Source organism: Orussus abietinus, unplaced genomic scaffold, assembly GCF_000612105.2.
Source record: "Orussus abietinus isolate OABI.00-Male unplaced genomic scaffold, Oabi_2.0 scaffold3, whole genome shotgun sequence".
Lineage (NCBI taxonomy): Eukaryota > Metazoa > Arthropoda > Insecta > Hymenoptera > Orussidae > Orussus > Orussus abietinus.
This window is the reverse complement of record NW_019395984.1, coordinates 2502631-2621625: the sequence shown is the minus strand read 5'-3', so window position 1 is coordinate 2621625 and position 118995 is coordinate 2502631. Positions and strand designations below refer to the sequence as shown.

Here is a 118995-nt window from a genome sequence, read left to right as displayed (position 1 = left end):
GAGCTCGCTGGATCGGTCACGTGACACCGTGGTTCCACAGTTATTTTTTCAGGCATGATGGCGCCAAACGGCAGTGGCCAATTTAATGTAAATACACGGTCGATCCGTCGGGTCTCGGTCGCGCAGGGTTGCGATCCCGGGGCAAGGTGCAACCAGTGAGGGGCGCCGCTCGCGCTCCTCGCGGCCCGCTCACGAGTGAGTACGAACCGGGCGTTACAGGGGGATCGGTGGAGAGCGGTGCGGCGCGCTTGCTCCTCGCCAACGGGGACATGTTGGTTAGGCCGATGTGACAGAGAGAGGCACGTACACGCCGTCTCGCAGCTCCTGCGGCCGCCGGGCCCCGACCAAGGCCCGAGAACCCTTGGCCCCGCGGCCCGACGACCCGGCCCGGCCGGATCGCGCGGAGATCTCACGCCCGCCGAGCCGCCCGCCGCCGATATATTCGGCTAATAGATCAATAATAAGGTATTTAATGCTTCTCCCCCCGTGGGTGTGTGTGCGCGCGCGAGAGAGAGAGGCCGAGCGCTGTGTGCGGCCACTGGGTCCTCGAGGAACGACCGACGGTGGCGCCATCTGTATTGTCAATGTTGTTGGGCAGCAGGAGCGCACCAGCAGCGTAATGGAGCCGTGAGCTGCGAGGACCTTTCCCGAGGAGCGAGACCACGCGCCCTTGCCGCCGAGAGGACCCGCCGGGATCCGCCGACCACGCCGAGGGGAACGCCCGCCGAGACGACGGTGAGTCGCCGACCGAGCTCGGGCACCCAGCGCGCCCCGATTCGCACCCACCAATGTTTACACGGCATCCTGGACGGGATCGACCTTTTGCGAGGTGGGACCGTCGCCCGGGCCCTCGCCTCGCCGGGAACTCGCCAAAGTCGCCGGGGACGGGCGCGAGTCGACGCCGAGCGGCCCCGCACTCCGCCAACCCTCTATAACCTCTTTTCTCTCCGTAGCTTACCTCTTGACCGTGAGGACTGCTCCGGGCTAACCAGAGAATCCGCTGCCTGCCATCTGGGTCGGCGACGTAGTTGGCTGAGAAACAGCGTGACGACTTCATCGAGGAGTCCCTAAGTGGCGGAACGATTTACGGAGGACTAGGAAAAGGCAGACTGTGACCGTGGCCTGAGGTTCTGCCGAGAGACGAACAGTGAGTCCTGTGATATTCCATAGAGCGGTAGGCTTCCGAATGAGGTTGCTTGCCGTGGCTCTTGGATGGATGTGGGGATTATTTCAGTAGAATACCGGTTAATCGTGATGGATCCAGAACTGTGTTACCGGAATGATTGAGTTACCGCGCTAGGGTTGGAAGCGAGGGTGTAGAGGCCTGCATAACCTCTCTTTCTTCTGCAGCTGATCGATCGATCGCGAGTGCCGTTCCATGACCCGGGCCAGTGCTTTAACTGGCTGTACCATAAAGTGTTTCTGGACTTTGGGAAGAAGACCGACGTGCATACTGGCCATGTGACTGGGCTGTGAAAAAGAAAGTTTATCAAAAAGTAGTACGGTGCACAGTAAGGGGACAACTGGAACGGCGAACGGTGAGTTTTTACTTTTTTTTTTATTATAGTATTGTGGGTGTCGTGCCTTTACCGATATTCTTGATCGGGATGTTTGAAAAATGCTAGTGCACTGTGTTCTGAACCTCGTGTGATACAAATACTTAAAGAAATATGGCTGCAACTATAGTTGGAAAGATATTTATAACCTCTTTTCTGTCTGCAGCTGACCGATCGATCGCTAACTCGATATTTAGGCCATACCTGTAATCTACCAGCTATATTGCTAGTGATATCTATCACTGGCGACGTAAAGAAGCTTCAGAAGGTGATTTTTCTCGAAATAAATAAAGAGAAACTAAGATGGTAGAACAGTTGACATACGACAAGCTAACCTGAATCTCGAATGTGCCTCGGTGGTCGTGGCGGAGCCGATGCCAAGAGTTGGACCCTGAGTTTCTCTTGCCATAAAGTATGCGTCTAGGCTCACCATGTCTGTGTGCGTTAGACTACCTTACTCTGAAGGGCTGCGGATGCGCCAATAAGAATCTTAGGGCATTGAAGGGACACCTTCTCTTTGGTATGTGAAAATTAATTTTGAAGATATATTTTTATCCTACCGTCCTATTACCTAACCTCAAACTGATTATTTCGGTTGCAGCTCAGCAGAAACCACATTTTCCAGTTGTTAAATACACGGCCAGCTATGTAGCGAGTATTTCCTCTTGGATATTGTCGGACGATGTCCGCTAGCCAAGAACCGGGGGCGCGAGAGCAGAAATGGTTTTAAGGTGCGCGCAGCTCACCTGCATGTGCCTCGTACCACTAGCTCACTCGACGTAGTAGAATGGCACAACGAGGCAAGAGGATCAACAGAAACGACAATGACTCGGCGTCTTGCCCAGGCGCTATCAAGCGGCGCAAGTGCAGGTTGGGACCGGCTGTCGCAGGCTCTGTGGTGCCCACGACGACCCTGGGACCCTCCGAAGAGGAGGAAACGATGGCGTCGTCCAGTCAAGGGGGGGCATCCTGGACCCCCCGACCGCTCAGTGACATTAAGATCTCGAGCATATACAACCGGTCCGCAGCGGAGGCTCCTGCCGAGTTGTTTCGCAAAGACTTGATTAGTGCTATGAAGTTACCGGACAGCGAGCCCCTCAGTCCCAATGAATATTGGGTGATAACCGATCAATGGAAGCAGGAGTGGGAACGAGGGGTTCAAGTGCCGGTCAATCCAGATTCGCTTCCAGAACCAACAGTGACTGTTACGCAAACTACACCTCTTAACAAGTTACATGGTGAATTTAAATTGTGAGTGTTACACAAGTGTTCCGCTTCTTATTTCTTCCAAAGGGGTTGCTTAAAAAAATTACATAAAAATCCGGATTCTTCCTAGAATAAATTGAATACACGTGTCAGTTTTCCTGCATCGTGCTCATCGATGTGTTTTCATCTGCCTTCGATTAGGGATTTTCAATTAGAATTTCGGAGTAGGCACTGCATTAGTCCTTCTACTGTAGAATACTCAATTCCATGATTTATCGGAAGGACCCTGACGACTTAACTGTTTTCAGGCCGAAAAAGTTTATTAGAATATCCCGGGACGATTACTTCAATCCTGAAGAGCACCACTTAAGTACCACCCCAGCTCGCGCCGAAAAGGCTTGCGCTTACGACCTAGACGACACCGATATCGCGTGGCTTGATGTATTGAACGGAGAGAGAGCGCAGGTAATCGACAAGGAAATTGTAGGTCTAGAGTATGGCATTCGATCCATTGCTTCGGTAGTCATTTAGGAAGGAAGTAAGTGCAGTCATACATAGTGTTAATTTCAGGCTGGTCAACCGTCAGTGTCCGAGTCTCAGCTAGAACGTGTGATAGAGGAGCTGGAGGTTCGATGCTGGGAGAGGATACAGACGATAGTAAAGAACGAGGAGGGTCTTGGCATCGAGTACGATGAAAATGTCATCTGCGATGTGTGCAGATCGGTGAGTGGCCAGTTTCTCCATCGGTCCAGTGAAAGTGTTCTGTTCTCTTCGCTGTTATTCTAAGTTACTTCTTGGTTTTTCTCTGCGGTACAGCCGGACTCCGAGGAAGGCAATGAGATGGTCTTCTGCGACTGCTGCAATATTTGCGTGCACCAGGCGTGCTATGGGATCACTTCGATACCCGATGGCTCCTGGCTGTGCCGAACTTGTTCGCTGAGCCAGCGACCGGATTGTGTTTTATGCCCAAACAAGGGAGGTGCAATGAAGTGTACACGTAGTGGCCAGAAGTGGGCTCATGTGTCCTGTGCTCTCTGGATCCCTGAAGTCAGCATCGGTTGTGTCGAAAGGATGGAGCCGATCACCAAAATCTCCAGTATTCCGGTATGTCGGGGAGCAACTTACTTCCCGTCACTTCCTTGTACTTTTAACGCGTCGAACCTTTCCCTGGATAAATCGATGTCCTGATCGTTTACAGCAAAGTCGATGGGCACTAATTTGCGTGCTCTGTCGCGAGAGGGTCGGCGCTTGTATCCAGTGCAGTATAAAGACGTGCAAGACGGCTTATCACGTCACCTGCGCCTTCAAGTACGGACTGGAAATGAAGGCGATTATCGAGGACGAGATGGCAGACGATGGGGTCAAGCTGAGGGTGAGGGTTTATTTCACGATACTTTTATAATTCGAGGAACCTTTCGTTAACGACGACCGATCCCTGTCGACTGCTCTTTACCGTCTTCCTTTTTTTACAGTCGTACTGTCAGAAACACAGTAGAACGAACACGAAGGATAAAGTCGGGGTCGGAGGAAGCACGGGGAGCGGAGGCGGAAAGGGAAACTCGGATTCCGAGGACGGGGAGTCTAGGAGGCGGAAACGCAAGGACATGACTTCCGAGGAGAAGAACCAAGCACGTGCGGCCAAGTAAGTTTTACCTTGCTCTCGTTCCTTCTCGAAGAACGAACTCGTATAATTTATGTTCATGTATTGTTTTTTTAGATTGCAAGAGATCGAGGCTGAATTCGACAAGCACGTCAGTCTGAAGGATATCGCTTCCCAGCAGCTGGACATCGACCACGACGGGATCGTTTACATCTACAACTATTGGAAACTCAAGAGAAGAGTAAGTCCCAGGGTGTTCCCTGATCCTCGAGGGAGTTTGCTCGTTTGTTTAAAATTAATTGTTCTAAGTGGGTTCTAACGATCGCGATGCCTCTCTTCCAGGCCGGCCACAACAAGCCGCTTCTGGCACCTCGGTGCGGCGAACTCTCGGGGGCGGGAGCTGGGGCGCGGGCCCAGGGACAGGCGGCGGACCTGGAGAAGATGCGGACGTTCGTCCAGCTTCGCCAGGATCTGGAGCGCGTGCGTAACCTCTGCTACATGGTGGGTAGACGGGAGAAACTGTGCAGGACGTTCCTTCGCCTCCGCGAGCAGACCTTCCACAAACAGGCCCTGGTGATGTGCGGCCCCCTGACCCCGGCGGCCGCGGCGGCGGTCGTCGAGGCGAACCACGGGCCGTCGATCTACGACCGACTCTACTCGCACCCGGACTCGGAGGACCATACGCGCGACTTCGAGACGATCGTCGCGAGGATCGCGGGCGTGAAGTCACCGACGCCGGTGTCGAGCGACGAGAAGAAACCTAGGGCCGACTTCAACGGGGCGTCAAGCAAGCGGCTTTACTTCAACGGGTCGGTGAGGCGGCGGAGCCTCTACGGGAGCGACCTGTCGTCGATGAGTGGCAGCGAGACGGAGACGGCGAGGCCGACGGTGAAGACGGAGGTGAAGCCGAAGGTGCCGAAGGACCCGAAGGGAACAACGGACTCGAGCGCCGAGGACGAGCGAGCCGTGGTGAGGTCCAAGGGCCGACGGCGACCCAGGCGAGCCGGGGCCCCGGATCGACCCGGGGCAGGCAGCGGCAACGAGAAGCCGGACTCGTCGACGGTCACGGGCTCGCGGACCCTGCAGCACATGGAGAGGGAGCTGGGCAGCGCCTCGGGTAGCGAGAGCGACGAACTGCTGCCTCGCAGCGCAGGACCTGGGGCCCGGTTGGGCCCCTCGGCCGCCGCCGCCATCTACTCGGACACCGATTCCGACTCCCAGGGAGAGCAAGCCTCGCATTCGGCTGTCCTGATCACGAAGGCCGCGGTGAAGCAGTTCTCCGCGGCCGACAACGCGAAGAACAACCAGAAGAGCTTCTCCAGCAAGGAGGGCGTGCCGGGGGCGACGACGGAGGACGGGCCCGGGACCAAGGCGCCGGCCAAGCGGAAGGAGTGCATACCTTCGGCGCTGATCGTGCCCCAGAGACAGGCGGCGAAGAAGGCCTCCGAGATCATGCAGCGTGCGCAGAGCAAGCGCGAGCCCTCCGGCGACGTGCAAGAGACGGCCAGGTCGCCAGCCGAGGAGGCCCGGGTGCCAACCAAGCCTCGCGACCGGCATCAGGCTAAGCCTCGGAAGGAGGCTCCTCCACCCAGGGTATCGCGGGATCCCCGGAACAACGACGTCTACGACTTCGAGAAGGAGGCCGGGGATGGGAGCGAGATCCTGGCTTATGTACCGCAGCGGCAGGCCGCGAAGAAGGCCGCCGAGCACATTAAGAGCGGCCTCGGGACCAAGGCGCCGCCCAGCGAACCCGAGGTCCCGCCCGAGAGGGAGAGGCCGAAGAAGGAGTCACCGGACGCGAGGAGAAGCACCGTCGTCGTCACGGCGTCCCCCAGAAAACCGCGCAAGCCGCCCACGGAGACCAGGGCTGCGTCGGCGCCGTCGAGCAACAGCGAGACCACCTCCAGCAGCAGTTGCTCCAGCTCCTCGGATAGCAGCAGTGAGACCGACGAGGGCAGGGCCCCTGCGAGGGGACCCGCTGGGGAGGCGCCGGTCTGCGGCTCGACCAGCTCCTCCTCCGAGAGCGAGGCCGGGCAGCAGCGTGCTAAGGCCCTGGCGAAGAAACCCGTCCAGGGTGCGGACGAGGCGACGGGACCCGAGAGAAAGCTGGCGGCCGGCCGGAAACCGAAACGGCTGCCCGAGAAGAAGCTTAAAACTTCCGACGGGCGGCGTGGACCCGAGTTTCAGCCGCCGACTTCTCAGAGAGGTGAACCAGGTGGAGGCCCCCCGACCAAGGAGCAGCCCCAGCATCACCACCAGCCGAAGAGGGCGGACCACCGCGAACCCGGGAGAAAGCCCCTGCCTGTTCCGCAGCAACAGCAGCAACATCACCAGCAACATCAGCATGCCCCCGCCCAGGTCGGTGCACCTGGTGGGCCTGGAGATCATGATGGGTTGCGAGGTCTACCTGCGCCCAAGCCTGCCAAGAAGCCTCCGAGCCAGCAGCCCCCCATCAAGCAGACCCACCAGCCCCCGGCAAAACCCAAGGACGACGCTTCGGGGCCAGGAGGGCCCCCGCCTACGCCGGGAACCCCCACGGCGACCTCCAGGTCGAAGCCGGAGGCTCGTAAACGAAAATCGAGCGAGTTGCCCCAGCAGAAGGAGGAGAGGTCCGGGAAGGACGTTCCTGCGGTCAAGAAGGTAGAGAGGAGGCCGGTCGTCAACGAGAGGTCGAAGGAACCCGAAAGGGAAAAGGAACCGGTGAACAGGACCGAGGTCAAGGTCTCCGAGGAGGAGCCCAAGGTAGTCCAACTTGGGACGACTAACGTAGAGGAGAGGAAACCACCGAAGAAGACCACCACCAGCAGCAGGAACTCGATCAACACCCTGGAGGAGGAGATGAAGCAGCGCAGAGCGGAGCGGGACAGCCCGAAGAAGTCCTCCAGGGGCTTGGATAAGCTCCTGGAGAAGCGAGAACACCTAGACAAGCTGTCGAAGGCCAAGGGCGTGGAGGTGAAGCCCGAAAAGGGTCTCGGCCTGGAGGTAACCCCGAAGAGGATGCCGAGCTTGCCGACGAAGGTCGGCGCGTCCAATGAGGTGAAGAGCGAGGACAGAAAGAACCACGTCAGCGAGGACGGTGTCTTCGAGGTCGGCGAGCTGGTCGAGGAGAAGTCGAAGAGGGACGAGGTCCTCACCCAAGCACCCGGTCGACCCGTGGGTCCCGAAGAGAGGAGAAAACTAGAGAAGACGGAGGCGCTACCCATCGGGAACGTTGTCGTCTGCGAGGAGATCTCCGTCCCCAATACGCTGAACGCTCTAAACACCCTGAACACCCTGAACACGTTAAACACCCTGACCGCGTTAGGAGCCCTGAACACCTTGGGCGACAATGGGGCGAAGGAACCAACGGAGAGGGCCCTGCCCAGGCCGCTTCCCACCGAAAGGCTGGAGGTCGAGCAGGAGGGTCAGAAAAGGCGCAGGTCGGTCAACCGGTCCATCTTCTCCCCCCAGCACGTCGGCAAGGATCCGAGTGTGTCCGAACTCTTCGACTTTGACCAAGACATCCTGACCGACGACATGGTCAACGACGACGGCTTCGGAATGCCGCGCGACGCGGAAGAACGGACCGCCCCTCTTTCGTTCTCCTTCAACAACGAACTCTGGTTCAAGGAGGACTCGAAGGAGGACAGCGCCCGGGAGACCCTGCACCTGGTGGAGAAGCTGAGGATGGAGCTCTCAAAGAAGTCGAATTCTAGTCAGTTCGAGCTGGAGGCCGTGGGGCCAGAGGAGGGCGTGAAGAAGGAGGAAGAGGCGGTAGTGCCGATAGGGCAAGGAGAGCCCGAAGACCCCGAAGAGCCGGAGGAGCCGCAGAGGGAGGAGGGACGCGCCCTCCCGGAAGAGAAGACCCCGCCGAAGACGGAGCCGCTCCCTCCGTACGGCCCCGACGAACTGGGGCCCGCTAAAGTGGGCGCGGCCGAGCGCGAGAAACTGGATCGAGGAGAGGCAGACGAGCGGTGGGTGCCCCCGAGCGCGACACTGGATCCCGGGCCCGTGGCCCTGGGAGCCCTAGTGGACAGCCAGGCCCATCGGTACCCGGGCCCGGAGGTCGAGGAGCCGGCCCACGCGCACCTCGTCCAGGAGCGATACCAGCTGATGCAGCTGGCCCCCCACCCGGGAGGCCCGGGTCTTCTGGAGCAGGCCACCGGGCCCGTCGTTGCCGACGAGATAGCTCACCATCACCAGCTGGGAGTTGGCGGCGGTATGCACCCCCAGGTGCATCCCCAGGAGGAGGAAGAGGAGGAGGAGGAGGAGCGGGCCCCGGAGCCGGAACGGGCCCTGGAGAGGGAGGACCTCGGGGTGGAGGTGCGGCAGGATTACGGACAGGACACCAGGTGGGCCGAATCGCAGGTGCTGCCCTCCCGGCGCTCCACTTCCTCGTCCATGACCTCGGCCTCCTCGGCGGAGGAGCACCCGGCCATGCCGGCCTACAAGGGGCCTCTCGGGCCCCCCGTGCCCTTCCCCGTGGATGCCGGGCCGTACCACCCCTACCCCGAGTCCACGTCCTACGCGGGTCCCGTTTCCCTATTCCCGCCGCAGTCCTGTGCCGCGGCGCTTCCTTACCCCAGCCCTGGAGCCGCCATGTTCCCTCCACCCTTCGGAGCCCCCTTCCCTACGCCCCCGACCATTATGCCCCACGTGCCGAAGCCGCTCGAGGACTCGCTCAACCTGCAGGCCTCGCCCTGCACCGCCGCCTTTACCTCCTCCTCGCACAACATGGCCCTGACCGCCGCCATGGTCTCTCCCACCAAGATCCCGACCCCGCCACCCGGGCCGCCGCCACAGGTGCAGCAGGTGCCGCAGGCGCTGCACCAGACTCACCAGGAGGAGGCGGGCCCGACCGAGCCGGCCGAGTCGCCAGCCCTGGGCCTGGGGTTCCTGGCCGGCGCCGCCGAGGCCCCGCTGCCCGAGGGCCTCCAGGAGGCCCCCTCGGGGGGCAAGACTCCCCAGTCGGGGAAGAAGTCCCCGGCGAAGCCCACCAGAACCTCGGCCCGGGTCACTTCGCTGCAGGGCAAGTCCCCGGGAAAGTCGCCCAGGCAGCAGGAGGCCCCGAGGGCCGCGTCCGGGAACCGCGGCCGCGGAAGAGGGGCCAAGGGCTCCCAGCAGGCCGGATACCGCGGAAGGGGGAGAGGGCGGGGCAGGGGCAGGGGAAGGGCTCACCAGAACGCCTGCTCGGGCCCGGTCGTCGCTGCCGCTGCCAACGCCCTCCACGGGGACGAATCCATCCAGAGCAAGCTCCTCGGCACCGTTTACGACTTCGACTCCGACGAGGACTCCACCAGCGAGGCCAACATCGCCGACCTGAGGACTATGCGAGAAAGGAAGAAGTCGACGGAGGCAGGCGAGAGGAGGGACGCCATGGGGGGGTCTGCCGAGGGCGTCCACCAGGCGCACCTGCTGGGTAGCCCTCAGACAGGCCTGCTGAGGAGGCACGAGGGCTCGCCCGCGGCCAGAGAGACCGGCACCCTGGCGGGGCCCGAGGCCTTCTCGGACCCCGCGGCCGTGATGCCCCTCCTACCGGGTCCCGTCGACATGAGGACCTACAACTCGGCGGCGGAAGCTCGGAGTACATCCCTCCACGGGCAGACCTACGGGAACCACCTTCTGGGCGCCTTCGCCGCCGGCTCGGCGGACCAGACCCTACCGGACCTGGAGGAGGACCTCGAGAAGGAGCTGCGCTCGGCCCTGGCCGGCGAGCAGCGCGGGGCGCCCGAGGCACCCTCGAGACCCGGGGTTCCACCTGGCCTGGAGGGCCCCCCAACTGGCCCCGGAGACCCTGCCGACAGGGTCTCCCTTACCGACTCCCGCAACCAGCTCAAAGTCAAGATCAAGGGCCCCTTCCTGGACGCCAACTACGTGCCGGCCTCGGCCGTCCCTCCGCTGGCCCAGCAGGCCCCTGCGGTCATCACCCCCGCCGCCACCAGCGCCTCCGTCGCCTCCGGCACCTCGAATTTGAGGCGCATGAGAAAGAAGGAGCTTCTTCGGCAGTACTGCTCCCAGGACATGAACATGGACGAGCCCGGGGTCGGGAACGTCGCCTCCGCCCCCGCGCCCATCAACCGCACGGTGATCACCATCCCCAAGGCGGTCGCCTCGATGACCAGCATCCCCACGAGGGAGGACTACAAGGCCGTGGTGGACGCGAACATGGAGAAGGAGCGAGGAGGGTATCTCGACCCCGCGGACGCCGAGGAGGGGGCGGGCCAGGAGAGGCGCCGCGGCGCCCCTCCGGGGACCGTCGATCGGCGGCGCAGGAGGCAGCCCAAGCCGACCCCGGCGACCGCCTCCGCGGCCGCCGTCGCCGCTCCCAACGCCGCGCCTCCCAAGCTCAAGATCAAGTTCGGCAACAGCGTGATCGGGCAGGACCAGGGCGCCCAGGAAGCCGACCGGTCGCGCATCAGGCCCCCCAAGAAGCGGCTGAGCAGCATCCCCAGCAGCATGCCCAGTATCGAGGAGCTGAAGCGCGAGAGCATGAAGTTCCGCCGCATGATCATGGCCGGATTCGACAACGACGAGCGGGCCAAAGTGAAGAGCAAGAAGCTGAAGGACAAGAACGGCCGCCGGAGGAAGAAGCAGTCGAGCCGGAAGGAGGGCCGGGTGCAGATCCTGCAGGACGGGCCCGCGGCGCCCCCCAAGCTGATCATCAGGCTGGGGAAGGGCCCCGACGACGCCCCTTCGACGCCCTCCGTCCACCTGGAGGACCGCGACCGGGCCCCCGCCGAGGACCCCCCGAGGCCCGAACCCCCCGAGGACCGCGTGGGCCCGCCGCCCCCGGCCCCCGAGCCTGCCGAGCCCCGGCCCCCCTATCCCCCGGAAACTGAGGCCATCCTCGACAAGCCGACCCCCACCGACCCCGACGCCCCCGCCGCCGCCCCCCTCGGCAACGTCCGCGCCGCCAAGGTCACACCCATCAGGTTAAAACTCACCAGGTGCCACGAGGGCTACGAGCTCAAGGCCCCCCCGCCCCTCGCGGTCAACGCCACCCCCGCCAACTCCGAGGACTCCCCCGGGACCAGGGCCAACTCGCTGCCCCCGCCGCCCCCCGGATCCCGACCGAACGCCGGGGCCCCTGACGCCGACGCCCCCAGGCCCCCCGATCCCCCGGAGGGGGTCGGCCCTCCCCTCCTCGCTCAGCCGACCAATCGCAACTCTCCCGGCTGCCCCCCTACTCCGCTACCGCAAGGATGCCAAGTTAGGTGATAATTAATGATAATCGTGTAATATATATGGACTCTGCGGATTTTTTTCTCTTCGAATTAGGGGACGCTTCCCCGCCCGCGCGTGCGCCTCCTGGTGTGGCCGGATATGCGCCTGCGCGCGCGGGGCTTGCGTGCTTACGTAGATATCGATATAACGCGAGCGGATGACGTATGGCGGACGGAGGGACGTGCGGGAAGACTACACCCTGGACGCGGTTTTTTCGTTTCTCGGGTCTTTAGGTTGTCTCCTTGTTGTAATATAAATTATTGACGCTGTACAGTTTCCGAGGGTGAAGTGAAATGTCACAAAGTGCCCAAGAATTCACCATAATATCGATAGCCTGTGCATTTCGGAGGAGAAAGATAGAGAGAGTGACGGGACGTCGGGACGACGCTCGTTGTTTATTGTATACTCAGGGCTTGCCTGGTCGGTTGTTCGAAAGTGGAGATGATCGTTGATTATCGATTATCCATTGTCGATGTGACGGATACGATGCTTCTTTTTTTTTTTTCCTTTTTTTTTCCAGGGATTTTCCGTTATCATTACTTTCCCTTTAATTTATTTAATTTTCTAGGTCCAGATTTTATGGAGGGATTTTATTCCACTTAGCGTGGATTATGTGTATCATATTTTAGATAACGAATTATGACGAGTCGCTTTTAAATGTCTTTTGTCGAGGGCGTATGTATCTTCTTTTATTTTTTCCTCCCCACTTTCTTCTCTTTTGAACGACCGATTAGGAACCCGTGCGGAGACGCTCGATCGTAGTTGCGACTTCTCGTGAGATAAATGCGCTTCCTTATGGATAAGGACCCTTATTGGCGAAACAACGTGGGTGGATTGGGGAATCTTCCCGTCGAGTCTGGGAGAGATCGAAGATCGAGACCTACTCAACGAGACGAGTCTCTTCTCGACGGTCGCCACTCTCCCTGGGAATTACCCTGTACAAAACGTTCTTCACGAGTCGCTGCTTAAATCGTGATTTTTAAACCCTAGGTACATTTATTTATATATTTGTATATATATACGCATATATATATATACACATATATATGTGAATTTTAATACGATGGAGGTCGCTCGCGGCGCGATCTTTCCGAGGGCTGTCGATCGACGTGTAAGAGTCACTAAACATGGTCAAAGGCCTGAGAGTCTCGGCGAGTCGGTTTCTCGAATTTCATGGGGCCTTTCTTCTGTTCCATTAAAATTACATGATTTTTCTCACACCGATTAAAGCTTGAAATTCGGAAAGGAAGGACCCAAGTGGTCGATAATCCCGCGGAAGGACGTCAGGAGCGATTGTCTCGAAATTGTTTTTTTTTTTTATTTTATTTTATATAGTGAGACTTTTGTCTTTCACTTTCTACGTCGATCTGAAAATATTAAGCAGGATTAACGAGTGATAGTAATCGCAGTGGATTTCTTCTTTTTTGTTTTTTTTTCTTTTTTTAATAATCGCTTCTTTCGAGACCCTCCACGACCGCCCGGGACTCTGCTGTGCGTAGCCTGTGTAATTTATTTATGACGGATATTATTACGTTTATTAATATTATTGATTGTATGCGGACAGGATTATTTATTTAAGGAGGACGCGGCCCTGCGAGGGAGATTTAGGGGCCGTTTATTAAATGAGATACGAGGGACGAACGAGCGCGAGGGAAATGATATATGTGTATAAAAGTCTGTATATGCTCGGTGCCATACAGAACTCTGTACCGGTGTTAAAGGATTGCGAAAAAGGGGTGGCCGGATGTAAAGTCTGCCCAAGATAGACGTTAAAATGGATTCGGAAAGGTTTCGCGAATGTGCGTGAGACCAGAGGTCACGAAGATTTGGTACGACTTTAAAGGGGGAAAGAAAAAGCGGGGAAGAAAATGTCCGAGTCTCGAAGCCCTCCCCCTCGGAGAAATCGTAGTGCCTAGACTAATCAATGGAAGTTCGATTTTTCGTCGCGACCCGTTAAGAAGAGATTAATAACGTCTATACACGTCGATCGTACACGCCGGACGCAGAAAACGCGATCCGGATAACGAGAAAATCGAGCCCGACGTCGCGAGGAACGGGGAGCCCTGGGAGTCGACGCCCCGTTTTCAAGATTTTTTTACTCTCCCTCGGTAACAGGTGAAGCTCTAAAAAAAATACCCTCGTATTCCGGGCACTCTTAACGAATCGGTCGAATTTTTGCCGATCAATTTCTCTCGACGATTCGATATGGAAAAAAAGAAAAATAACTCCCGTCGACTCCCCGTTCTCCGACTCGACCCAGGGACGGTCGCGAGCGACGAGAAAGAAGCAATACAATTAATTAATTAATTTAGGGAGGTAAAGGGTGCGGGAGGGCTCCCCTGACTTTGTCAATTTACTCGATCTGTCAAGAGATACGTACCTATAGGGAATGGAAAGTTCGGGAATATCGGGGGAAGGAAAAAATTGGAAACTTCTTCACCTCCCGTCTCACGTTTGCAATCAACGCCGCCCATGGGGGGGGCCCCCTCGCAATTTTCCGGGGCCCCCGTCTCTTCCACTTGTTTCCTCCCTGAGATCGAGAAGGAGAGATCAAGGAAACGTCCTCTTCCATCGAACCTATTTTTTTCTAGAGGCGGGGAGGGTGTGGGCCGACACTTATTTCCACCTCGTCTTGACATCAGGCGAAAGTCGAAGTTGACGCTGCGTATCTCGCGGAGGCGATTTTCTTCCGACACCTACTGTCTAGGATACGTGTACATGTACATATATACATATATATTAATATTGATTTTATTTTTTTTAATTTACACTTTTTTTTTTCTTTTTTTTTCCTTTTTTGAGAGAGCGAGTGAGAGAGATTCTGCGGGATGATCTGCGAATCGTGATGAAGGGCCACGTAAGGTCCACGTTCTCCACCTAGAGAAATTCGGGTGAACTGTACGTGCACTTTTATATATAAATTTTTTTTATTGTCTTTCTTTTTTTTTGAGAGAGAGAGGTGTTCGCAAGATCGAGAGAGTCTCCGGTCACCGAGGAAACGATCCGCGGATTATATACGGAAGGGCGACGTACGATTCACCTGAAATAATGCATTTCGGCTGCATCGTACGTCCACTTCTGCAATTACACGGATAGAGAGTAAGGAATCAGGTGCGATAATTGTGAGGGGGGTTCGCTTAAACACCCGTTGTCTGTCCCGACTTAATCGGCGTAGTTGGTAATTTTTCACCGTTTTTCTATCACGCAAGGATACGTCTGAAACTTTCGACAGGTGTCACGTGTGCACAATCAATTAACAGAGAGTCATGGTCTTGTCATTACTCGAGCCTACAGCATGTGACGATTTTTTATTCATTTTTTTTTTCCGGTCGGAATCGAGAGGTTTCTGTATTTTATTATTATTTTTTTTTAATATAACATTTTATCCAACCGAACGCACTCTCCTCGGTCGGAAGTTTCGGCTCCTTGCCCCTGGATTTAAAGGAAAGGAGAGAAAAGGAGAAACAACGGTTTCGCACCCCCTTCGATTTTTGTAATTAATTTCGAGGCGATCGTGTCGCCGAGTCCCGGTATCGATAGCTCCGTCTCGATAGCTCTCGATCGCCCAAGAGCGCGACCCAGTGATTCCGGAAATTAAATCTCGTTTTCCGGCCGTGAATTTTCTCCGAAGCTCCCCTGCCGAAGGGGAGATTAAAGAACCGAGGATAAACCGACGGGGGGAAGAATGCGCAGGAAAAATCGGAGCCGCGCCCTGGATAGGCTGTTAACGAGAAATCCGTAAAAAACGCACTCGTTGGCGGGGCAATGTCTTCTCGCGGGATAAGGAGGAGCTCTGTTAAGTTTTAATTGATTCCCCGGAGAGGATGAAGGTGGGGGGGGGGAACGATGGGGAGAGAGAAAAATTGTAAACCCCTGCGAGAGATACGGGGCCCTAGGTTTTTTTCGGGCCCCTCCTGCGCGGCGGTCCGTTTTTATTTTTTTACCGATTTCTCCGATGTCTCCCCCCCGCGCCCCCCCAGCCCCCGCTGAGATTCTTTTTCCTTCTTCGCAAAGGGCGAGAGCTTCTTATTCTTCCGAGGAAGAGGGAGGGAAAACCATCCTTAAGTTAAGTAGATAGCGAAATGAGTGGTACGCGAGGACACGCTCCGATTTCCGGATCCACGCGCATTAATCGCAACTTACACTGTACAGTGAAACAGGTGTCAGTGATAAGGAGAGTTCTAAGAGCCTATATATTGTAAATATTTAAATAATAAACACAATTGAGTAATTTTTAACTGTTCCGTACGCGTAATTATTGGTAACGACGATGAATTTAATATTATAAATACGAATGAATATATATATATATATATAAATATATAAATATACATAGTTTTTATTATAACGCAAATGATATATATATATACACATATATATGTGAATTTTAATACGATGGAGGTCGCTCGCGGCGCGATCTTTCCGAGGGCTGTCGATCGACGTGTAAGAGTNTTTATTATAACGCAAATGAGTAATACGAGATATTTAGTTACTGTACATAGTGTACAAGAGAAGCTGGTCTTGTAAGATAAAGATAAGGTGTTTTAATGTGCACATAGCCGCGTCATTGTCAATAATCATATTATTACGATTAATAAAAATTACAGTTTTTTACGTCTGGTCTTGTGTATCCGTTTTCCCTGTGTAGTACTATTAAGGGGGTGGGCTGGGGATGAAACGACAGATTCGGGAGGGTTAACGAACATGGCACGTTGGAATTTATTTTCATTAATCTAGGTATTTGTCTTGATTGGATAGACTCGATACACTCGACGGTAGTGTGACGGTCTACCTGGGTCGTGTTATACAAAATTATAAAAAGTTATAACTAAAGTTAGATCTCTTGTAGAGTATTAGTATTAATGGCAAGCAGCTTGATTGTATGAAAAATAGAGCGTTTCACTCTGATGGCACGGTGGGATAGTTGGAAGGAAGAGCCTTCAGAGCTCCACTTTCTTATTTTTTTGGTTCTCTAGCTTCGACACGACGTTCGAGTCCTCGGTGTCGCTTATGTAGCCGGATTCCCCTGTGTAATGTGTTGGGTAAACCAGGAGAGGTGACGCCGAAAAGGCCACCAGGTCGCGGTTTGGGAAGTACTCCTTCCATTCGGTCCTACACGGGAACGAAGGATTTAGCCGATATTCCCTCTTAGCCCTCGCGCGAGATTCCTTACCTGGGATGCTTGTCGAAGAGAATGGGCAACAACTCGTCCACGGGCAGCATATTTTCACAGGGCTTGGCTTCGATCAGTTTTTGGGCCCCTTTCAGGGACAACATGTATCCCAGGGTCCAGTAACTGTATCCAGCGTGGACCAGAAATTCGGAACCCTCCACCATCGGCTCCTCTTGCTCCTGCATTCGCTTTCTTCCGAGGTACCTGACATTCCACCGTGAATTTAAACCTTCTTCTGGGAAAAAAATAAGATCCCAAAACTTATAATGATTTACTCGAAGTCCTACTCACACCAAGTCCCAATCAAGGTCCAGCCTCGTTAATTCGCTTATGATGAAATTGACCTTACGCCGAAAGTACGGCTCGAAGCGAATATCGTCCTCCAGGATCATCACTCGGGTATAATTATTCGACACGACCTGTGGATGTACACATTTATTAGTTCACTGATTTACCGTGATTTATATGGGAAGTTACAATTGGAAATGATTGACGTTTGAGGTACCTCTTCCCATATCAAGAAGTGACTAAGGAAGCATCCGACTTCTCCATTGGTCATTGGTCTGGAAATAAATGTTTTGTAATTATATGCACGTAGATAAATTCACGGTATAGACGATCCACTTGTCCTCTACCTCTTGTGATACGGATCCAAGTAAGTGGGCATCATCGACATTCCCCAATTGTCGAACATCTTCGTATCGATAGTCCTGGAAGTCACAAAATCGCGTAAAATCTTTAATTAAAGCGACGGAAATAATTGAAAATAATTATATACGGGTGAGTACGAGGTACGTAAGATCGAGTTTAAAAAATACCTTCCGAGTCCTCTCTTCGTTAACTCACCTACCGTCCACTGCCTTTACCAGTTTTGCATCGATGCCCAGCTCTTTGAAGCAACGTTCCATCCTGACTCTCCTCTCCGGTCTTCTTTCCAGATTTATCATGTAGACTTCGTCCATCCCAAGTTTGTCCCTTTCTGGGTACCTCACAAAGGGAGACATGATCTGCGAGAGTGGCAATGGTTCCCCTTGGGCTGGGAAGATAATTCAATGTGTATTACCATAAACCACCGTAAATCCTGCTGCAATTACCAGAGAAGAAGAAAAATATTATCCACGCGCTCCATTACCCAATATCTCCAGTTTCAAATTAGTAAGCTGTTGCAAGTCATGGCCAATCGTGCCCTGGTTCTCCAAGGGGACCATCACGTAACCGTACACCTCGTCGTTGCAGACGTGGAGAGGAATCCCTGGATAAAGTCCAATAATTGCATCGTTTAAAAAAAAATGATCCGACTGAAAAATATACGGAGCTCTTACCTGACTTATTAGCACCGACTGCAAAAGTAATGATGTCGTCTTTGGGCCCATCGTAGTCCTCTAGATTTTCAGACTGATACGTCAAGAGATCGCTCTCTGCTTTCCTCAGGTCGATTAAAACAGCGGTGTGAACCATGGGCACGTCGAAGCACCCTGTCTCGTCTCGGTTTAAAATCGGCTTGTATCTGTTCGTCCTTAAGTAATAATAATCCGAAGTCATGCCTGCCCAAAAGTTACTGTACATTCCATCCGACTTCAAGAGCGGAGCAACAATCGTTTGATTTTTCCCCGTCAAGAGTTGCAAACTCTTCGGGTTCGTCGGGAACGCATCCGCGTCTAGCATCTGTGAAATAATAAATTATTAGTACATCTTCTCGCCGAGAAAAAAAATTTTTTCCATTTCTTTAAACAAGTAATTAGGAGACTTACGAAAACATAATCGGCCCAGATTCTTCTCCCGTAATTTAGGGCCTCCTCTCGCAGATTGATAACGTGGTTAAACCTCTCCAAGGGCCAGTCGGCGATTCCTTTTTCCCCTTGAATTCCATTCGACTCGTTGTCGATCTCGACATCGACGGAATGATAATTTCTCCCCTTTTCGTCTAGCCAAATTCTTAATATCTCAGCCGTTGCGTCGACATTATTATCGCTCCGAATCCTAAAATACCATTTGCGATTAATAAGGAATCAGAAGGTAGATTAGAATAAAGGATGGTGTGACTCTACAGGTTCCCGTTTAACGGATGCAAAAAATGCACGCATGTCGAAAAACCTGCTGAAATTATGAGGAAAGTAAAGGTATTCTCCAATTCTCCCGTAACCTTGACCCCGCCCCTGACCTGGCTCAACAGGTGTACAGGGGCACTGACCTCCCTCAACGACTCCCCCTAGCAATGCATTGAATGAACAAAAGTCAAGTGGCGTCAATCAACTTCCCTGCGTAAACTCTACGATACATTTATCCTCCACGAGCTGAAAAAAAATATACGAACATTTTGATTTCGAAACACAGAGATGAGTTGGGAGCAGAGATGAGGAGGATTCCTGAATTAAATGCGCGGTAATATATGCGTTGCATGTCATTAAATAATTATACCGAAAAAATTAATTGGCAGCAGTGCATGTATAAAAAGAAGATTCCTATTTAAATTGATTATGTTTCTCGGAAATAATTTAATTGTGATATACTTCAATGCGCATCTCGATTTCGTAGCGGCGCGCGCATTCAAGATGGCGGCCCCATGCGTCGTTCCTCGCAGCCGAGAAAGTAAGGTTAATCCGATTGGAACAGCCGGTTATGCGAAAAAGGTAGACTTACCAGAGGGAAACTCTGTCCTTAGGATAATCCAGTTGCTGCAGGAGGGTCAGGAAGTACGGAAGCGTGTGTGCTTTGTTCCTAGCCAGAACTGCCACGAGAACCGTCGGCTGTTTTACGGCTCTGGTGCACGATGCAGCCGAAAGGAAGCAGGTTATCAGGAGAAAAACCAGGCGAGCCGATATTTGCATTTTCGTGCGTTTTAAGATGAACCCGAGGGAAGTCGCGTACGTTTTTAGGAGATACGGGCTTTAAAGAACGGTTCACGAAAGCCCATGTCGCGATAAGGCCACCGGATGGCTCTTTGTCTCGTTCTCTTCTCCGTTTTGATAAGGCGCGGGAGGCAGACTAGTGTTTGTGAAGTGAGCTTTAAATTAACTCCTGTGTGTGTGAATGGGCTTGTTGGTGGGGCTTATAGAAAAGTGAGAAGAGTGAGGGCCATACAACCATAAATTAAAGAGGAACTATGCATGGGGGAAAAAGAATGTCCAAAAATAAAGTAACGTTACTAGTGGTTTGGTTTCCGTCAAGGAAACAAAAAGGCATCGGAAATACATGATGGATGTGTACGATAGGACATTCCACTGGTTGTGCAAAATAATTAATAGTTTTATTACTTTTTTGTAAACAGTAGAAAATTCCTATGAGTTCTATGTCAGGAGGAGGAGTCAGTGGAGCGCCTCTTGGTAGATAGAATTCGAGTGTCTTGCCTAGGAACAGATTGCGTAGTTTCATTTTCTTTCCCCTCTTCTTTCAATTTGGATTTCTTTTTTTGGGCATAGCTTAAACTAACTTTATCAAACTCCATCGGCATTAAACCCAAGTCTCCGCTGTATCTGTTTTTTGCGATCTGTAAATCCAGGGAGAATTTAATGATTTTCTTGGATGATCGATATCGATAAGAAGGCTTACTTGTAAGTATTGTTTCCCCCGGACACTTGTCAGTCTTTTATCTTGAATTATAAGTACGTTGTCAGCTTCTTGACTAGCCTTGGCACTCCCAAAGATCGACGATGTCGTCAGTTCTTCTGAATCTCGTTCCTTCCTTGGATGGATCACTAGCGTTACGTGGCAATTGAATTTTGTAGCAAACGCTCGGAAGGACGATATGATGGCATCCTGTTTCCAAAATCTAAAATATTTGTCCCCATCATGCTGATCAAGTTAAAAGTGAGAATTTAGCATGGTAAAGTATACCTGTCATTGTGTTTTGACTCCTGAGATACGCCCATCATGAACTGAACATTATCGATAATAACATGTGCTATGTCGTAAACATACGTTGCATGTTCAATAGCCTGAAAACATTGAACAAGATAGAAAGATGTGATTACAAAATTATCAAACTGTGAATCTTACCTCCATAACTACTTTAATGCTTTGCTGACCATGAAATGTCATGAAATAAATTGGGAGCTTCTCGAACTCGTCAGCGTACTTCTCAAAGTTTTCAATGTTCTCTTCCAACGATACACCTACCATCTGCTGCAGCATCGTTCTTGCCAACCTTGCGTTGCGTATCTCGAAACTACCCCACAGAGTATTTACACCTTGTAATGCTAAATCTAATGAATACTCGCTAATAAATGTTGTTTTGCCACTTCCTAAAAAATAAATCTATAAAAAATATAGAAGATGCATTGGCTCACATAAAAATTTATTTAAAGTATGAAACATTTAATGACCAGTCGGTGTTGAAATGTAACCAGTATCTGAGAGAAAATTATTTTAATGACTAATGAATTTTTATATCTTACCGGTAGGGCCCGTCAATATAGTTAGTTCTCCTCGGCGATGTCCTTTAAGAACTCGATTCAAAGATGGAAATCTTTTCCATTTAATGCCCATCACACGGTCAATGTTTTGGAGATCACTTAGGACGTCTTGCCGAAGACTTTGGAACGTAGTAATACTCTTGTGCCATATTGGCTGAGCATTTTGAATTATAATTTTCAGATTATAATCCAAATTAGCTGCAATTCTTGGACTCGGTTGGTTGTCCATTGGCCTAACAAAGTAACATCTGATCTCGTTTAATTTTTTTGCAAAGTGTCTTGCAGCATCCCAGCTCTGCGTGTTGTTACCGAACCATAGGATTAATTTTTTGTAATTTTCTAAATTTGGTAGAATTTGTTGTGGCATGAATTGTAATCCATAAGGTAGACAAATGATAACAGTGGCTGCTTTTTTGGAAACCAGAGCGAGGAGGTCTCGCAAAGTCGGTACAATAATAGCAGTACTATCTGATTTAACATTTCTTGACTTATACCAGACAAGTCCACTTGTGTTAGAAGCTGGCACTGCAGTTTCGACTTCTAGATGTGCCGATAAAGTCTTGTAACCCACTATACAATTCCCTAATCCCACCAAGGGAAAGTGGAGACTATTTGACAGTGCATTGTATGCGCAATCCATTTGTATCATAGATTCACTGTTCATTTCCTGACAGAAGAAATTAAAAATATACTTTACTCTTTTATGACAAATATATATTATGAAATTTCCTTACTGGTAGTGATAGAGATTTCAGAAGATTATTATAATCATCCACTGACATTTCTGTTATGTTCTGACAACTTTCTTTAATTTTATTCCATTCATTTTTTAAATTGTTCTCTGCTGTTAAAGAATTTTTCAGCAGCGATAATTCTTGCAATTTCTTTGCAGAGGTGCCTGGTGAAAAGAATTTCTCCAGAGTGCTCCACGAGCCAGTATACCTGCACTTCTCACACATGAAGAAACCTATGTCGGGTGATTCAAAGTAAACAAATTTCTGTTTAAATTACAGTACAATGATCAAATTTGAAAGAAAATATTTGTTCCTACTCACCAGTGGTTTTATTTACAAAAACCTTAGGTTCTTTAGATTTTTCTGATTTGCATAGAGGACAACTTGTAATAATGCAAGCATGGCCATCTAAAAAGCTGATGTTCATCGAATTCAACGTATTTTTTATGTAAGCCAACGATACTCCAGAGACATCATCGTCGAGCAGTTTGTGATAGGCCCGACTCCAGATAAAATTTCTCTGAGTTTTCTTCCTCGTCAGGATTCGCAGACCGAGGAAGTGCTTGAGGAACATTGTCTCCAAAGGTATAACTTAAAAGCGTACCTTGTTTCACTCATTGACAATAAAAATACTAAATCACTGTGAAAAGAATCTAACTAATACTATTTCCCTTAAATTGATTACGTTCAAACAGCGATAAACAATTATGAATATTCTCCGGTGCTTAAATAAATAATGGACTGTTATTTTTTGGGATACTTTGTCATTTCATCACATTCTGCGTCCAGAATTAGGTATTCATTAACGGCGTCCACTATCGATATAAATATCACATATTTTTCTTACAGACATTGCCGGTATTTATAAACACAACCACGATACAATATTACAACTCAGCCGATGATAGGTTATATTCAAGCACGTGCTGTATCCATCCCTAATTCGCACCGGTTGCCATCGTATGTATATACTTCTGTACTTTATATTTCGGCACGTAAATCTGCTTTAAGGAAATGTCAAACTCAATTTCTGTAAAGTATACAAATAGTATAAAGCATAAAACCCATTAATCGTGATCAAACGAGTTAAAAGAAAACGCCAACAAATATTTTGAACCGATTTATTGTATCTCGTGATCCCTGATAGTTTGGTTGCGTGTATCCATAACTTGTGCGGGAAAAACATAACCTAACACTATCGATGTTCTCGCCGGGGAATCAAGTAATGGCCACGCTGTTTTGTGGCTCGACAGAACATACGAGGTCTCTTATTTTCGAGGTAAGAGACGCAGAATATTTAGGGTACTTTAAATACATGGGTCGACTTTGTATTTTGTATTTGTTACAAGACTGCCATTCATTGGGCGGACGAAGGCCGACGAGTAGTTTACGTCGCGCCTAAACCGCTGGCATCGCTGCCCCCTATTTATCACGACAGAAATCCACCGGCTGCCGCGACCTTCAAATTGATTCGGTTCATGTAAGTATTTCAGTAAAGATATCTGTTATTCCTTCTACAGATAAACCCTGGTATCTCTCTATGTACTGTAAAAATGTAACTCTTTAAAGGATACTAAGTTGCGAGCATCTTTATTGTCAATGGCAATTTTGGCAATTGTTTCAGGTACTTGCCGAATTATGAGGCTTTGATGGAACAGCTAGTGGACCTACATAAATTCGAAATTCTGCCCACCGTCCTGATCATCGACAATCTTGAGCACTATGCCTCCGATCCCTCTGTCAAAGGACACAGGGAGATCCATATAGCGAGGATGTGCACCCTTATTCTGGATTCGATGAATGCTGTTTCGAAGATTACAAACATAGATGTTCATGCGTGTGCCTCCATAGACATTGAGAAAGACCTCCCCAGGTCTGTTTACGCTTTGTACTTTGACAACATCTGGGAATTCACCCGTGACCAAGACAAGGAGGGTACGTTCTGGCTGAAAAAGATGCAAGTAGGTCTGTCGAACGCTTGCTCGATGTTATACAAGTATGCGAAACGTCAAGACGGGAGTGTGATTTTTGAAAAGGCAATGCAAGAGACGGTGAAGGTATACGTGTCGCTCAAAGAAGAACACACGACTCAGGAAACAGACTCGTCTACCAGTTGATCGGCAATCTGTAATTAATACTCTCTAGTGCTTACTTTTTCACTTGAGCTCCTAAGAAACAATCCTTTTCGTTTATTACACATTAGAAAACATACGGACGCACAGTGATGGGATATTATCTTAACACTTTAGTTATTCTATTTGTGTTCGCAAAATTCATTTGAACGTCGATGTTTCCAATTTAAAGGGCATCGGTGTAGATTGCAGTTGCAGATGTTCGGGGGACGTTTCTGTGTTAAATGTTTCCTCGATGATGCCAATTGTTTACAATATCGCCCAGAGGTCTACGAGTGTCATACGATAAGGCCCGTCACCCTTTTTCTCGGAGAAAAACACGGAACAGACGCCGTTAGCATCAGCGCGTTACAATTATTGTACGCCGGTGAATCATAAAGTAACGGAGCTATAATAACGTAATTGTTCCCGATGGAAATAGCCTTTTGATAAGGCCGTCTCTGGGAGCGGGAGGGAGATCGTCGGAGAAGAATCATCCCTTGTCCGACGAGTTCAGTAAGATGAGGTCGCTCAAGGCTCATGGGTCCAAATTGTTCTCCGAAAAAAAGAGTCCTGAACGATTGTATCTGGCTTTGATTAATTTTGTCAAGAAGGTTTATCTGAAGTTTTATTAACGAGACATTTAATTTTCAGAATTTATTTCGAAGATAATCACCTACACATGGTGTGAGGTAATTATCTTCAAATCATTTGTCAGTAAACCTTGACCTCGGTGTTATTCGCTTCAAGTTTGGAGTTTAGTTCTAGTCCTTAATGAGATTCCCAGTCCACGGACCGTTAGTATCGCGGCCCATTCTTTAGACCCTTAAACCTTAATGCCCAATTACTCTCCGTCACGATTTGCAAGTCATAACGACCAAGGGCTCGCTTTCTTAAACGCATAAGAGGCGAGAGCTCACGAAAATGCCCGCGGGGTCCGGGCCCAATCTCCATAAACCATAAATCGGGTCATACGAGTTGCATAAGTCGCGGAATCGTCGCTTCTGGAGCGGCGAATTCCACTCGCGAGTAGGTTTCGGATCTCATGTAAGCCTGCGTGTCTCATTTATGTAATTTGTGTAATATGTTCGTTACAATAATAGGAGAACTTGCATACATATCGTTCCTCTTCGATCCAACCGCGTCTCTATGGTAAACGTCTCCATGGCAACCGTTACCAGAGTACGCGTCTCCGTAGCAGCAGTTGCCACGGTAACCGACGCCATGTTCGCGGTTGCCGTGACAACTGTCCGACAACAAACGGTCGTCATGGGTTCTCGCATTAATCCGGCTTTACCCGTCATAATTCGACGGTAATTGGCGATTTTACTGCGATATCGTGCTGCCTCCGTTTCAGCCGCACCCGGAGGTGGTGCGTTGCCGTCCCGGGCCCCTCAATTGCACTTTCTCCGGGGCATGAAACTCGCGAGGTGGGACGAAACGGCGGGGCCCCCCGATCTCGCGATAACTGGCCCGATGGGATTTTGCTCATTTTGCAATTCCGCAGGTGTATCGGCCAGCGATCGGTGCGAGGTAAACGCATCACTGGCTCGTTGGAACGACCTATTATGGTTTCGCACCACCGGCGCGAGTCCCTGCGAGGCCGCCGGTCCCAACGGCCCCGACGGGCCTCACATGACACCCGGTCCCCCGTGGAGCTGTGCAGGGCGAGCTGCGCGAGGCCAGCGCACGCAACAGAGGACCTTATAAGAGTTTAGGTTAGATCGTGGCGTCCTATTGTCTGGGACTCTCGGCAAGGCAGCCCCGGAGCCTCTTTGGGCCAGCTCGATCCTTTCAGGGGCACCGGCCATTGTACCTAAACCAATCCGATATCCGAACTAATTTATGTACTCTTCAGAGGGATGAATCCTAAAATTCCCATGTAATCACAAAATGACGGTTTCAGCGAATCGTGGAACGTATTTGTATGCAACTGGAAATGTAATTAGATTTAATTCAATGATGTAATTCGTGTAAAGAGCACCCGCGGCGGTTTGATTTGCGGTCGTAGAAAGTAACGTCCTTCGTGGTATGCGATACGGCCGAGAGCGCATAATGGAGTGCCCGGGAGTTAGGTTATGTCTTGGCGTCCTATTGTCTGGGCCTCTCGACGGGGCAACCCCCCTACGGGCCCCAGCTGGCCCATCTGGAGATCCCTCGGCTCTTCCAGACATTCCGGCGTCTCTGCCTCGCATCTCCCAGCTCCGAACTGCGCAGTTCTATTCGTATCTATTCACGCTTATCGTTGCGATCACGATGATAGAGTCTCGCGCCAAGTATACGATTTATGTGCGAATTTTTTAAGACAATCGAAATCGTGTTTTGTGAATGGATTTAGGCAGGTACTTACACCTCACTTTTAGCGGTAAATAGTGTCTTGTAGCCATTTAAGGACCACGGATAGAAGATGTCTTTTGACCGTAAAAATGAGGTTTAAGAACCAAAGCCTCCGAATCGGATTGTAAAGAGCAGTTGTCGAGGCGTGTATTTATTTGTTACCGTAGTAACGTCCTTTGTAATAGGCGACATATATTCCGGGTCGCATAATGGAGAGCAGAGTGTAGAGGAGCTTAGGTTACATCGTGGCTTGGACCCCTCGACGGGGCAGGCTCCGAAAGGGCCCGGGGACCCCTCGGGCCCCTTCGGCCGACCCAACTGCTCCAGACGCTCTGGCGTCTATACCTAAATCATCCCGCCTTAAACTCCCCGCTTTTATTTCCATTTGCATCCGCTACTTTGCTCCTAACAAATGGGACGATTTATGCATCGGTCGCGGGGTGAGAGGAAACTCTGATTCTTCACAATAAAGATAAGGCCCTAAATTCATTAGAGCTAAATAACGGGCCATTTGCGGTTGTAGAAAAATCCTTAAGGGTTCTCTCCGTGCGTTGGAAAGCAATGCGATGTAGGGTAAATCCCGATATTTTGTGTATCTTCTAGGCGGGTTACGAAACGCTCGTTGGGCCTTAGAGGGCCCGTCATCTTACACGTATGCCGGAGAAATTGGAGTTTCCTTTCTCTTCCTTTCGCCGGAGAGAGACCCGAGGGGGAAGGCGGTATTATAAAGTTGTAAGGTAAATCTCGGATCGGGGACCGTGCAGCGGAGAGGCCCCTTCTCAGCGGGGCCCGTCGGGGCCCTCTCGCCCCCCGCATACCACGGCGAACGGGCGTGCCAGGTCGGAGGATGGCGTTCGCTCTTGTCCGTCCTTAAGTCCCCTTCTTGCCGAGAACAGGGACGCAACCACCGCCGCGAATCGGGCCCCCCTGAAGGAAGGGACCTCCCCTGATAATGGCAGATCTCTCGAGCCATTCGTTACCTCGAGGAAAGCGTATACAAAGGGAAAGGAAGAAGCGAAGGATCTTCGGGGCCCGACTTTAAGAGCGGGATACTTCGACGGGAGATGAGATGGAAATGTTGGAAATCGGTTTTACTGCGGACTTCGAGGTCTCGGGAACGGAGGGGGGACGAGACGAGGAAAGTGCCGATGAGAAATCTCCGGAAATCTCACGTCGATTTCCAACAGCTGAGCATCGGGGGGCATGCCGACCTCCCTCGCAACCGCGGGTTGCATTAAATGCTACATTCCGATGCCGGTAACCTGTTCTGAATCGGTTTCGAATTCCCGGTGACTCACGGATCTTGACTCGCTCTCTTCGGGCCCCTCTTCGTGCTTTATAGGCCCCGGGAGTCGCGAGCGTTACCGTTAACTCAGGGTTAAGTCCGACGAGCGATCTCGACGGCTTAACCGATCCTTTCGTCGCAAAACCGAATTTAATGGCCTCCGGGTTTAATGGAGCCAGGAGCGCCAGGGGGGATCGGGGTTGTCGCGATTCCTCCCCGGATAGCTCGTCCATCGAGACTTAATGCGAGTTTAACTAGAACCGATCGAACGATTCTCGGAAAGGGCCTCCCTCGAGCCGAAAGTCGTTCCCTGATTTTATTTTCATCTCGTTTCGAAAACGACTCGGTACCCTTCGAGGAACCATTAGCTCCGTCCCCGATAACCATCGTTTACGCAAACGACTTTACGTCACCCTCGATACACCCTATTTCGTTCGCACCCCTCCTGACCCGATCCCACCCTTTCAATTTTTATCATTCCTAAACGTCGATTAAAAGACCAGTACACCCATCACGGTGAAAATCAACGTATATACCAGAACTGGGGTAACTGATATAAATCCATTGATTACTTTATCCGGGGTCTAGTTCGCTGTTATTAATCTCATTTTTCTGCAATTTTTGGTAACAGCCGGTTTTTATTTTCAGGCCCAGAAGGCGGTGCGCGGGGTGGGTCCCCACACGTGGAATTCGAAGATACCCTGGATAGGTGCCCCTGCCGGGGGTGCCAGGGGTACGAGGGGGCCGAGCGGGGCCGAGCGGGGCCCCTACCGGCCCGGCGATATCGGCGCACTTCTCTCCATCCTCTTGGACGCGCCGCGTCGGGGAAGCGTCGGACGAGGCCTGGCATGGTATTCGTGGTGAGACAGGCCTCCGACGGCAAGTGGCGAGCAGTGGCAAGTGCCAGTTGCTCGCCGGCACTTGCCACGGCTGGTCGGACTCGGCCGCAGAAGGCCCGGACAAGTGACCCGAAGTCGCGAGGCTTCCCTGGGCCCCCCGGAGAAGCGCAGCTCTTTTTGGCCCTCCCGGAGAAGCGCGGCTCTTCTTGGGCACCCTGGAGAAGCGCAAGCCCCCTTCGGCCCCCCCGGAGAAGCGCGAGCCCTCCTGGCCCTCCCGGTTAAGCGCAGGCTCGCCAGGTTAAGCGCAGCCCCCCTTTGGGAAACGGGATCGAGGGGCCGGTGCGCCCCTCGGCCGGCCAGTGCCGATAACCGTCGGGCCCGGACCCCGAGGACGGCCTGCCATGCCACGTGCGCGCGCCGCCGTGGCCCCCCGCGAGTGACCGCCCGCCCCCTGCTACCTGCGACGCACCTGCCGCGCCGGCACCTGATACCCCCTTCAGGATGCTGCTGCTCCCGAGCGCCTCCCTCGGGCTTCTCTTACTGCTGCACCTAGCCGCGGCGGATTCCTCGCCGGCCAAGGTACAAGGCACTTTTTGTCAAGGCCTTTTGCTTCATTTGCGAGTTTACCTTCCTGTCTTGACTCCACCCCGGGAGCGAGTCGAACCGGAATGAGGATTTTACCCTCTTTCGAGGGATATTAACGGGGCTCGACTGCATGCGTTTCTTTGGGGTGGGCTTTATGCTACGGTGCGAGATTATCCGGATTTTTTATTTTTTTTTTTTTATTTTTTTTTCTCTCCTGACGTTTCATCGATTTAGTCAATGACGAATTTCTGAGAGATGTGTGGAAATTGGGATTGGTTTAACTGCGACGTTAGTGGTTCTCCTTTATCGGGTGTCTTCGATTATTTATACGTTGTTGCGTTAACGTTGGGTATAGGCCTTTGTTTTTACGATTGCGTTTAGCCGAGGCTTCCTGTGACTATCTTTTAGTCGAAATGATTTATCGATGACGCCGAGGCGGGGATGAAACTGGCAACCTGTTTTCCTTTATTTTAATAACCTCCGTTGACGACCGTCTTCCTTCGATTAAATCAGCGATATTACCGCAAGCCCGACGGCTCGTAAAGTGTCGGAGATATTTGAACCTTTTCCAGCCGCTTAATATGGAGATTAATCCGGGGATTCCGCCGATTGCCGTTTCCGCGAGCGGCCGACTCGCGTCTTACCTCCACCTCGGCGAGTGATTTCATACGAAATGAGGGGACGAAATGAAATAATTAATATCGGCGATTATTCCGAGACGTCCCTTCCTCTTTTTTTTCGAGCGCTGGTTCCCTTTTCTCGTCGCGAGGCCAAGTCAGCGGGTAGGAAGAGGTTTTTAAGGCCGACGACGGAGGTTAATTCGATGAATTGACCGTGTAACCTCCGGGGATATGGGACAACTCTGGCCAAGTCGACACTTCCATGGGGAACGAGTATAGATAATGAAAGAAAAATCAAAAATATTAATTATAACACTTTCTTCTTTTTTTTTTTTTTTTTCCTCGCTCCCTTTTGCGCGAAATATACATTTCGATCGTCTGATCCCGCTTTGGAGGAAACTTTTCCCCGGTTACGCTGCAGTGAGACGCAGAAATTTTAATACGAAAAGGATAAAATTAAACATTTTTATTTCTTCTTTTTTTTTTTCTTTTGGCAGTCGAGGAAAGATACATTTCTATCCGTCGAGAGCGATTCGAGGGGCCTTTATCGTCGATGTGTTTTCGCGAGTTCGCGTTTGAGAACCCGCCTTGAGGAATCCGGACGTGGGCATACTCGACCACTGGATTCTTTTTTTTTTTTTTTCTCAGACCCCGTGTGTCGATATACGGCTGACCAGGTGTCGGAACGATAACCTTTTTTTTTTTCCCTCTTTTCGATATTTTTCTTTTATCCCCTACCCTATGATTTTACAACCGCCAGCTGTGTACCGGAACGAGGAATGCTTTTTTATTTTTATTTACTTTTCGTATTCATTTTCTGGGATTCAATTTTTTTTTACGGGAAATACCTCCACAGAGTGTCTAGGATGTGGACATTTTTTTTCCGAGTTTCTTTTTTTGGCGTTAACGTTAACTTAGAATAATGAGTAAATGGATGCCGCGGTGGTACAGTGTCATTAGCGAGGTGCAACCGTAACGCCGTTTTTCTGGTGGCCGTATCAGGGAGTCTTTGGCAAATAGAAGCAGAGCTGATACGAGGAGGGTTTAGAGCGGGCGAGATAAGGCGAAGGGCGGGTAAACTTTATTAGACAGGGACTCATGGCCATCTCCAAGATGGAAATTCTTCTGTCGATTTTTTTTTCCCCTCCGAAAGTTGAAAAAAAAAATCATATATATATCGTCGTATTTCGATTCCCATGATTTTTCTTATCCGCGAGGCAAGCCTTGATGCACCGTTGAAAGAAAAAAAAAGGACGAATGAATTCACGAAACGCCCACAAAAAATGAATTTCATGAAACGTCACCTATTCTGAAGTGCTTATCCAATAAATTTCCCTTATTTTTTTTTTTTTTTTTCTCTCTCTCGTTAATCCTAAGAGGGAACGTTTCATTGTCGGTCCTCGGTCTTCCGGCGAAAACGAAGCTCCGTGGAAACGAAAAGTCACGTCGAGTGTCCGGTTCTCGGGGTCCTTGTATCTCCTCGGTCAAGTGGCCAATAAGTATAACGGAGAGCTTGGTTATTTTCTATAGGTATGCGTACCCGTGTATACGTATGTTTATGCATATGTGTACGCCGGTTTTCGCGAGCGTCCCTACCAAGAATGTGTCCAAAGAAACCCGTTTGGCCGGAGAACGTGGACACCTCCTCGAATTCCATCCAACCGGATGAGATTCGGGACACCCGGCCGATCGTCGATCGTTATCCCTCCGGGGGAAAAAGACTTACGGAATCGTTCGTGAGGCCATTTTACCCGGCCCGATTGAAATCGAGAGTCGCCGTTAAACGCGAGCCTTCTGTCAACCCTGTCGCGTTATCGGCTAATTTCTTCAAAATTAAGACTCTAATTAAAAGTAATCCGCGACTGCTCGGCCGACGTCTCGTTCTCCCTCGAGACCGAGAGTCCTGCGGCCAGTTAAGGAGTATCTCGGAAATTGATTTAATTGAAAAAAAAAATATATATTTAATAGGAATTCCACGTCTTTCTTTCTTTCTTACGGTGGGAAGGCAGTTCAGGCGATGAACTGGGTATGTGGAAATTTGTCACCGATATTGCGCGTCTCTTGAAAATCGACCCCAAGGCAGTCGGAGTAATAACGCAAATCGCAGGTGCGACCATTCGAGATGGTCGTTTAGCCCGTAGGAGAGGCTATATAGACACGGTGACGCTTGTTTGTCAGATGCTCCTATTTGCATGTCGTTAGACAGAGTTAGGGTCGTTTGTCCGGTCCGTTTATGGGCCAAAGGTTCCGGACTCTGTACGACCCATAAAAAGAAAAGCCGACCATCAAGGGATCGCCTTGACTTTCCATGGCCAAGTGCTTCTCCTCTTCACCGGGCATTTTTTTCCCCATTCCGTTTTATCACCCCAATCTTTATCAACTGATGCCTGGTAATCACGCCGGAATTTTTTTTCCACTTTTCATGGGACTATTTCATTTTTTTTCTTTTTTGTTTACATCAACAGCGCGAGGATAAATCTTACCGAAGGGGCTTTAGCTAACGGATCGCCTTTGAATTTCCCTGCATACCTCGAATATCCGCGTAATACGCTCGATTCGTTACCGATAATTAATGCGAACAGCCGCTCGAGAATATTGAAGTGAATTTCATGGGAATATTGAATTAATAATTTTTTTTTCTTCTCTTTTTCTCACATCAACAGCGCGAGGATAAATCTTACCGAAGGGGCTTTAGCTAACGGATCGCCTTTGAATTTCCCTGCATACCTCGAATATCCGCGTAATACGCTCGATTCGTTACCTATAATTAATATGAACAGGCGCTCGAGATTGGTCGGATTATCCGGACGAGGTTTCCATTAAAAGCGATCGCGACTCGCCGTGGGAGAGCGAGGGAGACGGAGAGGAAGACCTTTAGTTACCGTATTCGCATAAATTCCGGGCGATGATATAATAATATCTTAATATTCAGGGGAGCGGGCGAGGGGAGGCTTTACGAGCTAGGCTTAGAATCGAGGGAACTGGTTGTTCACTTTCGACCGAGATTCGAAATTGCGCTTGTACCGTTTCCCCGTGTTTACGAGTTACGCGTACATACATTCTATGCCCATTTATGTACTCCTCAATTTCTCCTCTTTTCGGCATGCACGTATGAACATACTCACATTTATCAGGCATTTTATCATTAGGGGAGAAAAACGACGCGGCGTCTCATCTCTCTTCTTTTTCGGCCGAGGGGCCTCGTGGGGATTCCCACGAAGTTATTAACGTAATTAACGGAGATGGTCACAAAGTTCGATTGTTCGCCCGACACTGGGTTCTTCTCCATTCGATGCGAGGATTTTGGTAAATGGACCGTAACTTTTTTTTTTATTCCTTTTTCTTATTAATCGCCTCCTTTTTCATATCGTCTTGTTCGCTCTTCTTGTCTTCGCGTAAATCGGCGCGCGGCGAATGCGCGGGAACGGCTCGGCCAATCGGAAGCCTCGGTGGCGGCGCATGCGCGGACGCGCCGGCACTACGGACGATCTCCAATCGCGTTATGTCATCGGCGTAAGAGTGACTCCCGGCGTTGGGTGCGCGTCGTAAATATCCCCCGACTGACGTGCCGGTCAATAATTACGGATGCACGAGGAGACACGCGCGCATCGTAATATAACGTCCACCGGACTCGCAGGCCATCAAAGTGGCACAAAGGGGCCACTATACGATGCATCTTTCATCCGCGTTACCGGCAGCCTCGAAGGATGAATTTCCCGCGCCGGGACCCCTTTTTCAAAATGGCCGCCGCCTTTCGGACGCCTCCGTATTTCAACCTCGTTAAAATTCCTCCACGCCTCAGATCGAGAGATTCCGCCACGTTAATCGGACCGTTCGGACTCGAGGCTACGCGAGGGATATATCGGCGTCGAGCCGTTGCGGTAATTCCCTTGTATATATACTTATATTCGAGAAATTCGGTATCCGCCGCCATTAGCCGCGAGGCATGTCGGGTACGCTGTCGGACGCGGACGTTTTGCTTCGCGTCTTAGAGAGGTCTTATCCTGCGCGTTGAGTCGTGGAATCGACTGGAATTTTAGCCCCGTTTGATCTGTCTAGCCGTACCGACGTGTATTAATCGGCTTCTTAATCCTTAAATATGATAAACGTATCGGGAACGGGCGCCCCCGCCTCCGCGGTTCGGGAAGGAAAAAAACAACATGGCGGCGCGTCGCGGACGCGTGTATGGCGCCGCTCGATGTTTCGTCATAATTATACCTAGCAATCGATTTGCCAGGACGGAATGCTGATATTAGGCGCCGAGATGCTTCGAATTCTATCTTAGGCTCTTAAGGAGCGACGAGAAGCGGACGATCGTCCCAGAGCGGCGCCAACGACGCTCACCTCGCGCATACTTTATATCGATCCCTCGTTTGGCATTCGATTCGCGCTCGGTTCACGTGTACACACGTACTTCTCCTATATTAACGGCCCTCGCAGGTCGCTCCGACGTTACGCTATCCGTCAAGGGTTCTCGTTACCTTCTGCACATGCGTCACCGCGGTCACGTGGCCGAGCGCCGCGAGCGACACCGCTTTACATAACCTAGAAAATCCTCGCAGAATTCAGTTAATTGGACTGAAGGCGCACAAAAAAACGGGATAATTCATTCCGTGATGAACGCGTGCGATTCGATATATATATGTAATTGAATATGCGTCCAATAGAGTGCAAAAGTAGAATGCAATTCAGGAGTTGTACTAACCATGTGTAGGGAGAAATAATTCGAATTAATATTCGAATCCCTTTAACTTTAAATTCCGATGTTTCGAGACGTTTACTGTGACCTCGCCGGAATTGAAGAAATACCCGAGGCGTCCTAATTCTAAGTACTCGTCAGATAAAAATTGATAAGGCGTTTGTTTTCGCGCATAACTAACCGCGACGGAGGATGGCGAGCCTTGGAGGTAATTTTAATTCACGGCACCTCCTAATTTTTTTTTTTCTTCGTGAAAAAAAATTCTCCCGTATCGCTACCTTTTAGTGAGTCGTGGCTATCAGTGGCCGAACGGTCCTTATGATAGCCGAAAATGGAAATAGTGAGTATTAACGACAGGGTTAGATTATAAATGTGCCTTCTAAGTTATGTCGAGGCTGCGTCGATGGCGTTGATTGTTTGTAATTAATTCCCGACATTTTAGGTACAGGGTCTTCGAAATTAAGACCGATTTGTCACGAAGGACTCGAGGTGGTTACGTCTCGATTGGCGCAAGATCGATCCGGCGTTCCTTGTAAATATTCATGGATTATCAACCGGCACGTATGAGACGTCCGCATTGGCGTAACGTGGGCGAGGACCACTCAAAGAGATTGACGTTACAATCGGCCCGACACATTACGGAGCCGTCCTCCAAGAGCCTAAGTGCCGGTTTCCTGAAACAAGAAAGTGGGATGCGAGTGTACGCGGGATGCGTTAACGCTAAATAAATCCACGTGTCGCGTAGCGTCCTGCGATTTGCGAGTCGGCATTTCTGCGGGGTCCGCGACCCGAGGAATCACTCGATCGATTAGGCAAAAACGGATTAGATCGGACGACCCGCTCTTATGCGCGACTTTGTACTTGGCGCGGAACTCTACCGAGCTGAACGACGAAACGGAGGGTCGGGTCGCGGGCCGACGCGATGCGAGCCCTCCAGGATCGCCGACCGACTTTCAAGGAAGACCTCGATTATTTCCCGCTGCTTTCTCCGTGAGATACGAGCGACACGCACTGTCGGATGCAACGAGGCCTAATCTCCTCGCGTCGTGCCCCGGGTGCCAGAGAAATGGCTTTTTCCTAGCGAGAAAACCTCCGGGGAAGAGCCGCGTCGTGTTTCGGAGATTTTTCCTTTTTTTAATCGTCATACCGAATGAGATACAGGGCGTACGATGATGTAGATACACCGATGTACCGATAAGATACGCAAAGTGGCGGTAGACGTTAATGGGCTCAAAGTATGACTCAGTCTATTTACGTTCGCGCGAGCATTTAGTTAACATGGTAATTTATTTACTTTTCTTCTTTGATTTTTTTTTTCTTCTCTCTCCAGCGCAAGATCCTGCATTTTGCAGGGAAATTAAAGATATCGTGCATGTCCTCGATCCACTCCTGATGCTTTTCTGGATTCGTTTTCGCCTTTTTTTTTTTTATTGTACGCGTAAATAGTTTGTCCTGGATTTGTTGGACCTTGCTGAATGCTTATGATCCGGTCAGATTGCGCAAATTATAGAAAGATCACGTCCGGTGTGAGGGGGGCCTTAGTCGGCGCGAAACTCGCGTGCAGGTGATTGCCTTGCTCGGCTCGAGGTATGATAAGGTAACACCTGGGCTTCGATTTCTCACCTGGATCGACATTTGCACACCTCGTTAACTTCCGCCAATGCCAATTGCCGGTAGACACAGGTGTATCGGCCACGGCAATGCGATTAATGGCGCCCGATAGTGCACCTCGTGAATGCACCTGACGGCATTCCGCAAAGATTCGAGCGGCGATACAGGGCGATCCAAAATCGCCGGGGAGCCTTTCGCTCGAATCCTTGGAAGAAATCGAGAAGAAAAGCTCCCTTGCAGAATTTCGACCGACTTGTAGTTCTCGAGATATTTGGGAAACCCTGACCGAAGCTGCCAGCTGATTTTCCAACGTCGACCCCACCTATCTCGGAAACCACGAGATCTTCCAAAAGACCCTCTTTAACGAGGAATCAGATTTTCTCGGAGATAATCTTTAATTCCTCGTTCATTCGAGATTATCGGCCTTTGTAATCGGATTACTCTCTGTTCGCAGGAGGACTGTAAAAGGAGGATAGCCGAGTGCACGATGAGCGGAGGGAACAGTGCTCCAGTTTGTGGCAGCGACGGTGTCACGTATCCTAGTCAATGTCAGGTCATCTCTAAGCAGTGCCAGGGTGTCTCTCTTCTCGTTAAGCACACGGGACCTTGTCCAGGTGCGTGCCAAATTGAACACGTCGAGTCGGACTATAAAAATCCTGATTACGCGAGGTATAAGCATGCCGGTCAGGATCGAAACTCGCAAAGGACAATCCGGTGGTGGACTCATCGAGCGGCGTTCCTGTTGCGTCCCCTAACTAATTAATCAGCTGTTCACGACTCGGTAGCGTGTCGATGACAGGAGTGGGTGTCTATCCGGCTGTAGCGCAATTACTCATATTGGTTTCTCCGTGACGCCATGTTCGCGGTTCTTATCCCGTTTATTATGGACTCGGTCGGCCCGGTAAATACACCTATGTCGCCGAGAAAAACGCCGGCTAGAAATAGCAACTGTCGCGGGCAGACGAGAGTCGATCGTTCTCTGCCCGCCGTCGATCCCTCGATCATGATTTACCGATCGGCAGGGGAGGTCATCTCACTTCTTTTCTCTCGGTTTCGACCAGTTTATATTAACGAGCCCTCGTAAACGATGACTCTCGTTGTTAGATGGAGGTAGGAAAAAAGTGACACCCGGAGATAACAATGTCGCTCCTATTTACCCGAGGAGCGAGGAGGTGCTAATAAGGCGTGACGCCTTAACCTCGAATAATTGCATTCGATTCCGAGGGAATTAATTCACATTCGATTCCACTCGGCACCGAGGGGATTAGGCCTCATTGCTTTTTATTTGACACTAATCGATCGACGCGATCCGATTGGTGCCTGCGATATCTACGGATGAATCGACGACGGCCGTCCGGGTGATTTCGTTTCACGAGGGGTTTAAGTGACGTTGAAGGCGAAATTGCACTTTGAAGAGGCGAGAGATTGCAGGGTAGAGAGGAAGGTCAGGGATGTTAACGTAAATTGCTGGCGGCCCTGTGTTTTGCCAATTAAGTTTACCTTTCTTTTATCTCGCGATTTTAACCATTTTTTTTATTCTTCACCTCGTGAATCATTAATGTTATTTATTATTATACCGAAATGTATTTCGATAAAAAAAAAATCATTTCTAATCGCCGCCATGTTTCTCGGCCCCACTGACAGCGCGGTCAGGTTCACGTTGCATGCTCTGCCAATTTAATTGTTTTTCTCCCGCGAATCATTCATGTTAATTAATATTAATCCGAAATGTATTTTGATTAAAAAAAAATTGTTTCTAATCGTTTAGATACGCCGCCATGTTTCTCGGCCCCACTGACGGCGCGGTCGGGTTCACGTCGCATGCTCTGCCAATTTAATTGTTTTTCTCCCGCGAATCATTCATGTTATTTATTATTGTACCGAAATGTGTTTTGATTAAAAAAAAAATCGTTTCTAATCGTTTAGATACGCCGCCATGTTTCTCGGCCCGACTGACGGCGCGGTCGGGTGCGCGGCCCTCGTGCCGGGCGGACGGCACGTACGCGCCGGTGCAGTGCCACGAGGAGACCGGGTACTGCTGGTGCGTGACCGCCCAAGGCCGGCCGATACCGGACACCTCGGTAAGACACCAAAGACCAAGATGTATGAGACCCGGATCCCGATCCGCTGCTTCTACCAGGAGCGGCCAGCGCCGCCGCTCGCCTCCCCGGAACCCGCGCAGGCAGTACCCCGACGCCCGCCACCGGAACACCTGCGACCGCCACGAGAGGTCCAAGTTCAACGGGAATCTCATCGACAACTTCAAGATCGAGTACCGCAGGACCAACATCTCCGCCGACGGTAGCCGTCTCTGTGATAACCTCGAGAAATCGCGTTTCTCCGACCTCGCCGTTCCTCGAGATTCGTCCGACACTTTGCTATATTAATTCATTTAATATTAATCCCTTCCACGGTCTGAAATCTCCCCGGTCTATGTAAACGCGGTAAGATATGTATCTATGTACACTTTGTGTATATATATATATGTACGTATGTGGACCAGAGGGTATAATCTAAAGAAAGTTCCCTCGATTCCGTGCAACGTTCTCGCGGATGAATCTTTATACGCGTTATAATAGCGAGTGACTTTTTGCACTGACCTCGAGGAACAGCGAGAACCAAGATGTGGGTAATCTCGGCCGGGCAAAAAGTCAGGGAACCCCTTAAGGAGTAACGCCGCCGCCGTCGAGGAAAGGTGACGGAAAAAGCTGCAAGGTGAACGCCGCAACGAGCCGGCCTTAAGCAATGTCAGCGATATTGCTCATACTGGCGCCAGCTCGAGGCGGCAATTATCCCGAGCAATTACCGAGCATTGACAACCGGCAGTCGCGGTGGATTTTCTCCTCTTTCTCTGAGGATACTTTATACGCTTTGGAAGCGCTCGATTTTTCTTATTTTGTCAATTCTCTTTGAATAAAATCGCCGGGATGATATTCTCTCGGGAAATTGCGACTTCCCTTCAGGTACCGATGGCCATGTCCACCTTGTCGCGTTTTCCTCGACGGGCAGTAAATTCGTAGTCAGGTTTGAGGTCCCCAGGTATTAATGTTTAATGATCTTCGATAAATTCCGAGTTTATGGATTTCTTTTTTTTTGTACTTTTTTCTAGGAGACAAGAACGTCGAACGCGTCCTCTCCTGGAAGTTCATGACCCTGGATAAGGATGGCGATGGTTTCTTGGACAGGACCGAGTACAGGGAGCTCAGGAGGCTCGCCAAAAAGGCGGTACGCCCGAAAAAGTGCGCCAGGACTTTTGCAAGGACCTGCGACCTGAATCGGGACCTGAAACTATCTCGCCAGGAATGGGGAGCTTGCCTGGCGAACGATTTCACTCGTAAGTCGAAAGCTGAGCCGCCGCTAACTGGACGTGGCAAATTATTATCGATGCCGACTGTCAACGGATCGATTGGTCTGTCGATAATTAGCATAGTTATCTGCTTCACCTTCCAGTTACTGTACTTCGCTTTGCGGATTGCTCCGAAAAAATTGCAAACAAACGTGGGTTCTTTCTTTGACCGTTCACGGTAGGCGGAAATAATTTGCCACACCTGAATTAACAATTGGGACCGATAAAAGAGAGACTTCTGCAGGTGGACGAATTTCATCCTGGCGCAGCATCCGGAAAAAAATTTGCATATCGAGGGGAAAAGAAAAAAAGTTACGGATAAATTTTTCTTTCTCTGATTTTCTTTTTTTTTTTTGCATGAGCGAATCGTGCCGGATGATCCGCCAGGTCTCGCATGTAGTCGAAGGTAGGAAGTCTCCCCGGCGTGGTTGCCTCGTTAACGATAATCGATAATTATTAATTAATCACGAAATAAATCCCCCGGGGTGTTGGGGCCTCGCTTCGAATTGTCGGCTGACATAATCGCACTCGCTTGTATCGCGGACTCGACAGCAAACGAGCCAGCGGCTTGTTCGCGCGTTAATAACTGACCTTTCCCAGAGCCTGACAATCTTTTCGCTTTTTAACGGCCCAAAGCTGGTTATACGAATAATCAGTGCCGCCTGCTTGCCTCGCGCGATTCGCCTCACTATCTCGCGGGCTAATTTTCGCGTTTTACCGATCGCGATCTCTGCATTTCGACGAGGTGCTTTCTCACCGACTTTCGACGTCCCCGAAAGTGTCAGCACTTACTTCCCGAGTAAATCCCTGAATTTCTGGTCCCTCTAATACCTAATGCCTAAAATGTCCGAACCATTTAAAATGGTCACGAAAAATTCGTATCTAGTGGAGGTCAATCCACGACAAGTGCACGCGATCAGCAGGTCTCTCGTAAATATTCACGACAAAAAGTCTGACGACCCTGGGATGCTTTCAAATTTGGTGGATAATTTTTTTTTTTCTTTCTCCCCACAATCCATTTAAATTTCAGAGACCGTTGTCGTGGTTTCCTGGGAGGCTCTTCGTGACAATGTCCGTGGAAGGTCGATGCTCTCGGTTGGGAGGAAACGAGGAGCGAAAGGGTGCCAGACTTTTCTCTCGATCAGTGACCGTATCCCAATGTGGCAGACTCGGTTATTTCCGCAGGATGTCATCTTTACTTCCGGTCTTGCCGAGCTCCTAAGCGAGTACTGCCGGAAATAGTTTGCCCACACCGCGGACAACTCGCCATGGGCGGAATTTTATTGAGACAATTGGCGCGGCGCAAACTACGCCCGACTGTGTCCTGCCCCACCGTCTAATGCTCATGCACTCCGTAAATCATCACCTACGCCTTCAATGAAAGGCCCAAGCTAATTCGATTCGCCGGAAAGGAATTCTGGCGCACTCCTACGCAACCAGAAAGGCCCGCCCTCGAAGTCTTCTCTTCAGCGCGAGCCATCTCCAGGCACTAAAATCGAGATAAAAAAAAGAAAAACAGAGAGAAAGAATCCCCTCCGCCGTACAAGATTTTCACAATTTCTCAATCATCGAGGAGCATTCGCCCTCGAAGAATGTCTCAACAGTCGACTGACGAACTATCCGAAAATATGAATTAATTACCAAACACTCCTTAGAGACTCGCACGCCTTTTCATGTTTTTTTTTTTATTTAATTAGGGCCAATTTATTCATATTTATTCGCTCGTCGCGATTTGTCTCGTATTTAAATCCCATCCAAGGGGATGGTGAATTTTTTTTTTTCTTCCTTTTTTTGCTGTTAATTAATCGCCCTAAGTACTCGGTGCTCTAGTCGCGAATTTCCCCGACACGTGGGGCTCGTTTCTTACGGCGAGCCTCGGCATGACGTCGGCCTCGGAAACCGTATCGCTTGATTATGTTGCCGATGTTGCTGCGGGCTCTTTCGCGGAACCGTCGACTCTCCTTCTTTGCCTCTTCGCTTCTTTGCCTACGTGCACCGTGTACGAGCGCGCTCTCGCAGCTGCATCAAAGATACGTGGAACTGCCTCTGCAGTTCCTTCTTTTTTTTTTTTTCTTCTTTCCCTTCTTGTCCCCCTTCTTTCTCTCCCTTTTTCCCTCCCGGGCTACACGTACACCCGACACGGTGCTAGTGCTAGACCTAGAGTATCCCTCACGCGAGTCGGCTTGCATCGTTGCATCGATAAGGCCGGCCTTTTGGGCCTTTTTTTGCCTCTCCTGCATGGGACCTTCGTCGGCTTGGATCTGCCCGAGTAAACCAACCGAGGTCGATTTTCCCGGCCCCCAAGACCGAGAAAACCCACCTGGGACCTCCTGCTAAACCAATCCAGGAATCGACTCGGTGTTACTTGAACGACATTTATTTATTTTTTTCTATTTTTCTTTTTACACTATTTCACGATTTTTTAAATTACTCCCCTGCTAAGGGAGTCGACGATCATGCTTCTGGTCCGTCCTCGACGTTGGTCCAGGATGTCGGTTTGGTCGATGTCTAGTAACAATCAGGATGAAAAATCTGAATGCGTTTATGGGGAATCCGGATGTCGACTCCTGGTCGGCCGAGGAGCAGTGACTTTTCTCGGTGAACGAGTCGAATCGAAATCCGGGGTTATCGGCTACTCGTGGGACTTTGATAAGCTCGTAGCGCAGGGTGCATCCCCTCCTCGCAGGGATATGATAGTCACCGGTGGAGTCCGTTTATCCGTGAATCTGTACATCTGCAATTTTGTATATCTCCCTGTAAACCCCCCCGCAAGAATCCCCCTACCGCTCTCCACCTGATTGACACACACGACAATTGTCTAGGTAAAGCCAGTCGGCTGAGTGATGTAATTATTATCATTTAGTACGTTTGTTCTTGTCGCTGAACCCTGCAGACGAGCGCCCCGAGGTCCCTGAGGCCCAGAGGACCCGGGCCACGGACCAAGGTGAGTCCCTCTTCTCCAGAAGGCCCCCCACGTTGGTCGACCACCCCAACAATGCCCTGATAACAGGAAAACCCCGATGATAAGGCCCCAACCGAAGTACACCCCCTCGGACGAGACCTTAACTAATTTAACAAAAGAAGTCTCGCGAAACGAGTCGAACGGAAATTTGCCTTGAAGGGAAACGAAAAGAGAAACGCTACTTTTATTTCACTTCTTTTTTTTTTTTCTTATTCTTCCCTGCAAGAGAGAGGTATTTTCAAAGAAGTATTTCATCTCCGCGAAGCGTTCGTTTTCCAAGGAATCTCTGTTCGCTCTTGAAATTGGCCGGATATTGTTTATTCATAGACCCTTTTTGTTTTTTTCTTTCGCACCGTCTCCACCTCTGGGGAACAACAACAATTGTTGCGTTGTTGAGTCGCGACCAAGGTGGTGGTGCTGCTCGTTTACTGACGAGACCTCGCGAGATTTAGGGAATTCAGGGTACTCGTATCTTCCACTATTAGGTATTATTGTTTAAACAATTTGGGCGACCATGTCGACGTGCGCGATGTCACCACCCCCAGTGGGCACTGCCCCCTCGCGATTTGAACTTCGATGTTTTTTTATTCCTGTCTTTTTAATTCATTAATTTGTTTATTTAATCTTGTTTAATAACGTTAAGGTGGCTTAGTTTTAATTGCATGCGCTTGTATTTATCTGGACTCGTTGAGAGACCGTTTCGTGAGATCCGGAGGGTGGTGACGGAATTTTGTCTAAATTACGTTTTCTAAATTCTGCGCTCTTGAAATAGTCGGAGGAGTTTTATCATTCGCGGGAGACTGTCTGAATTTAATATTTATTCCGAGAAGGTATGTCCTGGGAGGAAAATCGGATGTCAGAGGTTTTGGAATAACGATCTGCGTTTCTCAGTTTTGAAAGGAAATCCTGCCCCGGTACATACGAGACCGACCTTCAATGACGATCCTCCGGACACCAAGGAAGACAGTGACGGTAAGTCCTTTTTGTCAATTTTTTTTTCTTCTCTTCGTTGACATTATTTTTTACCAACGTCCTTGGTCTAATAATTTCCATATTTCCATGGGAAGAAGTACTGGACGGATTTATTTTCTTCTTTACAGCGAACGACTGCATATCTGACAGGAAATCGGTCCTGGACGACCAGAAGCAGAACTCCCAGGAGAAGTTCTACATCCCCCAGTGCACCCCGGATGGGAGGTACCACAAGGTGCAGTGTTACTCGGGGTACTGTTGGTGCGTCTACCAGGACACCGGGAAGCCGATACCAGGGACGTCCTCGAAGGACAGGACGCCGAATTGCAACCCGGTACCCACGCCCAGCCGACCCATGAAAGGTGAGACCCATCGTTCCTGAAATGAAAGGGAAAACTAAGGAACTCGCTGAAGCCTTATCTTTCCCCCCACAGGGTGTCCGGAGACGAAAAAGCAGATGTTCCTAAGGGACCTGATGGACCTGATGCAGAAGAAGATGAAGGCCTCCAGCGCCGACTCCGAGGAGACCACCGCCGAGTGGCAAGCCTCGAAGGAGGAGCGAATAGCCACTTGGCACTTTGTTATGCTCGATAAAAATAAGAACAAGGTGCCTGTGTACATTTTAAACGATCTTTTCGCGCTCGTTAATCCTCCGTTTAACGAGCTTCTCAACGGGATCAAGGTGTCGGCTGGATCGATGCAGAGACGCGGAATCTAGAGAGCGCATTCCGCGTCGTTCTCCTCTCGGTTCAAGAAACTTATCCCCGCAATGGCGAGGGAGAATCGTATGGTAGATTGTTAGCGTTTGAAGGGATTTAAATCGACCAGCTGATTCGAGGGGGTGTTAATCGTCCGAGTCTAATTGTAAGGATGATCGTTTAAGGAGTGGTTGAAGAACCATGGCCTTTATTCCAGGTGCTGGAGAGGAAGGAGTGGAAGAGCTTCCGGACTATGGTAGCTAGCAACAGGCAATTACGCAGGTGCGGTAAAAAGCTGCCCAGGTACTGTGATATCAACAATGACCGGCGAATCAGCATGACGGAGTGGCTGAGCTGCCTGAATGCGCAACGGCCCACGCCAGGTTGATCAGTTTTTTTTCTTCTTCAAATAATTATCTCTTCGGTATATTTTTCTGGACGATGGACGGCCAATTGTAAATCTTACGATCCATTGCTCGTTGCAATTACCGGTACTTGAGGAGGATTAACGAGTGTTTGTCTTTTGCAGCTGAGAGCTCGGAGACGTCGACCTTGAAGTCGAAGCTGAAGGGACAGAATCCACTGGATCGGTTCTTGAACGACGATTAGTCCTCGTGGAGTTGTCTTTTAACGACCGAACGAGAACTCGGAGTCTCGGAAGAAAATTATGCTGCCATTGTGCGCGCCTTCGCCGAGGAGGCGCGACCCTGAAAACGATGTTTGTACTTTTCTATCCGGTGATAAATAATGTCACACCCTTCGACGGCTGTACTTGCTAGGGAGTCCCGGGGCGAAGGAGTCGACGCGTGGTCGGAAGGGTTCAACGTTCCATGGAACGTTTAACCGATTAAACGTGCAGACAGATGTAGATATTTATGTGTTTGATGTTGCGGTGCTACGGCGGATTTGCTACTTGCATATCCAGGGCGAAGCAAATTGGCGAAGGGTTACCTGAGGAGTTAGGAGAATGCGAGCGGTTTCTAGATTAGGTGGAGAATACTTTTCTGAAAAGTTAGATTAATTAACGACTAGCTGGACCGATTGGATTAATTGTTGAGTTTGGGCGAAGGTTATGTTATAGTTTATCCACTAAGTGAAGGTTCATCGAAGTTCTCCTAGTGCCGAGATAAAGCCTGCGTCACCAAGTTCCCGAGAAGTAGAGAGCTGAAGATTGTCGATAAATAATTGCTCCACTTTAGAATGTCTTGGTATTAAGGCACGTCGAGAGATGCGGTCTCTTCTTTTTTTTTCTTTTCTTTTTTTATTTAATTTAATGCCTTACCCCGTTAAATGCAGCACTCTGTCTCGTAATTAATAAGTACGAAGGTAATTGTTTCTGTAGGAACTTTCCCTCGCCTCGAAGTATCGTTAGTGTACTTTTGAACTACAATAAGCACACGAGTGCGTCCTTTGATACTCAATACTGATTCTCATTAGCTTCATAGCGCTCCACGGAATCCTTATTAATCATTCGTTCGACATAAGCGATGCAGTAATTAATACTTTGGATACAATTTAGCTAACATTTGATAGCTCTCGATCTTTGGGGGTAGTAAAGCAAGAGATGTCTTTTAAAAATGTATATATACCAAATTATTTTACATATTATCTTAAACGTATAAATCGGATGTTCAATGGTATCATTGATACTTACAGCTTATGGATATTATTGAACATTAAACGTTACATTAGTTTTATTACAATATCCCAGTGGATTAGTTTTGAGTTCTCGACAGCTGTAACGATTATCTTCGGAACATTGAGTGGTCATCACAGTTTGTTTATAAAATCACATTAAAACACTCGATCCTGATATCCACTGTCGGCCATGCTAGAACTAGGTTTTGCAGGTCCTCCCGGTACGGGATGGTGAGGATGGCGCATATGGCCAGGTCTTCTCGGTGGTGCCAGGTACTCGAACATGCTCTGCGTATGCTGTGCCAGCATTTTGCTGAGGTCGCAGGGCATCGGGTCAGTCCAGAAAAAATCGTGATTCAGAGCAGAATCAGAATCGTATCTCTTGTTAGGATCTAGGATCAGCAGTTTATCCAAAAGATCGCAAGCGTACGGGTCCTTTACATAGGGTTTCAGTCTGTCCTTCACTTTTCTCTTCTGTGCTTTAGGTAATTCCATTTTGTTAAATAATTCCAAGTGTTCCACCCCGGGCCACACTTCTGTCGTGATTGACCCACACAATTGGGAGATTAATGTAAGCTGTTGCTGTTCAGTGTTGCCTTGCATAATTGGAGATCTGGAAAGGTATTAACAAATTAAATACATTGATTGAAGATAACTCTTTTCTATTATCACTGGATATCTAGTACGTACATATACTCTAAGTATCTTTAATAGTCATTTCTCATGTTAATTTTACCTCGTCCACATTTCAGCCATTATGCATCCAGCACCCCACAAGTCAACAGGCGGTCCATAATTTCGATCACCGAGCAGTAGCTCGGGTGGCCTGTACCAAAGCGTTACTACTCTGTTGGTGTAACGATTCGCTTGGCCATTTTTGTTAGCACTAAACGCTCGTGCTAGACCAAAATCTGCCAATTTTAGAATTCCATTCTTTGTAATAAGAACGTTAGCTGCCTTCATATCTCTATGTAAAATCTGCAAAATGATACATCTTGTCGTGGACTTGCTAATAAGATATTTAAATATTTCTTACCTTATTGCTATGTATATAATACAATCCATTCAGTAATTGCTGCATAACTTTCTTAATTTCGCCTAAGCTAAACTTTACATTTACATTTGACAATAATCCAGCTAAGTCGTGTTCACAAAAATCGAATACTAGATAGAACGTAGACCTATATTTGTTATATTGCGTGGCTGAAAGTAAAAGTTTTCTTTTAATGAGGAACTTCAGGTAAGGATGCAACACTTAATTTAAGGAAATTACCTTTCGTCCGGCATATTTCAATAAGGTTCACTACATTCTCGTGCTTTAATAACTGCAGTATCCTTATTTCCCTGAGGGCAGTTATAGGAAACTGTAACAAAATATTGTATACCTTCCAGTACCATCCCGTTAACAATTTACAAATGCAATGTCAAGTATGATACAAGAACGTGACAAGAAACATAACGCAATGTTCTACACTTTAGAAAATGCACATCGAACATACCCCTTCCTTCTCGTTGTCCATCAATACTTTCTTCATCGCCACGAATTTTTTATTAGTCTTTTTATCTCTGGCTTTGAAGACCTCCCTGGTTTCACCCAGATGATGGGACGGTGTGAAAAAGATAACATAACGTCAGAATCTCGCATAAACTTGCAATCTAACCTACAACTTCAAAATTCGTAAGATTCCAACACCAACCCAAACGTTCCTTGACCAATTTTCGCCACTTTTTCGTACTTGGTAGACTCATCGCAGTGTGGGAAATCAAACTCCTCGATGTACTTCTCCTTCTCCTTTGTATTCATAGCTTAAATTCACTTTTCACTCCACCTATTCAAAATTATCTGTTGATGCTTAAAAAAATACCCGATCTACTGATGCACAACGCCTGTGGAGTAACTTTCCTGTAGCTTTAAGGTCATGTATACTGGCTGCCGAGTTCGAGCATTCGCTAACAGATGACGTCACGTCGCCCGCGCGCTCCCGCCATCTCATGGCAGCGCCGTGAAACGTCGAGTCGCGCAGTACTGCTCGTCGTCCGCAGCAGCGATCCGCATCGTGGAATTCGTCCCGCGGATCGTTCACCGAAGAAGACACCACGGAACGATCGCTCTCAGGGAAGAAACAACGCCGAAGGACTCATTCCAGCTGTTTTCCATGTCCTCGGAAACCTGGACTGTGGCACGCCTCGAGTCCCTCACGCCCTGGGTGGTCCTATGGGTCGGCACGCGTATACGGCGCGGAAATAATGCGAGGTGGGTACGGCGAGGTATTCTCGAGCGATCAATAAATTATGTCAGAAAAGGGCCGCACTCGCGGCTAAGTCGTTTCTCCAGCGAGTCAGCTTCTCGGGTACGAGTCCCGCGACCGACGACGAAGCGATTTCCCCATTAGCGGACCTGATAACAAGAGGAGTCCTGCGCAATTTCGGCTTCTTTCGGCTTGGAAGAAAGAGAGCGCGTGGCGAGTGACAGACGGATCAGAGGCGCGTTTGTTGTCATGCTGCTGTCAAGCGGCAGACACTGTCAGTCGACGCTGTTACGATGACAATGGGCACGGATGAGCTCGCGGTTTGTTGGCTGAATTTGATTTGAGTCTTTTATTCGTTTGTGCTAGTTATCACAACAGGACTGCATAAGTGGAACAAGGGTCTCGTTATGTGGAACAAGGAAAGGCAAGGAGGCGTTAAGGTTCTTGACTGTATTCTTGGCTGGAAGAGCGGTAGAATTGTTTGCCAACTTTCTTGAAATGTGGGATTTGGTCATTTGAATTTTATTTCATGGTCCTGTCGATGGGTAAGATGGGAACTGAATTTTTTAATTATTAATTTTATTTAATTTGTTAATGTATTGTGGAGAAAGGAACGGGCTCATGAATTATAAATATAGACTGTCCTGGGTGTTTAAGTAACCAAGTGGGCTTGGGGAAGCGTTGGCGACGAAAGGTAAATTCACTGAAAGGCTCGGGTGTTATGCACGTGGAATATTAATGATCATACCTGTAGGATACCGACATTGGCCTTGAAATTTGTATGCATTTCCTTAGGCGACTCTTTGTTATGTACAATCAGCGATGATGCAAGGTCTGGCTTTAGCAGAGGTATTTTCAGTCATGCACCTGAAATAAAATGATTATAGTAGTGAATTGTTTACGATACTTATCCATCTGAATTAATCATTTGAGAATGTGTCTCGTGTAATCACGTTGCCACGGAGGAATTATTTTTATCGCCTCTCGTTTAGACTTCTTGGAACAACTTAATGACCATTAATTACCGTGGACATATTTGACATGTTTGACGTGGTACATACATAAAAACGTATTTACTAAATAGCTGAGATTCCATTTCTCGTTTTTATTTATTTAGTCAAGATGAACTGGAATAATTACTTTTTTGCAGCATGAAAGATTAAACATGCCTCATGGCTGGAGGAGGTGGCAGCAACAGAAAAGGTGGAAGTTTGGACAAATTAAACCCGAGGCTGTACCACCGACGCTTTCACACTTGTTCACCGAGCAAACCTCCTAACAGCGAAAGTTTTAAAAGGAGGCAGAAGCTGGAGCATGGACGTACTTATTCATTGAACATCGACTTGTTGCAACAAGATATCTTTAGGTAAGTTAATTTTTCCCTGCAATTATAATGACGCTATGTTAATATACCAATTAAGTTAAGTATTGAAAATATAAAATGCATTGAAATATTTGTAAAAAATGTAGAATTGGAAAATTTCATTGCTAAAGCTTATTGCTTTAGACTTTGTAAAATTATGTAAGAAAATTTATGCTCGTTATAAATGAAGGTACTAAAGCACTGTGTTAATCGGTATTAAAGTGTTGTTCTTTGAAATAATATCCCTGAATTGGAATGTTCCCTTACATTATAGAATATTGAAGGAGTCGCTGAATTGTGATTTTTACATAATACATGGCTATGATGTCATAAAGACGAACCAATGTATCATAAGGGCCAGATCACCAGACTTTTATGCAGCTTTGAGACCTTACTTAGTGTACTGCGACAGGACAGTCAAATGTTTTCTTCATTCTCTCGGACTGTTCCAACGAGTAGAGAGTTTCGTGAGGTACCTCCGTTAACTCTGCGTGTTCTCCATTGCACCATAGAAAAGGGGAAATGCCCGGGAGCACATAATTTTTTATTCCATGCGCTAGTTGCACGAATATTCAAAACAAAAATTACAATATACATGGCCTGGGTCGGTTTTTCGTTTGCACGAGATTTCCACCCTTTACCATTACTTTGCAATCTTTCTACTTTTGTGCAGTTGCTCTAAGGACTTGATAGACACTAACAGCATTAATAAGTCGTTTTATCACGTTTGTATTTTCATTTAATTTATTGCCCCTAATTAGAAATATAAATTAGGAGTTGTACAGCACAGACTGAAGTAGACGTAATTTCTAACGAAAGATGATTCCTCTTTTTTATCATAGGCTTCTATACCGTAACGTGGATCCATCTCAAGAGGAGAGGTTACTAGTAGAACTTATTCTGAATATCGCATTTGCGTCCAAAGTCGTCGAGTCTCCTGAAGCCGATGGTAGATCCTCCTTGAATAAAAGGTTTGCTGTATTTTCTGATACCTATTCGGTGTCCTCTGGAGACTTTCACGTTTAATTGTCCTCGCAATTAAATTCCACTGTAATATTTGGATTATCAACAAATTTATTTATATTAAATTATTTAATTTAGAACATGTAAAGAGACTGCGTATGCAAGTGGTGATGCATCTGAACAATTTGAAGAGAGTGATGGAGCCTGCAGAACAAATGTGAGTCCCTTGTCATCTGAAATGGCTGACTCTGGACTAGAGACCGGCTCAGTCAGTCCACAAGAGAATACAGTGTCGGAGTCGTCAGGTATCGAAATAAATGGCCTACAATTAGAATATCTTAAAAACAATTAAAAAGACAATAATATTGATTAATATATTCCAATTGTATTGTTGTAATCCTAATAATTATTTTCTCTTAGGGATGGACTTGGATTCCCAGACTGCGGAGTACATATCCACTGACGAAGACCTGAACAAGATCCACCTGAGTGATGAGAACCTCCGGAGTCGAACCAAGCTCAAAGAGCAAAGTGCAATCAACACTTGTAATGGAGTACACGGTGCGAAATCCCTAGTGCGATCAGTGTTAGTGGAGTCAAATTCTAATTCCAATCCTGGAACGGATGCTACGTGCTCGTCGACGGAGCCGGAACCTCGCTTGGACTCGTCAGGTTCCTCCGATGAGAATCCCCATCAGAGAGTCACCGAGGCTGAGGAGATAGCTCTATACGAGACCCAGGTGCTAAGTGATCCATTCTATGAGTCAGATTGTGAGAGCGAGGGGAACGAAAGAATCAACTCGTTCGTCCCTACGGGCTCGTTCGAGTACATAAATCCTGTCAACGTTTCTTCAGCTGCTTCATCGGTTGACCTAGAAAGGAACTCTAACAATCAGGCCAAATTCAGACAGGATTCCAGTGACGAAGCTACTAACAGTAGACAGGACGAAGAGCCCAACGGTGACATTAACTTCAAACAACAAGGTAGGATAATTATTAATAGCTGCGAAGAAGAAATATGTGGCGATTCAATAGCCAAGGATGACGTTAAAAGTGGAGACGATTCAAGAGATGAAGATAGAGATCAGAAGAATTCCTCGACAAGTTATTATTTCATCGATGCATCCACTTTGAGTGATGATGCAGAAGTGGCTTCGGTGGCCCACCGAGACAAGCACTCGAATGGTCGGTTACCTTCTTATATATCTCACTCGATGAACTGTGCAACCAGTCGACCTAGCAACCCTCCAGTAGAAGATCAGTACCATAAATTTACTTCGAGGAAGTCTGCGAGTTTACAAACAGGCCACGAAAGGGTAGCAGAGTTCGAGAGAGAGCTGAAGCTTACGGAGCATTTGGAACCACTTGCAGAGCCCCGGAAGGTGAAGAGGGTGGACTCTACATCGGAGGAGAGACTCGAGGTGGACAGAGGTATCGATAAGGAGGCATTGGCTGTGGAAATTAAGGAAGCTGACAGCGGAGAGAGCACTCAACCCTCTCCTTGCCCTGACAATAGCACCAGTATTTCTGAAGACAAAGATGAAGTTGTTACAGTGAGTATCAATGAGGCCCTTCCGAAGGTTTCAGATAGACTCGAGGAGAAAGTCGAAGAGAAACCTTTAGAAGAAGAATCCAAGACCACCGAAGACACAAGGAGGCCCTCTTTAATTCGAAGAAACACTTTCGAGCTGGATTCAAACGAGGAAAAGCTCTCCATTCTAAGGCAAGAGTACGAGAGGAGACAAGGTAGCCTAGTTTTCCAGAACTCCATCCCACAGTATTCGGGGCATAGGATAGACGATGACCCCTACTTTGATCCTACTGCTCCGCCTGCTGAGTCCAGTCTATCTGGGATGGAGAGTTTAAATGGTTTTATGGATGTGGTTCCAAAGGCCTCGGAGTACTCAACTTCGTGTCCACCAATGGACAAGCTGGAGCTCGATGTCACCCAGAAGGAGGTAGAGAGAAATTATTTTGGATCTCCTCACATGGCTTCGATGGAAGCCTTGAATAACCACAGCTTAGAAGGAAAACTCATTCCCAAGACTGCTGATCACTCTTCGACTTCATATCTGTCATTCGACAAGTTGGAACTGGACACTGCCCAGAAAGAAGTGGAGAAGAGATATTTTTCAGAACAGAAGTCATCGATGAATTATCCTGTGTTGAAAAGTGCAAGCGACAAGTTTTTAGGTGATTATTTTGACGGATCCACAGAAGGCTCGGATGACGCCAGTAGCAGTCTGCCAGTGACGCTGAATAGCATTTTAGAGGGAGAGAAGAGGGAGTTAACGAAGAGAACCAAACGAGACGAAGCTACGCCTATAGTATCAGGTGGTGCCAGTACTTCGGACTTCTCGAAACCTACCGACAGCCCAATTGTCCGAAGAAAGACAGAATCTACACCGATAGTTTCTGGAGGTTCGGTAATTATGAACGAACCTAAAACGAAGGGGAAAAAAACGGCGAGGATGTTTTCTTCAATGAGTGCCTGGGTCGTAGACATGAGCGACTGTAGTAGGTCCGATATGAAATCTTTGGATGTCAAGGATTCCCAGGCGGGAATGTCACAGAGCTTGTCGAGTGCTGATCACGCAAGAAAACCTACTAAGAAAAAAACTCATGAAAAGCATGGCAGTTTGGGTTTCTTTGTTAACCTAAATGACATGGATACTCCAAAAGGACTCCAGAAGGAGAAGAAGGATCAAAACGGGCCTGGGAAGCAGTACTGTGAATTTTTCATTGACATGTCGGACAAGAACGAAGCAGGGAAAAATCAAAAACAGGAGCCTTCGGAGGAGCCTCAGAAGAAACAACCCAGTGGCAGTGCCGATGCAGGAGACAAGAAAAATATCTTTTCGATGTTCATAGATTTAAATGAGCCAGAAAAAAAGAAGTCTGAAGAGGTTAGGCCAAGCGATAGAGCCCAGTTGTTTAAAGAAAGAAGGTTCGATCCCAGACACTCAAAGCCACAGAGCTGTGAACAGCCGTTGACCGAAGCTAAGGGACTTCAGGATCCAAAGCCAGTGAAAGAAAGGAACAAACCCAGTGTTTTTATGTTCATTGAATCGGACTCTCCAGTGGTAAGAAGAAGAACTCTGTCCACATCGAGGCCACCCTTCAAGAGGCATTCCTGGAACCTTGAAAAGTCCCAATCGGCTAATGGCAACTGTCAACCAACAAAGGAACCGGCATTCCGTAGGGAGCATAAGCGTGCGCACAGTCTCTCTGTGGACCGAGGAGACGTTCGCAGGCTCCAAGCGAAGACCAGCAACTCTAGTCACTCCCTAAGCGAAGAAACCAGAGGGAAGGTACCCAATGGTAAATCTGCGGAACGTCCCCAGGAGACCGAGTCGAGGAACATGGATACCTCTGCAGAGGATGTCTTCGAGTACGACGTAAGGGACACTCCTCCTAACTCGCATGTAGAAATAGTGGACGAAGAGATAAGGGTCTGCATTAAGCATCACGACTACAAAGAGCTTGGGACTACTGAAATCGTGGAAGGTGCCGAGCTTGATGTCAAAGCTTATGAAGAAGAGTTCTCCGAAGTGTCAGTGTGGGACAAAACAGGGACGGAGAGTACCGAAGGTCACACCAGGAAGAGCGAGACTTTCGACATTAGCAGTGGCAGTGGACCATCCCCCTGCAGCGATAACCAGCAGTTCGAGCTATCGGATCTGGCCAATGGAGAAGATGTCGTACCCCAGTTGTCAGATAGAACTCGATTAGTTCCTCCAGTGGCTAGTAAAATAATGGAGACTCACAGGTCCTTAAGTGAAACGATTAAAAAAATAGAGTGCGAGTTTAAGAGTTCAGAAGAGGTCAGGTTGGATCAGGGTATTGAGGAAGAGGAAGAGTCTCAGAGAAGTAGAGGCTCCGGGGCCAGAGACGTGCGGACTCCTCATCCTGGGCTTTCCAGAACCACGGGCTCCACTTTTGTCAGGCTCTCCGACCTCGATAAGGCCCCGGCGAGATGTCAATCTACAGAGATTATGTCAGTTGACGAGGAGAAGGTAACTTATCGCATGAGCAAAAGCATCCCGGAGACCTCTTGGATCGAAAGCAAGCTCGTTGTCTCAAGGACTGGCCCGGTCAGGGCGAATCCCAGGAGAATTCAATCGGCTATGTCCACTTCATTGCCTCCTAAGCAAAAGTCACCCATGGAGGAGGTCATCGGAGAATTCGATGGAGAAGGATTGGTCTCCGAGTCTGATCTCAGCAGTATGCAGAGTAGCATGGGCCGCTCTGGGGCAGGTTAGTCTTCTTAGATAATTTGTTCTCATATACTATGATTTTATTTTGTGGATGGCTCCAGGAAACGGTTGTCTTAATGTACAGAAGGGAGCACCGAGGAGACAGAAACGTCTAGCATAGCCGGGGCGAAACCGTACAACAGGCTCGGAGAGGACCTTCTCAGGATGTTCCTAGAAGAAATTAATCCAGACGTGACGATTGACGTCGCTGGTCGACGAATACGAGCTCATAAGTGCATTTTAAGCTCTCGGTGTCAATACTTTGCTGCAATTCTTAGTGGAGGTTGGATCGAGAGTGCTGGAAATGTTATACCTCTTCAAGGGTAACTCAGTTTATTACATAAATGTACTACTTACCTGTGATCCCTCGCTGTAAGAGATGCGTTTAAAATATTTTTATTTATCTTACTAGGTACGTAATACACATCCACTTATTCATTTTACAGATATTCTTACAATGCAGTGCATTTTGCATTGTGTCATATATACAGCGGAGAGAGTAATATACCAGATTCTATAAGTATCGTAGAATTGGCTACGTTAGCTGATATGCTGTGTTTAGAAGGACTGAAGGAAGTTATCGGATATACCCTTAAAGTTAAATATTGCCACTTGTTCCATAAAGTAAGTGAATTTTATACTTGGTGTATATATATTTTTAATGGAATTAAAACAATACAAGGTCATTAACACGAGCATAGTTTTATATCTGTCGCTATAATACACCTCTTTGTTTAGCCCTGCCAAATCTGTGCTGTCGGAGTGCTCGAGTGTATGCCTTTAGCTGCTGCCTACGGTCTTGATGAAGTCTACAGAAAATCCCTTAGGTGGATTACCAGACATTTCGTGCGAATTTGGCCCTGCAAAGCATTTGCCACTCTCCCTCGAGAGCTCATGGAGAAATGTTACCATCAACACATTGTACACATGGTGAATAGTTGATAAATAATTATTATTAACTTCTCAAGGACCCTCCTTATTTTTAATTTTTGACGTGACCATCTTATATTATTTTTCAGTCTACGGACACTGTGCTGCAAACCATGATGGACTGCGACAAGCTCCTGGCCACTTTGCCAAATGTTCGCTGGGCTGAACCAGTCTTTAGATTGGTGTCGAACCTCCTCGATACATCTGTCAAGTACCTATCGGAGAACTTCTCCGGAGTGCTGGGCAACGACAAGTTCCAGGCTCTGGGGCGAGAGCTCACCTGGAACATCAGTCGCCTCGAGGACAATTTTCTGGCAGCAGCTGAACGCTTGCCACCCGAACAAGCCTGCAAAAGTTACGCGAAATTGCACAAAATGTTGACCGCCGCTCAGACCTCGGACGACGCTTTGGGCAAGACGAAGTGGGGACAGCTCTTCGTGGATTTCCTGAAGAAGATCCAGAGCCGGGTCGAGAAGTGCCTCGTGAGGGATGCCACGAGAGCTTCGAGGACCACCGCGTGGCTTAAGATGGATTTAGAGCTCCGCAGGAGGATCCAAGAGTTAGCTTGCTTGGTGATACTGCCGCACGAAGCGACGAAGAGGCCCTCCAGACATTCCAATTTCCTAAAGGTCTGTTCCGGGTTATTACGCGATTAATGGACTGAACAGAATTTTAAAAAATTCTATGGGACATCGCCATGGATCGCAATGTTCTATTTTTGTTATTGAATTCAGGAACCGAAGATTCCGTCGAGTCGCTCTTCGGTCAGCCGCAGCTTGGACTTGAGGCGCGTGAAAATGGCGATATCCGAACACAACGATAAAACCACGAAGCCGGTGCCTGCGGTTCCTCCTCCGCAGCCGAAAAAGCCCCTTAATAAGCCGAAGACTGATCCTTTGGAGAGAAAAATGCAGGAGGATAAATCGCACGCGGGTGACTCCACTATGAGGCCTAGATCATGGCCCAACAAAGTCGAGGTAACAGGAGTGATTCGTGTTTCAAAACGTGCAACCAGTTTCGTTTCAGCATAAATGTAATGCGATTTAAAGGCTGAGCTTTAAAACTAGGTAATCGCGGAAAAATAATATTTTGCATAAATTAATTCCAGGTAAAGTCGAGGTATCTGGAGCCGAGGAGTAAGCCAGTCCCGAAGGAGCCTGCTCCTCCGGTTTTGCAACCTGACAAAATGTCCCAGCAACGCCGGAAAATAATGATCTCCTCCTCGGATTCCTCGAGAACTTCCAGTCCCGCGATGAAGCGAGCCGCCGAGAAGAAGCCTCTAGCCAAAATGAAGCTACCGATCAAGAAAGATGTGAAGGCTCTTTCCTCCGATAGTCTCACAGAGTCGAATCATAATCGAACGAACGTCAAGAAAGATTTAACGAGTAAAAGCTGCGGAATCACGAGACCCGAATCCCCGTCATTGAAGCAGAAGGAAGGAGATATGGGATTATCGATCGACTCCCTCGCAGAGCAGAAGAAAAAACCTATCATCAGAAAAAAACCTGGTGAGGAAAATTGTCCAGTGAATTAATTGATTTCGTTGTTTCTTTTTTTTTTTTTTCCGGAATTGTACTATTTTAATTAACTCATTAGAGAGTTCTTTATGCATCGAATATTCACTTTAGGTAAAATGGACACTTCGATGTCAACGGACAGCCTGATGACAGATGTCGCAGCTACTCCGAAGTCAACGGTGTCCAACAAACTGTCACCGACTCTGAGTAGAGGAGCCAACAAGACTCCTGCGAAGAAGCCCTCGCCTCCGATGCAGCAGAGAAGTCCATTGACAGTCTCGAGGAGGCCTGCGAGGACCTTGGAAAACTCAACAGCAGCCAGTCGGAGCAGAGCTTTCGCAACTTCTGGTTATCAGGGCTCGCCAAGTCTGAGAAGAAGCCTCCTGGACGCGGCAAAGACGCCAGACGTGCCTAACAGGACACAGAATACTCAGCAGAGGGTAGGTGCACGCCAGGGGAGTGGTCAAGTGACAGCTGTCAACGTTGATAAGGACAAAAGGAAGAAAGAAGGTCCAGGTGGTCAACAGGGTCAGGAGAGTCCTGGGAAAAAATCCTCGCCGAAGTCTAACGGTGCTCTCAGGGCCAACAGAACGGCTGCTGTCAAAAAGACGACCACTGCTAAACCAGGTGAGGATAAAGCGAAGACGAAGTGTCAAAACGGCGAACCCAAGCAGCCCACGGTCGGCTCCAGGTCCGGAACTTTTCTCAAGGACGAACCCACGATTCTCAAGAGGGTGGATATGAAGTCTCCACAGGCTAGTGTTTAATTTTTATCGCAGTTACATGTATTGACAGAATTAACAGAAGAGAAGGGTAGGATTGTTAAAAGGCAGAAGTAAGAATGGAGGTTTGTCAGGCTGATGGTAACGACGGAGTGAAAGAGTAACGAAGATATGAAAAAAAATAATCTGTCATGATGACAGAAATTATGGCAGCTGGAGGAAAGCTCAGGAGTAAGTACCTTGATGAGCAAACGTGTGAATTGCCTCTTTTAGGCATTTTTTGTGGAGAGAAATATGTCATTGATTTTTGAGATGGTGGACCGAAGGTCAGCTTATCGACAGCTATGACATGAGTAGAAAGTCTACTACCAAAGCTGTAGAAGCGAAAGAGCTGAAGCGCGAATGAAAATGGCATGGAGAAAAATCCTGACAGAGGAGTGATACTTAAAAGAGTGGACGTACTATTTTAATTATTGTTTAACTCTTGAATTATACATTTTTTTTTATAAGCTGCATTTATGGTGAAAAGCATTGAATTCACTGAGTTCTGAGTATTCGGTAGGGCAGCAGATAATGGAAGTCTCTGTCAGAGTGAGGATTAAGTAGTCAGCGAAGGAGGATGAGCCGATACTTAAAGAAAAACGAATGATTTCCTATCATCTGTAAATCAGAATTCAGTTATTCGGTTCCACGTTTCCTACGAATATTTGGCAAACTGCCGAGATTCTTTACACTTATTAACACCTGCTGTGTGTAAGATTACGAAAAGGTGCAGAGGAACCTGGGAACATTTTTTTAAGTGAGAAGGATACATATATATTCATATGAATTCCGTGTCTCAAGTTTTTATTTTATACTTATTTACTCGTACGCAAGTCGCACTTGCGAGTCTCGGCCAAGAGGACGAGAATAAAATATCCTTTTAATTTATTAATTGATTTGAGGCCTGCTACGGCCAAGGGAACGACAGTATGTCTCCGTTGAATTGATTAATTGCAAACCTTCTAGGTTTTGGGCGCAAGTAGAACCTGCAGGTATTCTACGGCATCAGGAGTTGCAGTGATATATATCGATTAAGACCTACTTGCAAATCTGTAAAGTTAAACATAAGGTACGCCGAAGAAACAAGGGCTTCAGCTAAGCGAACGAAATCGAAGAGAACTGTATCTCTCTCGCAGTGCATTTATAAACTTCTAAGTTACCTCGAAGAAGTCGCAGCGTTGCGACGCTTTTACGAATTCGCGCCAGAAGCCCTTCACGATGACATTTTGCATTTGATTTTAAGTTTTAACGTAGCAGATCCAGGAACCTCTCCGAATCAGAGCGATTTGACGTATGACTAAAAGATGATATTCCCCACAGGTCGCACGCAACTTTACCTACACACACGCAGTATATACAGTATTGGTTATTCATGGGTTTTAATTATACATTTTAATTAATAATTTATACAACTGCAGCAAGCATCGAATCAAGGTTCACAGCTTGTTTTTCTCACCGTTGGTATGTTGCACAGATAATTTCATTGTATGTAAGAATGTAGTTTGTCGTGTTATTTAATTCACTTTTTTTTATATACTGTGTGTATGTAGGTACGTTTACGTATCATGTGGATTCGGTCTTAGCCAGCTGCACAACTAGGGTATCTTCGCATCGGATACTTAACGGTGTTTGATAAACTACTGTTAGAGCCAGCATAAATTGTCGAGAAACCTCCTATGTAGCTCATACAAATCGATGTCACACTTGTAGTCACATACCGCCTACTCTTCTCTAGTTTTTAGACATACCACATATTCGATAATTACTCTAGACAGCTTCCTCGTTTCCTCGCAAGACTCGTCGATTCGTGAGATCGTTTGGTCAGGTCCAGCATGAGAAGCTGAACGGTGTTTTCGCATCTCTTACGTCTGATATTTTTAAATTTTGTTATAAAAGTGATCCTCTACCTGTAGTAGCCTAGAACATCTACCAGCCATATCGAGGGATTCCTTTCGTAGCACTCCGTACTAGCGACCATTATTTTCAGTGTGTCCACATAGTTGCTACTTGGAAGCTGATGTTGCCACGTTCAAAATCTTTATTCCGGTCCCAACTGGTCCGCATTCATTAAACGCGCAACCCTCTATGATATAAATTGTACGTAGCTATTATATTTATTTATGAAATTTCTATATTTTTCAATGTACATTTCTATGCAATATTTGTATCTAGTCATTTATATATTTTAAATATTTACTTTTATGTAATGTTAATAAATATTTCAATATGAGGTTGGAATCATGTGTTCTTACAGAATTCAATAGTTAGAAAGTCTATGTACAGTTCGCTTACAGGTTACTACCATCAAACACGAGGTAGAGATATCACATGTCTAATAATGTCCCCCTCGGTCTTGTTCTTTTACTGTCCACTTCCGGAGGTGGCATAGCTTTCCGCTTGTTCATGCCTTTTCTCTCCAATTGCTTCTCTATGATGCGTGCATTGTTAGCGTATGAATCGGCAACTTCTCTCTGTGTGGAAAGACGTTAAAATTATTATTTAATCATTTATATAACAGTCTCATTAGAAATTTAGCACCATGACTTACTGCTTCGATTTCATCTTCCTCCTCATCGATTGTAGAAACGGTGACTGAACTGAATTTGCCCATGTTCTTCGTATGCTTTGTGACCATAATTTTCTTGGGCTTTTCAATAGCGACCTGGTTGTATATGTCTGTCACAGGACCTTCTCCAGAACTTTTGATCACTGCACCTTTTACGACAAATACTACATTCAACCCAAGGTCATGTTTGTAATACAGCCACAGCCCGCATCTTTGGTAAAGAAATAATTTAAATTAGCATTAGAAATCCAGAAAGCAATGAGTTAAATGAATATTAATATTTCTGCAAAAAAGAGGCAGCAGCAATACTTTTTACACTTCTGTCGATACTGTTTCTCAATCCCTTCTTGTCGTTTCAGGTAAACCACTTCGTCCTGTTCACAGGTCATCTTATGAGCATGTTTACTGCCATCGATAACGCGTGCTCCGTCTCTCTTTCGCAAAGGCAACTTTTCTATAGCACAATCTAAGAAGTAAATAAATATTACTTTATATGATTTATAATTTTTTAAACAGGTACGTAAGGTTGCATTACCTAAAATCAACGTCATCTGTCCACAAAGGCAGTAATATATGTGCAGCGGCTTCTCTTCACTGTATTCCTCCTGATCTTTCGTATCGGAGCATATGATGCTCCTCGATACGACTTTCGGCATGATTTACCGTGAAATACTTAATTTCTCATAAATTAACATCACTTCATAACCTACTGAAATCAATTTGATAATTTTAACACCAAACTCCATAGACTATAAAGCAGGAAAGATAACGCCACTAGAGGTGAATATGTTGCTACATAATGGGAAGCATACTCATCATTATTCACCCAGAAAATTCTGTTCAAAAACGTTGATTTTCTGTCAATCTGATATCTAAAGAAATAAACGTCATCGCGATTCGATCATCTTAATTCTGATTGCGATAAGAGAAATGTATAGACACGCGTAGCGGTGTAGAACGTAAGAAAATCTCTTTTTAACCCGAATCTATTACGTGATTGGTCGAAGAAAGCTTTCCGTTGTATCCGGAAATATTTTCTCCTGGAACCGACCAATCAGAGTATCGCACGGAAGCACGGTCGTCTACATGAAAAGTTCGTTAAGTAGTCAGTCCCGTTTCGCAACGTTGCCGGTAGTTACTTGAGCATGTAGCTTAATCGCGCGAACGCATGTGCACGAGCTCTTAAATAAATCGCGGAGTTCGTCGAGAAGGAGCTCGGGCTCGGCCGACGAGACTGGATGGAAGCCTCGCAGTGTTTATACTCTCGACTCTTGTTTTTGTTTGCCCGCCCAAGGTGGCCCGATCCGCTCGCGAAATTCCCACGGTCGGATTCTAACCTAGTTTAGGGGGCCCTCGGAGAGATGCGAGCCGCGCGCACTTTATAGGGAGTCGTCCACTGGTCCGACGAGCAGGAGTCGCGAGCCAGCAAGGAGATTCGAGCCGCTAGAGAGAGGAGACGCAGGGAGTTCCTTGGCCGAAGTACGGAGATTTCTTCGGTATTTTTTTCGACATTTTACGAGCCGCCTTCCGTGCCCCTCGGGGCCCCTTGGGCCCATCTGGGGTGTGGCAGGGCCCGGTCCTTTGTTGTACCAATATTTAGGCTAGGTTCGAAACACCTGGTGCAGTTGGCTTGACTTTAAGGTTAGGTCTTTCAAGAAATTGAGTTTCGTGCCTTTCTCGGGAAATTCAGCTGTGAGAAATTTTTCCATCGATCTGTACTTCTTGCATAAACAGTGCTTAATTTCAACCATAAGACACTGCATGCCTGGGCATTTAAATGACTCGGGATTCGATAAGTGCACCAACATGTGGATAATATCGTTCGGTGATCGTTGGAAATCAGGACCTTTAAGGTGGTTTGTCTCTAGGTGAAATTGTACCAGCTGTACGAGCCAGTAATGTCCGTCCCTTCATCGTCCTCTAAAGGGATAAGTGGAGAGCAGCCCGGAGGAACGAGTCCTAGTCCTGTAGAAGGCGTAGAAGGAGTAGAATGCGTGCCCGGTCCCAGTTCTTCCAACCCCGTCCAATGCATGCTGCCACAGGACGAGGAGTCGGAAGAGTACGGAGAAGAGGCAGATGAGGATGAGAGCAGCGAGGCTGAAAGCGAAGTAAGCAATCTTTTGGATGGTAGGAGGCAAGAAAGAAATGTGAAAGGAGTGAATTTAATAATTTCGAGGTACTGAATGTTTTTGAACGCGTTAGATCAGTGATAATGGTATGTTTGGTGACGTCGAGTGCGAAGGAGAAATTGAAAGCAATGAGTGCAGGCCTCCTGCCGTACAATCGCACCCACCACTGCCGCAGCGAGTTCAAAGTCCTATTTTGCACACCTGTGTTCCTCTCGATGTAGTCCAGCCTCAAAGAAAGCGCAAGAGTGAAACCGAGTCCAGTTTACCTTGTAAAAAGCTTATTCCAGAAAATAAGAGCATACCCGTAATGTAAGTCCAATAACATATGTATTCACTGTCAATTATTAAAAGTGTGCAAGGTAGATTTTTAACATTTTCAAGGTTGGCATACCATTTTTGAATTTAACTGGCAGAAATTGTAATTAAATCTTGAATATCTTTATTTTTATTCAGGACTGTAAAAAAGGCAGATGATAAGGGAAAGCACGTTAGATGCATCATACCGACTAGAGATAACCCTCCGCCTGAGATGAGTACCTGGCTCTTGCAATTTCAGGTACGTACTTAAATGATTTATCTCATTGCCCGTGATATGAAATATTTTCATAAATGTTCCGGACTTTACAGAAGTGGTCGAATGCAGAGAGGATGCTAGCAATCGATGAACTGATCGAGAGATGCGAGCCGACGCAGGTGCGCCACATGATGCAAGTGATCGAGCCTCAGTTTCAAAGGGACTTCATTTCTTTGCTCCCTAAAGAACTAGCCTTGTCAGTGTTAGCATTTTTAGAACCTAGAGACTTACTGCGAGCAGCACAAACGTGTCGGAATTGGCGTTTTCTCGCCGACGATAACTTGCTGTGGAAGGAGAAGTGCAGAGCTGCGGGTATAGAGGATCTGAAGGACCTGCCGCCATTAAAGAGGAAAAACTGCAGGAACTCTGGAAGTTGCTCGTCTCCGTGGAAGCAGGCCTACATGCGACAGCATAACATCAAGATGAACTGGAGGACGAAGCCTATCCGGCCCCCGAAGGTCCTCAAGGGTCACGATGACCACGTGATCACTTGCCTTCAGTTCTCCGGGAACCGAATAGTCAGTGGGTCTGACGATAACACACTCAAAGTGTGGTCTGCAGTGACAGGGAAGGTGAATACACATTACAATACTAATCTTGACAAGGTACGCTAATTGCAAGCCAGAAATACAATGGATTCGAATTGCAGTGCTTGCGGACGTTGGTGGGACACACCGGGGGAGTGTGGTCTTCGCAGATGTCGGGCACTACGGTGATCAGTGGGAGTACGGACCGAACTCTAAAAGTGTGGAACGCGGAGACCGGACAGTGTATCCATACATTATACGGTCACACCTCAACGGTGAGGTGTATGCATTTGCACGGGGATAAAGTCGTCAGTGGCAGCAGGGACGCTACACTGAGGGTGTGGCAAGTCGATACCGGGGAATGTTTGCACGTGCTCGTGGGACATATGGCTGCTGTCAGGTGCGTGCAATATGACGGAAAGTTAGTGGTTAGCGGGGCTTACGACTTCATGGTCAAGGTGTGGAATCCTGAGAGGGAGGAGTGTCTTCACACGCTGCAGGGACACACCAATCGGGTCTATTCTCTTCAAGTGAGTTATCGTTGCGTTGTAACCGACCAAGCAATTAATAATGACAAATGATGCAAGTGCTACATGTAATTTCCTTCTCAGTTCGACGGTGTTCACGTTGTCAGTGGGTCGCTGGACACGAGTATAAGGGTCTGGGAGGTGGAGACCGGGGTGTGTCGGCACACGCTGATGGGTCACCAGTCCCTGACCTCGGGGATGGAGTTGCGCAACAACATCCTGGTGTCGGGGAACGCGGACTCTACGGTTAAGGTCTGGGACATCGTCAGTGGTCACTGCCTGCAGACTCTTTCTGGCCCTAACAAGCACCAGTCTGCTGTTACTTGCCTTCAGTTCAATAGCCACTTTGTCATCACCTCGTCGGATGATGGCACCGTCAAGCTCTGGGACGTTAAAACCGGTACGCTACTTTGTCTAAGGCCTGTTGCAATATTTAAATGTTTGACGTATTCCTTAGAGATCTATACCGCTGACTTCTGTTTGCAGGCGAATTTATTAGGAATCTCGTGGCATTGGAGAGCGGTGGAAGTGGCGGCGTCGTTTGGCGTATCAGGGCCAGCGATACGAAGCTCGTCTGTGCCGTAGGCAGTCGCAACGGCACGGAGGAGACGAAACTCCTGGTCCTTGATTTCGACGTCGAGGTGAAATAGTCCATCCTTTGGGTCGGATCGCTCCTCCGTGTCGCTTCTGTACATACTACGATTAGGTAGCGTAACCAATCTACTGTACAATGTTTCATGTATTACATGGTGTGATTGTGATAAGACTGCACGTGGAGAGTCCCAAGAGACCAAGCGAAGGGACAGGGGGTTAGAGCGAAAGACAGCTAGGAAGACCTCGGGGTGCACCGATCGACCGCCAGGATCGAGACCCGGAGGGAGGACATTAATTATTATACGGAATAATTAATAATTAACTAACGGGGATATGATGTACCTACCGAGGTGTACAAATGGGAGATTCAAAAGACTCGATACAAACTATGGTGAATAAGGAGCTTATATCGGTTTACTACTGCGTCATCGCTGTGTATCGCGACTCGACGCGACCAAAGCCGGTCCTGGGTTACTCGTTCTAGATGATACTTGCACGGTGCTTGTTTCAGAATATTCTTTTCAATTAAATGGTGCCCGATTAACCTTAATATTCGCCTTGATTATTGGATTAACGGTTGTAGGCCATTCTGAAACGATTAGTGTGCAATCTCTGTCTCGAATGGGTACTTTGGACTCGGGGTTGGACGCGCCAGTCGAGCCAGTCGGAATCGCGGAGAATTTTCGTACGAGTAATTGTTTATGCAACATTTTATGTCGATAATGCGAGAGCCAAGCGGGGTCAACTTGGGGATTTAACGTCGAGCTCGTACTTACTTCTCGGCTGGATTTGAAGGTCCTTCTGACGTTTGTCGACGAGGCGGGTCGCCTTTCCTTGTTTCTTTTTTTCTTTTTTTAAGTAGCAATAAACCGCCGAAGTTAATCTCACCGAGGCCGATTTCGATATCTAATTAACTTTCTTCCCGATTTTCGGCCGAACTCTTTAGAGTCTCTACCGTAAGCGAGGGGTGGAGGGCTGTTTTCGGTACCAATTAATTTTTTAAACCGATTCCTCGCTATATATTCCTCTTTATATATACATACGTGGGTATGTATGCACGCTATTAGGTGAATTATTCGGTTGCGCGTCACGATCGAAAATCTGTTTTAGTACGTGCGGCATTATTTTCGAACTGGCACTCCTTCGGTGAGATGCATTTATTTATAAAAAAAAAAAAATAAATTCTGCGACGGAACGTGGAACGCGTAGGATTGTAGAAAAATCGATCTCGAGCTCTCGTCCTCGATTCGAGGTTTAATTTAATTTTTGGAACATGGATTTCGAGACTACCGTGGAGATGCGGAATTTTTTTTCTTTTTTGTTGGGGGGGATTCATGGGCCTCCTCTCGTTGACGATTTTTTTCTTCTTTTTTTTTATTTCGGTATTCGAGTAGCGAGGAGGCCTCAGGCGGTCGCTGCAATAAATTATTGAATCCGTCGACAAGTTCCTAGGGAAGGTTTCGAAAATAACTGATTTCTCTGAATCTCGTTTCTTTTCAATTCCAGGAGCGGTATGTACGCGGTATAAAATCGGGTTAAATCGACGGTCGTGTTGTCCGTGTACGGAGGATCGACTCCTTGGATTTTCCTTCTCTCCTTCCTTGGTGTAGTCCACCCTGGAAGGAGAGATCAAAATTTGAGGATTTAGGAAACAGGGCCGGGGGAGGGATAGTTTCGGAAAGCAATGAGAAACCGCGATGGGGCCTTTGTTTTTTTTTTTTTTCACCAAGAAAACAAGGGTCGAAGGCGATATTCTAATGCAAATGGGGGGAACTCGTTTTGGGACGGACTTAGTTTCTTCGCCCATTTTCCGTTTCTTTTCTTCTTTTTTACTCCTAATTCTTTACACCTTCATCTCCATGAAGTCGAAGGGTACATCTCGACATGTTGAACATTTTTATACATTTAAAGGACATTTATTCCTTCTCCTCTTTTTTTTCTTTTTTTCTTCTAAAAAATACAGAATCTATTTGAAAAATCGGGAAACTCAGGGTTTCCGTCCCAGAGGAAGTCTCCTTCCCGGTTGTATATATATACATATATAAATGTACTTTGCGGGCCTCTCGAAACATTGAAATACTTTTATAAGGACGTCGGATTCCTTCGGCTTAGCCCTGATTAATTCCGCGAGGACGCAGCTCTCCCGGGGAAGAGCTCGTTCCAAAATTCTCTTCGAAGTCAATAAAAAGAAAAAGGCTACGGATCATTATGAAAAGTATTATAGTCGGAATCTTCTCTTTTCTTTTTCTCTTCTTCTTCTTATTTGCTCTCCGCTCGTTTCCTCGGGCGTAATAATTTATATCCGTAGACTGTGACGAGATATATGTAGATAGTAAGCGGCATATACATAGGTACATATATACATAACTAATTATATATGTATATGTAATTTTTTAGGGTCTTAGTCCGAAATCGTAAGGTGCAAGGAGCGCGGAATGGAAATCTTGTATATGGTGACATGACTCCGATTCGGTAAATGCGCGTTCACCAAGTCAACGACGGCCACTCTTGTCATGAACTCATGTAGATAATCTTTTGTTTACAGGCAGAACAGGCGACGTAGACTCAGACTCTGACCATTTTGGGATTTTTCGTGAATGGTCGTTAAATAGTCAGATTCGAGGTGCCCCTTTGCAGACGTAGACATTTCCTTTTTTAATGATTTTCCATTTGCAGTATACATGGTCTGTGTGCTCGACGCGGATTGACGACAAGCGAGTTAACAGCGATCGGGGGAAACACGAGACGTAGGGAATATTTTAAGAGCTCGCAGGAAAGTGCACGAAGGGCGTTTACGCATTTACCGAAATTTTGTGCCTACTCTCCGTAATCGAGAAAGAAAGAAAGAAAAAAAAAAATAGAAATCGCCCCCTGCAAACGGGGATACTGTGTATGTCAGCGAAAGAGGCAATTTCAATTACGACACTTAGGGTCTAATTTAAAGGTTCCGTTTAAGTCGAGGATCGACCAGACGTGTGGAGGATACTTAATGGTGAACGTTTCAATGGGACTCGAGCAGATATGGTATCTTCTCTTCGAAGGCAGAATTTGGTAAAATGAATTCAAGTGATTAGGGAGGAACAATAGAAATATCGAGATCATGGAAGGACGCGATACTGAGCCTTATCGTCTCCTTTTCTGCTCTCTTGTATGCTTTCCGAGGAACTTTGCGGACTGTTTCCGACACTGGTGAAAAAATGTCTGCAGTTTCAGGTCTCGTTTAGTCCCTATGAGATTTCGATCCGTTGAATTTATTTCTGGGATTCCTTGCTCTTCCTTTGATATTTGTATTTTGTGGGGAGAATTTAGTTACCTTTGGACTAATCAGTTGACTGGAAAATTAGAGGAATCTAGCTCTTTTCTGGGTTTTGACAAAATGATGGCTTCGATGAACCAGTTGGAGGGATTTTTTCACCAGGACATCGTTGGTGGGCCAAGTAAGGTGGCTATGTGGTACAAACTGTAAAGAGTGCATTTTTAAGTAGGTGGATGATGCTAATGAATCACTGCGCATAGATTTAACACCGAACTGTCATACTATAATTGGGCCACTGTAGCTATGGAAGGAAATTATGGCGATGTGTCGGAGAATTAATTATCATTGCTTTGACGTCGGAGATGCTTGGGTGATCCTTGGCAGCACGCCGAGAGAAACCGAGTCGATGACCGTAGAGATCCGTCAAAGGAAGTCCGTGATGAGAAGTCGATATCTACAAGAAGTCTGGACTCTGCCACGGTACAATAATACAAGACGCATCATGTTCTTTGTGCAATACTTACACAAGCCACTGTAGATAGATTAAAAAGAGCGCATGGTCTGTTAAGTGGGTTTAGTAGTAATCTGTTAATGCTATTTATATCACTAGTATAACTTATTAATACGGCGAATCCTCTGTTGACTCTCCGTTAGACCTGGAGGCTCTCGGATCATGTGAGATTTTAAAGCTCCACTGGTCACCACGATATCGAAATGAATCTTCTTTTTCTCCTTCATGACTGCGGTGCGTACTGAGCGTTGTCTAGGGATGCAATTGTGTGCGAACGTCTTTTATTATTGGACCATGACTGCTCCAGGGATCGTGTTTTATTTGTATATTGCTCAATAGTTTATATTATAAGAATGTGTTATCTGTTGTATCATTTTTTATAAGAAATAGAAAATGTTGCTGCATTTTAACACCCAGTCGATCATTTCACAGAGATGTGTGATTGTATGATTTTTATCCTGCCTTCGTTATATTTAAAATACACGTGATTGTATTTTATTAGAAATGATCTTGAGAATTTTTATTTTAATGTTTGTACACGATCTATCTTTATCAATTTATGTTATGTTTCAACAAGAATGACAAAGGTACATTCCTGGCAAGGAATCTGAAGGGTACAGTTTTGTTCTTGTAAATCGACTTGATTTACAATATAATCGCTACCGCATCTACATTGATAACTTAAAATATCTTTATCCATAGTAGGTTCTAACTCATTAAGTGTTACTGTAGCATAAATGAGAAGACTCTGAGATTCCAACTCGGCCTGTCTGCATTGTGTATTATAATCTTCTCTAGAGCGATGATCTCTTAAAATCCTCCAAGCCTCCTCGATTCTTCTGAATTCGTTTGTATTACAATCTGAATTACCTTTCTTGTCTGGATGACATTGTAGGGCACGCTGATAATATGCACGTTTTATATCTTCGTAAGTAGAATCCTTTGTACAGCCTAAAACCTCGTAGTAATCGAATGCATCTATCCTAGGTGATTCTATAAATTTAGATGATTATTTACCGTATCATACCAGTAATACGTACATGTTAAAACAGAAGGATATATCTTACGCATTTTTTATTGAATCGCATAAAATAACCAATGTGTCAAGATTATCAAAAACCCTCGTGGTTTCTAGCTGACATCTTTCTTTAACATTTACTTGCTCTTTTCAAGCTCACGTTATAAAATTTCAAACGATTAGGTACACCCAGTTTTTCTCCGTCTCGAAGTCTCGTGACGGAGAGGTGACAGAATGGGTGCTAGGTAGACGCTTTAGAGCTCCTAGACGGGCCCTATTGAGCGGCAACCTCCTCGTGGTGGGCCTGGGGAATCGCTGATTCAACTAGCACGAAAATGCAAGAGAAGCATCGATTCGCGAATGACTGCTCGGCTAACCAATTTTGAAATTTATTAATCAACTTTTAGTTAATTTCAATTTTAGTTTAGTTAGTTTCAATTTTCTTCCATGGGATGGCACTTTTTACTGGATCGAGTTTCTATTTTACTCCGTTAGATGCCTCAGTTCATTGGAAATGGCGTTTCCTTCTTGCTTTATTTAGTTATTCCCAGTCGTTGAAAAACATGTCAAAAAGTAGAAGCGCAACATTTTTGGAGCTTTCTCGTTGAAATGTGGGAAGTAAATCTTACGCTTAAGCCTTGTCTTCAATTTGTGACTTCACATATCTTTTGATCGATGCAAGTATCAGGTCGGGATGTGAGAATTCCTTTTTCTCAACGATAATTGTTTCCACTGAAGATTTTGCACGGAATTATTTTAATGCCCTCCTAACCTAACTTTTACGAAATTGTAACTAATATTGCGTGATTTGAGAAGCGTTTTATTATGGATTTTTCATGAGGACCTTTTTTAACAAATAGTGGTTGTTAGGTTTTATAGACGAAAGTAAATGTGACGTTCAATTCGTAAAAATGGGTAGCGAAGCACAAATTACAAATATTGTTAACGACATTCTGGTAAGTAAGCCTAATAAGAAATATTTCATTGTAGAGTTAATTTTTTAATTAAACGTTGGGTTAATCTGTTTGTTACAATTGTGTTTAGAAAGTCGAAGCTATTGAAGAAGCTTTTAGTTGTGTCATTGTCCATCATCCAGACAGTGAAAGTGATAAAATTACAACATGGCAGTCAGAGTTAACTTCGGTTATGACAGGCTTAAATGTGGAACAGCAGGAGAGTGCAGTGCGTCAGTTTCTCTCTATGGCAGCGGCAATGACTAATCACAGTCGACTACAGTTATTACTCTCATTATTGGAAAACTTAGTGACAAGCAATGTTTTGTCAGCGAGGTATAGCCTTTCTTATCCTCATCGTTTGTTTATTACATGTTTGCCTGGGATATCTGTTATAATTATGATTTATTTATTTTCAGATTAGTTACCGAATGTATCTTAACCTGTGATAAATTACAGTATCAATTAGAGGACTTCTGGGTAGAATGTTTTGGTTTAATAAGGCGAATTATTGGTAGAGTTGGTTACAAAGGTGTCAGGGAAATAATGAAGGTATGTTGTATATTTTTTTTCTACTAACCTCATATTTCTTTCGGTTAAGAGTGAATTTGTAATGTCATGTACGTGTCACTATTTTAGGGTTGCCGAGAAAAGGCTCAGACAATCCCCACAAGGTTAAATGCATCAGTTCAACCACAACTCAAAGCATTAGAAAATGTCATCGAGCACATATTTGATCGAAATGCTTGCCTTTTACCAAGTTACTTTATCGTTGACGAGATTCAGAAGGCCTACACTGATAATAAGAGTTGGCCTCATTGGGTAAGTATGAATAATTTAGCTGCATTAGAACTCTGTTAAATACTAAGTTTTTCTGTACTATTACAGAAGCTGGCGAAACTACTTTCTAGTTTTGTTGAAAGTTTTCGAGCTGCTGCACAAATGGTATCCATAGTGGGCCACTCAAAGATGTTACCCGTAGTTGAGCATACAGGGTACGCAGACCACCTAATCAATCCATGGCTATTGGATCCCAATACGCTCAAATTCTCTCTGAAAGGGAATTTACCTTATGACCAAGACTTAGTTAAACCTCAAACCGAGCTACTGAGATATGTCTTAGAACAGCCATACAGTCGAGACATGGTATGCTCAATGCTTGGTTTACAGAAGCAAGTACGTCACCACTTTACCTATTTTTTTTTCATTGTGGTATAATAATTCTTAATTGACTCTAAGTATATTTTTCATTATAGCACAAACAACGTTGCGTTGCCTTGGAGGAACAACTCGTGGAACTAGTTATCTTGGCTATGGAGCGAGCTGAAAATGATCCTCCACCAGCAGAGGGAACGGATGGTACAGTTTCAAACCACTGGGTCTGGTTGCACTTATCGTCGCAACTTATATATTTTGTGCTCTTCCAATTCGCTTGCTTCCCTACAATTGTGATGGCAATTCATAATAAGGTAATCCCACTAAAAGTCACCGATGTGAATCTAGTAATAACGTTAACTTGAAAATTAGAATCTTTTTATTACTTGCAGTTGGCTGGACGGGAACTGCGGAAAGGAAGGGATCACTTAATGTGGGTCTTATTACAATTTATATCTGGAAGTATTCAACGTAATCCGGTAAGAATAAAATTTAAACTTGTTTATGATATAATACGTGATGTAATCATTTTATATATATTTTTTTTTTTAGTTATCTAATTTCTTGCCCGTGTTGAAATTGTACGATCTCCTGTACCCGGAGAAGGAGCCGTTGCCAGTTCCCGACTTCAGTCAAGCTCTGTGCACGCATCAAATGGCGATCACTTGCATTTGGATTCATCTCCTGAAAAAGGCACAATCCGAGCATCTCAACATCCATCGACCCATTCCTCTAACTTTGAAAGTCCACCACGAATTCCTGCAACACTTGGTCCTCCCAAATACGACACTTTGTATGGGCTCGGATTATCGTATAGCGTTACTTTGCAACGCATATTCCACAAACCAGGAATACTTCAGTCGACCGATGGCTGCCCTGGTGGACACAATTTTGGGCACTCAAAAAGGACAGCAACAACAGCCTCTGCAATCGCTACAGAACAACGCTGCGATGGCAAATGGACCAACGACACCATTGTCGATGTCCATTTTGGACTCGCTGACAGTTCACTCGAAGATGAGTCTAATACACAGCATCGTCACTCATGTGATCAAGCTGGCACAGTCAAAGAGCAACATGGCATTGGCACCAGCTCTTGTTGAAACTTACAGCAGACTGCTAGTGTACACTGAAATCGAGAGTTTGGGAATCAAAGGCTTCATAAGCCAGTTATTGCCAACGGTGTTTAAATCGCATGCTTGGGGAACGTTGTACACGTTGCTGGAGATGTTCAGTTATCGAATGCATCACATTCAACCACACTACAGAGTGCAGCTACTGTCTCATCTGCACAGCCTTGCAGCGGTCCCTCAGACAAATCAAACTCAGCTACATTTGTGTGTCGAAAGCACAGCTCTCCGCCTCATCACAGGATTGGGCTCGGCAGAGGTCCAACCTCAACTGTCGAGGTTTCTGTCCGAACCTAAAACTCTGGTGTCAGCCGAGTCGGAGGAGCTCAATCGGGCTCTGGTGTTGACTCTTGCACGATCCATGCACGTTACTGGGACTGGTGCGGACAGTCTGAGCGGTACGTGGTGTAAAGAATTATTGAACACTATTATGCAGAACACACCGCACTCCTGGGCGAATCATACCCTGCAGTGTTTCCCTCCAGTGCTCAGTGAATTCTTCCAGCAAAACAGTGTGGCGAAGGAGAACAAGCAGCAGATCAAGAAAGCTGTGGAAGAGGAGTACAGGAACTGGGCATCGATGAGTAATGAAAATGATATAATTGGACACTTTTCTGTTCCTGGAACTCCGCCACTATTTCTGTGCCTCTTGTGGAAGATGATCCTGGAGACAGATCGGATCAGTCCCATAGCGTATAAGATTCTAGAAAGGATCGGAGCAAGAGCCCTGTCGGCTCACCTGAGGAAATTCTGTGACTACCTTGTTTTTGAGTTTGCCAATAGTGTCGGTGGACAACATGTCAATAAATGTGTGGATACCATCAACGACATGATTTGGAAATATAATATCGTCACCATTGACAGGCTCGTCCTGTGTCTCGCTTTGAGGACTCAGGAAGGTAGCGAGGCTCAGGTGTGCTTCTTCATCATTCAGCTACTTTTACTTAAGGCTGCAGAATTTCGAAACAGAGTTCAGGAATTCGTTAAAGAGAATTCACCGGAGCATTGGAAACAGTCAAACTGGCATGAGAAGCATCTTGCCTTTCATAGAAAGTTCCCGGAGAAATTCGCTCCCGAAGGAATCATGGAGCAGACAACAGGAGGACCGAGCCAGTACCAAAGTCTTCCGGTGTACTTTGGAAACGTATGCTTACGATTCCTTCCTGTCTTCGACATCGTTGTACACAGATATTTAGAAATTCCTCCGGTATCGAAGAGCTTAGAGATACTGCTCGAACACTTGGGATGCTTGTACAAATTCCATGGTAGGAAAATAATTGTGACGGTTCATTCCTCTTATTATATGTTTTCTCTGTTATTAATGTATAATTCTTATTTTCTTGTTAGACCGTCCTGTTACTTATTTGTACAACACGTTGCATTACTATGAAAGGAAGCTACGAGAGAGACCCCCATTGAAGAGACGTTTGGTCTCTGCTGTTTTGGGATCATTAAGAGAAATCAGAGCGCCTGGCTGGGCTTTGTCCGAAGCTTATCAAATGTATATGGCTCGGTCAGCTGATGACGCAGTCACCTGGGTGCCAGAATTGGACTACTATATCCGCCTTGTCCAGAGAATTGTTGAGAGTATGCTCTTCGATATCATTCCTTTATGTTTATTTTTACAATTTAAAACAGGATTTTTATTAATTTTGTGTATATTTTTCTAGCTATGTCAGGAACAGCACACTTTCCTGCCACTGATTGGAGGTTCAACGAGTTTCCCAATCCAGCAGCTCATGCCTTGTACGTCACTTGTGTGGAACTTATGGCAGTTCCTGTCGCTCCTAATTTAGTTGCCAATTCATTACTTGACGTGGTTGCCAAAGGGTAAGAAGTGACAGTAGTTTAACAATAATCAATCAGACATTTTTTTTTTGTCAAACTAATGGCATTTCTGCCTGACAGGTACACCGTAATACCATCGGATGAAATACATTTGTGGATTAATTGTGTCGGTTTGTTACTGGCAGCATTGCCAGAGTGCTACTGGTCTGCATTACATGACAGACTCGTGGAAACTGTTAGCTCCGGTCTTGCTAATTGGCAGTACCATAATTTAACTCCATTCCAACTCTTCAATTTTAACATTACACATAACAGTTTGTTAGAAAACAAATACAGTTACATGCTGGCTTTGGCTCACTCGATTTGGCACCATGCCGGAGTAGGACAGATCACAACGGTGCCTCAGTAAGTTAACTTTGCATCGAAAGACTTTTTTTCCTATTTTCGTATTTCTTTCTTGTAAGGAAAGAATTGCTTTTCAGGTTCATCAAGGAGAAGCTTCAACCTGTGGTGACTACGGAGGAGCAATTGATATTTGCATACCATCTAATAGGTCCCACCTTGGCACGGTTTGATGCAGAAAGACCTCGTTGTGTTGTAGAACTCACTGTGATTTTATATGAAATGCTAGAAAAGGTGGACCGCTCGCAAACCCACTTGAAGTACATGGATCCCGTTTGCGACCTGCTGTATCCTTTTGCAAAGTTATTTGAAGAATTTAAGATTTTTGTCCAGGATTTTGTTACCGCTACCAATTGTTATTTTTCCTTAACTGTAATTATTATAGGTACCACATTAAGTACATGTTTGTTGGAGACAGCATGAAGACTGACGTCGAAGGTATTATACGTAGGCTAAGGCCTGCACTGCAAATGAGACTTCGCTTCATAGCTCACTTGAATATTGAGGAGATTCACAACACATGAGACTGAGTATTCTTGACGAATAAAGATTTGCCATTCCTGAGAGCCAAGATCTCTATTGTAAATAATTACGTTGGCTGTCTTTTTCGATTTTTGTCTTAACTCAATCACACTTTGTCTTTAATTGATGGTTAATGAACCGAAGAGATGCTGCGTATGTGTTGTATCAACATGAATACCTAAGGTGTATTGCAAGAAATAATTATACATTTTTACGACGGAATTTGTTCGTTACATTTGTTATTAACCACAGCTTTTCAAGGTGAGTCAAGTAATCAGGGAAACATTTAAAGTGAGCTTCAGAAATTGATTATTGATTTATTTCTTATTTTAATAAATCATTTTTCTTGGTGTAACAGGTCACCGACTGTATATTTAGTCTAACAAAGGTAAATGCCAAGGGCTTAGCAAAATGTGAGAGTTACAAGTATCATTCAGGAGATTCGCAATTAAATTCGTAAAAAATTACTCCCTCTAAAGCACTAATCTCATAGTAAATACTTAGGCGTATTTGTTATATATTAATTTCTTCGTATATTGCAAATACTTGAATTAGACTTATAGCGAGTAGAGAAGCTCATTAAGTAACAATGTGTATCATGGTGAAAAGCGTGTATTACGGTGTTTCAGAATATTTTGAGTGGCTATGAAAGTTGAAATTTCAGACGGCGTCAAAATCGACGCTTCCAGAATTCAAAGACTGTATTAATTGAGCAAATCTTTCATACGAAGCAGCATTTTCTTGTACAAACTTTTCTTCCTTCATATCCGACACCCATTTAAGCTGAAATAATTTTAATATGTTAAAATATTAAATAGCTTTTTAATCCGTGATAAATAGATATTTGTTTTTCTGTTAGTACTTACAATCTGAGGAAATCTTGTTTTGTCAAAGGTTAGGGGCTGATCGTAGAGTATACGGAGTGCCTTCCCACGCTCTGCCCAAGGCCACATCATAATATCGAGTATCCCAGGTTTTTCTCCTGTACAATGAATTAAATTTTGTTATACATATAATGTTATCAAAAGTATATTTGACAATTCCATAACAAATTTCTACAAGCCTCCGAAATAAGTTGTTCCACGAATAACTAATTCCTGCTCGAATTCAATTAGATGATTTGATATATCTTCAATGATTTCATCTAGTGGCCTCTTGTCCTTATTATGGATGCACTTTGAAAAGATTTCAATAATCTACAAAGAGATCGTATTAAGTAACATTTTTATGTAGAAAGAAACACGTACAAAAATTTATCGGAATACCTCATCGTATTTTTGGATAAGTTCCTTGTCTCGGTCTTTTGTTGTATCATTGTACAAGGGAGGATTAGGATATTTATCATCCAAATAGTTAGCAATAATCAAGGAATCGGTCACTACAGTACCATTGGTATCAACGAATGCAGGAACTTTTCCCTCGGGGTGAATCTGGAGACGATGGAGAATAAATGTATAAAAAATAGATAAAAGTGATATTTGTGCTTTAATATGTGAAATACTTACCGAGAAATACCATTCGGGTTTGTTCATTAAATTTATATTAACTATATCATGGGGAACCTTTTTATAGGACAGAATTAATCGAATCCGGTGAGCAAATGGGCAAAACTTCATACTGTACAAACGAGCGATTTCATCTGGTTTCGGTGGGTTCTCGGAGCCTTGAAGAACAGATAAAATTTATAACGTTCTTCCACATAACTAATCACATGACTTGTATTTTCAAAGACCATTATCTAATTACCATTAACATAGGAAAATAATATGAAACTTCATTTAGTAACATTGTAACACTGCTTAACAGTAGGAGTCCGTACCTTTTGCAAGATGTAAGCTGCTCATATTTTCAAAACGCGTTCCAAATTTGAATATGCCAAATCTCGAGGAACCGCACGTCACGGCTTGTCACTCTTCTGCGTCGGTCACAACCTATGAATAAATAAATCCTCTTGTTCAGCGACTACGTTTGAAATCTGTTAATATTTACTTAAAAACAATTGGTGGGTAACAGCATTGCCAACGGGTAATTTTGATCGGACAATTTCTCTTTTTTACGCGATCGATTGAAAAGAAAAACGTATTTGAAATGATGAATTAATACCTACCACAGTCAGTTAATTCTTGAAAGTCAATAAAATCAAGAGAAACGACAATTCCATCTATCTAATAATGCATACTTATAATAAATAATCTCTTTTCAATAAATAATCGTCCCGTGATAACTAAATTTCCCCGTTTTCAAATTCCTGGATATTGTTTGAAGGTGTGTCGTTCGTAGAGCACTGCTAGGGACGCTACGTAGTTGACGCGCGAGGGTGATGGTGGCGAGTCCACTCTCTAATGATACTCTGTGGCGCTCCGGCGGCGGTCTTTCGGGCGGCCATATTGTCTCTCGTGGTTTCGGTTCGCGAGGGTGGTGCGCGGTGTCAGTTTCGGGATATGCGACTATCTAAATCGACTTAGGCGTGTGTGACTCCCAACGAAGCGAGGGGCGCGATCATGGCCAAGGGGAGCAACAACCTGACCGGGCGACGGTCGCACGGCCCGAAGCCCTACGACGCGAACAACGTGAGTAGCCGCGTTCTGGCGGAGCGCCGCCGAGTCAGGAGCGCCGCCGATCCCGCCTCGCTCCCAACGGTCCTTCGCGCCTTTCCTCGAATGGACGGACTCGAGTCGCGGCATCGTCCCGACCCTTCTCGAAGCCGGCCGAGAATGCGCCAGGACGAGCCCGGTGATGTCCGCGCGGGTCGCCCGAGTGACGTGAGTCCCGCTCCGATAACCTCAATTTTCCTATACGGCCGCGCGCCCGTGGCCTACGTCCCCACGGCCGGACGCCATAACCTTGAAATCTGAGACCCGCGGCCCGCGCGTATATCGGCGCTGGCGGTCGACCTGAGTCTCGGAGGCGACTGCCTTAGATTCGGAAATGGTTTCTCAGGCCATCGTCCGATGCCGAGGTCGCACGTTGCGAAACTGCGTAACCTTCGTTAGATTCCCGTGTAGATGACTTGCGTCTTGGCGGAGGTGCCAAAATTCGACGACGCGATTAAATCGTCACTCGCCCGCTAGCGAGCATCCGGAGTCACATGCTGCGCCGATACATAACCTATATAACCCATATAACCTTCATTTTGTATCTCAAATTACTTAGGCTTTCGTGACGATTTGTATTGCAGTTGAACGATCCCTTGGTTGATCGGTCTAACTCAGAATTTTACGTTGGCGTATTTAAATGTTTCAGTCGTTTGTAAAGAAGGTGGCGACGAAAGTGACGGACTTCATACCACAGCGGTCTTGGATCAGTAAATGGTTCAACACGTCTCAGGACAACGGAGATGTATCAAGTGCAGCGGATAATACCGAGGAATCGGAGCAGGAAGAGGAGGCCGTGCAGAGGCCACCTCCGACAAAACGACCGCGTATACGTATGGATGTGACGCACCCTCCGGGTACATTTTCAATTCAACCTAGGAATAGAATTGGTCCAAACAACGAGGATTCTCTTGGCGAACGATTTCATCACAATTCGGTCAGTAAATTTCTGCATCAATGCCTTGTACCTTATTTGTTTCTGTTTTTCTTGAGTATGTATTAATTTATATAGTCATTATGAAATTTTGACTTTATGGAAGTATTTATCAAATGAAAATGTTTTGCAGGGAGAAAATTTTCTGGAACCTATGATAGCAGGGCCCAGTGGTACTAACCGATTAGTGTCATCCACACCTGCAATAAGGACTGACACAAGGAGCGAAAATGCCCAAAGAACAGAACTTAACTCTTTAGTGTCTTCTCAAAACAATGGAGCTGCCAATGGAACAGATGATAATTCAGAATCGAGCGAGAGTACCAGTGGATGTAGCTCCCTTATCCCTCAAACTAATAGACAGGAGGCTCCAGTAAATGCTGGATACAATAAATCTTTTGTTAGCAGAAAAAGATACATTGATGACAAAATGACTTTCAGTAAGCATATGTTATTGTTTGGCAAGTAGTTTGAGACGACATTTAAAATGATTTTAGAGAAATGTCAAATAACCCGAGTAATAGTAAGATTTTAAATTGAATGGAATTATTTGACGTATTAAAAGTTAAAATTTACAAGAGAATGTTTGAAATAGGAATTAATAGCGCATTTATTTTCAGCAAACCACTTACAGTCCCCGAGGTCTCTTTTCCTTGACAGCAGTAACCGAGATTCTTTGAGTAGCCGTAGGCCCAGTTTTGATGCATCGATGATGAACGCGACGATGGATCGTGCCTCGCCTCTTTCATCTCCATTTTATAGCGGCAATACCACATTTGGTGGAGCCAATGCAGCTGGCCTTTATAAACGCAATCGCACACTTTTTAATAATACCAGTGAGATATCGCTAAAATTGCCCAGAAGAACCAGTGTCCAGGTGAAGCCTTCAAATGCATCCGGGATCGATTCATGCGGCATGAGTCAAACTGCAAAGAGAATACTGGAGGCCTTGGAACATTTCTCCTCCCCAGTTTCCGACGCTAAAAAAATACCAGTCAAGAGTACGAAGAACACGTCTTCTCCCGCTGCTGGTGCAACGAGGTCAAAGGACGAAATCACTCCATCGGCTAGAGTAGGTCTTCGACATTTGGCACGAGAGCTAGTAGTACCGACCGTGCCTGATTTACTGAAACTCCGAAGACGGCAAAAGATCCAGGACACCACGGTGGCTGCTAGAAAAATTATCTCGGCAAACAGTGGACCACCTCCTAATCCTGAAGAATATCGATTAAGGTATATTTTTTTTATTTCGACTAATACTTCCTGTAGGTCAGGAGAATCGATAAGTCTTGTATAGATATATTTTAAAGATGCATTCAGATTGTATATGACTTTGTTATTCCAGATCTGACGACGACGAGAGTTCCAAGTTCCAGGGGAAACTAAAGAAAAAGAGTAACACTAACATCGAACAGGAAGATACAGTGGAGACAGTAAATTTGCCTAGTGTATCTCTGCCGATATCTTCTCTGCCCAACTTTGACATTGCCCTGCCAGTGCCTTCGAGTCGAGTGGAAGCCCACCGGGAAGAACCCTCAGGGGATACCTTCCAGTTCGCCAGTCCAATCAGAGTGACCAGTTCATCCAGCAATCTAAAGTCGATCAATAACTTCACTTTCAGCAAGCCATTAACAGTGGAAAACAAGGAGGGTGTGAACGATTCAAACGATTCAAATAATCTCTCGAAGACAATGAGCATGGATTCCAACTCGTCGATCTCCTTCCCATTGGGTCCAAACTTTGTGTGGACAGGCTCTTTTGCGGCGCCTAAGTTGAAGGAGAAGAAGAAGAGAGAAGAGAGCAGTGAGTCAAGCTTCGTTGGAGCAAAAGTAGCCAGCGAATTGAAAACCGGAAGCGTAATGGACATTTTGGGCGGGAAGCAGAGCAGCACGCCAGCTTCGAAGAGTTCTGCAGTTGACGTTGAAAGTGAGCATACTCTGATAACCAGTTCCACACCAATGGGAGGTACAGGTGCATCGGAGAAACAGGGAGCGACTTCCTCTGAAATGTGGGAGTGCAGTCAGTGTCTTATCAGAAACAGCAATAGCCAACTGCAATGTATAGCCTGCAAAACCGCAAAGTCAGACTCGAAGAGCAAGGCTTCAAATCCAGACTCGAAGAGCACGGTGTCACAGTCTTCGTCGACTATTAATGACAACTCCATGGAGCATAAAACATCTAAGGCCTCCAGTGGCTTCGGCAGCTTCGGTGCTCAATTTAAAATGTCCAATGACCTCTGGGAGTGTACCTCTTGTCTTGTCAGAAATAAACAGGCCGATGCAAAGTGCGTGGCCTGTGGAGTGGCGAATTCTAAGAAGCAGCAAGACTCGACGCCTTCGAAGAATATGAAGCCAGTGGACTCGAGCCCTACAGGGAAATTGAAGTCAGTGGATGGCTCCTGGGATTGTCCAGGATGCACTCTGAAGAACACTAGCATCATAGCAGCGTGTCCTTGCTGCAACACGCCAAAGCCAAGTTCTGCGATAACTTCATTGGACAAGGGCAATGTTACCTTTGGTTCAGACCTTGGAGCTCAAGGAGCTTCAAAACCTTTGACAACTTCCTCGGAAGGCAGTGAGTTCTCGAGCATGCTCAAGGCAAAGTACTCGGAGGGTTCCTGGGAGTGCCCCTCGTGTTTGGCAAGGAACGAGAACTTCCATTCAGCCTGTCCCTGCTGCGACACAGCGAAGCCTGGGGGGCCTGCATCGAAGAAGACCGAGTCGACCAGCACTGCAGGTTTTGGCGACAAGTTCAAGAAACCTGAAGGCAGCTGGTCCTGCGATTCGTGCATGGTGCAGAACAAGGGCGACGTTATGGAGTGCATTGCCTGCGGTGGAACCAAGCCAGGAACCCAAAAACCCAAGACGACGAGCACCTCCAGCACCGGTTCGACCTTGACATTCAACTTCGGTGTTCCTTCTGATGCCGGCCAGTTTAAATTTGGCATTGACAAGGCTGAGAAGCCAGCTACAAATTCCACAGCGAGTGGATTCACCTTCGGAGTACAGAACGCGCAGAGCAGCCCAGCAGGTGGGTTCAGCTTTGGCGTTCCGAAGGACAGTGGAACCCCTGTGACTGCTTCGGAGACTACCAGCTCCACAGCTTCGGTCAGTGCATTTGTTCCGAAGGCTGCGGAGTCTGAACCAGCCTTCAAGTTTGGCACTCCGATCAAGACAGGAGGCCCAGTCGAGAAGGTTGGTACTCCGATGTTCTCGTTCACCGTCCCCAAGACGGAGCCACCGAAATCATCGACTTCCTCGAAGACATCCGGTGAGGCACCCTTCTCCTTCGGGGCCCCCACAACGCTATCGAGCGGTGCACCGACCTTCTCCTTCGGAGTGCCCAAGTCTACTGTGGCCCAGAAAGAGGGGGCCAAAGACCTTCCGCAGGCAGGCACTTTTGGGGTGGCCTCCGCAGAGCCTGCGAAGACGAGTACTCCGGCAGGAGAGTCTTCGTTATCAGCTACTGCCAGCGTAGCTCTGCCCTCCGCAACGGGGAAGCCAGGTCCAGCGGATTCCAAGCCACCGAGCAGCCAGACACCGGCGTTCTCCTTCGGGGCGCCCAGCACTTCTACTCCGACGACCACTGCGACGAGTCTTCCCAGTCAGCCCGGTCAGTCGGGCTTCAGTTTCGAGCCGAAGACCACATCCATCGGGCAGACCCCTGCGATCCCCGGTTTCGGGCGACAATCAATGACGCCCTCGACTTCCTTCTCTTTCGGGGTGGCCAAACCAACGGTCGAGGCCTCGACCACGGAGAAGAAACCCGTGGCGTCTTTCGGCGGTGCCAACGCTCCTCCGGCGACGTTCAACAGCCCTCCGGCATCCTCGCTATTCGGCGGGACCACTTCCAAGTCCGCCTCTACGTTCGGCTCCACCGAGCCATCGCCGATGTTCTCCATCGCCGAGGGCAAGACGCCCACCTTCGGCGCCGTGGACACCAAGATAGGGCCCATCTTCGGGAGCACCGAGAACAAGACCCCGAGTTTTGGGTCCACCGAGAAGCCCTCCTTTGGCGCAGCGGAGAAGTCCTCGTTCGGCGCCGCCGAGAAGCCACCGTCGGTCTTCGGGTCGCCGGCTTCGACCTTCGGGGCGACCCCGGCGAACCCTGCGCCGACATTCGGCTCCTCGACGGGCCCCGTTTTCGGCGGCCCCACCGCCACGGCCACGCCTTTCGGCACCGACGCCTCTTCTAGCATCTTCTCCGGAACTAAGGCCAGTGAGAGCGCCACTCCTGCACCCTCCACTGGTCTCTTCGGCTTCGGGTCTTCCGGGTCCTCTCAGACCTCGATTCAGTCCCCCGGCGGGTTCGGGTTCGCCGGGACTTCTAGCGCGACCGGGCCGGCTGCGACCCCGAAACCGCTGTTCTCGTTCAGCGGCACGTCCACCGCCCCGCAGACCGGGAACGCCTTTGGAACCGCTGGGTCTTTTGGGATCCCGTCCTCTGGGGCGTTCACTTTCAACGCGCCCAAACCTGAGGCTCCGGCCTTTGGGCAGAACCCTGCTACAGCGGCGCCGTCGCTCTTCGGGGCCCAGTCCCCTACACCTCTCGGACAGACCCAACCTGTCCCCTCGTTTGGACAGAGTGGCGGTGCCACTGGTGCCCCCTTTAGCTTCGGCTCGACGGCGCCCTCCACCGGGACAACTGGCGGTTTCAACTTCGCCGCTACGGTGAGACACCTGGTTCCTCTTCTTCCCTTGATTTTTTAGTATGATTGTGGGTCAAGAGGAGCGGATAGTACCCTAAAAAGTAAGCTTCGTAAAAGTAACACTTTTATCTCTATTAGCAGAACCCAACACCGGCCGCGCCGGGAGGGTTCAACTTCAGCGCCACCAATCCCACGTCAACAGTGTCCTTCGACCCTAACACGAAACCTTCGTTTAATTTCACCCAAGGCAGCGCACCCACCGCATTCAAGTGAGTCGATTGTAGATGTTTTTAGTTCCGGGTTAATTTGCATGTAAACCTATCATCCGTCGTTCTTTGGTAGTCGAATAACGGCCGTCGTGGACGGGGATAATTAGTGTATGGAGGTTCTTTTTTCTGGTTTCTGTGGCCTTAAGTTGACGATTGAAAAAAATGTGATTGCAGCGCCACGCCGCAGCCGGCGGTCCCGAGGAAAATCAAAAAGGCGGTTAGGCGGATGCCACCCCGGTAGAGAGAACGGCAGTCGACCGGGAGAAGAGGGAACGACACGCGGGGATGGTCGGTGTGCGCGAAGATGGCCCTCGCGTCCGCCACGAACGCGGTGCTTGCGGTAGAGGGGCGCTGTCGGTCCCCGGGGTGTGCGTGAAGATGCAGTCGTCGCACACCGATCGATCGCTCGTGCCCAGAGAGAGGGAGAGAGAGAAAACGAGGGAAACGAGGAGGGAAGCGAGCGAGAGGAAGATTCGAGCGTTCGGCGCCGCGAGACGTCGACGCGTGTAATATACCGATGTGCTGACGAGGCGCGCTCGAGTGTGCGACCGCTTGTGTTCTACAGGGAAGAACTATAAATTATAAATTATTTAAATTATACGAAAGGAAAGGAAAGAGAGGGGGGGAGGAAGGGACTCGAGGGCGCGGGTATTGCCGAGGACGGTCAGGAGGAGGCGATGCGCACGCGGAGAGAGAATTTTCGAGCCTCGAACACGGTCGGCCTCGTCAAACGTGTTTTATGGTAAAAGTCACGTCGATTCTACGAGTCTCGATGGCCGGGCAAGCCGGGAGCTACCCGAGGTGGCCACTAGAGGCGCTGCACACCGCGAGCGCACAATTACCCTTGTTAACTCGGTTTTCTTGGGTAGGATATGTAGTAACTGTTTGTAACGCGGTTTAGGTATTATGTTACGGGTAATGACATGGATATTGACATTGTTTGTAATGTGTGTACTGATTTGGTCCACCGATTTCCGAGGGGTGGGGGGTTTGGTAGTCGGGGACGACGAGGCCGATCGTACGAGACGAGTAGTTATCCCGTTGGCCGCCCGAGACACTGGCCGCGCTCCGAGGGACGTTCCTAGGGGTGTGCGATTGACGAAGTCGACCGACCACCACCCGGAAACTGCCAGGGCGGAGCCTTGCGACAGTGGCGGGCCAGGGAGGCCGCCTCGACGAGGAAGGTGTACAGTCGAGGACAACAGAGAAGAGCGGAGGGCTTAACGGCTAGTACCGGCGAGGTGGTGACACCGTTGCGTCCTGCTCCAGGTAAGTATAAGTCCGTTCGCGCGGCTCGCCAACTGGTTTTCCAGAAAGAGGAAACGAAGGGGAAAAGGCGAAAAGGAAACCCCATGCTTCTCAAGGAAGATATCTCATCGCACGATCCGGGCCATCGTGACGAAAGGGTTACGGGCGATTGCGATCTCTCGTATTCCTCCACTCTTATATATAACGTCCCTCTCCCTTGTTTTCTTTTTTCTTCTTCATTTTTTTTTTTCTTTTCTTTTGTAGCGTCAGCGATTTTCTTGACCATCAACGGGGTTTTACCTTATCAGAAATCATGCCGCGAGGTTGTGGAGTCCTTATTTTGTCTCAAGGCAATCCTTGGACCCGTACGCCCCGGGATCGAACCTCTGAAGGTTGACATTCACTTTCATTTACTCTGTTTAATTGATATTTATCAGATACGGGGAAATTATGGTAAACCGTCCGTAACCCCTTTTACGGGCGCCCGGTTTTAAATCTCTTAAGGGAGTGCTTTTTCTTTCTTTTCCTCTCCCATTCATTAGTCTCGTTAGTTCCTCTTCTTCCTTTCGATCTCTAGCAAGACTTTTCCCGGATTGCTTCTGGAAGGATCGGGCGTTACCGACCGGGTCCTTGCCGGTCGCCATTTTGAAAATGGCGGGTCCGAAAAGGGAGCAAGAGGAAGGGAGGGTTTCCTTTTCATCCCCGTTGAGCGAGCGACGTCGAACCGACTCTATATCAGTGGACTCCCACTCTATATATATATATGCATATATATAGAGACATATTGCTATTAGAATTAAAAAATAAAAAAAAGAATCTAACGATTATATTTTAGCTAGGCGCGCGAAACGCGGACAGCACTGCGCAAGGCTCGAGCCGACGTACTATATTAGTGCTGTCCCCGTGGCGAGATACACGCAATTGACACGACATATATACATTATATACACACGTACACCCGTACACCAGCATACACACGTAGAGTGTACCATAAACACGCGACAGAGAAGATACACCCGCGAATAATAACATTATTAATAATAGTAACTCTAGTACTAACGATAACGACGAGGGAGGAGAACCACAACGCGAAGAGAAATGAGAAAGGGAGAGAGGGAGAGAGCGGGAGAAGGGAAAAACAAAAAATGGCATTCGGCATAGTACAAACCGCGAGCGGGGGAAAGAGAGAAAGAGAGAGACACACACAAGACACAGAGGCCGATTACCGTGCGTATTTCCATTGTCGTAGTCGAAATTGTATATTTTTTTTATATAACGAAGAAATAAAAAATCGAGTAATCCAAGTAATCCTATTGAGAGATCGAATACTGAATGCCATTTTCTTAGGTGTTAAGGAGCCGTAACGTTGCGTGTTTTATCGTATAGGTCGAGTGATATAAACATATACATATACATATATAAATATATATAAACACGCGCGCGCACGCGAGAGAGAGAGCGAGCGGCGAAACGGAGACTGGGGAGCAATCGATCCGTCGATGGATCGACCGATCGATCGCCGCCCCGAGGCGCGGGACTTCTGAAAGGGGCAGTTTTTAAATTATATAAATACTCTGCACGTGGACGCCGGGAAAAAGAAACGTTTCCCTTTTGCGAGGGCGGCGGTAGTTTTTAATTCTCGTGTCGCGCCCTCCGACGGGAGCTCGGCGAACTATATGGCGCCCAATTCGCGGCCGTTTTTCCTAAACCTGCGGATTGTTAGCGAATGCTAAACGCCAAGGCGGTTCTCGTTCGTTTTTAATCGAGTCTTATTTTTAGCTCGCCAACCCTTGGCGGGGCGCCGTTTATTATTATAATTGCGCAAAGGTACGCCCTCGGTGCCCTAAATGCGCGTCCTCGTGCAGACACGTGCAATCCTTGAAGAGTGATACACATCGACGACCCTGCGCGCGATCGGGACAAGTTATGTAGAGAGGGAGAGATTAATCAAATGTATAAAAGAGAGCGAACCAAGGGGGGCCGTCGCGCGGTCGGCGGCGGATCCTTTTCGGGAGTCCCCGGATAGCGAGACGGAGAGTACATAGGTAATTGGAGGTTATGAATTAAGAGAGAAAGAGAGAACTAGCGACGCGGCCCTCGGACCGGGATGGGCGCGCGTCCGCGCGCCGCGTCGCCACCCCCCACCTCCCCAACCACCCCCCCCTAAATTCCCCACTTAAGGATCTAGGCTAGTTACGTTATGTATGTAATAATGTTGGCTTAACGGTTAAAGGAGAGAAGGAAGGATCGAGGACGGTCGCGCCAGGTTGGGCAGAATGACGGACGCGATGGGGATGTCTCGTTCCTCCATGGCTGACGTCACACCTTGTGCGGCATCGTCGACGCGTCGAGGGGACGGAAATTATGAAAATTGCCGCGGTAGCGATGGAAGGGTCGTGCAGAGTTCTCCATTTATTACTTTTTCCTCAATTCTTCGTCCGCGACGCGCTCTATATCGGCCGGCGATCGAGAATGGCAGGTTACGTGGTCGGGCCTTCCCCTCCCGCGCTCCGTCGACGGGTGGCGCCGCGCGCGGCCGGCGATGCGATTAATAGGACAGTGGCCAAGAATAAACTCGAACACATTATTCATTTCCTACGCCATATTAGATATTACATAGGTACAAAGGACGAACGCACTGTTACATATTGTTGCTCTATTCGTTGTTGTGTAATATTTACGTAGACCTTAGGAGGCATTTAAGTTCGGAGCTGGAGCGACCCTAAGAGTATACGTTTACGTTTCTTTTCCTCCTCTTCTTTATTTTTTTTCTTCTCACCCTCTTCTTGTTCCCCCCACCCCCACTTTTTTTAAATGCATCTCTCGAGGTGTGATTTTTTTTTCAGAAATAAAAAAGCGTATAATCCTTCTTTGCGGCCTTTCTTTTCGGACTTCCCTTGGCACCAGTGGTCGGATATGGAAAGCGGATGGATGGGAGGTATGTAGGGAGACTTCCCTTCTTTTTTTTTTTTTATCCCCATGCATTAGGCACTTTGTTGACATTGACTAAGTAAATCTGGAAATCCGTGGGGGTTAATTGTCATCCAGTTGTAATTATGTGGCTTACCTCAGGGGTGAACCCGGAAGCAATACATACGTGATGTTGGATTCCGTGGGCCCGATACGTCGTATTTGCGTTTTTAATTATTTTGACAGATATTAAAAAACAAAAAAGAGAAGTCACTCCGTTCTTGACGATCGGCTGCAAAACATGAGTACCCGCTTAAAGAGAAATATATGACCGGTCTTAATCGATCGTTCATAGTGGTATTTAATATTCGTAACTAAGTCCTTATGGTAGAGGTAATTATGGAACGTGGTTTTTTTTTGCGCAGAATGGTGTAGAATAAATCGCTCGGAATAAGAAAAAGTACATGATATAATGGCAGTACACCGGAGGCAGTACCGCGTTTGCTTTTATTAGTTGCTTGTTTGTTGTCGTTTTTTTTTTCTTCTTTCTCTCGCTACAATTAACAAATCGGGGTATTCGCGTGTAAAATATATATATAACCTCCATTATATATATAAGCTACATACAAATACGGATCACAATGAAGTGTTGTAAAATCACTCTCCCGGTTTCTTTTTTTCCCCTTTTTTTCCTTTACAATAAAAAGCTCTCTACAGTACCTCGCGGTCTCGCGGTTTAAAGCTTAAATAAATAATGCCACCGTTAAAAGACAATCGAAACATCCTCGCGAGTCTGGCTCTGACAAGAGACAACCGGGATATGCGACTTTCGGGCGAGGCAATACTTCTCCGAGGTGCAAAGGTGGGGGAGGGAAGGGATTTAAAATTTTTCCGTTTTTTTCCCCCTCTTTTCTCTCTTCCCAATCAATTTGCGCATGATCGCTTCGCCTCCAACGAGGCCCGAGAATGAGCAACGTGTCCCGGGCATTGTCGAGGCCATTCTCGGGCCCCGCGTTAAGTCGTCCCGATGTCATTGAAAGACGAAAAGAAAAGGTGAGAGAGAGAGAGAGAAAAAAGGAGAGGAAACAAAGACGGAGAGTAGTTATCGGTTTGCAAACTTCCAGGAGCGTCCCGAGAGCATCCTTATCGTCCGTGCAAGGTCGACCCGAGAAGGACCGGCGAGAGCGAACGAGAAAAAGAAAGAAACGAGGAGTGACGTAGAATGAGTAAGAATGAGAGAGAGAGGAAAGAGTCACGCGGCGCGCAGCAAGCAAAGTCCCCTCGAGCTTGTGGCACGAGTTTCGTTTATTCCGAGATTTACACGACAAAGTAGGAGAAAAACGAAAAAAAAAGAAGAAGAAGAAGAAAGAAAGAAAAGAGAGTGTACTGCTCTCCACCCCGGGTCGAAATGCCGCGTTCGCGTTTCGTCGTCGTTACTTCGTCCCCCCTTTTGTTTCTTTTTTTCTCTTCTTGCTTCTCGTCGGTCCGTCATTTCGTCGCGTTTCCCGTTTATCTTTCTTTTCCTCTCTACATCTTTTTTTCCCTTTCTTCATTCTCATCGGAGAGAGAGAGAGAGAGAGAGAGAGAGAGAGAGAGAGAGAGAGAGAGAGAGAGAGAGAGAGACAGATAGATAGAGGGAGGATATGAAACATTGACACGTACAACATAGGTAAATACAAGACAACGGTGGACAATTCAGATATACAATTCGCGTACAGCTTCTTTTTTTTTTTCTTCTTTTTCTTTTTCTCTCTTTTAATCGAGTCGCGATGAGTCGCCTCGCGCGTTTCTATTCAACTTAACGCTGCACTCTGACGCTTAGAGACGTGTAAATGTGGGCGAGAGTGTGTACAATGTGTGTGTGAAAAGTGTTTTACGCGCGAACGGGGACGTACGTCGAGGTGTGTGTGTATATGTATGCGTGTGAGTGTGAGGGTGAACTTGTGAGTGTCGCGTGTGGGTACTGATTCTTGTTTCTTCTTTTTTTTTTCCCCTTGGGTAGGCCTCTTGTGCCGCCCAGAGAGGTGCGTGGTTTCACTAATTAATATTTTTATATTAATAATAATAATAAGATCCGTGGGCTGTCAGTCGTAGAGCAGCCCCTCCTCTCTGGGCAGCCCAATTATGTTCACAATCGCTCGCGCTACAGTCGCTTATCTCACTTCTATTCATGATAATCATTATAATTTAGGTACAATCTTAATTATTTCAATATTAATGAGAATATTTATAATTACGTGTGTGTGTGTCGCGTGGGGTGTGACCATGTCGTGTATGTGTTTCCGGGGGGGGGGGAGGGGGCGCGCGCGGGTGAGTACGTGTAATCCGTGTAGTTTCTTCATATTTTTTTTACCGTTTTATATGCTTTTTTTGTCCTTTCCTTCGGTTTACCGTCTCTCTTCTGCAAGAATTAATTATAGGTCTGTAATTATTACTATATCTTTATAAATTCCCTTACACTAAGAATCGTCGGACATGAAGGAATTTTGGGACTTCAGCTCCTCCAGCGTCTGTATTTGCTGACGGAGGAATAATATCCTGAAACAGATCGAAGAAGTTAACTCGGGGTCTTAACCGACGATTAACTGTGGGAACAATCGTTGACGCGATTAACTCTCGGTACTCTATCGCGAAAACGGATTTAGTGGGTTGGATTAAAGGCGTTTCGACCCCTTGCCGTAGGGTTACAACTCTCGGCTGTGATTAGCGTTTTGATTTATTTAACCTAGAAGAAGCTCTGTGTCGAACCTTTGTTCCTGCAACGTCGCCTGAATCTCCGTCAGCCTCACTATTGACCGGGCCGTCTTCAGCTCCGCGGATACTCGCGTGCACTGCAAACTGCCCATGGTGTGTGCTTCCTCGCTAAGCTTTTGCGCCTTAAACGAAAAGGGAGATTCGTTATAAAAGTAGAAACTCGCTAAGAGGGAGTCCTGTTTCATTTTTTTTTTTTTTTTTCGGTTGTCAGAGCCAAATTCGATGCGGTTAAGGACGTACCTGTTTCTCAAGGATATCCGCAGGAAAGGCACGCACATGTTGCGTCAAGTCTTCCCGATAGTGGTTGGCCAGCGAGGGCGTGAGAGAGGGCGTGAGAGGAGGTTGCACTCTCGAGAGTGCCTGGAGGCCCCCGCCGTTGCCCAGGCCTCCTAGGGAGCCGAGGGTGCCGAGGCTCTGCAGCGAGCTGAGCCCCTGAACCCCCGTACTCGCCGCCCCGGGACTCGTCACTGCAAGGAAACTCGCGATTAGACGTACATCCATCGACTCGTAAGAAGTAAGTTCCCTCGATCATTTGGCACATTATCATCGGGTCTCCCTTCAAGGTCTCCCTACAAAATAGACCCGAGAGTCAACGATCTATTAGTCGCAATTAAAGATTCGGCCGTACTCTTTCGTGCGTCGATGCAGTCCTGGGTCTCCGAGTGCGTGGGCGTGGGTGGTCCCTCGCTGGTAACGCCGCTGGTGTCCACCTTGAGCGGCGCCATGACGTCGTTCCCGCTGCCGACGACGCGGTCGCCTCCGCTTCCGGATTGCTGAAAGTGAGATCAAGCGAGCCATCAGTGAACGGTCTCCGAGCCAGCCCTAACGGAGCTCCGAGAATTCTCCTCGTGCTTACATCCCGGTGAGACAACGCTAATTCCCAGATATCAGCGGGGAACACGTGCCAAGCCAATAGCGTCCATACTAAAAAATCGCTTTCCACCCCAGCCGAAAGGGTTAAACGCGATCCCCGACCGAGTGAGAGCCCCCCGCCTCGGAGCACCGCAAGGCACACGATGCCTCGTGACGTTTTCGTCCTTTACTTGTCGAGACAGCAGGATCGCGGTCTGAATGGTCTGCAGTGCCTTCTGCGGTGTGATGTCGGGCTGCTCTTTGCTACCGGTGATTTGTGATAGAAGGCGCGGCAGGCTGGCCAGCGATACGGGGGGCCCAGGCGCGTTGCTGCCGCCTTGCTGCTGCTGCTGCTGTTGCTGCTGTTGCTGTTGCTGCTGCTGAGGCTGCGTGGGCGAGCTCAGCTTACCGGGCGCCTGCGGCGTCGACGGTGGGTGGGAAGTTAGTCTAGGTAGCGCTGCAATCACGGAAACGTCCGACTCTTGAGTCAATGGGCACGGAGCGTGGACCAGGGAGGTCGACCTGGAGAGGAACTCGTGCCGCTTACCGGTGGCCAGGAGGACGGGCCCTTGAGGTAGCGGGTCGCTGGCAGCGGCCACCAAGGGCTCCGAAGTCGGGGTCGAGTCGCCCGGGGAGATGTCCATGTCCTGCGCCTGCCGTTCCGCGCCCCCTTCATCGCGGCAGCTATCCCTCTCGCGGTCTCTCTCGCGATCTCGCTCTCGTTCCCGCTCCCGCTCCTTCTCTCGGTCTCGCTCCCGCTCGCGGTCCCGTTCCCTCTCGCGCTCGCGCTCCCTCGAGGAGACCACCTCGTCCCGGGCGCTTCCGCCGCTCGCCGTCCCACACGAGGTCCAGTACTCGCGCTTGTCCGACTGTCGCGAGCCCGACTTGCCATCTCGCGCGCCGCTCCCGCTGCTGCTGCTGTTCGACCGCGAGTTGGAATGTTTATCGTGACCTGGTGGCAAGCGAAAAGGTAATTAGAGTCTAGACTTCAGGTCTGTCTTATTAACCTTCTAATGGCGGAATTTTACAATGAAAATGTGTAGGTTAATTAATTGAAATAAGTAAAATAAGGGTCAACAGAGCTTTTCCAGACTTTTATAGCGAGGATATTTTAGTTTTTTATATCAGGGCACATTTGTTAAACACCGTTAGAGGGTTAAGTAGTAAAGGTTGACTCGAGTATGTATCTATATCGAGCTTGTCATGTATCGGGGTATAATCCTTATCGATGTAAACTTACTTGACCTAGAGGAGTAATCGTTGGACTGGCGTTGTCGGCTCTCCGCCCTGGCTGTCCATTCTCGGGGTTTCTCCCATTGGGAGACCTCCGTCTTGCAGTTGTAGTAATACTTCTTCCCCGATGAGCTCACGTGCTCCGACCAGTCACCGAACCTGGCAGTCCTCTCCGTCGTGCCCCCTCGATCGTCTCCACGCTTCTCCTGGAAATATCAGGTTTAATGTATACGTTACATAATATGTAGCCGAGGTAGAAATATTGTTGAGTTTCTTTGGTAGATTTAGAGCCATCGGTTTGTGAAATAAGCTTTAAGAGTTCAGAATCCAATGAATAGGTACCTGACAGGAATTGTGTGCTGGCTTTCGCTGAGACGAGGAATCTCTCGATGAGTTTGACAACTTTATGGGATGTAATATCTGCACAACGCAAAGAAATTAAACGATAAAAATATAATGAGATAGCTTGAAACGCATATTGCCAGAGTGGACGGAATGTTTCAAGGTGGCATGGAACGTTTGAAGCTAGAGGGAATATAATACTTATATCGGAATATCATTCCTAGGGATCGGGACTATTGGAATTTTATCCAGCAACCCCCTTATAGGAAGTGATCGCTTGTGCATGCTTTATTTAGAGTCGGGTAATTTCCTATGAGAATATTATTGCTACTTATAATATTTTAGCAGCTCACCTCTCCGCCGCTCCTATCATGGTTGGTCCTGTGCTCCGAATCCCTGCTCTCGCGGCTCCTCTTGTCTTTTGGAGATCGTGCACAATCTAAGCATATGTACAGGTATTATACAGTCGACAATGCCAAATTTGTTTTTACCATAAAGAAGAGAATTTCAAGCCTGAATTTTCATGATAGGAAATATATTTCTTTTTCAACGTAGGGCCTGTCAAATTTTAACTCAAGTGATATTGGATTCTGATTGTGCTTGTTAATGTCTTGAAAATAACTAGGTTATGTACGATTCACTTAGATAATGGTCTTTTATGGAAACAAATTGCAATTTCTTTCCTAATATTCTCAGGTATTATGAAATGAGAGATTTAGATTGTTCTTAAATATTCTGGCGATGATTATAATTACCGGAATACTTGTCCCTGGAGGATAACTTATAGTCTCTGTTTTCTCTCTCCTTCTTGTAAAGAGGCTTGGTGGTGTAACTGCGGGGACTATCACGGTCCGCTCCCATGCCCAGTCCCAAGCCTCCTGCTGGACTATATGAGTTCCCATTCGGAGAGTCCCGCATTCGCCCCTCGTAGCGACTATCCGATGCAGCTGTCGACGAGGAATACCCACCCTTAGAACTGCTGTATTTAGCGTTCTACAAACAACAACGAAACACACGTATAGCCATGAAGGTTTACAACTGTTTAGCTGCATGAAACTATGCCGCCTTATTATTATAAGTTACCATACATTCTTCTCTTCTGATTTGATGAAAATAGCTGTGGTACATTCTTCCTTTTCAAAAGATTTAATTAAACAAACTATTTGCCACACATGCCAGAAAATCAGTGTGCCCAATTAAATGTTATGGTCGTTGTCCAATGCGAATTTAATTTCTTCAAGAAACATGTATAAAACGATCTATTTTTTTAGAAGAAAGTCAGGCATTGAGACACTAATCATAATAACTGAATTAAATCATATATTCTAAGCCATTGACTGGAAAATCTGACCAGAAATTTTGATCGAGTCAATCCACGAGTTTGAGGTCCCAGAATGATAAACTTTTATAAATATTTCCACAGGATACTGCAAACAAGTTGGCTTTAAGTTCACTAACAAGGCCCCCTTAATAATTCCTCAAGAAGAACCCAGACAAATGGTAAGATTATTGATTTTTCCGAAAAGTGAGGTTATGTTTACACGCCTATAAAGAACTTGCATCTTCAGAAACTCTGGGCAATACAGGGCTCGTGAAAGAGTATTCAAAGCCTCAATCAATAACTCAGGGACCTCGAAACCTTTAGACTCTTCCTAGGAATTGCTCAAGGGTGAATTCAATGAAAAAAACGAAAACAAAAGAAACTTCCGAAATCCTTGAAAAAATCCTGAGCACATCAACTCATTTTGATATTTACAGCAAGAGAAGCATTCTCTTTCGAACAACCTCATCGAGAAAACTCCCAAAAGACAAGAAATATTCTTTAAACAACCTCGTAACAAAAAGATGTCTACCTTTTCTTCCAAGTTACCGACCGATTAAAAACAAGTGCTCCATGTTTAAAGCCCAGAAATTCACTTATCATGGAGCCAAGAGATCAACGAAGGAAATTGAATGAAGAAAAGAAACATGCCGACTCCAATAGAAAGGCACAGCGATTGCAGAGAACGATCCCGATTTCCTCAAAGTAATTCTTTCGTCACCAGGAAGCTACCGATACGTCCCTAAGTAAAATTTCTTGGGAGATTGAATTTCATCGGAGATACTCTAAAAGGCATACACAAAGAGTCCCCCGAGGGCACGCCGACGTAACCCAGGATTCATCGATGACGGTAAACAAAACCTTGGCAAGATCAAGCCGAAGGTGACGGCGAAGGCGAAGGTACTGCAGTGGATGGAAGTTAATTAGTGTGCCGCAGTCCTGACTCTTGGATATTTACCTGGTAGGGATGGGCCTGGTGCTTTTCGAAGTACCTGAAATCAGAGAAGAGCCTTTGAGTAAAACGCAGAGCGGATTTACGGATACTGTAGGGCGTCGCGACGGACGAGGGGTCGGCGTCGCGGCGCCCGTCTCGAAGGAGGTGGCCGAGGTCGGGGATTCGGTTTCTTTTTTCTTCGCGAGAGCGAGAGGGACGGCGTAGGCGACAGATAGGAGGTTGCGGAGAGAGGAAGAGGGGACGATGGGTGAGGCAGGGCGAGCGAGGGAGAGAGAACGAGCGAAAGAGAGAGAAAGAGATACCGAGGGAGAGAGAGAGAGGTTGTGACCGCGGTGTGTCAGGAGTTCGGGTATTTGACGGCGGAGCCCTACCCATCGCTGATCCTCTGTGGTTTCCTCGCATGCATTACCATCAATGCCGGTGTCTAGGGGGAATTCGCGGCCTCGGAGGTTCTCTTTTGCGCTCGGTCAGTGTCATAAAAACAACATTAACGCTTATTTAACAGTCAACTTTCTTTCTACCCGGACGCCATGTCACGTACATACGTGATCGGCCGCTGGCACGGTCGACGCAGTCGGACGGCTGGCGCCACGCCGCGGCCGCGGATCGAGGTGCGGTCAGCGGCCGGTCGTAACTGCGCAGGCGCTCGCGCACCTGTTCACCGGATATAACCTTTATTTTGCGAAGCTGCCAGTACGGGTGCCATATGACAGCCAATCACAAAGTGGGATCCAATGGAAACGATCAATGAGAATACGCACTTCTTATATCCGCAGTTAGGTAAGTCTCGGGAGGATTTTTCGCAGGATTCGATTCTCACGCATACTCGTCGAGTGTAGCGCCGAACGCACACATAACGTCGAGTGTAGCGCCGAACATACCGCCAACGCGAGTGCGCGAGCCCCTACCAGAAATTCGATGCGCCGCCCTTGGGGGCAAAAAACCGTGAAAGCTAACGTACGAAACCAGAGGGCAGCACAGGATGCGAACGCACGATCCTGCCCGTGAGCAATTTCCCAACTCATCTCTGCTTTTACTCTTGATTTGCTCTGACGGCGGCGTGGTTTTAGCCAGAACGGGATGATGTATGTCGTTTTTCTTTGGTTTGGACGGGAACTTGATGAAATTGGGTGAGTCGACGAATACTCGAGAGAAAAATTAAATCTCGTGTTCGGAGATAATTGACACAGAGTTCGGAGGTTAGGTCGGTGAACGAGCTGAAATAAATTATGAAAAGTGTTTTTCTGATCCAGGCTGACGTAATGGGTAGCGTCCAGCTAATGCAAGATCCTGAAATCTCAAGCTCCCTTTCTCCCCAAGAACATATTTTATCATCCTATTCTCCAGGAGGTGAGATATCCTTCATAACTACTTATACGTATTTGTTTAAAAAAAAAAAATATATCAGAATTCGTTTTAGATGCATCGATACAAGGAGTAGCATTAAAGGCTAAGAGGATATCCATTGACAACAATGAAGAAGTTAAAGTCGTGGTACATCGGGAAGATATTGACCTTACATCACAGAAGATCAAAGAGAATAACTCCTGGCTTACAAAATTTACCAAAAGCAAATGCTCGGTAGTTGGATACGACAGTTACCAACTTCTCAAAAGCTTACTCTCGTTTTATATTCAGTATGATTCAACTTTTTCTCTCCCTATGACCTGACTTTCTAGTGTAGGAGGTTTGAATTAATTGTTTCGTTCTAGAAACTTGTCGAAAGAAGTGAGTAGTATTGACTCAGAGTTATGTCAGGTGAGCAAATTAAGGGATTACACGAGCGCCACGCTTACATTTTTCCATTTCTATTGGAGTGGTATTAAGAACGATATAGCCGATCATAGCTTGTACATGGATCAAATGTCAACGCTAATAGGCATGTATATCGATCTGGAGCTTATTGTTTTTGAAAAGACCGAAAACTCAACAATGAAGATTTCTAGGAAATTAATCGCTATCCTCTATCTTTACTTGGGTACAGTAAAATGAACTAAATAATTAATCACCGAGACCTTGCAATGCTACATTTAAAGTGAGATTTTACTCTTTCTTTTTTTTCACATTCTACAGATAATTCAAAAGAATACATGTTACGAGCGTTATATCGTTCAAAGATTCTTGCGAACAATGAAGAGATTAGAGAGCTCATTTTCTCGTAAGTACACGTTAACGCATTTTCATCAACTTAATGAATTCAAAACATTGTATGTAATATAATTCCATAGAAAATGTTTTGACACCTGTGCCAAGAATATGGAGTTAAAGGAAGGTGTAAATCCAAATCAAAATCTCCGCAAAGAAGTAGACGATTCCAAGGTGACTGATGATATTGTACTGCAGCCTTCCAGACATTGTGGAGTAAGGACTTTGCAACAATTCTGTTCACTCTACTTTATATCTGTACGAGTACTCAGCGATGCTTCTTTATTCTCCAGATGGGTATCGTTAACCCAGAAAAACCTCTTCCAAAACAACGACCCCTAGAGAGGATGCCGAAGTTCAGGAACCAGCGCCGGAACACGTCAAAGTCAAAATCGGATGACATCATTTTCATCGACCTGACAGTAAGCAAGAGGAAGAAAATACAGTGGCTGAGAGAGTTATGCCGGAAGAGGAAAGCAAAGAGCAAAGAGTCTTTGACAATAACCGACACTGCAGGCAGCGCCGAAGACGTAAACGAGACGCGGCAAGATTCTTTAATGGATGAAATTCCAGAGAACACAAAAAATCAGGCTGTGGAAGCGGTAAAATCACCGATACATCCAGTGGACGAAACCGTGTCTGCCGAAAGCAATAACGTGGATGAAGACATCAGCGAGGTCGTCATACATCCGTCGCGCGAGGACTATAACGCCAAACAGGACCGACTGTTCATCAGCCTCGACCCGGAAGAGATGGTCTCCATGTCCTCACAGAATTCCCTCGACGAGGACACAAAGGCTCTGTTCGATGACCAGTTGCTGGAGGAGTCGATCCCTCGGGAAAGGAACTTCTTCATGGGGTTAGAGCCGTGTCCGGAGGATGTAAATTCGGTAAAAGGCGTTCAAAAGAACTTGGAGAACGAGAGAACCGTCGAGTCGCAAGTCGACGCGACCAGCCCACACGGTGTCGAGAGAAACGAAGACCCAGGAGATCCCGAGGATGCCGTCTTGGTAACATCCGACGAGCTGGACTTTTTCGACTTGGGGGGCAGGTCGGTACCCTCTCTGGAGATGTTCCATTCGACCGAAGGGCAACTTCGGGATAGAAGCTCGACGGATCTGATCGGCAAGTCTAGTCCCAGCAGAGACCCAAGTCCAGGCTTCGTGCTCTCTACCCTGGAGGACCAGGAAGGGAGTTTGCGAGTACAAGGCCTAACGGATCCGGAGTTCCCCTCCGGCTCCTTTCTGGAGGGTCCCCTGGACATCTTGAGCTCCTCTCTCGATGTCAATCTGACCAACGTTGGTTTTCCTTTGAGCGACCATCCCTACTCCAGGGCGCAGACGGAGAACTCGAGGCCTGCCAGGAAGTCCAAGGCGGAATGTAGCTGGTCTTCCCGAGACGACGCTCCGTTCTGCGATTCCCAGGGGCTCAACGAGCCGTTCCCGAAGCGGAAGAGGGACCTCCTGTGGAACCAACGGATTCTCAGCTTGGAAGAACTCGGATTTTATTGCCCCAATGAGGACGAGTCCCTTCGGGACATCTCTCCGAGGCTCCGCTGCGACCTGCTCGGCAATCTTGAGCCCTCCAGCAAGCTCTCTCGTTCCTCGAGTCAGGGCTTCTCCCCTAGGAGCAGGACCACGGCCTTCCCCTTGGAGGAGAGCTCCAAGGATCTGTGCAAGGGCTTCGGTCTCAACGGGGACGAGCCCTCGGCCCTCTCCAGGATGGCGGCCGTCGAGTTCATGGACGTGGACAAGGCCTGGGACCTTGGCGACACCCAGCAGGAGCTGTGCGAGGCTCTGGACACCGAACCCGAGGTCTATTTCGACCCTGTTCCGTCTTGCCCGAAGATCGCGACCCCAAAGAGCTCGCAACGGCGTCCTGGAAGATCCTCCTTATCCGGGCGGCGGGCGATTTTCGCCAAGATGGTCGAGATGGTCAACAAGGATCTACCTCTTAAGAAGCGACTTACTTATAACGGTAACGCGATCTTCGTGGCGACTTCTTGACGGACTAATTTATCCGAACCTTGCGGTTTCGACGTGTTCTTTGGGGTTCGAGACTCTCGACGTAGACCTAGAAGAGCCTCTTCGGGAAGGGGTCGCTTATGAGATCATTGTATTCAATTCCTAAAGGGACCCTTTTATCGTTGCTTTTTGGTTCCAGGTCTTGCGAGCGACAAAATAAGAGAAGAGTCAGAGGAGGGAGCCACGACGTCGGAATTACCTCGAAAGCATTCCCGACAAACTTCGGCATTCCTCGCCTGCGAGAAGAGTCTGATGTCGGCCATCTTGAAAAGCAGTCTGCCTTCTACTCGCAGTAAAACGTGTTCGATGGCGCCGAAATATTCAGACGTACCTTCAGTACTTCGTTTTGAATGAGACAAGGTGCAAGACCTCGTAACACGATCGCATTAATTTTATATTAGGGGTAGGAGAGTCGAAATCCTAGGGATGTTTTTATTTATCCGAGTACTCCGACAACCCTGAGACAAGTATACGTAAAAGAGACCAAAACAATTGTATACTGAGCATTTCTTCCTGCACATTGCACGGTGATGCTGCTTTCCATCAATTTATACACGAATTCATTGCGTAACGGTGCAAGAGACCGTTTCGTTTCCTTTTTTTATCTTTTGTACAAATCGCGGCGTTTTATACTTTCAGATCTGTATTTAAAAGCTCATGTTTATACAAAACTTTTATCTTATTTCTTTATACCTTAAACGGAAAATAGAGGGAAATTGCGTGCTATCCGGAAGCGCGATAAAAAAAATCGTCTTATCAGTATCGGTAACGTGCGATCCCGTTAAATAGAAGATAGCGTGTAAGTTGCATCTCGAATAATAGAGATTCCGTTTTTCCCTTTTCTTATTAAAATTTCTTACGAGCGATCGCGCCATCGATACCCATCTATGAGAACTCTTAATTCTGGTCATACTCCTGGAACATAAAAATAAAGAGAGATAAGAAGTTGAATTAAGTCTGCCTACAGGTTATGGGATTTAACATTTATTTCTCGAACAATCGTCGATCCGTCTAATAAATAGAATATACAATGTCGGGTAAATTTTATCCTAAAAAGTACTCTGGGTCTAGGGAGGGTTATATAAAAATAACGATCGTCGCATCGTTAATGTACAGGTGTTAAACGCTTACGGGAGAGGCGTGTCTATGTACAAAGCCAAGGGACCGAAAAGGGGGACAGAATCGAAGAAATCTCTCGACGATTCTGCCCCTTTGAACGCACCTACGAGAAACGACGTTATCGAACGAAAGCCACGTATAATACAATAGATCACGGATGCCTCTCTGATACGGTGAAATGTACAAGCAATCGCGGGAAGATTTATACATGAAAGTATTTTTAATAATATATGCACACGTCGCGACGGACCTGTAATTATATTAAATTAATTATGAACGTCGGCCCGACAGATCACCAAACTGGCAGACTCGAGATTCCCTTGACTAATTATTACCGCTTACCGCTAAGTACTAGATAAAAAAAATTATATATCTATATAGAACAGCCGAAAGAGAAGAAAGGAAACAACGGGAGTGAAATTAGTCTCTTCGCCTCGGCGAACTTAAAATAATATACCAGACGGATCATTCGTATACGTAAACATAGGTATAATAAAATTATTCGGCAGACTATGTCGGCAACGCATTGAAGATCAATTTCACAGTCTTTTCGCGATAATCACAAAGTAATGACGGAATTAATTTCGAGTAACGATGAAGTGGTTACATTGGGGCAACCCTGAGGGAGGTCGTGACGACTTTCTGCGCGCCTCGAGGGTAATTGCAATTTTCTCCGATAACGACGCACCGTACGGAGAAATGGGTCGAATGAAAGTTGTTCCCCGTAACGTTGGTAGGAACTTTTATACAGGACGATTTGCCCCACTGCGTGGCGTTAAAGCGGAAAATCGCTATTACACGGGAAAGGCGGCCGTCACGACCGGTCCTCCCATGATTCGGTATACAGATATCTATGTAATTATGTATTAAGATGAAAACCGCAGCACGCGTCAATTGACAAGTATTCGGGGAACGAATGGAGAATTAATTTCAACAATTCTTCCAGAGTGACCAACTCGAGAGGCAATTAATTTCGCGCAAGATAAACCGGGACCGTGTCTCGTACACCTAGCTGCAAATCGGGATTTTCCGCGGTAACGACGCGCGACGTGAAAAAATGCTTCGGATAAACTTTCCTCGACAGATTATAGTCGATAACTTTCTCAGGAGGCATTTTCTTCCATCGCGAGGCGTTAAGCGGAAAATCGCTTTCGCAGATCACAGGTCGAGCGGTACCGACCGCCGTCACTCTAGCGCAGGGTGTTGGTCGTTCTTGAATCGCTTCTCAAGGTTCCTCTCAAGATGGAATTAACTTCTACCTTCCTTCGAGAGGAGTAAAACGGGCAGGGCTTGAATTTTACAATATTAAAAATTTTCTGACACCGCAGAAATGTCCTTCGGTCCGAAAGTGCCACTCTCGTTATTAATAATCCAATCAAAGGGCAATAACAACCATTACGAGTAAATTTAACACACGATCGCCTTTCCACCCGTCGCAATGGTAGTTATTCTCATTAACAGTGGAATTAATTCGCCGATAACGCGACAATCCGCATCGCCGAGGCTTGCCTAGCCTCCTTGCGCCCGCAACCGGAGAGGAATTACAAACGAAAGAAAACTAGGAAATAAAGGCTAAATTAACAACTAAATGTCTCAACGCAAAAGAGGCATCTCACCATCTCGCCGCTAATCTAAGGAAACTCATTACTCTCTAAGGCGTCAGACTTTCATCGGTGAACACTGCGCTAGGTTTCCCTCCACCATTGCTTGCATTTTCTTTTCCCCTCTATCTCTACTCGCAGCTAAGTAAAAGAGTAAATATCTAACAAAAGTGTAAGACTACGACCGGCCGCCATCTTGGATTTCCTGCAGGCGTAAGTGGAAGCGCAATAACTTGATTATTTCACGAAATTCCCATTACCGATTGCAATTTTCTACGTAACATTAATGACACATTATAATTGAAGTACTTAGGTATAAATATTAGAAGCAATACCTTCGATTGATCTCGAAAATAAGCGAGAAATTAAAAGGACGCGGTTCACCGCCAGGTAAGGCGTAAGTGACGCGTCCTCTTCGAATTGTTTCTTTTCCATGTTTTGCTTAATGAATTGTCCAAGGTGCGAAGGAAATCGTCGAGTCCAAGCAAAGGGGAAGGGAAACCAGCGACTATCGCGAGTCCAGCTACAATTATTATAGTCCATTCGTAAATTCGGGTTACCGAGGTAGCCGTACGCGCGTTTTCGCCCCTACGGGCGGCCCGACTACGACGAGCGCTAACAAACTAGACGTATCAGACTTCACATTGGATAATTAACGTAAATAAATTACAGGAAGGGGCCGGAGAAAGAGAGAAAAGGAGAAGAGCTAGTGACAATTGCTTTTTGCCTCCTGTTTCGCAAAGTGCGAGAGTACCTATGCTTCGGGAAACGAGCTTGGAACACATTCTGGGATTCGCGTCGCTGTTCTGTGAACGGTGCCTGGTCCGACATTGAAAGTAAATTTATAACTATCATTTCTTAATTAATTCCGATCCGAGATCTTTGACAACTGGGAAATCCTCACCTCTGAGGTGCGCATTAATGTTGCAGCGACTATTAACTATTAAAATTAGGACTTAAAGGGGTTGTTAATATTCAATTCGGGGTCGCTCGAACATCCCCCGGTGTTGCTTGATTATTTAAGGCGGATTTTCCGGTACGCAAGCCTTTCGAATAATTCACCGTATACTGGAATATGTAATCGCTGGTTAAACCCGAGGGCGCTCGTTTTGTCGGTAGATTTTTTTTTCCTATGAATTAAAGTTAACGAGGAGAAAAAATATAAAATAGATGCCGATATAGAAGATTCGTTCCAAGCGCCGTTCACAAAGCGGAGATGAAAAGTGCCCGTTAAAGGTGACGAGGGGGAGAGACGTATTAACGTATTTGGCAACGGCAGATCAAGCTCGTCAACAGAGTATTTAGCAAGGTACGACACCTTTTTGTACAACAAAAGCATTAGCTACCGCATAGCTAACCATCACAGATTCGAGATCAGGTATATCGGGGATATGGCAATCAAGTGCTAACGCGGCACGATGGCGATTTAAGGTGAAACAAAAAATAAAAGAAAATGGAGCGAGAAGAGGGAAAATGAACGGTAATGAAAAATAAAGAATACAAAATAAAACCAACTAAAGAAAGACCGACATGCAGAGGGAGCGACTATGCTCTCCTCTCCCCGGGTCGCTTTGCCGTTCTTCCGTTTTAGCGAAAAACGTCGGGGAGGGGGAAAAAAAAATTAAATGAAAAAAGAAAACGGAATAAAAGAATCCATCTCCCGTTATGCCGGCGAAAATTCATCCTGGGTTTGCGAGGAACGCAGGTCTCCTCGACAGCCTTAAGTTCATTCTCTCGGGCACTTTGTTTTTCCCGCCTCGGATACGAGGCGTCCCCGTTGGAAATATAAAAATTAAAAATAAAAAAATAATTAAAAATAGGAACGACGGAAATTGCTCGATCGGTGCGATAACGAGTCAAAATACATTCCGACGATCCTTAGGGGACAATTGCCCGCCGACGCGCGTTACCCTAATTAACAACAGTTCGTATATAAAACTGCTCTTCTCTTTTATAATATATATTTATATATTCGTATATATATGTATATATTTATATATACTTAATTACGTATTCGCGATATTTGTGGTTGTGTGTGGAGTGTAAGTGGCGCGTAGATTAACGCCCACACGTGGTTTTGACATTTCCAAGACGCGACTGGCTCGGCTGAGTTTCGCGCCAAGTGCATCCCTCGACGCGACGAGGTTTCTGTACTTGGAAGAATCGCGACCCAGCGATACGTGGACCCCCGATGCATATTTTACCCCCTAGGTTAATCATCCGTGTTTCCATTACAATTCGCGGCTGGACTTTTGATTACTATGTACAGGGTTGGACTCTGAATCTTCTTTTTTTTTTTTTTACAAAGGCAGGTTTCTTGCATTCGACCGGACTGCCAGGAAGACATCCATTCACCGAGGAATCCGAATTGGCGCGGGCACGCTACTTTATATCCCAGACGAGGGAAATTTTCTTGTAACATACTCAAAGTAATGTATTCTGTAACGAACCCTATACAAGTATGTATATCGAATTGGCGAGGGCGGCGCATGTTAAGCAGAGCTTTTCTTTGAATGCGATCGGACTGCAACTATAATTATACGTAGAGAGTAAGAACAAGATCAAAGGAAAGTTATTGCGGAATTTTTCTTGAATCTTACGATGTCGCGGGGGAATTAAATATATCCGTTCGTGATAAATAGGGTGTAAAGTACGCATCGGATCTCGAGTCCGCATTTGTCGTTTCGCTGCGTCGCGCGTATTAAACGGCGTATAAAATGTGTACTAAATTGTCATCCCTTTCGTCTTCGTTTTCCATATTTCTTTTCATCTCGAAGACACGTCCTGAGAACGATTTCGTCCCGGCGGAGTACTCGGCGGTATCCCTTCGTATTTACAGCGCGAAAACTCTCCAGGTATCCCCAGGACGCGGTGTGTGGGTGTCTAGGGAAAACTGTTAAAAGATTATAAGCATGTAAGGCCCACGAGTGGACCCGTTCTTCGTCTTCTTCTTCCGAGACGCCGAAGACGTTCCATCCTCTTGACGAAATCGTTCAATGGCCGGCCCTGGGATAGTACCGATAAAATCTCGGCCCTGCCTTGCCTAGTCCTTAACAATTTCATTAAAAAGTTTCGCCAACCTCCTCTAACTCCCTAACATCGACGAGGAAAAAGCACAAAGTGAAGAAAACCCCCTGAAAACCCAATCCCCCCCAGCAATCGATCACGCACAAATTTGCGCCCGAATTTACTCAGCTCGTGCGTACGCGTGCAAACGTGCATATAAACTCTCTGTTTAAACAAAAACAAGAAAAATCCATTAAGTAGGAAAACCGCGTCACCCGCTATTACTTGCTACTTAATTATAATTATACATATCAACGTGCGCATTGCAATTAGACACCCAATTTCCTCGCTTATAATTTTGCCTCCTCATTATTTCGTTACACGAACTAAATTAAAATCTCCTTTCCATTTCACTCGCGGTGAATAACCACGTAATTAAAACTCTCACCCATGAAACATGAAATTTTCGCAGAAACTTGTCAGGGGTTGCTAGTTATGTTGAAACGAAAAGTCAATATCAAACAATTTGTAACGGTGATTACACGTCGCATGACTGTTTATCCGGCACGTTTACATGTCCGCGGCGAGCTGGGTACTCTCGATAACCTTTCGCCCACTATCAACGACTCGAATAAGTCCTTTAACAAATCTCTCATCCGCTAATATCTCGTTACGAATTTTGCCGCTCGCTAGCGAGACTTTCCGCCGCGGGCGGCGCTAGCGTCGACTTCACCCAACGCGTGGGAACCGCCATAACGCGTCGCCGTGTAAATGGAGAAAAAACTATACCACACTCTGGCCACATCCCTTTCCTAATTTAATTCTAACTCTGTATGACTATTTCGGTTCTATTTGGCAGATTTATTGGCATTGTTTGCTCGAGCTAGTAAGGACGCTCCTCGAGGTTAAACGGATGATTCTTCGGAATCTGCGAACAGAATGAAAGCGAGCTTGTAACCCAGTTAAGTTACCACCTGGTTCCGTGTGTGTAATTCAGGACTACTTGTGGTTTACACCGCATATACACCGTGTTAGAGGTAACTAATGTCGACTTACCTACGAGAATGTTGCCTTTCACATCCTAAAGGAGATGGCTCGGTACTTCATTGCTGATGTTGCTGCCACGTCGCTGATTCCTTCTCGGTCATCCACGCATGACTTTCTCACGCCCAACAGGTGGACTTGCGATTACCAGTATGTCACGTATCGGACCAAGATATAGATCTAGAAGAACCGATAAAGAAATGGGTAAATGACACACCGTTGGTAGAAGGAAATCCCAACCGAAGTTCCTGGGACTTCGTTAACATGTTTTATGCATAAAACTACATAAATAAATAAATTTTTTTTTTAAATATATATGCTCTGTACAAAACTCCAAAATGGGAGTACCTTTTAATATGAGATCCTCAGGAACTGTAAACTATCTTAATCTACTCGCGCTCTGCAGGAATCCCGCCCGCAGAGGCTATTGACTCTGAGAATGAATAAAAAAAAAAAAATGTATACCTAACTTGTATAATTAAATAATGTAAGAAAGTACGGAAGTATCGGGGAGCTCTCGTCCCGTTGACTAGGGTATAAAAAACCGTATTTCACATCGGGTTAAATCGAAAATTCGACTAGTCCTTACCTCAGGATCGATGCAGCTATCGAGGCTTTACTCGCGAGATGCATCTCTGTGCAAAATTTACGAATATGATACACGGTATGCTAATCACCGTAAAAAAAGTCTCTCTCCGAGCGTCCCAAGAGATAAGTTGGGGTGGCTCTATCAGGGGCAATGGGGCTCCATAACGGAGCTATGGGGGGCCTCGTCAACCCTTTGATAATTATTAATTATAATTTGTACCCATGTGCACGGAGCATGCCGAAAGTCGGAGGAGAGAAATAGAAGCTAGCGCGTGCTAAAAACCAGGAGAGAGAGAAAGAGAGAAAAAAGTCAGAGGTAGGGAGAGACGGAGCTCATCCAGAGGGCCCACCAGAGCCAGTCCATTCCGACCTGGCCACGAGACAAACGTTGCCCATAGTATCGATAAAACGTCGCTACAACTAATAATAGTATCAGTAATAATATCAATAATATCGGCGAAGACAATAAATCTCAATATAATCATCTTCTAGGCAGTCTTCCGGTGGAGAGCTGGACACTAAAGCGGGATCTTCCGGAAGATCCACAGCTAAAGAGTCCCTGGAGAAGAGCTCTTCAATGTGGAGCGAGCTTCTCGGATCTTCCTCGATCTTCTATGTCTATATACAGGTATCGACGAAGATCTCGAAGACGGTCGCAGACTCCGGGAGAGGTCCAGGCGATGCCCACTTCCGGGTCTGAATAATTACAGGCAGAGATCTCGAAGACGGTTGCAGCCTCCAGGAGAGGTCCAGGTCACGCTCGACTCGGGGTGCAGGACGCGCCCAGGGTCCAGATGGAGGCGAGCGACCCGGGGACGATGGCCGCGGATCATCGGCAGGTCCTCCTCCGCCTCCTCCTTCTGCTCCACGAGTCCCTTTCAATTTCCTCGGGGTAGTTGTACATGACCCTGGGAATGATTCGCCTCGATCTTCTGGTCTGCTTGTCCTCGGTGTAGACCTTGCGCTTCTTCGGGGGCAGGGGCAGCTGCGAGGTGGGGTCAGGGCGAGCCTTGCTCTGGAGAACGGGCGCGGGGGCGATCCTCTTCAGGGACGAGGTTCCGTCTACGGTTAGTTCCTTCCTCTGGGCGGGGGTCTTGAAGATTCGTTGGCACTCGGTGGTCCCAGGTTGCCCGTTCACCTGACCGTTCGCTTGACCGTTCACCTGGCCGTTCACCTGACCGTTCACCTGGCCGTTCACCTGGCCGTTCACCTGGCCGTTCTTCGTGGGCCTCTCGTCGTCTGGGAAATCGTGTCGACCGTTCGCCGGGTGACCTTTCCTGTAGTCCCTGCGGATCATCTCCGACGCCGAGTAGCGTCGAAGGACCCTCAAAGGGGGGTCGTCGTTCTCCTTGGCCTCGAGGCCGGTCTTCGAAGCCTCGCCGACGTCCTCGACCACCGGCCCCTGTTCCAGGACAGCGATCGAGATCATCGGCGTGCTCGGGTAGTTACTGGCATTAACGTCACACCCGCCGGACACGATCTGGTGGGCCTTGATCCTCTTCTTAAGGGGGAGCTTCTCGTCGACGAGTTTCCGGTACTCCACCTCGGTCTTGACCGGGACCTCGTCCATGAGACCGTGCTGGATGCCGCGGAGGAGCTCGTCCTCGTACATTCTGGCGATGGCGTTGGTCGTCTCGGTCCTTTCGTACTCCTGGACGGGGGCGATGGAGTCCGGGGGACCCGCCAGGAAGTACGGAGTCCCCTCTATGTACGTGGTCCTAGACTCGGGGGGTGACTGCATGTACTGCCTGCAATGGGCCACCAGGTCGTAGGTGCAGTCCGGGTTGGTGCAGTGGCCCCTGGTACAAGGGCTCCCAGGAGTCACCTGCAAGCCGCAGGCCAGATCTGCGCGACAGGGTACGTAGAGCTCGGTAGCTCCAGGATAGGCCCCGTAGATGGGACCCATCGACGAGGAACCCACGTGCAAACCAGGGCGCTGAGGCTCCACCAGGTCTCGAGGGAGCTGGTGCAGAGCTCCGCAGGTTTGCACCCCGAGACTCGAGGTCGACCTACCACCCAGGTCGGCCTGGCATCCTGGGAACTCCTGCTTGATGTCCTGCCGCCTGATCAGGCGCTTCTCCACCAAAGGCATTGCCTTCCCCGCGCCCGGGACCAGGTGAGATGCCTCGACGTACCCCACCGGCTTCGGCTGCGCCTCGTGTTCCAGCCTGACGTCGACCTTGAATTTACTCTTGCACCTGGTGAACTTCCCATCGACGTGCCAGCTCTCCGCGGCCTCCTCTTGCGGCTCGACCTTGATGGAGTTATTAAAGGCTACATCCCGACCCAGGCTAGGGTAGCCCGACATCTCCGAGGGCTCCGGGCGCTTCGGCCAATTTTCCAGCCTGTGCTTCTTGTCCCGGTCGCCACTGCGCGTCTTCCCGACCTTCTCCTCGTTGCAGCTCGCCCTGCCGTTCTCCACGGCCTTGTTGATGATATAGAGCTTGCTATTCGGTGACTTTCGGCACAGCATCACCGTCTCGCCGTTCAAGATCACGTTGGCGTTCTCCCAGATGAAGTGGTTACCGCCCTCCATGGCGACGACATCGTTCTCCGACCTCGAAGACGCCTCCAAGACCGGGGGGACCGGATTGCCAGAATGATTTTGCGTGCTGTCCGGGTCCACGGCCTCGGTCGATGTCACCTCCACCTGTTGCGTGACCTTGTCGAGGGCCTTTTCGGGGTAGATCCCGACGATCCTGTTGATGATGTCCGTGGAGGGGTCCTTGCAGAGACGCACCACCGTGTTCGAGGAATCGTTCGTGTCGGTCTCGTCGTCGGTGCTGCGACCCGGGGACGGCTCCTTCGCGGTGGCCTTCTCCTTGACCAGGTCGCTGCTCGAGGTGCACCGACTTTTTGACTTCAAGTGCGAAACCCTCTGGGACACGCACGCCAGGAGAGTCAGCCCGTCGATGTCCTGAAAGTCGGACTCCTGGATCGCGTAGAGGTTCCGCGTCTCGCCAGTCCTCTCCTCCTTGAAGTCCTTGTTACTGCCAGAGCAGGGGCCACTGGCGACGAGAGCGCTTTTCTGGTGATCCACGACGTGCGACCGTCGGTCTTGTCTGTCTCCAGACCTGGGTGGACCGCATCCTTGAACCGCAACCTCGCCGGAAGACGACCTCGAGCCAGGCTCCGGTCGTCTCTCCGCGAAGGACGCGTCGGTCGAGTCAGTCCGTCTCTCATTTTGTCCCAGTTTATGCCCGTTGATCGCATTCTGCTCGTTCTCCACCTTGAGTGAGACCACCGGACTCGGCGTGACCCTCTTTGATCTCTCCGGACCGTCCACCGGGAAGTTGACGGCATCCTCCACCTTGGACTCGGACACGACCACCTCCGAGGCCACTGCGATCTCTCCGTCGAGCAGAGTTCCCCTGTCGAAGCAGGAAGCATGCCCGAGGTCCGAGACCAAGGTCTTCTCCAACATCCTGGGATGGTCCCTCTCCAGAGGAACGCTGCTCGATAGACTCGGAAGGTCGCCGGTGATTTTCGCGTCCACCTCGCAGGACGTCTCGGAACCGATAACGGTGTTATCGGTGGTATCGGGAAGCGTCTCCGAGACGCCACCAGGACTCTTGGGCCCGGCACTGGTGATGTCGGCCACCTGGAGCAGGGTGCCGTTTTTCGGCACCTGCTTGGACGCGTCTTTTCGAGGCTTGCAATCTTCCACCTGCGCGCCACCGTTGTACTTGGATTTGGCGAGGTCCTCCTGGCAGGACATCCCGTCCGATTGCGACTGGGTGGCGTTTCTCGGCGACTTCCAGCTGACTTCGTCCTTCCAGGATTTATTCTCAGCTACCTGTGGACGGGTATTGGGTTTGGATGATCGTTTCAACACCTCCTCCCTCGTCTTGTCCACGGTTTGCAGACGAAGTACGCGACACGCCAGCTGACCAGGAACCTCCTCGCAGGATCTAATTTCGCCCCCGATAGTCCCATTTAATCTGATCCTTGCTCCGTCATCAGACTTATCACCGGTTCCCTCCAGTCGAGCATTCAGTTTGTACGATTGTATCGATACCTCTTCGCTCTTCGGGTTCGCATGTTTTTTGTCTTCCAGGTGCCTGTCCGGGGTTTCTTCTCTTCCAGGTCCGACGTCGCTCGAGATGGCTCCGTTGCACCTCTTCGTCTTCCTCATCCTATCCCCGTATTCGTCGCTGCTCGCGTCCACGGCGCTGTCACTGTCGTAGTACTTCATGATGTCATTGAGAGCACTCAGGGAGTTTTCCCGCGTCTTCCGGGAGGATTCCGTCGTCCCCAGGACGCTGCCGCTTAGCCTCGAGGAGAGGTCTGCGGGGTCCTGCGCGACCTTAGGTAGCGTTTCATCGCTCGTGGATCCCAAACTATCCGCAGTCGTGGTGTCGGAGTCCAAGGACTCGACTTTGTCGACCTCGACGCCCGAGTCCGAGGTGAGGCAGGCTTCGCTCTTCGAGGTTGAATCTTCCTTGCCGAGGTTGAACCGAGAGCTGGTAGCCTCTTCTAGACGATTGCTCGCGGTCGTCGCGTTCTCCAGACCCTCCGAGCTCTCCGGTTTCCTCTTCTCCTTCTTCCTGGCTAACATGACCGCCTTCTTCGTCTCCTTTAACCAGGCCAGTCGTTTGTGCCGCGGATTTTTAATCACTTTCTCGACCGTCTCGTCGGCCGTCAAGTCTATGTACACTATGTCGCCGTTCCTCCGGGGTCTGGGCCTCTTCGAGGTCTTGCCCGTGGGAACTGGCTTCGTCGGGGGCCCGTCGACCGAACGACCCTTCGCGCCGACCGGACCCCCCGAAGACGACTCATTCACCGAAACTGCGACCGTCGACGCGCCTAACGACGACGCCCTACAACTATTCGATGCGGTCGTGTCGAAGTCACTTCCAATATTTAGAGTATCTTGGCAGCTAGACGCCGTCTGCAAAGAAATACGAGCGATCCGGTTAAACAAGGACCAGGCCGTACACGAAGTCTTCGGCGACAAGTCCTGGGGATCCCGAAGCTCGAGTAGCCGACCACCAGGTCCACCGTTAATTAATCCACCCTGGTCTCGTTGGAGTGCTGGGTCGCGAGACTGATGTCCATTAATTAAGGCGTCCTTGGGATTTTCGGCTACTCGGTAGGCTCCAGGACCTCGAGTCATCGTATCGCAGGGAATTCGGGCAGCCTTCAAGGATATTTAGGTGCGGCTCTGGGGAGCGAGGTCACGGACGAAGCTGGGCTGAAAATCTGCGCGAAGCGTCGCTAAGAACTGTAATGGATTAGTGGATGAACAAATAAATAGATACGAACACGTCGGTAAGTCAACGGACAAGCGTGGCAGCTCTCTTACCTTGAGTAAGCCACTTGCCTCGGTTCCCTGCAGGATAAAGCTCACGTCCTTGTCACCCTGTCCCTCGGGGTCCTCCCCGCCGTTCGCGCAGAACCTCACGAACAGCCTGCAGGACTCCTCCACGTCGAACTTGTGTAGGAGGTAGAACCTGGTGGAGTTCTCCTCGGTATTTGGCACTTTCGGTAGTACGTATTTCGTTAGAAACGACGGAAGGACCGGCGGCGGTTCACCCAGGGAGGAGATGGCCGCCGCGTTGATGAGGTTCTTCCTCGTAACGTCGTTGTTCACCTTCTTCCAGAGTCGGTACACCAGGAGGTAGCGTATGTACATCACGTCCGAATTCGGATGAGCAGGTACGCTTTTGAGAATCTTCCTGAAAGGGGAGAAAGGACTCTTAATTTCGCTCTAAATTTTACATCCAGCTTCTTTGATCCTGCCCCGCCGCGTCTAGCACCAGACGGAGCAGGATAATTTAAGGAATAAAGAAAAATAATAAAATGTACGGAGAAAGGGAACTTTGAAAAGCGCATCTCATTACTTTTTAACTGCAGGAGACAATCTCAAGTCTGGGTCCAATAAGGAGCGACACTTACTCAATTAGCGGGTCCAGGATGTGCTGGTAACTGCGGCTCATGAAGCGGATCTTTATAAGCGTATCGAGTAAATGCTCCGTGGAATGTTCTGCAAAACATTGAAGAGGGTCAGCAACCGGTGGGGAAATTAAATACGGCTAGAGCTTCGCGACTAGGTATTGCGATCCTCTTCGACCCGATGCGATACTTATAAAAAGGGAAGAGAATAAGATAACGTCCCATCTAAGTGCTCCCGATCATCCCGGGCAAACATCAGGTCCTGGAAACGCGACTCTCGCGGGAGGGAAGGGAGTTTAAACGCAAGCTTAACAATTTTCCAGACGGATTACCGTACTTCTCCCGCGACTCGCAATTATCATAGGCGAGGGTTTAAGGTCGGGGCATTACCGAGGTAAATGTAGAGGCACGAGGCGAGTCTCGCCGAGATCTTGCCGTGGTGCTCCTTGCCCCTCCTGGAGGCCTTGAGCTCCATGTCCATAAACATCGCCAGCAGATCAGACATGACATCCAAATAAACGTCGCGCTGGCACACCTGGAACGAGAATGGGGAAAGTCAGTGAAAAGTCCTCCCCTCCTCCATACAACGACTTAATGAAATACATTCTCTCTCGACGAAAAAAAAAAAAAAAAATTGTTTATAAATAAAATCTGCTCTTTCCGCGCAGGATCATCGTTGCTACTCACCTCGGGTAGTTCTCGGTAGTAGTAGAGGAAGAAAAGTAAACTCTCGCTAATGGACTCCTTCAATTTGGCCGCTCTTATCGGCTTGGTCGAGCACTCGCCTACGCTCGGGCTCACCTTCCTGAAATGGAATTAAGGAAGCGCGTGAGTACAAGCTCCCTCGCATTACACGAAACACGACGGGGCATTATGCCTCTCCAAGTGGCCTCGGGTCAATGGATTAATTAACGGTGTGTACCGACGGTGTACCAAGGATTTCCTATGTACACTTGGTTCGCCATGAAAATTAGACGAGAGAACCGCGAACCGCCAACTGTCTACCAAGCACCCCGTGTACAATTGTAATGACAAGAATGACATAAGAAGAAAAGAAAAGTAAAGAAAAATGAAAGAAAAAAAAACCAAAAAGAAAAAGTTATTTCTCGTGTGATCGTCCTCCCGTGCTAGATTCTCCCAAGGATTCGGATCTCACTTGCATGCAACGGTACTCCGGCGAGTACGAGTAATCGATTATCGACGATAAGTGTCCTGCAAAGTGTTCCAGCCAAGAGAATAATTAACGAGTACGGTTCCCTCGGGGAATTAAATTCGCCGAGGAAATCAGGCGAGACACAACGTAAACGTCCAACTCTCTACGTTACAAGCACTCGGTACAATTCTAATTACTTGTAGTAAAATCCAATATCTCGGTACATCTTTCCAGAGGGAAAGAAATTTCCCGGAGAATTCGGATCTCACGCGCGGGCATGCATAAAGTGTTCTCCGCGGGCAATAGGCGAGACAATTAATTTCGATTGTTACTGGGCAACAATGACAACGCGATGCCGCGAGTCGACCATTGTTAGACATCGTAAATCCGTAAGGTAGCCGCGAGGAATTAATTGACAGTGTTTATCTCGACAGGGCACCAAGGATCTTCCGTGCACATGCATCTTGCACTTGCACCCCGACTCGTGGTCGCCTCGGGACGTAATTTTTATGTAACGTCGAGACACCGAATGATCCAATAATCGTTTCACTGTTCTGCTGACCAGTGCTCAGACAACTGTTACTGGTGGAATGCGGTGGAGGGCCCAAAAGAGAGAAGATTCAAAGCTAGAGAGTAGAGGGAGAAAGAGAGAGAAACGGCGAGCACGAGGAAAGTAGGAAAGCGGACGTCGAATAAGTTTGTTTACCTCGAGTAATGCTTCATGAGCTGTACAAGGGAGGTCATACTTCGCTGAGCCAACGAGCCACGGCACATTTCCTTGAATTCGGGGATCCAGGGAAATAAATTCACCGCGGAGGACTTGTCCACCTCTGTGTTGGCCTTCTCTTCGTCCCCCTGCGTTGTTTTCACGTCTGCAAGCCAAGCAAAGTGATACAATTTTATATTATTTTTTTTTTCATAATTATAACACGCCAGACTTAAGATATCAAGCCACGAAAAATTGTGAAAATAATTCATTTCGATATTTCCACGCAAAGTAGCCTCGTTGTTCTAACGTAATTATTTACTGGAATTATTTAACAATTTCGGGTCAAGCCTTGACGCAGCTAATTGTCGCCATGTCCTCGAGTTCTCTTTGGAAAATTATAATTGACCACTTTCGGTCGGGTGTAACTGTAAATTTCGAATTTTCTAGGTAAATTGTTTATCAGCGGTACGTGTTTACATAATTAGGTACATGTTTTGAGGTATTTATCAGAGACGGTCGATACGGTATCGTTTGGCGCTCGGTAAATTACTGTTATCACCCCCCAGCGCTTATCGGAAAATGAGTTTGGTCAGTTAAGGTAGTTTAAGTAGTAAATTTAGAGCTTTCGACCTTGACCACTTCCGCAGTAAGGAATTAAAAAGATAAAGAAAGAACAGAAATTATCTTGAAAAATTATTTCACCGTATCGGGTCAGATCTTGAACATGTTTCCATAAAAAAAACCTCATTACCAGGGTTCATTAATTATTGATCGAGACGCTTTCCCTCTCACTCCAAGAACACCCCCTCGCGTTTTCAATGTCGATTGCTAAATATTATTATTACTACTGCCGCTAATTAAAGGTGGAGGCGATAAGGGGAAATGAAGCCTCGTTACGAGCGAGGGTGCTTTAAATCCTGCGAAACTTTGCGGCGTAGCCTTTTACGGGCCGGCTTAACAATAGGCAGGAAAAAATAATATATACTGGATCGCATCTCTGCGGCTTGTTTGGTCCAAATCGAGTGCGGATAGAGGGAGAGAAAAAAAAAAAAAAAGAGGATGCCCGTAACGGGTCCTGCCTTGGCGTTACTTGCTCTTGGATCACGAGATACGTGAATTTATTTCGAGTCCCGCCCCTGATCGGCGCAAACGAGAACCGGTGCATCTCGGTTTTGCTCTCGGTCGTTTTATCGCTCGGCATTGTAGTCTATATTTTTTAAGTCCTTAATTCATGGCTCTTATCGGCTTAATGGAGGTCTCCTCGCTCGTCCACATTTCCCAATCAGGGGATCTAAAAATAAGTACAATAAGACGAAAAAAAAAATGTGGCTGCACCGGTGAGATTCGTTCACCCCGAAATGAATTTGGGGAAAAATAAAAAAATAAAAGAGAATAGTGGAAATCTCTGTAATCCGCGTAGCCTTTTTGGGCTTTTATGTTACTTGCTCCTGGATAACGAGATATACGAATTTATTCCAAGTCTCCATTATTGATTGGCACAAATGAGAACCGGTGTGCTTCGGTTTCACTTTCGCTCGGCCGCCTTATCGGGCGGCTTTGTGCTCCACATTTTTTTCCTTCTTAATTTGCCGCTTCCTTCGTCTTAGTGGCTATCTCCTTTGCGAGTTCCTCAGTAGTTCTCCATGCGAAATAATAGAACGAGCCGTTTGACAATAAGCAGGTTAAAAATATGAACCTTGCATCTCGGTCTGGACGGTCTTAAGTGAAGAAGGAGAACGTTCGTAATTTCCGCAAATCGGGTAATCAAGCCCGTCCTTGACATTACGTGTTCCATAGATAACGAGATATGAGAGTTTACGTGTAGTTTCGGTCTCTGCGCGGAATCGTAATGCATCTTGCGGCATAATATCCGAGATTTTCGCCGCATTTAATTCACCGTTGTCTCCTTTCGGTGGCATTCTTCTCGCACTCCATTCAGAAAGGTTAAATAAACCCGCGGATTTTTTAAGCGAGCCAGGCCAGATCCGGCCGCCTAATTGTCCGTCCAATTAAAAGGAGCATTTTATAAAAGCTCTCCGAAAGCGATCCTCGCTAAGTGCCGTCATCCTTCCAAGGGTTCGTAAATTGAAACGGAGGTAGGTCCTTTCATCGTCCTGCTCGTCTTCGGTCGGATCTTCGAGGCGCAGCGAGAAGTCCTTTGGAAAAACCGGCTCGTGGAAACCTCCCAAAGGAGGATCGGGATTTTCGGCGACCCTGACCATTCCAACATCTGCCGACCCGCAGGTGTCGAGGCCCTTTTTCCCTTTTCCAGGGTCCGGGGAGAAAAGGAAGGGCCCGTCATTTGGGAGAAAGCGACCCTGAACCCGCGTGCAAATTCTCTCTAGATTTATGGCCCCGGAATTGTCGCCAATCTGTGCCTCCTCCTCTCCTTCTCGGCCTCTCCCAGCTCCGGAAAGAGAACCATCCCTGAAAAGGCCATAGTCAACGTTAATAAAATCACTCTCACATAATGGTGGGATTATCCTGGGGTGCGCGCTTTTTAATCAGCTCCCGCTTTCCGATTTTTCCTGTTTTCCGGACAATTCGCGCGCCTCGTTCTAGCCCTTTATCTTCTCTGGATTCGCAACCCCATTTTATCAGCGGCGCGGGCAAAACGGGCCCTCCATGGGAGCCGCATGAAAAATTCCAACTCGGGGAGCCGTTTAAAGGGATTACCTGCAATTTAATTAGCGCTGCACAAGAGTGCTCGGGCCAGAGATACAATTATGTCACGGATAGGGAACATCAATTACGCACCGTACAGGGACAATTAACTGGGGAAACGAATGCACCCGAGGGAAGGATGCCAGTGTTTTCTTTCACTGTCCAGTAGCCATTTATGGACACTCAGTAGCAGTCTGAGGATTTTTTTGCGATGCTAAGGGTGCACCGACACGGTGCTGCACAGGAGAATCGGTCAATGAACTTTGCTGCACACATAGAAAACATCCGAGACATGATTTCTTAACCCTGATCGCTCCAGCACGGATCCAGTTATCCCCTCGATTAATTTACGTAATACAGGCATTACTAAGCAACGAGTACCATGCCTCTTCAAGGTCGCGTCATGCTAGTATAATTCAAGCACCGAACAAGGCTTGTTGCCATGGCGATTTCTTCTAAGACATCATGCAAAGCCGAAGATAAATCCAGGATTCAGTCTGGAAACATCATATATGGGCTTTCACGCCCAAATGCACCAATGTAACTCCGACACATCCATCATTCTCATTCATTTAAATCATTTCTTTTCAGTGCCCCATGTGAGTCGGCGTGTCACTCCATGACTCTTGTTACAAGACACAGATCTTCCTCTCACATTCCAAGTAATCGGCTTGAAATCCCTCTTCTTCGGGAATCACCAGGAGCTGAGCATCTTCGGCTAAGTGAGGAGGCATCAAAGCGAGAATTTATCCACATTTCAGGGAGAAAATCGCGGACTCGCTGCACTTTCGACTTACATAACCTGATCACTTTTCCGTCGTCGCTGCAGTAAGAGTCGAAAAGCCGTCGAGAAGGCTCGAGGGCGTCGCGGTTTCTAGGTTAGATGCGTGCCCGCGGACACGCTGGGGACGCGGATCGACTCGGGTGGTTAGCAACGTACCTTGCGGCGTCTTGGAAAAGGCGTCCGTGGGGGAGACCCCGATGGTGGATCCCATCTTGGCGGCGAGGCGGGCGCACATCGGTGCACGAGTGGAATCCCAGAGTGGCCCGGCGCGGCCCGAGGAACTTATACGAGGTTCATGACGCCGCGCGAGCCGAGTAACCGTGCCCAAGGCACTACCGCGAGCGCGTCACTCCACAAAGTACACTTGCCTCGGCGGCCATATTGACACTGGCGCTTTTCCGAGCCGCCGCGAGAGAGCGCCCCCCACCATCGACGCGCGACGCTCTCCCATCGCCGAGCGGCGGGACCTGCGCATGCGCGGCGCACCGTGATTACCTACACGGTCCTTGGCGAACTCGATGCGCGCGCGCCGACCCTCGACCAATCGACGCCCTCCGTGTTACCCCCACTCGCCGCCATGTTTTCGCGCCCTGACGGCTTCCGTCGAGGAGAGGCCGTGTTCTTTTTTCTCCTGAATTACGCCAACGATTTTACCGAAGCCGTCGGTGGGAGGAGACGGGCTACTCCTCGCGTTCGGACGGCCATGTTAACACTGCCGGTTTTCCGTGTCGCTGGGAGAGAGCGACCCCCACTATCGAGGTGAACGACGCGCATGCGCCGAGAGTCGACCAATCAGGTGCCTCGGTTAGCACCCCACTTTCTTCTCGCGCAGAGTTCGCGCATCTCGAGTAGGAGATAACCGGAGTTTTCCTACATTTACTTTTCTGGACTTTTCACGTACGTACTGGAATTTGATTAGGAG

At 47.7% G+C, this 118995-nt stretch overlaps 16 protein-coding genes across 43 annotated transcripts; 8 read left to right on the top strand and 8 right to left on the bottom strand.

Annotated features, from left to right (window-relative positions):
- Positions 1-408: 408 nt before the first annotated feature.
- Positions 409-15803, top strand: LOC105699041 (PHD finger protein rhinoceros). Its single transcript, XM_023433932.1, has 13 exons — positions 409-465; positions 602-735; positions 954-1147; positions 1351-1538; positions 1723-2076; positions 2158-2807; positions 3071-3227; positions 3333-3485; positions 3579-3866; positions 3961-4134; positions 4235-4404; positions 4480-4603; positions 4705-15803. Exons 6-13 carry the CDS (start codon positions 2344-2346, stop codon positions 11557-11559), a joined length of 8385 nt encoding a protein of 2794 aa, XP_023289700.1. The 5' UTR covers positions 409-465; positions 602-735; positions 954-1147; positions 1351-1538; positions 1723-2076; positions 2158-2343; the 3' UTR covers positions 11560-15803.
- Positions 15804-16032: 229 nt separating this feature from the next.
- On the bottom strand, positions 16033-19864 carry LOC105699084 (glycosyltransferase 25 family member). Its single transcript, XM_012423798.2, has 10 exons — positions 19379-19864; positions 18490-18718; positions 18061-18403; positions 17871-17990; positions 17585-17774; positions 17374-17448; positions 17244-17301; positions 17030-17157; positions 16739-16942; positions 16033-16677 (listed from the first exon to the last, which is right to left on the bottom strand). Exons 1-10 carry the CDS (start codon positions 19564-19566, stop codon positions 16506-16508), a joined length of 1707 nt encoding a protein of 568 aa, XP_012279221.1. The 5' UTR covers positions 19567-19864; the 3' UTR covers positions 16033-16505.
- A 99-nt stretch (positions 19865-19963) lies between these two features.
- LOC105699083 (twinkle protein, mitochondrial) lies at positions 19964-22738 on the bottom strand. The gene is made up of 7 exons (XM_012423797.2): positions 22206-22738; positions 21885-22117; positions 21133-21817; positions 20735-20979; positions 20573-20673; positions 20288-20507; positions 19964-20225 (listed from the first exon to the last, which is right to left on the bottom strand). The coding sequence occupies exons 1-7, from the start codon at positions 22456-22458 to the stop codon at positions 20031-20033; spliced, it is 1932 nt and encodes a 643-aa protein (XP_012279220.1). The 5' UTR covers positions 22459-22738; the 3' UTR covers positions 19964-20030.
- A 26-nt stretch (positions 22739-22764) lies between these two features.
- Positions 22765-25191, top strand: LOC105699086. Of its 2 annotated transcripts, XM_012423801.1 has the most exons (4): positions 22765-22844; positions 23108-23163; positions 23234-23364; positions 23509-25191. In XM_012423801.1, exons 2-4 carry the CDS (start codon positions 23110-23112, stop codon positions 23999-24001), a joined length of 678 nt encoding a protein of 225 aa, XP_012279224.1. In that variant the 5' UTR covers positions 22765-22844; positions 23108-23109; the 3' UTR covers positions 24002-25191. The 2 variants fall into 2 exon arrangements, with proteins under 2 accessions (XP_012279224.1, XP_012279223.1); XM_012423800.2 differs by lacking the exon at positions 22765-22844 and having other exon boundaries at positions 23067-23163.
- A 3125-nt stretch (positions 25192-28316) lies between these two features.
- Positions 28317-45414, top strand: LOC105699079 (SPARC-related modular calcium-binding protein 2). 4 transcript variants are annotated; one of them, XM_012423789.2, is made up of 10 exons: positions 28317-29035; positions 36426-36585; positions 37898-38272; positions 39081-39305; positions 42211-42261; positions 43171-43251; positions 43380-43613; positions 43686-43858; positions 44167-44332; positions 44479-45414. In XM_012423789.2, the coding sequence occupies exons 1-10, from the start codon at positions 28958-28960 to the stop codon at positions 44556-44558; spliced, it is 1623 nt and encodes a 540-aa protein (XP_012279212.1). In that variant the 5' UTR covers positions 28317-28957; the 3' UTR covers positions 44559-45414. The 4 variants fall into 4 exon arrangements, with proteins under 4 accessions (XP_012279212.1, XP_012279211.1, XP_023289660.1 ...); XM_012423788.2 differs by having other exon boundaries at positions 42181-42261; XM_023433892.1 differs by lacking the exon at positions 42211-42261.
- A 100-nt stretch (positions 45415-45514) lies between these two features.
- LOC105699080 (cyclin-dependent kinase 9) lies at positions 45515-47591 on the bottom strand. 3 transcript variants are annotated; one of them, XM_012423790.2, is made up of 6 exons: positions 47285-47591; positions 47087-47171; positions 46861-46951; positions 46624-46790; positions 46324-46565; positions 45515-46200 (listed from the first exon to the last, which is right to left on the bottom strand). In XM_012423790.2, the coding sequence occupies exons 1-6, from the start codon at positions 47389-47391 to the stop codon at positions 45744-45746; spliced, it is 1149 nt and encodes a 382-aa protein (XP_012279213.1). In that variant the 5' UTR covers positions 47392-47591; the 3' UTR covers positions 45515-45743. The 3 variants fall into 3 exon arrangements, with proteins under 3 accessions (XP_012279213.1, XP_012279215.1, XP_012279214.1); XM_012423792.2 differs by having other exon boundaries at positions 47087-47254; positions 47324-47591; XM_012423791.2 differs by having other exon boundaries at positions 47087-47248; positions 47324-47591.
- Positions 47592-47628: 37 nt separating this feature from the next.
- On the top strand, positions 47629-58234 carry LOC105699191. Of its 5 annotated transcripts, none has more exons than XM_012423998.1 (13): positions 47629-47841; positions 48987-49202; positions 49474-49671; positions 50042-50170; positions 50301-50467; positions 50583-54419; positions 54504-54741; positions 54865-55042; positions 55157-55348; positions 55438-55977; positions 56083-56325; positions 56457-56856; positions 56977-58234. In XM_012423998.1, the coding sequence occupies exons 2-13, from the start codon at positions 49009-49011 to the stop codon at positions 57630-57632; spliced, it is 6972 nt and encodes a 2323-aa protein (XP_012279421.1). In that variant the 5' UTR covers positions 47629-47841; positions 48987-49008; the 3' UTR covers positions 57633-58234. The 5 variants fall into 5 exon arrangements, with proteins under 5 accessions (XP_012279421.1, XP_012279426.1, XP_012279425.1 ...); XM_012424002.1 differs by lacking the exon at positions 47629-47841 and adding an exon at positions 47867-48156; XM_012423999.2 differs by lacking the exon at positions 47629-47841 and adding an exon at positions 48171-48381.
- Positions 58235-58435: 201 nt separating this feature from the next.
- Positions 58436-61087, bottom strand: LOC105699192 (UPF0428 protein CXorf56 homolog). 4 transcript variants are annotated; one of them, XM_012424005.2, is made up of 5 exons: positions 60731-60983; positions 60505-60661; positions 60178-60406; positions 59922-60100; positions 58436-59712 (listed from the first exon to the last, which is right to left on the bottom strand). In XM_012424005.2, the coding sequence occupies exons 1-4, from the start codon at positions 60849-60851 to the stop codon at positions 59954-59956; spliced, it is 654 nt and encodes a 217-aa protein (XP_012279428.1). In that variant the 5' UTR covers positions 60852-60983; the 3' UTR covers positions 58436-59712; positions 59922-59953. The 4 variants fall into 4 exon arrangements, with proteins under 4 accessions (XP_012279428.1, XP_012279429.1, XP_023289662.1 ...); XM_012424006.2 differs by lacking the exon at positions 58436-59712 and adding an exon at positions 61008-61087 and having other exon boundaries at positions 59721-60100; positions 60731-60904; XM_023433894.1 differs by lacking the exon at positions 58436-59712 and adding an exon at positions 61008-61027 and having other exon boundaries at positions 59721-60100; positions 60731-60901.
- Positions 61088-61355: 268 nt separating this feature from the next.
- LOC105699075 (F-box/WD repeat-containing protein 7) lies at positions 61356-68463 on the top strand. 5 transcript variants are annotated; one of them, XR_001103987.1, is made up of 10 exons: positions 61356-61674; positions 62064-62303; positions 62398-62633; positions 62778-62880; positions 62952-63470; positions 63548-63955; positions 64037-64352; positions 64439-64658; positions 66944-67018; positions 67092-68463. XR_001103987.1 is itself a non-coding variant. In XM_012423778.1 (8 exons), the coding sequence occupies exons 2-8, from the start codon at positions 62094-62096 to the stop codon at positions 64600-64602; spliced, it is 1956 nt and encodes a 651-aa protein (XP_012279201.1). In that variant the 5' UTR covers positions 61356-61674; positions 62064-62093; the 3' UTR covers positions 64603-65433. The 5 variants fall into 5 exon arrangements, 3 of the variants coding, with proteins under 3 accessions (XP_012279201.1, XP_012279202.1, XP_012279203.1); XR_001103986.1 differs by having other exon boundaries at positions 66944-68463; XM_012423778.1 differs by lacking the exons at positions 66944-67018; positions 67092-68463 and having other exon boundaries at positions 64439-65433.
- Positions 68464-68612: 149 nt separating this feature from the next.
- LOC105699078 (dnaJ homolog subfamily C member 24) lies at positions 68613-70241 on the bottom strand. Its single transcript, XM_012423786.1, has 2 exons — positions 69381-70241; positions 68613-69306 (listed from the first exon to the last, which is right to left on the bottom strand). Exons 1-2 carry the CDS (start codon positions 69382-69384, stop codon positions 68876-68878), a joined length of 435 nt encoding a protein of 144 aa, XP_012279209.1. The 5' UTR covers positions 69385-70241; the 3' UTR covers positions 68613-68875.
- A 1-nt stretch (position 70242) lies between these two features.
- Positions 70243-75503, top strand: LOC105699074 (mediator of RNA polymerase II transcription subunit 23). The gene is made up of 13 exons (XM_012423777.1): positions 70243-70287; positions 70376-70620; positions 70704-70836; positions 70924-71106; positions 71173-71460; positions 71541-71753; positions 71832-71918; positions 71992-73834; positions 73917-74156; positions 74240-74399; positions 74478-74762; positions 74840-75046; positions 75145-75503. The coding sequence occupies exons 1-13, from the start codon at positions 70243-70245 to the stop codon at positions 75281-75283; spliced, it is 4068 nt and encodes a 1355-aa protein (XP_012279200.1). The 3' UTR covers positions 75284-75503.
- Positions 75504-75573: 70 nt separating this feature from the next.
- Positions 75574-78194, bottom strand: LOC105699077 (pyrimidodiazepine synthase-like). 2 transcript variants are annotated; one of them, XM_012423785.1, is made up of 7 exons: positions 77389-77523; positions 77101-77212; positions 76787-76944; positions 76547-76711; positions 76345-76477; positions 76148-76263; positions 75574-76064 (listed from the first exon to the last, which is right to left on the bottom strand). In XM_012423785.1, exons 2-7 carry the CDS (start codon positions 77123-77125, stop codon positions 75942-75944), a joined length of 720 nt encoding a protein of 239 aa, XP_012279208.1. In that variant the 5' UTR covers positions 77126-77212; positions 77389-77523; the 3' UTR covers positions 75574-75941. The 2 variants fall into 2 exon arrangements, with proteins under 2 accessions (XP_012279208.1, XP_012279207.1); XM_012423784.2 differs by lacking the exon at positions 77389-77523 and adding an exon at positions 78176-78194 and having other exon boundaries at positions 75923-76064.
- LOC105699073 (nuclear pore complex protein Nup153) lies at positions 77750-87724 on the top strand. 3 transcript variants are annotated; one of them, XM_012423775.1, is made up of 7 exons: positions 77750-78043; positions 78525-78812; positions 78943-79249; positions 79430-80042; positions 80155-83479; positions 83599-83726; positions 83901-87724. In XM_012423775.1, the coding sequence occupies exons 1-7, from the start codon at positions 77783-77785 to the stop codon at positions 83965-83967; spliced, it is 4989 nt and encodes a 1662-aa protein (XP_012279198.1). In that variant the 5' UTR covers positions 77750-77782; the 3' UTR covers positions 83968-87724. The 3 variants fall into 3 exon arrangements, with proteins under 3 accessions (XP_012279198.1, XP_012279197.1, XP_012279199.1); XM_012423774.1 differs by having other exon boundaries at positions 83596-83726; XM_012423776.1 differs by having other exon boundaries at positions 77752-77851; positions 83596-83726.
- Positions 87725-88345: 621 nt separating this feature from the next.
- On the bottom strand, positions 88346-95933 carry LOC105699076 (WW domain-containing adapter protein with coiled-coil homolog). Of its 3 annotated transcripts, XM_012423781.2 has the most exons (12): positions 95713-95933; positions 95345-95378; positions 93821-94058; positions 93419-93504; positions 93066-93143; positions 92731-92929; positions 92038-92442; positions 91682-91947; positions 91267-91411; positions 90879-91105; positions 90633-90760; positions 88346-90422 (listed from the first exon to the last, which is right to left on the bottom strand). In XM_012423781.2, the coding sequence occupies exons 1-12, from the start codon at positions 95751-95753 to the stop codon at positions 90344-90346; spliced, it is 1926 nt and encodes a 641-aa protein (XP_012279204.1). In that variant the 5' UTR covers positions 95754-95933; the 3' UTR covers positions 88346-90343. The 3 variants fall into 3 exon arrangements, with proteins under 3 accessions (XP_012279204.1, XP_023289679.1, XP_012279206.1); XM_023433911.1 differs by lacking the exons at positions 95345-95378; positions 95713-95933 and adding an exon at positions 94149-94817; XM_012423783.2 differs by lacking the exons at positions 95345-95378; positions 95713-95933 and adding an exon at positions 94154-94816.
- Positions 95934-96367: 434 nt separating this feature from the next.
- On the top strand, positions 96368-100178 carry LOC105699144. 5 transcript variants are annotated; one of them, XM_012423917.1, is made up of 8 exons: positions 96368-96471; positions 96595-96691; positions 96762-96978; positions 97054-97319; positions 97415-97499; positions 97570-97702; positions 97780-99463; positions 99650-100178. In XM_012423917.1, exons 2-8 carry the CDS (start codon positions 96604-96606, stop codon positions 99862-99864), a joined length of 2688 nt encoding a protein of 895 aa, XP_012279340.1. In that variant the 5' UTR covers positions 96368-96471; positions 96595-96603; the 3' UTR covers positions 99865-100178. The 5 variants fall into 5 exon arrangements, with proteins under 5 accessions (XP_012279340.1, XP_012279338.1, XP_012279337.1 ...); XM_012423915.1 differs by having other exon boundaries at positions 96750-96978; XM_012423914.1 differs by lacking the exon at positions 96368-96471 and having other exon boundaries at positions 96486-96691; positions 96777-96978.
- Positions 100179-100320: 142 nt separating this feature from the next.
- Positions 100321-118468, bottom strand: LOC105699142. Of its 2 annotated transcripts, none has more exons than XM_012423910.1 (8): positions 118230-118468; positions 114623-114788; positions 113451-113568; positions 113154-113298; positions 112767-112854; positions 112174-112546; positions 106293-111759; positions 100321-106164 (listed from the first exon to the last, which is right to left on the bottom strand). In XM_012423910.1, the coding sequence occupies exons 1-7, from the start codon at positions 118306-118308 to the stop codon at positions 107698-107700; spliced, it is 5031 nt and encodes a 1676-aa protein (XP_012279333.1). In that variant the 5' UTR covers positions 118309-118468; the 3' UTR covers positions 100321-106164; positions 106293-107697. The 2 variants fall into 2 exon arrangements, with proteins under 2 accessions (XP_012279333.1, XP_012279334.1); XM_012423911.1 differs by lacking the exon at positions 100321-106164 and having other exon boundaries at positions 106384-106460; positions 106870-111759.
- Between the last annotated feature and the right edge of the window lie 527 nt (positions 118469-118995).

Excerpts from the sequence above, each read along its gene's own strand:
- LOC105699041 (XM_023433932.1), top strand. The coding sequence starts at position 2,344 with ATGGCACAACGAGGCAAGAGGATCAACAGAAACGACAATGACTCGGCG. Across the intron at positions 3,486-3,578 it reads TCTGCGATGTGTGCAGATCG|CCGGACTCCGAGGAAGGCAA; the intron begins GTGAGTGGCCAG and ends TCTGCGGTACAG. Across the intron at positions 4,135-4,234 it reads ACGATGGGGTCAAGCTGAGG|TCGTACTGTCAGAAACACAG; the intron begins GTGAGGGTTTAT and ends CTTTTTTTACAG.
- LOC105699084 (XM_012423798.2), bottom strand. The coding sequence starts at position 19,566 with ATGCAAATATCGGCTCGCCTGGTTTTTCTCCTGATAACCTGCTTCCTT. Across the intron at positions 17,775-17,870 it reads TTTGAAACTGGAGATATTGG|CCCAAGGGGAACCATTGCCA; the intron begins GTAATGGAGCGC and ends TTATCTTCCCAG. Across the intron at positions 17,158-17,243 it reads ACTTCTTGATATGGGAAGAG|GTCGTGTCGAATAATTATAC; the intron begins GTACCTCAAACG and ends GTACATCCACAG.
- LOC105699083 (XM_012423797.2), bottom strand. The coding sequence starts at position 22,458 with ATGTTCCTCAAGCACTTCCTCGGTCTGCGAATCCTGACGAGGAAGAAA. Across the intron at positions 20,980-21,132 it reads TATATTGACGGGCCCTACCG|GAAGTGGCAAAACAACATTT; the intron begins GTAAGATATAAA and ends TTTATTTTTTAG. Across the intron at positions 20,674-20,734 it reads GCATTAAAGTAGTTATGGAG|GCTATTGAACATGCAACGTA; the intron begins GTAAGATTCACA and ends CAATGTTTTCAG.
- LOC105699086 (XM_012423800.2), top strand. The coding sequence starts at position 23,086 with ATGTTCTCGCCGGGGAATCAAGTAATGGCCACGCTGTTTTGTGGCTCG. Across the intron at positions 23,164-23,233 it reads CGAGGTCTCTTATTTTCGAG|ACTGCCATTCATTGGGCGGA; the intron begins GTAAGAGACGCA and ends ATTTGTTACAAG. Across the intron at positions 23,365-23,508 it reads TTCAAATTGATTCGGTTCAT|GTACTTGCCGAATTATGAGG; the intron begins GTAAGTATTTCA and ends CAATTGTTTCAG.
- LOC105699079 (XM_012423788.2), top strand. The coding sequence starts at position 28,958 with ATGCTGCTGCTCCCGAGCGCCTCCCTCGGGCTTCTCTTACTGCTGCAC. Across the intron at positions 43,252-43,379 it reads CACCAAGGAAGACAGTGACG|CGAACGACTGCATATCTGAC; the intron begins GTAAGTCCTTTT and ends TCTTCTTTACAG. Across the intron at positions 43,859-44,166 it reads TCGATAAAAATAAGAACAAG|GTGCTGGAGAGGAAGGAGTG; the intron begins GTGCCTGTGTAC and ends CCTTTATTCCAG.
- LOC105699080 (XM_012423790.2), bottom strand. The coding sequence starts at position 47,391 with ATGAATACAAAGGAGAAGGAGAAGTACATCGAGGAGTTTGATTTCCCA. Across the intron at positions 47,172-47,284 it reads ATTGGTCAAGGAACGTTTGG|GGAGGTCTTCAAAGCCAGAG; the intron begins GTTGGTGTTGGA and ends GGGTGAAACCAG. Across the intron at positions 46,791-46,860 it reads TGAAATATGCCGGACGAAAG|CCACGCAATATAACAAATAT; the intron begins GTAATTTCCTTA and ends TTTTACTTTCAG.
- LOC105699191 (XM_012423998.1), top strand. The coding sequence starts at position 49,009 with ATGGCTGGAGGAGGTGGCAGCAACAGAAAAGGTGGAAGTTTGGACAAA. Across the intron at positions 49,672-50,041 it reads CGAGTAGAGAGTTTCGTGAG|GCTTCTATACCGTAACGTGG; the intron begins GTACCTCCGTTA and ends TTTTTATCATAG. Across the intron at positions 56,326-56,456 it reads CATGGCCCAACAAAGTCGAG|GTAAAGTCGAGGTATCTGGA; the intron begins GTAACAGGAGTG and ends AATTAATTCCAG.
- LOC105699192 (XM_012424006.2), bottom strand. The coding sequence starts at position 60,851 with ATGCCGAAAGTCGTATCGAGGAGCATCATATGCTCCGATACGAAAGAT. Across the intron at positions 60,662-60,730 it reads ACAGATGACGTTGATTTTAG|ATTGTGCTATAGAAAAGTTG; the intron begins GTAATGCAACCT and ends TTTACTTCTTAG. Across the intron at positions 60,407-60,504 it reads TATCGACAGAAGTGTAAAAA|ATGCGGGCTGTGGCTGTATT; the intron begins GTATTGCTGCTG and ends TCTTTACCAAAG.
- LOC105699075 (XM_012423778.1), top strand. The coding sequence starts at position 62,094 with ATGTCCGTCCCTTCATCGTCCTCTAAAGGGATAAGTGGAGAGCAGCCC. Across the intron at positions 62,881-62,951 it reads CCTGGCTCTTGCAATTTCAG|AAGTGGTCGAATGCAGAGAG; the intron begins GTACGTACTTAA and ends CGGACTTTACAG. Across the intron at positions 63,956-64,036 it reads ATCGGGTCTATTCTCTTCAA|TTCGACGGTGTTCACGTTGT; the intron begins GTGAGTTATCGT and ends TTTCCTTCTCAG.
- LOC105699074 (XM_012423777.1), top strand. The coding sequence starts at position 70,243 with ATGGGTAGCGAAGCACAAATTACAAATATTGTTAACGACATTCTG. Across the intron at positions 74,157-74,239 it reads TGTCCAGAGAATTGTTGAGA|CTATGTCAGGAACAGCACAC; the intron begins GTATGCTCTTCG and ends ATATTTTTCTAG. Across the intron at positions 74,763-74,839 it reads CAGATCACAACGGTGCCTCA|GTTCATCAAGGAGAAGCTTC; the intron begins GTAAGTTAACTT and ends ATTGCTTTTCAG.
- LOC105699077 (XM_012423784.2), bottom strand. The coding sequence starts at position 77,125 with ATGAGCAGCTTACATCTTGCAAAAG. Across the intron at positions 76,712-76,786 it reads AACCCGAATGGTATTTCTCG|ATTCACCCCGAGGGAAAAGT; the intron begins GTAAGTATTTCA and ends CATCGTCTCCAG. Across the intron at positions 76,478-76,546 it reads TTATCCAAAAATACGATGAG|ATTATTGAAATCTTTTCAAA; the intron begins GTATTCCGATAA and ends ATCTCTTTGTAG.
- LOC105699073 (XM_012423774.1), top strand. The coding sequence starts at position 77,783 with ATGGCCAAGGGGAGCAACAACCTGACCGGGCGACGGTCGCACGGCCCG. Across the intron at positions 78,813-78,942 it reads AACGATTTCATCACAATTCG|GGAGAAAATTTTCTGGAACC; the intron begins GTCAGTAAATTT and ends AATGTTTTGCAG. Across the intron at positions 80,043-80,154 it reads CCTGAAGAATATCGATTAAG|ATCTGACGACGACGAGAGTT; the intron begins GTATATTTTTTT and ends TTGTTATTCCAG.
- LOC105699076 (XM_012423781.2), bottom strand. The coding sequence starts at position 95,753 with ATGGTAATGCATGCGAGGAAACCACAGAGGATCAGCGATGG. Across the intron at positions 94,059-95,344 it reads ACCAGGCCCATCCCTACCAG|AACGCTAAATACAGCAGTTC; the intron begins GTAAATATCCAA and ends TGTTGTTTGTAG. Across the intron at positions 91,106-91,266 it reads CTGCATCGACGCACGAAAGA|TGACGAGTCCCGGGGCGGCG; the intron begins GTACGGCCGAAT and ends GTTTCCTTGCAG.
- LOC105699144 (XM_012423912.1), top strand. The coding sequence starts at position 96,571 with ATGAAAAGTGTTTTTCTGATCCAGGCTGACGTAATGGGTAGCGTCCAG. Across the intron at positions 96,692-96,749 it reads ATCATCCTATTCTCCAGGAG|AATTCGTTTTAGATGCATCG; the intron begins GTGAGATATCCT and ends AAAATATATCAG. Across the intron at positions 97,703-97,779 it reads AGCCTTCCAGACATTGTGGA|ATGGGTATCGTTAACCCAGA; the intron begins GTAAGGACTTTG and ends TTTATTCTCCAG.
- LOC105699142 (XM_012423910.1), bottom strand. The coding sequence starts at position 118,308 with ATGTGCGCCCGCCTCGCCGCCAAGATGGGATCCACCATCGGGGTCTCC. Across the intron at positions 113,569-114,622 it reads CTCATGAAGCATTACTCGAG|GAAGGTGAGCCCGAGCGTAG; the intron begins GTAAACAAACTT and ends ATTCCATTTCAG. Across the intron at positions 113,299-113,450 it reads ACTACCGAGAACTACCCGAG|GTGTGCCAGCGCGACGTTTA; the intron begins GTGAGTAGCAAC and ends TTCTCGTTCCAG.